Source organism: Curcuma longa, chromosome 3, assembly GCF_044706935.1.
Source record: "Curcuma longa cultivar G26 ecotype Majalengka, Jawa Barat chromosome 3, ITB_CL_G26_1.1, whole genome shotgun sequence".
NCBI lineage: Eukaryota > Viridiplantae > Streptophyta > Magnoliopsida > Zingiberales > Zingiberaceae > Curcuma > Curcuma longa.
In genome coordinates, this window is record NC_133863.1 from 15,536,355 (window position 1) to 15,676,921 (window position 140,567).

A 140,567-nucleotide genomic window follows, 5' to 3' on the forward strand; every position below is an offset into this window, starting at 1 on the left:
TGGAACATAGAAGTAGTTCGGTGGGCTGTAAAAGTTGGGCTTTTAATCTGATTAAATTCTCATTAATTGGGTCATCCCAATTAATTAAAAACCCAGCTCAATTTTATGATATTGTCCACTTTAGGCCTAAGCCCTCATGACTTTGTTCTTGGGCTCTTCCCAAAAGGTCTCATGTCAATGGAAATACTTTCCATCCTTTGAACCCCATGATATTTTTCATTTACTTTAGATGTGGGACTATGTTTGCACCCTTGCAACCCAACAACGATGACGTAAAATTCTCACACGCGTGCTATGCTAGTCGAGTGCCGTGTCGGTCCCAGGGTAGAACGGTAAATTCAAATGTATCGAGCAGTAAAATTTAAGTGTATCGAGCGGTTCGACTCGGTATTTTAATCCCTGCTATTGGATGGAAAATAGAGTATCTGCTCAGAAATAAATATGCACCGTCTGGTACAGGTAAAATAGTAGTAGAACTGGCACATTACCAAAACAAGATTACACAACTGTGTTCAATTAAAGAAATGCTCCAGCCACCAAATACTTACTAATGTTGGAGTAGAAAAACTGCTACTGGTTAATGCAATCCAAGAAAATCAGATCTTTTGGTACTATTAAGAATTGGATTAAAAAATCAATAATAGAAAATCAATTGAGGTAGCTAATTGTGTAGTTCCAAGATTTAGTATACGAGTTCAAATTTATTCCAACCTACTAGGAAATGGAAATAATGTGGTTAATGGAGAACAGGTTAAAACCTGAAACAATTCCCCAGCAGATGATGAAGCGTCCAATTTTACAGCCCAAGATTTCCTATAACGCTCTGTCCAAAAATTCTGAAGTGCTTCAGCTGGAATAGCAGCCTGTGATTAACAAAGTAGCATACATAATTAAACTAACAAAAAAATTAATAGTGCCAACCAGGAAATATCACAAAAGAGTTAGGTTTTACAGCAGCTCCCACCTCAAACATGGATAGCTGTGCCTTTAGCAATCTGATCCTTATTGGAAGAGTAGAGTTAGAGAGTTCGGATTTCCAGTCAGGGTCTGACTTCCTTTTCTGTTCACACAAGGCCAAATGCTCTGAAAAAAGTGCATCAGAAGTTTGAAAGGTCTTAAATGGCTTGTGACATGAAGGACAATGCCTTTCTTCGAGTAAGAAAGATTGGAAGCAAGAATCACAAGTGTGAAGGAGCTCAGAACATCTTTTCTTCCCGTATTTCATTGTGCATAATTCATGCGCATTGTAGCATTCTTTCCACATCCATTTCAAGAAACCTTGGTGTCTAATAAGAGCAGATTTTTTCTCGGCATCATCGCCCTTGAATCCAATTTTGAAAGACATTGAATTCTCTAATGCATCAGAAGCAAGCTCAGTAAGAGAACTATTAGGACTGCCGTTTTCCACTCTCCAGTCTGGGCTCGACATTATTTTAGAATCTCTTGGTTTAGCATGATCTCCAACTGAATTTAATGAATTGATAGTTTTCTGTCTCCACCTAATCGCCTCTTTGAAATTTCTCTCTATTCTGAGCAGCATTGAGTGTCTAGAGCAGCTAAAAGTGCATCAAATGCCTACATTCATAGAAGATAAATTAAACATAATAATAATAAAACCTGGGACTTGCAAAGATCAATTAATTCAGCACTTGAATTTTTAAAAAAGAGTATATATAATATCCTTAATTCATCAGATTGCAGGATCTAGCTGGTCCTTATGCACATGCTGTCTTCGATTGAGAAGAATTGATCACCTTCTACATCCTTTTTTCTTGCAATGGGAAATTTAAGAACTCTTCATAAATAGGTGGAAGTTGGTACAAGAAGCGTCTATTGTGTGATTGAGGATATCAATATGGTTAAAGCACATGAAACTACATGACTCATGATGAAGAATGTTTAGCTTACATGGATGTACTCCTTACTCTTCATCAATGAGACGCATATCGTAGGAACAATACAATTTTATTACACACGTGAATCCTAATAAATAGTGAAGCAATCATTGGGTCTGCAGTTTTGATGGATTTAACAGAAATTATAGCTAACACAACAATAGTCTTGATAGGAGAATGTGGAGTTGTGGGCACTATAAAGGTAATTGCACTTGTAAATGAGACAAAAACAAAGTAAAAAATATCACATAAGTTCATCACTTTGAAGGGTTTTTATTTTAGTGCTGGTTAGATGTTTGAAGTTTAAACAAGAAGCTAAATATAAAGTTACCTCCTCTGAATTAATAAGGCTCCAATGACCATCTTTAAATTCAAAAAAGATTCTTCCAGAACCAGGATCCTTTGGTGAAGAAGATGTTGAAAATAGCCTGTAGCAATTTCGCCTATGGTCTTGACCTAAGGGTAACGACCAGTATGCATAAAGTTGCTCTGCCTCATGACCAATAAATGATTTTAACAGTGAAGGAGACTTCTCAGCAGCATATCGACTTTGCTGAATAGATGAAGCATCAGGAGTTTGCTCTTGCATAGAACTATAGCCCAGATTAACCAGATTCAGGTTGACAAACTGCTCCTTGTTGATTGCTGCTAGATTGTCGTCATTAACCTTGCCAACATTGCCAAGTGGAGTTTGGTTTCCCCCTACTGCAGCAGTAGTTTGGGCAGTCTCATACTTGTACCCACTCAAAGTACCTTGTGCTTGGCCAGAGTATTCTTGTCTCGAACATCTTTTATCCAGCTGCATTTCTGCCCACATTTGTTTTTTAAGTGCAGTTGCAGCTTCTGTTCCTGTAAAACCACACAATCAGAAACCAGAAATTATAAAGAATATAGCATAAATATATGGTATCAGTACCTCCAGAACTGCTTGTATAGAGTTTCCATCAATAGATAGACCTATCAAAGCGACAAGTGCATTCAGGCGCTCTTGAACACTCAGCTCACAGTAATCACCTTCTGATAGACCCTGAACGCATGGTTCACCAAAGTTGCTTTCATGAATCTCTGTATCCTCCATGTCAGGGCTAGCTGATTCATTGTACTTAAACTGGTTTCAGTATGTTCGGCCTCTGAAGAATGGATTGGAGGAACCTTCTCAACATTTCCAAAAGTAGTTAGTAGAGTGTCTTCAATATCTCCTCCTTTCCCGTTACCTAGTGAAGTGTACATTCTAGGGTCTTTTAGCTTGCTACCAAACAGGTCATTCTTATCCAATGTTGGATCAATGCCAGCATCATCAGCCTCAGGATCATCAGCATCTTCTGGATTTCATCTCTTTCTGCATCATCTACATACTCTATATCCTTTTCTGCTTCTTCGGAATCTGAAAATGCACTTTGAAAACCTTGTACTTTCTTCAGAGCCGCAGAGAGTACTGCATCAGCATCTGCAGGATCTTTTCTATTTGGAGATCACACACAATATGTTGAAGGAGTAATTTTCTCAAAAAGTTGTGTATCACGGGATAAAGCTGTAGCAACTGATCCCTTAGGTGTCTTGCTTGTTGTTAGATCTCTCAACCCAGATTTCTAATAATGAGACAATTGGGTTAAATAAATCAAGAACAAGGAAACAACCTTACAGAAAGCATATACCTGAATCTTGCTGGCAACTTCATGTATTGTCAAGCCTCTGCCACCTTCAAGAGAAAGAACATGAAAAGCAGCAAATTTAACTGTTCCAGGAGTCAAACAATGCCAAGATCTTCAACAATGTGTGTGCCCCTGTTCATGCATTAAAGCGACAGCATTTTTAACAGCCGAACCATTTCGCAAAGTAGAAATGATATCTTTGCCACCGTTACTCTGAATATAAATTAGTTGAGATTTTAGTAATAACAATGCAAACAAATAAGAAATACTACTTTAACGACGGAAGGATTGGCCTGACAATGGAAATTTAAAAATCTCCCAGCTTACAGTTGCACACTCATCAAGTCTCCAATTCAAAAAGCAATTCTGGTGTATTTCATTGAGCACAATCTCATCAATGGTGTGCATAATTGATATATGTTTTCAAAAATATTATTAGCTATGCTGCTCAGACTCTGGCACAAATATTGGACACAGATATAGATTTAAGTGTCAGACACATTATTTACAAATAAGGATACAGAGACTCATCTGAAAAGATCCACTTGGAGACTTGTTGAAAATTATAAATAATATTAGTTATTAATATCATTAACTTAATGTATGCTAATACATAAAAATAATAGAAATAAAATTACAAATTCATAATATCATATTGTTAATTTAATTTGCAGTAATACTTATCTAGTAATAAAGTTATTGATTAATTGTGTGATATTACATGATCTAATGAAATTTACTTATACTTGACCGTTGTGATGGATTAAAAATTACCAAATAAGTGTCACTTGATTACCAAATTAAACCTCAGACCACCTTTCTACCTAATATAACTAATAGTTAATTAAACCAATAATAGTATACCTTATATACTGGCAGTATTAATTGCCAACCCTTTCTCTCTTCCCATGTCACCTATTCATACCTTCTTCACTCGATCCCACCCAAATGCACTGTCAAATTAGCAATTCCGCCATTACTCAAGAATAGGAAAATGACTCCTCAAATGCCCTTGACACATCTTTCTTCTCATTTACTTTTTCACCTTGTCCCTACCCGACTCATTCCTTTCGTTGTACAATCTTTGTCCCCATGATTTTAACAGGTATTCATCCATTTCTGACCTCATTTAAGGTTGTATTCCTTCAATTTTCACTCAATCTATGTTTCTCAAGCCTTCTTACATTATGCGTAGGGATGCCAATGAATATGCGGTCCTATAATATTCATGATTGATACTTGTTTATGTTCATTCAATTTTAAAATATATAAAAGAAACACATTTGAACACTAATGAGCTCACTTTTATAATGCTTATGAATAAAATTTGTGACCGTTTGCAAACTAAGTTGTTTACAAGTATGTTTAACACTCAATAATCATCTTATTTGTTTAGTTTTTATTTAAATATATAACGAATATAATAAGCATGTATATGAACTTTAGAGTTTCAAATTATATATAATATGTTAAAATGAGTAACAATATATGCTTATTCATTTTAATCGATGATTTAACAAGATTATAAGGACAACCATGTTGCAAATTCATTTTATTAAACAAGATCGAACAAGCTTTGAAAAAAAACTTGAACATTGTCAGTTACAACCCTAGTTATATGTTTTGATAGTAGTCATATGACTGAGAAATCAGGAAAAAAATTGGATGGCACCCTGACCAAACTAGATTGGGATCATGGGCGGAGCTTACATGGGCCCAGTGTGGGCAGCCGCCCACACTGGGCCCAAACAAAGCTCCGACCATGTGCCCAAGAGACCTGTTTTCTCACCGATTCTATGCCCACCACGTAGAAAATTACCATTCATCTAGGCATCATCTTGACCACCCGTGTAGCTAACATTTCCATGTGTTTGATTTTTGATATTTAATGAGTCAACGCCATAAGCCATGGTAAAAAATATCACCAATTCAATTGATAATAAATGATTAAATTGGTGGATTTTGAGAAACGCAATCAATTGAGTACAATAATGAACTTGAATTGTTAGATCATTGATAATCAAATTTAATCAATGAAAATTCATGTGGTCGAAAGCCACTTGGAGATCAAATTCAAACAATAAAAACATTAAGATCAACATAAATGATAAAAAATAATATATGGAAGAGAAGCTTTTTGCTACTTTGTGAAAATTTTGTAGCGAAATTTGAGATCTAATGTCATCGATCAAACATCTTATGCTCACCATAAGATGAACGACGCGAACTGGGTTTCAGACCTTTCGACACCTAGTATAATTGGTGGCGACGCTACCGATGAGGTGGACGCCTCAACCCAGAGGGATTCAAGTCGGATCTCGCAGTTGAATCTTGGAATACGTGAGGATGCCGCCCTCGAGCGAGAACATTGGTACCTCCATCCCTTCCTATGTTGGTCCACTTGCAAAGTTGTAAATTTAAACACAACATTAATATTTTATCGAAAATATTTCAATATGAAGACTATTGTACATAGGTTTACCGAAAATATTTCAATATTTAAACACAAAGATATATATATCTCTAACAGTTGATAATTAAACTATTGTACATAGGTTTCAATATGAAAACTCGAAAATAACAATTGTAAAATAATTCATCGGACTGTCTTTTCAATTATATTACACTATCGCCTACGTACACTTAACTAAGATCCTAGCTCCACCCCTGATTGGGATTGACTGACTTTGCCAACTATGGACAGGAGTATCTACCAAATCCAAGAAAAATTATCAGAGCTTTTCCCATCAAAATCAATGCCCGCTATCTATACCTTTGACATTACATCAAAATTTTTTATTAGGAAATAATTTATTATCTTGTTATATATAAAAGGTGCATTATTCACAACCATTTGTTAAAATAACATGACAAAAGTTTGCTTATTCATTGTGCACAATGCAACAAAGAGTTGACTTTTGCAGCAAAAATAATAATGTCAGCGAACTAAACGAGACAAAAAAACAACAGCAATCAAAACAGCACATTTAACTTATACAGAGAAAAGAAAATTTGAATAATTGCAAATTTTGTCAAAGTTTATGCAGCAAAAATACCACATTTTTATCGCAGAAATATGCGATTGCAACATCTTTTTTCTTCAGTTGTGGCCCAAGTCCAGCTGACAAAGCAATTTGTCGCAATATCTCAGGCCATGTCAAGCAATTCAAATGGTGCTGCCAACTCTGAATGTTGAAGCCCCAAGCATAAGCCTGCAAATGAAAGGAGAAACTGGAAATGAGTTAAAGGAGATTGAAAATGGAAATAAGTAACTGAGAAAGTATAAAGTTAAAGATAGCAGAGCAGACCCCCTCAACAATATGGAGATGACCACTGCTTGGATTAGCAGAATTACTCTGATTAGCACGGACTGTTATAGCAGAATTCCTGACAAGATCCACTATGTCCTTGATTATGGATTTAAGCAGGGAAACAGAGATTTCTCCCAAGAGTCTTGAATCCTGTAGGAATTGAGTTGAGAAGTTGAAGGCTGCTTTTACTGATTTTATAGCAATATTTAGCATGATATTAACAACCTAGTCGTCTACAGTTTATGTCGGCAATTACCATAACTGCTCACCACCACCACGCTCGCCACGGAGTGCACGTTGGAGGATGCGGCCTCTCCCTATTAATAGGGAGAGGAAAGCCTTGATCGAGGAGAGGAGAGCCAGCGTTGTGGATGCGTCCAAGATTAGAGGTGTTGTGCCGGAGAGAAGAGGAAGAGAAGGAACACCGATCAGAGGATTTGGTTGGTGGAATCCGAGGAGCTTTCCGTCCTACGTGATCGTTCCTTCGACGCGAGCAACAGAAGCAAGATTTTCTCGAAACAGGTAACTTTAAATTTCTTACAATGGTATCAGAGCAAAAGCTTTAGAATTTTACCTGTTGGGAAAATCGCTGCGCGATTTCTGCCCGTCTCTGTTTTGGCCGGCAATGCACTCGAAATAGCGAGCACCAGCGTGGTTTCCAGTCATGCCTGACGTCGTGGCGCCGACGAAGTGTACGGCTAGCGAAGTGCCCAGCGAGATGTCCCGTGGCGCCGGCAAGGCCGACGCTGGCGGCGTGGTAAGGATGGCGCTGGCAGAAGAGGAAAGCCGGCGAGTCCGGTGGATCTTCTATAGTCGCCTGTTCGCACGCGTGGTCGCTGTTGCCGCCGCATCCCGCGCTCATTCGCTGTTGGAGGTGAAATGTTGAAAGCAGCGGGGTGCGTTTAGGGCAAAGAAAAGAAAAAAAACGAAGATGAAATGTTCGCCGCCATCTCATTGGAGTCAAATGGTTCAATTGGGACATAAAGCATGAGCTTAGAAAGTTTAATTAGGTTTCAAATTAAAACATTGGATGTTGGGTCGAGGTCCAATGAAAGCTAATTAAGATCAAATGGGCTTTCAGTTTTTTGATGGCTAGGCAGAACCAATTAATTGGGTCAGATCTATTGGGTCAGCCCAATTAAAATTTAGGCACAATAAAAAAAAGGTTGGGTTTGTGGCTGCTGGGATTCGAACCCCCAAGTATGCACAGCCAAAACCTGTAAAGCTAACCACCAAATCCCAACCATCATATGTAAATGGATTTGTTTCATTTACATATTGAGCAAATTAATTAGATTATTCAATTATGCTCAATTAAGTCCATTGGGCTTCCAAATTTGTTTGTAATTGGGCAGTGATCAATTATTGGACAAGGATTAAATTCATTGGACTGTTCATGAATTAATTGGATTTCATTGGAAGACCAATTAATCTAATTGGGTTAGATTTCTAATTGGGCCAATTTTGGGCTTTCAATTAGAAAGGTCCAATGTTGGAAGTCATGTGCCCAATTGACCCAAACAAATGAAATGTTAAGTGCTCTGGCACGGTGACAACACTTGAGTAGAGACAACCAAGTATAAATTGGACTTGGTTAGAGTTGACATTGGTCAACCATACTCATAATTGTAAGAAGTTGTTTGAACAACTTATACTCGAGAAACAACTCAATAATAGGCTTAGTCAACATGGTTGGAGATGATGAGAAAATTAAATATCATGCATAGTGCTCAGGTGCCTAGGGTGCTTGGAGCTAATAATGCGGTGTTTTAGTTTTTATGGAACACTACCATGTTAAGTCTTCAAGGTGACAATTGACTGGTCAAATGATCAGTTGACAAAAGCTCCTGTGAATCAAGAATATTTATTTTTCTTGATTTATTGTGTTAGTTCTATGCCTGTATAAATTAAATTAAGCTGGTATATGTGCTGGTTTGTCAGTTTTGCACTAACTTCATTAATTTCAATTTTTTCAGATGACACGAATGATTACTACTATGACTCGTCGCGATGTGATGCGTAATAAGCTGAGGGAAGCTATCCAGTGGATAGAATATGACCCAGCTTATGGAGTTAGAAGACACATGAGGAGATTGGACAGACTATTTTGGCGTCTGGAGATGCAAGATTTTCCGATTCTGGACAACTACAGGATTTGGGCTTTGATTCGTTCATTGCCTGAAAACCTACGTGACGTAGCACTTCAGATATGGGGGCGCTATGAGGGGACGCATTTCATATATCCAGTTATGCACAGAGTTGCTTCACTACGCAGATTATGAAGAGGATCCAGAGGAAGATCCAAAAGAAGACTCTGTAGAGGACACTTCTGTGGGATGTTTGGGTTCGTTACAGGATTCTGTGTCCTGACATCATCTAGATAACATCCCAACTGAAGATGTTTTAGTTCAGCCTAAAAAGATAGGTCATGTTTGGATTATTACTGCGCTAGTGTTTGTCCTAGTGGGAGTGATAGTTGTCTATCTAGTTTATTAGAGTTGTTTTCTAGTTAATTATGAGTAGAAATGTTATAGGTAATATTTAAAGTAGAGTTCTTGTTATTTGTTAACAATGTACAGTATGTTTAATTTAATGATATGTTAATTTTATGTTGTTTGCTCTACATGATGTATGATATTTATTTATTTAAGTATACTTTAATGATTACATGATGCATGATAATGAACTACTCAAAGAGTATACATCAATAAATAAATATCATGCATCATGTAAAGCAAACAACATAAATGAACATATCATTAAAATAAACATGTTATACATTGTTAACAAATAACAAGAACTCTACTTTAAATGTTATCTATAACATTTCTACTCATAACTAACTATAAAACAACTTTAATAAACTAGATAAGCAACTATCACTCCCACTAAGACAAACACTAACGCAGTAATAATCCAAACATGACCTATCTTTTTAGGCTGAACTGAAACATCTTCAGCTGGATGTTATCTAGATGATGTCAGGATACAGAATCCTATAACGAACCCAAACATCCCACAGAAGTGTCCTCTACAAAGTCTTCTTTTGGATCTTTCTCTGGATCCTCTTCACAATCTGCGTAGTGAAGCAACTCTGTGCACAACTAGGTATATGAAATGCGCCCCTCATAGCGCCCTCATATCTGAAGTGTTACATCACGCAGATTTTCAGGCAATGAACGAATCAAAGCCCAAATACTGTAGTTGTCCAGAATCGGAAAATCCTACATCTTCAGATGCCAAAATAGTCTGTCCAATCTCCCCATGTGTCCACTAACTCCATAAGCTGGGTCATATTCTATCTACTGGATAGCTTCCCTCAGCTTATTACGCATCACATCGTGACAAGTTATAGTAGTAATCATTCGTGCCATCTAAAAAAATTAAAATTAATGAAGTCAGTACAAAACTGATAAACCAGCACATATGCCAGCTTAATTCAATTTATACAGGCATAGAACTAACACAATAAATCAAGAAAAATAAATCTTCTTGATTTCAGGGACTTTTGTCAACTGATCCTTTGACCAGTCAATTGGCACCTTGAAGACTCAACATGGTAGTGTTTCCATAAAAACTAAAACACCGCATTATTAGCTCCAAGCACCCTAGGCACCTGAGCACTATGCATGATATTTAATTTTCTCATCATCTCCAACCATGTTGACTAAGCCTATTATTGAGTTGTTTCTCGAGTATAAGTTGTTCAAACAACTTCTCACAATTATGAGTATGGTTGACCAATGTCAACTCTAACCAAGTCTAATTTATACTTGGTTGTCTCTACTCAAGTGTTGTCACCGTGTCAGAGCACTTGACATTTCACTTGTTTGGGCCAATTGGGCACATGACTTCCAAAATTAGGCCTTTCTAATTGAAAGCCCAAAATTAGCCCAATTAAAAAGCTGACCCAATTAGATTAATTGGTCTTCCAATGAAATCCAATTAATTCATGAATATTCCAATGAATTTGATCCCTGTCCAATAATTGATCACTGCCCAATTACAAAAAAATTGGAAGCCCAATGGACTTAATTGAGCATAATTGAACAACCCAATTAATTTGATCAATATGTAAATGAAACAGACCCATTTACATATGATGGTTGGAATTTGGTGGTTAGCTTTACAGGTTTTGGCTGTGCATACTTGGGTTCGAATCCCAACAACCACAAACCCAGCTCTTTTTTTTTATTACTGTGCCCAAATTTTAATTGGGTTGACCCAATAGATCTAACCCAATTAATTGGTCCTGCCCAGCCATCAAAAAACTAAAAGCCCATTTAATCTTAATTGGCTTTCATTGAACCTTTGCCCAACATCCAATGCTTTAATTTAAAACCCAATTAAACTTTCTAAGCTCATGCTTTATGTCCCAATTGAACCATCTGACGCTATATGAGAATGGCATTCGAGACACATGTAAACGCCATATGAGATGGAGGCTCCACTTCCGCTGTGTTTAACATTTCATTTTCATTTTTTTTCTTTGCCCTAAACGCACCCCGTCGCCTTCAACATTTCACCTCCAACTGCGAATAAGTGCGGGATGCGGCGGCAACAGCGACCACGTGGGCGAACAGGCGACCACAGAAGATCCACCGGACTCGTCGACTTCCCTCTTCTGCCAGCGCCAGCCTTGCCACGTCACCAGTGTCAGCCTTGCCGGCGCCAATCTCGCTGGAGCCACGGGACATCTCGTTGGGCACTTTGTTGGTCGTACACTTCACCGGCGTCACGACATCAGGCATGACTGGAAGTCACACTGGTGCTCGCTGTCGTACATGTGTGTTGCCGGCCAAAACAAAGACGGGCAGAAATCGCGCAATGATTTTCCCAACAGGTAAAATTCTAAAGCTTTTGCTCTGATACCAATGTAAGCAATTTAAAGTTACCTGTTTCGAGAAAATCCGACTTTTGTTGCTCGCGTCGAAGGAACGATCACGTAGGACGGAAAGCTCCTCGGATTCCACCAACCAAATCCTCCGATCGGTGTTCCTTCTCTTCCTCTTCTCTCCGACGTAGCACCTCTGGACTTGGACGCATCCACAGCGCTGCCTCCTCTCTTCGATCAAGGCTTTCCTCTCCCTATTAATAGGGAGAGGCCGCATCCTCCACGGAGTGCACAACGTGCACTACGTGGCGAGCGAGCGAAGTGGTGGTGGGTAGTTACGGTAACTGCCTACAGGCCCAATTAGAAATCTAACTCAATTAGATTAATTAGTCTTGCAATGAAATTCAATTAATTCATAAACAGTCCAATGAATTTGATCCCTGTCCAATAATTGATCACTGCTCAATTACAAAAAAAATTTGGAAGCTCAATGGGCTTAATTAAGCATAATTGAATAGCCTAATTAATTTGCTCAATATGTAAATGAAACAGATCCATTTACATATGATGGTTGGGATTTGGTGGTTAACTTTACAGGTTTTGGCTATGCATACCTGGGGGTTCGAATCCCAGCAGCCACAAACCCAGCCCTTTTTTTTTATTGTGCCAAAATTTTAATTGAGCTGACCCAATTAATTGGTCCTGCCCAGCCATCAACAAACTGAAAGCCCATTCGATCTTAATTAACTTTCATTGGACCTCGGCCCAACATCCAATGCTTTAATTTGAAACCCAATTAAACTTTCTAAGCCCATGCTTTATGTCCCAATTGAACCATCTGACGCCATATGAGAAGGAGGCCCACTTCCGCTGTGTTCAACATTTCATCTTCATTTTTTTTTTCTTTGCCCTAAACGCACCCCGCCGCCTTCAACATTTCACCTCCAATGGCGAATGAGTCCGGGATGCGGCGGCAACAGTGACCACTCGTGCGAACAGGCGACCACAGAAGATCCACCGAACTCACCGACTTCCCTTTTCTGCCAGCGCCAGCCTTGCCACGCCGCTAGCGTCGGCCTTGTCGGCGCCAGCCTCGTCGGAGCCACGGGACATCTCGCTGGGCACTTCGCTGGCCGTACACTTCGTCGGCGTCACGGCGTCAGGCGTGACTGGAAACCACGTTGGTGCTCGCTGTTTCGAGTGCTTTGCCGGCCAAAACAGAGACGGGCAGAAATCGCACAGCGATTTTCCTAACAGGTAAAATTCTAAAGCTTTTGCTCTGATACCATTGTAAGCAATTTAAAGTTACCTGATTCGAGAAAATCCGATTTCTGTTGCTCGCGTCGAAGGAACGATCACGTAGGACGGAAAGCTCCTCGGATTCCACTAACCAAATCCTCTGATCAGTGTTCCTTCTCTTCCTCTTCTCTCCGGCACAACACCTTTGTCAATCTTGTCGGCGTCGGCCTTGCTGCTTGCACCGGCCTTGCCGGCGCGAGCCTCGTCGGCGCCAAGGCCTGCGCCAGCCATGCCGAAGACGAAGTCGGCACTCAACCGTGAGCGTTTCTTGTCGCTGACACCAGCCACCGACTGCTTTCCAGCCTGCCTTGCCGGCGTTAGCTTGCCTCACTAAGTTATATATCCCTACAAGAGTTATGCTTGTAAATCCTTTTACTAAGTCAATGGCTAGAGAGTCATTCAATGAGCATGTAAAGTCTATGGGACTTCGTAGAATGTAACAATATTTTAATTGACAATCAGATATTGTAATTTGATTGCGTGAAATGTCATAATCTATTAAGTGTATGTGAAAGGTTACATTCTTATGATAAGATCTCAGTAAACATGTTGGCAGATAGTGATTGGTCTTCTCACATGGACAATCGTCTCTATTTGTTATGTATAAATAAAGGTAAGACCAGTGCTAATAGTTTAGCTTTTGCAACTGTTGCCTTATGTGGTTGTAAAATTGTTACATTACTATAAGCAGAGGTCGCCTTGATGAGTGAATCAAGATGAGATCATTTAAAACTTGATGATCGAAGTAAATGATCCCACCATTTACTAAACCTGTTAGTTGCCAGATAAGAATTCATGTGTTGGATTCAGGATTAAACATTGGGAATGTCTTGATCAAAATCTATACGATGTTGATTTAAGATAAACATGCGTTTTTTTCGTAAAAAAAATAACATCGTAGCATGTGATTCATACCACATGTGCTAAGATGACAAAAAGGATAGTAGGAGAATGGATCTCTGCTTCTCTACTATGTGAGCCCTATGAGATTATATGTTGATCTCAGCATTTGTCTTATGTGACTATTTAGCTGTTTACTTGAAATTTTAATCAGGTTCTGCTACTTTAGCATGTAAACCTATGACTATGGATGATTCGGTCTATGGAACATGATTAGAAAAGCGACTGATTAAAATGAATGGACTCAAGCTAAAAAGGAAGGTTAAATATATTTATATCACTTTGAGAATATTCACTGGTCGATCTATTTCTGTTATGTATAGAAATGATTGTGAATATTATAGATATGCAATATGCTCTTAACATGATAGTCAAACTGAGAGATTAGAGATGTTCATATTGATGTAAATAAACATTAATCTGGGCAAATAGCAAGATATAATGAGTCCAGGAAAATAGTTATGTACCACCAGATGAGTGATTTATGTATCACTGAAGAACGGCTGTGTGCCACCTGGATGATAGCTATGAGCCATCAAACACATGACTATGTGTCATTTAGAAAATGGTTATGCACTATTTGGGGAGCGACTAAGTTAGATGTAACAATTTTTCTTAGCATCAATCGCTCCATGAGCAGCTATGTAAGGTGTAATAACTTTCTTGACAATGAATGCTCAATGTGCTTGCTGTCGCACGAACCATTTTCTTATGTATGAATTGGTTGTTCTTACAGTCTATGTGACTGTGCATTCCGGTTATATTTAGTCTACGTGGCTAGATACCTCTTAATAGTCTTTATGACCATTTGGCTTTATGGCTTCACTTGGACGAGCGGGAGATGTAGGCAGTTACCGTAACTGCCCACCACCACCACGCTCGCCACGGAGTGCACTCAATGGAGGATGCAGCCTCTCCCTATTAATAGGGAGAGGAAAGCCTTGATCGAGGAGAGGAGAGGCAGCGTTGTGGATGCGTCCAAGATCAGAGGTGTTGTGCCGGAGAGAAGAGGAAAAGAAAGAACACCGATTAGAGGATTTGGTTGGTGGAATCCAAGGAGCTTTCCGTCCTACGTGATCGTTCCTTCGACGCGAGCAATAGAAGCCGGATTTTCTCGAAACAGGTAGCTTTAAATTGCTTACAGTTTAAGCATATAAATATGATATAACAAGATAATGAGTAGTAACCACTAACAACCTCTCAACCAATCACATGGTTGACGCTAATGATTTTAACAAACTATCAGTCAACTACAAGGTGGATGGAAACTAATGAACTTAGCTACTGCATATGCTACTTTATATTTTTACTACTTCTATAAATAGATATGTGTGTTAAATATGGTTTTGTATCACATTACCATATAAATCAACAAGGGAACAAAGAAGTGATTTAGCTAGTTCCGCAAATTCAATTTCTTGTCAAATATCATAGATTTCAAGGTGCAGATATCACAAGTGTAATTAATATAGGTTCCTAAAACATCCTATTACAATGTCAAGATTCTACAAGATTCACCAAAAAGCTGACATAATGAGACCTAGGGTAGTAGATGAGTTAAGGAACAAAATAAATCTAGCAAAAAAGGTAATTTGGTTAAGAAAAGGATCCACTACAAAAAGAAAGTGGTTTTAACAAAAAAAAATGGCCTAAAAATATCCAAATTTCCTAGTCAACAATGAAGATATTTTCATATGTACACATCAATACTGGTATATTTACTACATCAACATTATAAACGGACTTAACATTGGATATTATGTCATTCTAGCTTTGCAGATGATCTGATGATTCATAAGCATAGGGTATAGTTTAGAGAGCAGCCAAAATTAGAGAGCACACATAATCATGGAGAGCTTGCACAAACTCTTCAAGTGTGAATGGCCAGAGTCCAAGTACATCAGCAAAAGTAATTAAGAACTTCCATGCCTGCAATTTCAACCAGCAGTGTAACACAATGCCAAGAAAACTTGATCAACTGGCTGAAGTGGGATTACAAAGCTCAAGAAAAAAACACAACACCCCATTGCCAAAAAAGAAACTATAGAGAATAAATTAAATACTGAGAATGCATATTTCATAATTTCTTTCGGAGGGTAAAATTCTAATATGTGAGATTAACAGAGCTAAGAAAACAGAAAAACATGGCATGCAGGAGATACCAAAAACTTGCAAGGTAAATAGAGTAATAATCATCATTTAGCCAAGAAAACAAAAACTCTGGGAAAATAATCATAGTGACACAAGGAAATGCACCATAAGAAGGTTTGCTATGTTTTCATCAGAATCCACCCAAGGTTGAATATCAAAAGGCCTTCTCAGTCTCACAGAGCTTGGTGGAAATACCTGCAACATACCTGCAGTATAGGCTGTGAGTGTTTTGTGATGGCGGGAACTAAACTAGTACCTAAATAGCAAAAACAAAAACAATAATCATACCAATTTGTAATAGTAATATAAAAAGAACAATTAGCATAAAAGAAACACTCACCTAGAAAGTGTAATAAAAACAATATTTCAGAACTAATACTAAATAAACTCAATATGAGAATCACAAGTACACAGAAATCATATCAAGCAAATTAATATAAATAAGCTTTAAAACTAGAAGAACCATACTTATGAAAGAATCCAATTGTTGCAATGTATCACTGTCAAGACTAAAGATCAAGGAAAGTCCTTTATTCATTGCAGCCAACTTCATTAACTCTAGTTGCTCATCCTCAATAAGTTCCATATATTGCCTCGGAAATTCTGCAGGCAGTAGCTCTCTCTTTTGCAGCTTTCTGTCTTTCTGCTTCCTTATCACGCTTCAATTCTTCCTTCTGTCTCAACTTTTCAGCCTGAAATCACCCAGAAAGATGCTAGGAAACTAACAGATATTATAGGACTCAGACAAAAATTATGTAACTTACTCTATGGGATTCCTTTAGCATAAACTTCTCTCTGTGTTTATTTTCACGTCTTTGTTCTCGTTGGAACTTCTCTTCTTCTCGCTGCTTTTGGCGCACCATCCACTGCTCTTCTTTTCTTCTTTCACGACCATGTCTCTCAATTTCCCTCCTCATTTGCTCTTCCCTCAAAGGAACAATAATTTTGTTTCATCACCAAATAGTGAAGAAAGGAAAAAAAAACATTAGCAATGAATTGGCACCTTTCTTCTCATGAAGTATTGTTTCTCAAGCTCTTTCCTAATCTGTTTCTCACACGCTTCACCCTTCTTAGCAACCCTTGCTTCATCACATTGCACAAATTGAAGCATTATATAACAACTATTCTTTTAAGAAAATTATCCTGTATGAAGAGATTGTACGTACCTTGCGTTTACTTGCCAATGTAGAAAAAATTTCATCTCGTACAGTCTTGTCATATGATATATATTGGTTTTGTAGACCTATGCCATGGTGCATATCAAACTGAATGCTTTCAGCCATGGTTAGTTCTGGGAGCGGATGTGGTAGCAACACCTCCGGGTCATAGTAACGCTTTCCTATGGCAGATGAATCTCCCTCAATTCTGGAACCCACATGGGCTGCCCTGGACCTTGGTCTCTTGCGCTTCCCTCTGCTATCATGCCCTACAGAGAAGGAGCTGAGCCTATCGTTGTTCTTTCGCGGGAGCACTGGCAACGGCTCATCCTCTCTCCGCTGTCTCTTTGTCCAGTCCTTGAGCCTCCGATGACAGAACCACATCTGGAGCTGCCGATCCGAGAGACCAATCTTCACAGACAGCTCAGCCCGCAGTGTATCCGACGGGTAAGCCTCCACTGGTGGTAAAAATAAATAAATAATTCAATCGATTGCAAAGAAACTGAAGACCTAACACAAAAATGGAGCAATCCACAAACCAGCGTAGGTGTTCTCGAGGATCTCCAGCTGGTACGGGGTCTTCATCTTCCGCTTGGGGGGCTTTTCTCCTCCCTCCGGCACCGGAAGCGGTGGCTTGGTCCTTCTCCTATGCTCCCTCTCCCGACTCCATCGCCGTTGGAGCAAGCAAACCCTAACCCGTGCAAAAACCACACCTCCAGCAAAAATCGAAGCGGCGGTCGGCCAGATCCGAAATCGCTCACACGAACAAAAACAAAAGGGAATCGAAAAACGACGACTGAAGAAGGGAAGGCAGAAATGGATGAGAAACGGAAACAAAAACAACAAAAAGATAAATAAATCCAACAACAACCGGCGAGGAAGAAAACGGATTTGGAGTAGGAATAAAAGCAAACAGTGGTTTGTTTGATCCATTGAATGACTGTGAACAGGAACGAGATCGAGATCCATCGCGCTGCGTGATCTTGTTTCTGGAACGATAACACGTCGCCGAAAAATTTCTCCTCCGCCGTTTCATTTTTATTTTCATGGGATTTGTCGCTTCTCCGTCTCTCTGGTTTTTTGAATTTGAAAGGTAAAGGGCAAAAACGGCATGCATGATGCGTCAGCAAATTTCAGTATTATCTATTTTACCTATTTAAAATTTTAAAAATACATAAATATTTTTTTCATTATACTTTTTTCGATATTAAAATTTTATTTTATTAATTTAAAATTTTATTATTCTTAATTTATGTTATTAATTAGATATGAATTGAGATAGAGGACATGAATATATTTTTAAAAAAATCAAGAATATATCGAAAAATTTAAAGTGATTCAAAACTTTTTAATTCATCAATTAATTTTGGACAAAATCAATTAATATATTTAAAAATTTTAAATTATTTTAAATTTAAATTAATATTTTTTAATATATCTATGCCATCAATTTTCAATTTTACAGTGTAATTTGAGAACAATGTTTTTTTTAAACTCAAAAAAGATTTCAATAAAATTTATCATATAATAATCTAGAAGAATGATATTTACTAATAACATTATTGGATTCTTAAGATTCCTTAATTTAAAATATATCAAACTTTTAAATGTTCAATAGTGTTGATCTATCTATTAATTTTATTCAAAATTTATTGATAGATCTAGATAATTTTAAATTATTTTAAATTAAAATTAATGTCCTCTGAAACTTCTTTAATCTATCTATATCTTTATATCTAAATTCGACAATATAAATTAAAAATAATGAATTTTAAATAAATCAAGTACAATTTAAATGAGTAAAGATAGAAGGGGTATAATGGAAAAGTTTTACATCTTTTTAAAATTTTAAAACTTAAGTATGCAAAATAGATAATATTGAAATTTGTTCACGCTGTTCAGTAAAATCAAAAATAAAATAAAATAAAGCTTCGTTGACGGTTCATGCATATTCTCTGCGTCTAGTTTTTTCCAACCAGGTCCCTCATATATTGAATTTCCAAAATTTAGCCGTCAAGATATTTTTCATAAAACCCTCCTCTCTCTCCCCCGAAAGATTGCATTATAATCTAATCAATCAAATAAAATTATTAAAATATCTCAGTTATAATATAAAAGTAAAAAATCAACCTCAATGATACAACTTTTGTGGAACTAGATTAATCACTCTTACAATTAATCGATACACACTTTTCAATTTATCCTAGTGTCCAATGAAAAACTTTTATGAAATCAAATTAATCATTTATAAGATTAATTTGTGTAAGTTGAATATAGGATGCCAAACAATTAACCATCTTCAACAATAATGCTTAGCCATCCATCCTTTTGGTCATCCTTCTTCCCAAGCTTGTTGAATGAATTTGACAAAGGTCTAAGTAACTCCTAGTTAAATAAATTATATTTTGTCTTAATATTTTTTAACCAAATTGACAATGATAGTTTTGGACACTCTAATTACATATTTGTTGATTATCTTTGAATTTTTACATATTTTACATTGTCATTAGAACTAAGTATTTGATTTAGTGGCTAAGCCTTATCTTAGTAAAAGAGAGGTAGGTTTAAAATTCTCTTATTATACTTTATAATTAACTTTAAAAAATTGACTCTGCATAGAGTCATTTAATTTCCGCGTATGAATAAATCAAAAAACCCAAAAAAAAAAGGAAAGTAGCTTATTTTTTCACATTTCCTAAACTACAAATTTTGTACAAAAATTATAAATACAGGTAAATTACATTTTGTACAAAAATTATAAATAATAATAGAATAATAGACGCACATGGACACCCTTGATTTATAATTTCGATTCTAAATTTAAATATATTTTTTTAAAAAAATTAAAAAGGCAAAAAGAAAAATCATCACAGCCAGAGAGCTCCGGCTTCTTTCAAGATCGGGACGAGCTCGCCGGTGATGTGGACGGTGACGAGGCGATCGAGTCCTCCGAGCAGCCTTCCGCCGACGAACACAAGCGGCTGCACCGCGGAGCGCCCGCCTCCCCCGGCCGCCGCCGCCGCCTCCATCATCGCCGCCGCGTCCTCTGCCCCCTCGCCGATCTCGCACATCGCGGGGTTGACTCCCAGCCCCAGCAGCAGGCGCCGCGCCACGTCGCACATGCAGCACCCCCTCGCCCCCACCACTACCACCGGGCTCTCCGCCACCGCCGCCCTGACGGCCGATCCGCCGCCAGAGGAAGAGGAAGAAGAAGAGGAGGAGGACGGAGACGACGACAAGAGGTCGTCCGCCGCCCGCGGCGGCGCCGGTCGGCTAGAGATCGCTCCTCGCATCCTCCGAAATCAGGTCACGCGATTGGGATTTGGGGAACCAGGAGAGGGAGAGGGGGCCGTTAAATAGCGGGGGGTTTGGTGGAAAACGGAGGGCGGGGCGACGTCAGCCGTGGGTGGGGCCCGCCGGCGTCAGTGGCGGGCGGTTAGTGAGCGCTCCAGTTGGCGTTTCGCTTGCGGAGTCGTAACCGCTCGCACGTCGCCTCGGGTTGACGTCACGTCGCCTCCGTTACGTCTTGCGGACTCGTAACCGGCAGCCCGCCCACGTGGCACCGAGTGCAGATGACAAGCACACAGTCGACCGGGTCCGATTGTCAGACGTTGACTGGCTAACAAATAAGTAAATCGGTAATTTTTTAAATTTTAAAAATGGTTTAATAGCTTCTAGAAGACAAAACGAAGTGAACCTGGAAGAAGCCGGCACGTTAGGAGAAGGTTAAAAACGTGGCGGGGGCCATGTTAATCAAACCAGCCCCACCAGACGTACCACGGCTAGATCTCACGGTTCTTGGATGAGCATCGGACGGCTGTGGAGCGGCCGCGTCGCTTGGCGTGGCGTCTGCCCACGGAGCACGCCACGACCACCGCGGGTGACGTCTCGGCTCATCCACCGTATCCGGTGGTGGATTGGGTGACGTCTCGGTCGCCCTACGTCGACGTCGATGCCGCGCTGCTATCTTTGCCTACGTCACTCTGGCATCATCAAATCTAGATACAAATATATTTGTGCGTCTGTTTACGCGAGCATCCGAAATAAAAATAATATCATTTTTTATGTTTTTTTATTTTTTATTTACTTATGATTAAATTATTTAAGATTTTTTTAAAAAAATTTAGGGATTGAATTATAGTATTAAGCATAAAAAAAATTTTAAAATAAAAATTTTTTTAAAGGTGCCTAGAATAAAATAGGAATAATATCATTTTATTAATATTTTTTATTTATATTTTATTTACAATTAAGTCATTTAAGATTTTTTTTGGGTTTAGAGGTTGAGTTATAATATTAAACATTAAAAAAATTTTAAATAAAAAAATTAGTTGCTCACAGAGTGTGCCAACTTCTTATCTTGCATACCTTGTGAGCAACTAAATTTTTTATTTTGAATTTTTTTTATACTTAATATTATAACTCAACCTCTAAACTTAAAACAAAATTTAAATAGATTAACCATAAATAAATAAATAAATAATAATAAAATATTATTGCTCATATTTCGAGCACTCGGAAGTGATCTGGGTGCTCAAATCCTTCTATCACGCACCATGCACGCATGAACACCGTGCGCGAGATGCGTACTCAGTTGTGGATGCTAAGCGCATGGGAAGACACATAGTATACCAGGCAAGGAGAAATCCTAGCCGGAGGCTAGGCAGGAAAAGTCCTAGCTGGAGGTTAGACATGAAAAGACCTAGTTGGATGTTAGATAGGGAGAAGTCCTAGTTGGAGACTAGGCAGCCCTAGTTGGAGGCTAGGAGAAGTCTTAGTGAATAAAGTTGGGCCAGAAGTCCTAACTGGAGGTTAGGTAAGGGAAAATCCAAACAGGTCAAGGTTGATCGAATGTTTAATAGGTGAGAAATCTATATATGGAAGTGACTAGTCCTAACTGGAGGTTAAGCAAGAAAAAATTCAAACAGGTCAAGGGTGATCGGATGTTTGACAGATGGGAAGCCTACCTATGGAAGTGACTAGTCCTAACTGAAAGTTAAGCACGGGTAAGCCTAGTAGGTCAGACGGACTATAGATATGCTTAGGTTGCTTATTTGTTTGTATGTTAATCTTGTAGGAACCAAGAGATGAAAGTAAGACTAAAGAAGCATAAGATGAGCAAACCGAAGCAGCCGAATCAAGCCGAGGGCCAACTCAGGTCAAACCCGAGTTAATTGGATCCCGACGCCCGGATGTTACTCTAAGCGCCCAGACGGTCCAAGTGCCCCTATGTGTTCCAGGCGCCCAGATCAGGTGGAATTAGCCCTGATAAAGACCAATGGAACCGGATCAGTTTTAGGCACCTAGAAAGGGATCTAGGTGCCCTAAAAGGTCTTTATATGGCCTATACGACCAGCACCAAGGCACAACCCTAATTTCCATCAACTATTCATCCTGTGGTGTTGTTGGCGTGAACGACATCCTACTCGTGCGATCGGGGAAGCTCCAGGATGGGTGCAACGTGCTTAAGGGCTTCGAGATTGGCTACACGAGAGTTTGATTTTATTTTCAGTCTTACTATTGTACTTTACTTTGTATTATTATTTGGACTATAAGATGAGTTTCTCCACCTTCAAAAAATTTTCAAAAAGAAGACCACTAGTGGACGGACACCTCCAGTACATAAGCCTTGGATATACTAACCCTGGAGGTTAAGAACTAAGTAAATCTGTGAGTCCCCTGTGCTTGTGATTCTAATATTCGTTATGAGTTTTTTATAGAACGAACGAACGAACGACAAGAGCGCTATTGACCCCCCCTCTAGCGCGCACACCGGTCCTACAGTGAAAACTCATCTTATCGAGGGGTTCATTCTTTAGATGATGCTTTTACTGCTGTTAGGGCAAGGGTAGGTCCTAATTTCTTTATTAGTACTTCACTGAAAACTAATGGCAAAGTTTAGTCAGAAAAAATTTATTTACAAGCAACTAGTTCTCAAGCAACGGGCTCCCGACCAGAAGAAATGAAGCTAAGACAATTGAGCCTTTCTAAAAAATCACCAAACTATCAAACTCTAGCAGATCTCAAACATAAGATTGCATTTACTCTAGAAAGACTCAATCTAAAAAGATTATTCTTAGAGATCCAACAGTTTGCCAAAAGATGTTTTCAACTACATTCAAAGCCTGAAAACCACTCAACATTTCAAACATTACATTCGAAGCATGAAAGACCACTTAACATTTCAAACATTATTCAATGACTTATGCAAGCTACTAAAGATGATACATGAAAACCCAACTGATGAGATTTTCGTAATCTACAAAACATAATTCAGCTTCAAATTAAAATATCAAAAGCTTTCTAAACATTGTGCAGGATCTACAAACTTTAGGTGTCTGTGCTTGTTATCCTACTCCATCCGAAGGACAAATATACATTATGAGAAATTTGTTCCACACAATTTCAAAGGAAGATTAATCACTCCCTTCACTTTTATGGACCATAGATTACTACATAAATTTTGGGTACATGTTATAGACTCCACTTAGGTCTTTCCACACAAAATAGGAACTATTTTGAAACATGCTTTAGATGGAGAAACTTTTGTCATTTGGACTTTTGAAAGTTATCCTCTTGAATGGATAGATATGAAGATTGAACCAACCAAACACTTAATTCGAATGGATATCCATGAAATCAATGGACTCTAATTGGAACTTAAAGATTATCCTTCTGATCCAGATCTGGATTGGACAGCAAGAACAGACTTAGCTGAACAATTGAAACAATGGAGAACTTCTATGCAAGGAAGTCAATGGTTCTGAGAAAGAGATCAGGATCCCTCGTAATATAATCTAACAAGAGAAACATACACTGAAAAAATTTACTAACTTTGAGACATGAGAACCATATTCTTCCCTTTTCAGTATACTACCAGCATGAAGCTTTATATCAGAAATACAAAAGAAACATGGCCAATGGGCATCTAAAAGATTAGTTAGCTCTTTACAAGTAACTAATACATACTTAGCCAAAACTACCAAAGTACCCTCTCCCAGGTAGTGTGGTCAAATGGGCCAACTCACTAAAAATCTATCATATGGTAGGGTAGGGTCAGGACAGGTCAACCCATCATCTTGGCGGGCTAGGAAATCTCAAACCTAACCCAACTCAAGGTGGGTTGCAAGTTAGGCGGGCCAACCCACGAGCTTTCCAAAAAATAAAAAATATATATAAGGTTGAAATTTTTATGTTTGGGTTGTGAATTTAGTGAGTTAAGTCCACGAGTCCACCAAAAAATAAAAAATATATATAAGTTTGATTGTGGATTAGGTGGATTAAGCTCATGAACCCATTAAATTTCTCACTTTTATTTTAAATTTTAGAAGAAAAATAAAATTTTTCAATTCGTGGGTCAACCCAAGCCCACAGCGAGCCAACCCGCATGGGTCGCGGGCTCAGATGGGGCAACCTACTTTAAAATAGGTTGATAAAACCCAACTTACTTAAATTGTTTGACGGGGTGGGCCAACCCAACGAGCCTAACCTAAATTGACGGCTCTACTCCCAGGCTGCCAGCTCATCTGGAGCCCCCTCGCTTGACTCTATAGGAAACATAATTTGGACAACATGATGGAAGTATAAAACGTAAGCACTTACATCAAGAAGCACTACTTCTCCTTAGTGGATACTCCACTCACATACTTTATCTCAATGGATAATCGTTTCTTCAGTGGACATTCAGACTCCACTTCCAAGACTGATAATCAAAATGAAGAAGTTTCACATCCAGAGCTAACAGTTTCCTTATAAATACCCCCCAGTAGAGAAGTGTAAGGATCGTCTAGATCCAGAACAAGTGTGAAGTGTGTAGCTCAAGTGTCTATAAATTTGTATTTCCTATAATTTCCTTTCTGCCATTTGTAAGGCATCAATTTGTAATTTCTAAGTTTTTAGTTTGTAATTTCCTTATAGTTCTTAGTTTATAATTTCCTTACACGTTCTTAGTTTGTAAGTTCCTAGTTGTATATAATATAAGTGTGCTTCACTTAAATCTATGACAGCGTAAACATCTTTCTAAGTCAAGAGACAATGATGACCAAAAATTTTCCTATAACAAATTTATTGGAATTGGATTAAGCCTTTATGTAATGACTTCTTAATATTCATTGCAATTTTAGATAATTACTGTAACCCTGAGTTAGGTGAAAGATTATTTAGGAAACTGCTAGGAGAATTAGGAAAAGACAATCCAACTCACTTAAATTGTTTAATGGGGCGGGCCAACCTAATGGGCCCAACCTAAATTGACGGCTCTACTCTCAGGGATACTAGCTCATCCAGAGCCCCCTCACTTGACTCTATAGGGGAACATAATTTGGACAACATGATTGAAATATAAAATGTAAGCACTTATGTCAAGAGTACTACTTCTCCTTAGTGGATACTCCACTCACTTACTCTATCTCAATAGATACTTCGCTCACCTTCTTTTCCCATTGTTTCTTCAGTGGGCACTCAGACTCCACTTCCAAAATTGATAATCAGAATGAAGAAGTTTCACATCCAGAGCTAACAATTTCCTTACCCCCAGTAGAGAAGTGTAAGGATCATCCAGATCCAAAACAAGTGTGAAGTGTGTAGCTCAGGTCTCTATAAGTTTGTATTTCCTATAATTTCCTTTCTGCCATTTGCAAGGCATCAATTTAGAGAAGTGTAAGGATCATCCAAATCCAGAACAAGTGTGAAGTGTATAGCTCAAGTCTCTATAAGTTTGTATTTCCTATAATTTCCTTTCTGCCATTTGCAAGGCATCAATTTATAATTTCCAAATTTTAGTTTGTAATTTCCTTTATAGTTCTTAGTTTATAATTTCTTTACACGTTCTTAATTTGTAAGTTCCTAATTGTATATAATATAAGTGTGCTTCACTTAAATCTATAACAGCGTAAACATCTTTTTAAGTTAAGAGACAATGATGACCAAAAACTTTCCAGTAACAAATTTGTTGGAATTGGATTAAGTCTTTATGTAATGACTTCTTAATACTCACTACAGTTTCAAATAAGCACTATAACCCTGAGTTAGATGAAAGATTTTTAGGAAACTACCAAGAGACTTAGGAAAAGAAATATACAAAACTTGAACAGACATGAATATCTCTTCCCAATTTGATAATACAAGAGCAAGAATTCAACATATTATAGCCAAACTTAAAGAGAAATGCATTTATATACAAATACAGAAATAACTTAAAAACCAACAATATGATTTTTATAATCAAATTTATACTCACTGGCAGCAAACAATACGGAATTAACCAACGACAAAGAAGAAAAAAAAGACTGCTGATACATCCAAAACCAAAATTTAGGACACACTATTTTTGTACATTTAGTTAGCAGAACCCTTTGCGAATGCAATTTTTTATGAAAAGGGGAGGAAAAAAAAAAGGAAAAAATGAGCTCCAGCATTGGTCTGAGGGAGATGTGACTGGGGTTGTTCAGACAACTTCTAAAACCACCTTCCCTGGTACACTTCTCTTCTGCTTCACCTCATGGGCCTTTTGCACTTCTGCAATGGGAAATACCTTATCTACTGGAATTTTCAGCATCCCGGCCGTTGACAGTCGGCGAATCTCATGTAAACCTTCGGCGTCCGGCCTCATGTACGTCCACCAGTAATCTGATTAACATGATTAGATTGTGTTATTCAGTTACCTAAATAAAACAGTCCTAAATTTCAAACACATGCATGAAAGGAACAGCAGTAATAATTGATAAAAGAGAGAACTTTATCTTGAGATTCCATTAAGTGGGGAACAGTGTGATAAAAGTAACTAAAATCATCTAAAAGTTGCCAGCTGATAGAAGTATAATGTTTGGAGCTATCTTCTAATGGATTCAATTCAATGTATAATGTTTGGAGCTCTTTTCTGATGCAAGAGGAGTTGGTTGCGCCCAGTCTGCAGTATAATTACTTTGTTTATTTGTGTAAAAAAAAGTGTTATCAAGACCATTGAAGAATTAATGATCATATAGCAACCCCTTTAATAATATCTCAAACAAGAAATACAATGATAAATACACTTAACATGAATATAGCATCAAAATTAACCTATATAAAAATGTGATCCTTTTCCTTTCAGGCATTGGTTTAGTAATAAAATGTGTCTAGATGAGAAAAAGAAGAATGCCTTTGTACCTATTCCATGAGAAAATCTGTATTGGAGTTGCTTCTTTAGCAAAATAGCTGTTGCAGCAGGCAAACCAATCGGTAATCCATACCGATCTGCCAAGGAAGCTGCTTCACCCTATAATAGTACAAAGAGATGAGTTTCAATACAAATGACCGCATAAAGGCAAGAGCAACAGGAAAAAGGGTTGTCTAAAGGAGTTAAAAATGATAACGATTCAAATAAAATATTTCTCCGATGTCAACCTGCAGTGTCATATAATGTCCACCTTTCCTCAAAAGATTGATGCCAGTCTTCTCAGTTTCAGGTGCGCCTATGGTATCGAGAACAACATCAAATTGTCCTTTAATTGCATTCTCTATGTCCTGCAAATGCATCGCGGCATGATATCTCATGAGTATTGGATAGGAACATAGTGATGGTAAATGCATATGAATATAAAGAGTACCCTTACCTCAGCAGTATAATCAATGGCCTGTTCAGCACCAACTGATAACACTCGATCAATACTATGGCTTCCACATGAAGTAGATACACTGCAGCCGGCAGCTACTGCAATCTGAATTGCAGCTAGACCAACTGCTCCTCCCCCGCCAATCACTAACACTCTTTGTCTAATGAGAGGATAAAATGAAAAAAAAGAAGAAGATAATAAACAAACTGTGGATTCCTATTAAAAAGGCATATCATTTGAAGAGCATTTAGCAATTTAAAAGTTTGTTGATCTTGAAAGCACATTGTGCAGAAAACACATGCCATGCCACAAGTTCAGTTAGAAGAGAACAAGGGTAGAAAGAATTTCTGAAGCAATCATAATTGGATTCAAATGAAATGGACCATTTATACTGTCACGTTTCTTTGCCAAACTATTATCCTCACATTTCTGATACATTGCCAGATCTTTCCATGCATTAAAAGAAATAAATTTATACGAACACAAATTGTTAGAAAGGACAAACAACATAAAAGTATTAAAACTAATACTGCAAAACAGGTCAGGTAAAGAAAATTGCCATTCTATTAATGTAAATAGTAATCCTTTTAACATGCCAAAAGGGCATTATAAAATTGACATTTGCTTCTGAAAAGCTCAGAAGAATGAAACTGGACATACCCATCAGTTATTCGAGCTGTACTTTTCAAGGCACGCCATGCTGTCAAGGCAGCAAATGGAATAGCACTAGCTTCCTGTACAATCACAAAGGCCTCAAAGAATGAATCAACGACTCTATTAAATTCCAAGTTATTCACATCTGACTTGGAATAAAAATCTTGAATTAGTTTTGACAAAGATCACATTACTGATAAGCATGCTAAGAAATCCATAAAGAAAATTCACCTACTCAAACTGGCAAAAAACACAAGTGCCCATGCTACTTCGCTGGGGAGCTTTATATATAAACTTAACAAAGAGAAGATACACTGGTCTCAGACTATATAAAACCTAACATGGAACCTTAATATGCTAATGAATAAAAACAAAGTAGATTGTATATACTGCAACACAAGATTAAAGCTTAGCAAATGTCAGGAAAAAGAACATTCTTTGAGTATAAAATCATTAATTATTCCAACCAGTGAGCATAGAGAAACAATAAACAAACAAAAGTTAATTCAAATGAGAGAGTTTTCCTACAAGATCAAGATCATAAACCAAGGATGACTCATCATAAAAAGAGATAGAGAAACTAGATTGCTCTGGTGCTAGAAAAGTAAAGATGATAGCCAAAAAAACATGTATATTGGTTAATTGTTGTTGACACGATCTTTTTCTAGTAATGATAAGATGAAAATACGATAGAAGTTCTTTACAATTACTGACTCTATAAATGTTGATGAAAGTTTCAGAATAGTTCATCAAAAGATTCAAGATCTTATTCAACCAGAAACAGGCAGGTGATCAAGATCATAGAAAATAAATCATGGAGTATGAACTATCCAAACCATGTTTACATACCACATGAGTTATCGAAGCTGGTTTGACTGTCAGCTCGTCTTCTGAGAGAATGGCGTAATCCGCATAAGTACCTCTCACAGCCGTTGGGCGCAGTGCCCCAAACACTTCTTGACCAACAGCTAGTGAAGAAACATAAGCTCCTACCGCTGCAACTTCACCGCTAATATCCCGACCAAGGATTATCGGCAACAGTGGTTCAAAAATACAACGACCATAACCACATCGCATCTGGCAATTATACGAATTATGAAATCCCACGCAAACTATTCAGTTGAAATCGAACCACTCCTGAGCTCACATTCGGGGAAACAATTCGGTTTCGCTCTGACGAAAATGTATTCCCTGATCGGGAAGGTGAGAGATTCAAGGACTCACCCGCAAATCCAAGGGGTTGATGGAGACGGCGCGGGCGCGGACGAGGACCTCCCGCGGCTTCAGATCGGGGACGGCGACGTCCGAGCGCACCTCGAGAACCTCGGGCCCCCCGAACCGAGGTAACAGGACGGCCCGGCACGAGGTCGCGGCGGCCGAAGTGGAGGCGAGGCGGAGGCCCAGCGGTAGCCTCCCGGCGGCGACGATCCGGCGGCCTCCTAGCCGCCACATGGTGGGTATTCCCATTAGGCCGACAGCGGATCGCGGCGGCGGCGGGGGCGACAGAGGCCGGCGAAGGTTGGGACTTGGGAGGGAAGAGTGCAGCGTATTTGTGGAGTGAGCGGGGCGGCGTGGAGGAATCGGACGGCGATGTGTGAGCTTCTCGTCCACGCACGCTTCCGGTTCGGTCCGTTGGGTTGGAAATGGACCAGATCGGATCGGCATTTTAAAAAAAGCTCGAACCGATGCGAATTTTTCTTTCATTTTGCCCCCTTAAGTTTGCCTCATTATCCAAAATACTAGAAAATACACTAATAATAGACAATATAAATGGACATATTTATTTTTAAAATTTTTAGGAGTTTTTATCACTTTTAGTCAACCATGAAAATTAAAATGTACCTTAATTATTAAGATTATAAAATAGCACTTTTTTAAAGTTAAAACGCACATTATATATATTTTTATTAGAAATACCTTATTACAATATGGACGATTTTAATTAAATTTTAATAATTTTACTAAATTAATATAAAAATACTTCGTGTTTAGATTTTGATATAACAATGCTACAACAGTGTTGAAGTAAAAAAATTAAAATTAAAAATACAATATGATATTGATAAAATACTTAAAGAAATTATATTTTAATTTTAATAATATGTATAAATTATACTTTATATTTATCTAATAGTAGTTAACAAGAGTATTTCAAACTACATGGACCTTTGCGGCAACTAGTTGGGAATTTTCATTTTGCCCCTCAGAGAACAAAATGAAAATAGTGAATCATTCAAATTCCCTATCGATGGGGAAGACGACGTGTTTTTAATAAAACCATCCATTTAGATTAGATTTATTGGATTAATTTGTCTCATCAAATAATTTTAACAAATTGAATTGAAAATCTATCTACCAATTTAAGATTAGATCTAGACAGACTGATCCGTTTGGACTTGTGACCTTTGGACTTGTGACCTAAACAGGTCGGCTCTATGATGAATTTGAATTGACACACATGTTAAAAAATTTAAAACTAACTTATGAGTTTTGATTGATCTACCGTTTGAAAAAAATCTTTTAAAATTTAAAATTAAAATAGAAAAATTAATGAATTTGTGGGCTTATCCACTTAATTTGTAATTCAAATTTAAAATTTTAATATTATATATATTTTTTATTTTTTAATATGTTCGTGTGTCAACTCATCTAACCCGCAACTAATCTGTGACTCGTCTAACTCATGATCTATTTTAGATTAAGTTGAATTAGAGATTTTTCAATCCATAAATATGATCAATCGATTTGACCTATCTCATCATATGATAAATTTTTGATGGATTAATTCGTGCCATGCATGTTACGAGGAAAGCGACTTCTAGGGTTTCGATAAGGGAAGAAGTAATCGTGAGATCACTTTAGAATACGATTCTTTGATTAATTTACTCAAATAAATCATTTAAATAATATTTTTTAATAAAATTTATCTTTATTTATTTTTAAATAAATTTATATTTAATTTTCAAGTTATTAGATTTTTTTTCTAATGCTTGAAAAAGATACTTTACGTGCCTATTTAAGGAGAGATGTTATGTAACCTCTTGATTATTGGAGGCCGATTCCTCGCAGTGATCATCCTCAGCGGGTTCCTATCATCAGCCGAACTATTTCCTCCTTGATATCTTCGATCCCGATCTTGACAGTCGATCATGGGGAGGGGCAGGTTCAAGGCCAAGCCCACCGGCCGCAGAAACTTTTCCACCCCTGAAGAGATAGGTGATGCTCTCTAGTCCCGCCTACGTTTTTTTGCTCGTTTATGTTCGGATATTGACAATATTTACTTGGTTTCTGTGCAAATTCCTCGATGCACTGTTTCCCGCCTGCATATGAACAATTGCTCGATCCGATAGTGGCGCGGCCTAGTGAGGCCATGTAGTCTGTAAATCACATATGTTGCTTTGATGTTACCCTAATTAGTTTAGGTCAACGTAGTATCCGGGAAGTTAGATTGGCAATTTAGCACCTGACTGAATTGTTTTTTTTTATCGTGGTTGAGTGATGGATGAGAATGTTTGGTTAAACTTTAGTTTTCACTCCACTTGTTCTGTTTCTCGCAGAATTGTTCTGAAGTAACTAATGAATATTCATGTTAGATATATATGTCCGCAGAATCTGGAAACTGTTATGGAAACTAATCAAGAGTACATGTGTTCTGATAGTAAATTGATTTGATAACTTCTTCATATCCAATCTAGTTGCCAACCGGATAGCTGTCCTTTGCTCTAACAATTTTTTTGGTAGTGCCAACGACATCTTTGTTTCACTTTATGTATATTCTAAATTAATTCTGTTTGAGTACCACAGACTAGAAGTGAAGGATTGTGAAGAAATGGATAGGACATGGTTTTCTGCAGATAATTTGTTTTTCTTTTTTCACATTAAAGTTTTCCTGAAATACTGCTAGGGATATACATAGATCTGTAGGATCTTCAGTCTGGGTATTTTTGGCTGTCACAACACATGATATGTTTTCTGGAGTGCCTTCTTCCTGAGCAAATGTGGTTTTAGGACATCTCATACATCACTTTCTTTCCGATTCAAATTATTATACAATGGGCTAAATCACCAGATATTATATGCTGTTCAAGTGGTTCTGCAACTTCACTTAGCTTTTCTATTTATCTTTTGCTTTCTTGATATTCTTCACCAATACTTGTATGAAATGCCTTAAACTGGAGTTTGAAGAGATTTGTAGTATGAAATTAAGATGCTTTCTTTTTATATGTTGCTCTTAAATAATTATTTTTAGTCGGGATGTCTTTAGGTTGTCAATGGGGTTCTTTTCCTGTGTGCCTGAGATCAGCAATATTTAGTTGTTATAAGGATCAAATAGCTGGGAAAAGGGTACCTTACATATAGTAGAAGACTTTGATTGGATATTTTTGTTTTTAATATATGCCCCAAGCTCCTCCGTCTGACATGTTTTAACCATTCAATGAAATTGCAGCTTCTGGTTCTTCAGCTCGCCCTCGCACCTTTAAACAGGTTGGCTGTTATTTAAGCTTGTTAAATGAGGATAATGCCTTCTATTTTCTATGGAAAGATTGGATGTAGAAATTATTTAATTGGTCTCCTTTTGCATTGCTCATATAATAATACTCATCTTTTGTCCCTACACAATTATTTGAATGTTATTTGCTGATTGTTTTTTCTTTTTACATCAATTTTACTAGAATGTAGTTTATTTCAATAACTCTGAATAGACACTCTTTACTTCTTGGTTGCTCAACAGATTTTATGAGTATGTATAAAATTATTCAACACGTAATGAGTAATAAAAATATGCATCAATCAATTCAGCTTTTCCAGTCACACAGGGCTTTTCTATTCAGTTCTTGTGTTTGTAAGCCCCTTGATTCTAGTTGGAGAAGGGTTAGAAGAGAACAGTAACAAAAAAGAGGATGCTTTGGAATTATGTGGCTGATATAATGAAACATGTTTATCTTTCACTGCAGGTCAAGCAGTTGATAGTTTATTATATTATTAATATTTCTTCTCCCTTATTTTATTTTCTTATTTCTTCTCTAACTTGCTTAATTGATTGAGGAACTGCAGATTGATGTCTTTTATCCTTTTGATTCACTTTTTGTTGGTTTTTCATATCTGTTAATGGAGAACTAGTCAACATTAGTTTGTTTCTCACCGATTCCTTCCCCGAGAGCTACACTGGCTATATCATGAACCCGAAGAAGTCATAAAATTTCCTGCTATGAATCCAGATTAAAAATTCTGGACTGTATTTATGTTTAATTTGGTGTAAAATCAGCTTCTTAACTGTGGGAGTGGTGCTAGAATTATCGAGGGAAAGAATTGGGTGTACCAAGGATGGTGAGAATGTGTTTAAACAAAAGGCTCTAAAGAAAGTAATTTTATAGCTGCAGCTGTCTCATATAAAGATAAGAAGCACCTAATAAAAATCTCTCTTTGGATGAATTGAACACCTTAAAAAAAAACCAAAAAAATGAAAATCAGTTTGGAAAAAAAGGAAAAATACAATGATTCTAGATTCATATTTGATATAACTGCACTCTAATTTATTTCAAGTTGGACTTAATGATCTTTGTTAACTATCCTTTACATGCTATACATGGTGGAAATGCAAATTTTTGTTGAAATTTGTTTTTTAGTTGATTATTTTACTAATTGATTTCTAATGCATTAGGCTATGATGAAGGTATCTTGTCAGTAAGTAAAAGAATGTCTGGTGCACTTAAATTTCTGCCATACAATTCTGATCGATTCAGTTAGGTTTGAATTGTCAGAAAATTGTGAATGGTGGGGTATATAGTCAACTTTTATTGTTTTTTAACATTTTATCAACCACCGAATTTTCTAGACATTTCTCCCAAATCTTGTTTCATCAATTTATGTACATAGTTGATGCCCAATTTTCTATTTTCTGGGACTTTTAGGTTCTTACTGTTATCCTATTTGTAGGATTTTTCCCCCTTTGATGTAAGGACTAGAAATATCATTGTAACTTTCCTAGGTCCAAGAGGAAGTTGAAGATAATGAAGAGGATGAATCTGAGGAGGAAAGTGATGACTCTGTAGATGGGACTGAGGTTACAAATCCTGTTTCTTTGCATATATATCATTTGTCGTTCCTTAGGTACCCATTATGTGCTTTGTCATATTTTTGCATCTCTTATCACTACCGTTATATCTTTTGCAGAAAAAGAAGGGCATTCTTGACATTAGTGAGATTCAAAATCCAAACCTGATAAAACCTAAGAATGTGAAAGCTAGAGCAGCTGATGTAAGTGAGAACTTTGAACTGAGAAAGTTCTCTCTCTCTCTCTCTCTTTTTGTAAATTGTATAATTTTTACTGCTGAGTGAAACATGCAAACTTTTCATGTTCGCCCTTCTATATATTCAAAAATTCCTTTTCACCTATTAGTTATATTTCTCTGTGCAATTTTTTGTTTTTTTATGACCATTTAGTACTGGTAGCCTTATACATATAGCTTCTCCAAAGTATAGGATTTTTATATCTATATTGGTTAGTTTATGATTAACAGTATTCTCATGTTTTCATGGCACTTGCCAATCAGTTCTGTAATATTTATTTATCTCTCTTGAAAATTCAATGCAGGTGGAGAACACCCCTGAACTCTCTCGACGTGAAAGGTATGCTAAATATAGCTTTTTGATTCTTGTCATGGCCTCTGCTAAATTTTCTTCACACTAGTTCAATTAAGCTTATGTTTTGTATTTCTTATTGCTTCAACCATCTCATTTGTTATCAATATGGCTTTTAATACTAACAGAATACAAATTGTAACATATCAATTTGTAGCATCTTATCTGAACTAATTAAATAAATGAGGGGAAAGGTCTTCAATAGCTTGTAATTGCTGGAAAATTAAGAGTAGTGCTATGCCGTTAATCAGAGTACCCACCTGCACTGTCTTATTAGCCTGAATCAAAGGTGCAGTAGGCAGATTTATGATGGATGTTGTTGATGCAGTGAGGTAAATGAAAAAAGAAAATGGTTATGAATTTTGTACATCAATTTCTGATTAGCATCTGTCGCCACGTCCTATGTACTTTTCCAAGTTTTGTCTTGCACATTAATGATGGTTTTTTGTTTTGGCTGACCTGGGTTTTGACTAGCATAAAATAGCGCTAGGTATGGACATTTCAGCATGATGTGTTTCATTTGGGCCATTATCCACTTTGCTTCATTTACTTATCACATCAGCTGCATCGTCTTCCGTCCATTTTAATTTTACGCTACCGTGAACTTGTAGTTTGTATCTATATTGCAAATCTTCCGTCCATTTGTAACCTCCTGCGTCTTGTCTTGTCATGTTGGTTCAGTTTGCTGTAGTTTTCCAGTCTCTATAAGACATATCAGCTCCATGCCATGCTGTATAATATAATAAGATGTAAGTTGAACCTTTTAGGTTCACATTGATGCTTGAAGAATAACATCAAATTCCAAGTAGTCTTTTTCACATAATGTTAATCTTCAGAGGCAGGAGACAAATTATTGTTATTTTTTTCCATAGGGAAGAGATAGAGAAACAAAAAGCTCATGAGCGATACATGAGGTTGCAGGAACAAGGGAAAACTGAACAAGCTAGGAAAGATTTGGGTAAAATCGAAATATCCATCTGCTTTTTCCTTTCTCCAGCTCTTGTTTGTTTAAGTGATTCTTTTATAAGCTTTATGTTTTAGCAGTCCACTTTTGAAAGCCTCCTAGGCTCCTTCATGTTTCCAAAACAACCATTTAATAAGATGTGACAGACTAGTATAGTACGTACAATATTTTTCAGTTTCTATTGAACCATACAATCTGTTATTGGTACTCATGATTTGCCTTTTGTTTATTGAACTACACAATCCGTGTGTAGTTCTAATACATAAAAGCTCAAAAGTTTTGCTGTTCCCTCAGTATTGTAATATTTGACTTTTAAATGGAACACTTACTGTTTCACAGCTCATTCTTGAAACTTTGTTTGACTCGAAGCTCACAAAGGAAAATCTATCTTTTGTATGCTTTTTTTTGGCTCAGACTCTTTTCATTTTATTTTTGGTATCATCAGTGTACTTGAACTTGGGCATGAGACTGCATATTCAAGGGCAACATAAGATTTTATTCCTAGTGAAAATATCGTGCCATCTGATGGCAATGGTACTGGTTTGGTACTACAAGGATCAGTGCAAAAAATATATTTAACTTTGCGCCGATTGAGTCTTTTCTAAAAGTATCATTCTCTATGCTGAACGTCAAACTAAAATCCGTTGTACTGCATAGAAGCAGTTCTTCCCTTGATTTTAATTTCTAAAGCTGTCTCAATCAAATTTTTTTTGTTTCACAGAGCGTCTTGCATTGGTACGACAACAAAGAGCTGAAGCTGCAAAGAAAAGAGAGGAGGAAAAAACTGGTATGTAATTTCACATGCAATTATACTTTAACTAAATGTTCTGTCGATATGATTGCTTAAGATATACATCCTACATCCCAAATTATATTGTACCTGGATTTTCCACAATCTTCAAATCATCAGTTGGTTTTGTCAGAGCCATCTATCCCATTCAACCCAGATATTACTTTTATGCTATCTTTCACAAGAGAGAATGGAGTGGGAATGATAGTAGAACGATTGATGTATTCCTTTGTTTGGTCCAGGTAGTTGATTCACTCAAGCAATTTGACCTGCTCGATCGTTTGGCTTATCTAACCATCCAATCTGACTAATTCTTTTCAATCCATCTAGCTGGTTCGGACCATCATGTTCGTCAAGTTGTATTTCCATCCAACTCCATGAAGGATTGTGTAGGCTCAGTTGTTAAATGGACCATTCCTTGGCTCGTTCATTTCACCTCAAATTGCTCATTCAAATGCTAGAATAAAATGATAAATGACAACAGCCCTTTTCAATGTTCCAAGCTTTTCCATACTGATTTCTTTCCAATGCACTTAATCGGATCTACCTCTTTTACTTGCAGCTAAAGAACAGAAGAGGACCGAAGCTCGCAAGTGATAATAATACTCAGACTGCACTTTCCGGCTGCTCTGCTGGTATTTTCCAGGAAACTACAACCCCCAAATCGCACATTGTTGCATTAGCAGTCATTCGATCTGCTGTTTAATCATATTGAAATTTCAACTCAGTAATTGCCAAACATTTGGTTCTAGTAAACAAGAGCACTAAACGTCATATTAAACAGTGTCTGTTCAACGTGTTTATGGTAAAACAATGAAGAGTAATTTGGTGCCCAAAATAAGAGGTGTGATTGGAATATCTCAAAACATAAGGGTACCATTTAGATTTGGATCGCTCTCATTCTACAGTTTGACTCCAATGGCCGAAATCCTCTCTGGCAAATGCACCACCATGGCCGCGGCCGCGATTGGCCCCTGCAATGATCCCTATTCACCACCGCACCAAAGGTTTCCATCTTGACTTCTTGTTCTTCTCTACAGGTACAACACGATGTAGTGCTAGTAACTTTGTTCTTCCTAGTCGATCCTATGTATTTACTCGAAGTTCAGTTTCAGATTTAAAATATCATGATCTGCTTTTAGTAATTTAGAAATGGTTTGATCCCTTCTCAAGATGTGCTTTTCATACGACTGTTGGATTCTTTGTTGATTGTTCTCAGCTTCGAGCATATTCATTGCTTTAACTATCCGAGTTTAAGGGTGTGTTCATGATGCTTTCTGATGAGCAATGGTATAAACCAAGCTCGTTAAATAAGTTTTTCTTATACTTGAAGGCAGCACATCGTCTACGTTCCTATACATTTCAATCTTAGTCTCAGTTAATCCCTAATGTATGAAAATTACATTTGAAAGAGATAGAATGCTCGAAAGAAGGTGATGACGGAGGACCTCATGCTTCTCTTCTAGATAGCTTCTTTTTTGTGTGCAATGGTGCAGTGGTTGTGCTCAAGTTTTAATTTGCCATTGTTTGCTGCAGTAGTTGGGAGGGATTGCCAAATTAACTAGAGTTGCCGAAGGAATAGAAAGGAAGGGAAATAGAGGATGAAACGGATCATGCATCAATCCATCGGTTGATAAACGGAAACTGACAAAAGTTGGTCAAAAGTGAGGTATGTCGTCAAACCAAAACAGTGACAGTTGTGGATGGAGTATATATAGAGGGAGATAGATGCTGTGTCTCACACCAACGTAATAGGTTGCATAGTTATAGATGTATATATATGGACCAATTGCAAGTGGCATGCAACTGGGGCCCTCACTTTACCATTACAACTAGGAAGAGCTTTCTCATAAATAGTTGTCCATAAGATCTACTATAACCTAAAACCGTTGGAGTGATGAATATGATAAATTTATCATTTATAGATATTAACCGTTTCCACATAAAGAATTACCTTCAATTTTAATTTCTTGATTTATTTCTCTATAGATAATTGTGAAGCCAATTATATAGGACACCTAAGATTAGTATATGACCTTTTGCCACATTATAAGATCTATTATATGTTTATTTTATTTTTTAAAAAATAATTTTAGAGATAAATGATCTTGATCCGTTTAAAATACAACTTATATGTAGTCAAAAATTAATCTTTAAAATATTTGTTTACTTTTATTTTGGGACAAAATAGTTCAAGAACAAATGATGTTGATCAAATTCTATTTCACTTTTTTAGAGTATATATATATATATTTTTTAATTTTAAGGATCATTTTGTTGGAGTTTAAATTTGCAACATCACTCAAGTGAAGTGTTAATGATTGGAAAACATCAAATTAAACTTGACTCAAGGGAATTTTTGATAATTTTTTGAGAATATTTTGTAAAAAAACCATATAAACTAATTTTAGAAGGGGAGGAGGATGAGTGTGCTTAATGATAACAAAACATGATTTCCCACGCGTAATTATTATTTGTTTCGATTCGATTTTGCACACTTCAACCAGTTAAATGACTTAATTTGCACATAGAGTTGTGCTTAATGTTCCCAAAATCATAATTGTCATGGCATAAAACTATGGTTTTATACTCAAAGCCTCACCTTCGGATATAAGATATGGATTTTAAGCATTCTTCTAGTAGTCATTAATTTGATTGAATCCATTGGATTAATTTGCCCCACTAAACAATTTAGACAGATTGAATTAAAATTTTATCAATCTATTTTAAAATGGATTCAAATGCATCGACTTATCTGGACCTACAATCCGCATAAATTGATCCGTGATAAACTTGAGTTGGCTCATGGATTAAAAAAAATTATTTATTTTTTTAAATTTAAAATTAAAGTAGAAAATTTAGTAAGATTGATTCGTTTAAATCATAATTTAAATTTAAAAATTTTAATTTAATCAATTTAAACTGTAATTCAAATTTAAAATTTTAAATATTTTTTTATATTTTTATTTTTTAATAAGCTCGTGGGTTGACATGTTTGCATAACCCGCAATCCTCCTTAAATTGGATTAGAGATTTTTTAGCCCGATTAGCCGGCCTGTTCCACTCTGCTATATGATGAGTTTTTGATGTTAACCATCCTATCATAGATTAATCCATTTGACAGTTCTAAATTTCTTCTACACAATCACACAAGAATCTTTCGTGCAAACATAGTGTTGCTTGGACACGATTACTACCACAAGGTTGTGATACACCCACCTATCAAGCTCTATGAGACTAATGAAGTTCCACCTTGTATCGAAAACAAAAACAAAAAACAAAGGTTTTGTTTCGAATGATGGGGGCTTGGCTTTGGTTGGAAATGATCGGCGAGAACTTATAGGGTTTGGTTGGGTATCAAGTACAGGTCAAAGCAAGCTTGCAAATGAAAGGAAACAAGACTTGATAATGCAGACATTGCTTCCAAGCATAACAAGCTCAACTTGATTCCTTTCTTCCACTTTTTGTTGACCTAATCCATCGACCTCTCTTCCATTTTTCTTTTAGAGCAGAGAGACTTAGCAACACTTGCAAAAACTTACTACTGGCTTCAATCATCCTTGGAGCTGTTTTGCCTTGTGCGAGCCAACTTTGTGCTCAAGAAAGCATTCCCAACTCTGAACAAATTGCACCTACAAAATCAATTTCCACTTCAAGTGCATTGCATTGCGGCATCAGACGAGCTCGAAATCAGCTGAACTACCGTAATCTCAGGTGAACTACATAAACCTCTAAATGACCTCAATCAAACAACAACTTGTACCCAAATCAAGATCCAAACTCAATTAATGTATTTGACAGACTGATCATAATCTAATTAATTTAGTTGGCCAACTACTATTAGTTTCTAACAAAAAGAACCATAACATGTATAATAATGTCCAGTTTCTCCTAAAATTTTATGAAACTTCTCCACTGAATTTAAGTCTAATAAAATTCATTTCCTATGGATTTTTTTTTTGTAGATTCATCAGATAAATAGATGATGATGCCAACAAGGAGGATATGATAGTTAATTACAAGAGGAGGAAGAAGGAGGAGGAAACACTTAAAGATGGGAGATGTCATTGGAGTGACCCATGCTGCTGCTTTGACCGTCATCAAAGTTCTTGGAGTAGCTATCGGCATCATAGCCGAAGCTGGGTGGCTTGGGGTTGCAGCAGCACCGGATGCCCTTGCTCTCCCTTAGCAGCTTCTTGAGGAGGCCACGCCACCTGCGGCTCCAATCGATGACAGCCTCGCCGTTCTCATCACGGGGGAGAAGGTGGTGGTAGAAGCGCGAACGGCCACGCGGAAACCATGACGGCGAGGCCATGCACCGAGCAATGGAGGAGGAGTGTGGTGGCGACTCCGTGTCCATGGCTGGAGATAGGTGGAGGTGGTTTGGGTGTGAGTGAAGGTTCACAAAAAAATGCAGAGTAGGTGCCTATGCTACTACGGTTATATATAATGGCCAATTCAAAAGAACATTTTTCATATTCAATCTCATCCATTATCTCTCATGTAGACAGAAAGAATCTACTAAAACTATTTAGTTTTACCAAATAAGATAAGAATTATGAATAATCCTAATGAAAACCATATTGAATTGTTATTGGGAGCTGAGAGCACAGCAATCAAAAAGAACTGTGCTCCAAATCACCAACACAAAGTTTTCATGTTGTTGATTCCTAGGCATAGTGCTTCTTCCCCCTATCCAAGGATTGACTCACAATACATAACCATAGGTGTAACCTTTCGCTAAATACTAAAATCACCAATTGAAGCATCCGAGGCTGCATCAATCGAGGATAGACGACAGAAGGAATTGTTCTATCTACAAACTTCACCTTCACTGAGTGTGATATTTTGTTTTCTTCCCTGTTGGGCTTGAGGAGGACAATGACAACTCCAATTGAGAGCATTGTTCATCGAACTGACTGATTCAGTGGTTCAATGCCAATTTGGCTTATGCGTCTTTTAGGGTTTTTTTTTTTCAAAGGTTAAATAACTAGATGCAATGTCTAGTACTGATGAATTCACCACTGTATAAAGCTGGTCACATATGGCCAAGCAAATAGGCATGGGGAGGAAGTTGACAAGGAAGGAGACAATGAATGATGTGGAATATGAATCGAGGACCACCGGCTTGCCAGCTTATTTGGTTCAATGGATCTACCTGTGTGTTAGAAATGCTACACTAGGAGGCAAAAAACTTAGATAAAGAAACCCTTTGCCTAAAATCCAAGTGAAAGACTCCTATCTAGTCGTTCGTTCACTTACAAAGGGTCAAGGTTAACGGGACTCAAGATTTGACAATTGAATCAAAAGATTTTGCATGCTCAATACACAAAAACAACCACCAAATCTTTATCCCATTGAGTGGAGTCAGTTATATATAGATCCTCTTATGTTGTTTCTCATTTATATTTAAATGAATTTTATGTTGTTTTATCGTTGCTAACTAAGTCTTCTTTAGTTTCTTAGAGAGTTACAAGTGGAGTAAAGACTCATAAATGTTTGTAAAATTGAATGACAGATTAAAAACACACACGAAAAGAAATCCAATCTGATTGAACTAGATTCTTTAAACTACGATGATTCAAGTGAACAAACATACGGTTGTCTAATTCAATCGATTGAATCAACCGATCCAGTGACTTCACTGAAAAGGAAAGGCACCTTAAGCTTAAGCATTTACCTCCATGATCATGGACATCGATGGAACGGTGTTCCACAAGTCATCTTCCACACACCTGATCAAAGAAAAGAATTTTACCTAATCCTCCATAACTTCTCCCAGTAGCTTAATCTCAAGGATTCGTCTTTATCGGACTGATGAGCATTTCAGGGACGTCGAATCAACAGCAGTCTGCTAAATTAGGGTTTATGAGAGAGAGAGAGCAGAGCAGGATAAGAGCACAAATTTCGGGGCGACCAACCTGACAAAACACGCTCGTAGTCGAAGCCCGGGCGGCGACTCCTAAAATGCCGCCGCCGTCCGCCATTTCCGTCGGCGACGGCTGGTAGCTCTCCGCCTTCCCGCCGTCGAAAGGAATCCATCGATCGATCGATTTCCTAGCGGAAACGCCTTGTATGGATTAGGGCGGCGGCCCATATAAGGCCCATATAGAAGCCTACAAGGCCCATTAAATTAATTGGGTCATCGGGTAATCACATCATTTTAATAATTTCGTCAAATAATATATCATGAATTTTAAATATTATAAATAATTGAATACTAAAGATTATCGAGTCTTTATTGTTTATCTTTTCTTTTATTATTATTATTATTATTTTGGTTAATAAGAATGTTGAAAATACTATTAAATTTTAGAATAAATTAGAAGATGCATCAAAATTGAAATGAAACTTAAATTTCATGCACTGAATTATTCTTATTTTAACTAGAGAAAACACTTTTTTTTTAGAGGTTGTTTCATTGGGTGGAAACAATGGGTTGAAAGGAAAGTTGAGATACAATCAAAGTTTTACATTGAAAATATATAGAAAAAATCATAAGATAGAGATATCTATATTGGTATGAGGCCTTTTGGGTAAAGTCCAAAAATAAAACCATGAAGGTATGAGACTCAAAATGGACAATATCATACCGTTTTAGAAATATATGTGGATAAATTTAAAGAATGTATAGAGGAAATTTTCATCAAAAGTGTATGCATTCATATATCATTTCAGCACTCAAGAGAATTCATTTCCTAGCTCTAAGTGAAGCATCATCCACATGATAGCATAGGAATGCACTTTGTTATTGATTTTATTTGCAACTATATGAAAATGAGATAGTATACTTCAAGATCATTTCCATATACATATATATCGAAAACAAGTTAACAAAGCAAAGGTGAAAGTTCAAATATTTGTTAGTGGAAAATATATCTATATATCTCCAAAGTACAATTATATAAGTATGCATATATGTTAATATTGTTGATTGAACAAAGATGGCACAATGTCTTCCAAGAGACCATAGTCGTGGACTTGGCGATTCGTCTGAGGTGGAAGTAGGTCATCGACATGTAAACATGTATTCGGTTTCAATGGAGATGCTACTTCTTTGTGGTGGAGAAACATTGTTGGCATATTTGTTAGCGAAGACGGCGGCATCCAAAGGTTGATGCAATTTCCACCATGAAAGTTTGAAGTGCTATAATGGTTGTGTTTCCCTTCGTAGGTGGTGACCACGGTCATTGGGTCTTCGTGTGATCTCTCCACTCTCTTCTTCACGTTGCATTTTGGAGTAGTGCATCGAAAATAGCTTCTGAATTATAGGAGAGATCTATCAAAATTAATAGATTTTATAGCATGTAATTGATTTAAATCGATTGAGTTGTTGAGAGATGAATGACCTTGGAAATGGGCTGTTTTTGACCGCCTTCTGGCCATACTTCCTCCATCGATAGCCGTCTTCAAGATGATCGACTTCGCTTTTGGTCATGAACGCAAATCTCGGCTCTCTTTGCCTTTTCTCTCTTTGTTTCTTTGACTTGTTACTAGTCCTATACAATCAATTGAGAATTATATAATAAAGATTTTTTTCCATCCAATTATAATAAACAAGGAGAGAAATTAAAACCCTAAAACTAAAACCAAAACTAAAAAAGGTATATTTTAGTCTCACTCCATAAAAAAAGAAAATAAAAACTATATATAATATTTGTTTTTTTTGTATTATATATATGTATATGTGAAAAATAAAACCTTACAAAATGGATTTATTTTGTTGGGCAACAAGGAGAGAGAAAGGGAAATCAAATTAAACCCTTCAATTCAATATTAAAGTTTCCAATAATTTTAGCTTAATTCTCTCATAATTATGATTAGAACGAGTTAAAAGAAGGATATAATAATAACATGTAAAACAATATAAGAAAATTAAGTGTTCAAGGAGATAAAAGATAGATAATTAGGTCCTAATTATTGAACTGGAGGGCTAGTGATAAAAACCTACACTTTCTTGTTCTTGTGCTTAAGGCCAACTTCTTCTTCTTCATCATCATCATCATCATCTCCTTTTGCCACCTTCCTCTCCTCCTCGTGGCCTATCGGCTCTGTGGTAGAGGAAGACATCGAGGAATTGGGCATCATTTGATGTTGCGTTGCTATGCCATCTTCAATCTCGATCTTTCTATTCGTATCAAAAGCCTCTCCATTGAAGCCAAAGGGGAAGTGATCATGATCCTTCTTTATGATCTCTTCTGCCATGGCGAAGAATTAATTGAAGGCAGTGAGAATTGAAGACTTTGGATGAGGGTTTGGAAGAGAGAAAAGAGGTAAAAGGTCTAAGAGTGTGGCTTTAGTTGTGCATGCTCCTTCTTTAAGATCATCTCATGGTACAATTTAATGGATAGAGTAATTAAAGGAGGACTTTTGAACACTCACACCACACACTTTCTTGTCTTCTCATGTACATATATATATATATATATATTTTAAGGGAATATTGTTTAGCTCTTAAGTTAAGAGAGAGTCAAGTTTACAAGAGTAGAATTGAAAATTTTAAGTTTTATTTATTTGTTTTAGAGGAAAATTTTCACTTGTAAAATACTTTGGCTTTGATCTCTTGGCATTAACTTCATAGAATAATATCATGAGACTATTTCTCATTTAGGACAAAAGCTATAAGGTCAATTAGTTAAATCCCTCCTAATAACTTGTATAATTATATTATTGATCCAAATAAATTGACACTTTTTAACAATGGAGAGGGTAAACGAAATATTTTCAGAAGTAGGCAGGGAGGGGAATGTAATTTATTAAATGATACAGAGAATTTAAAATGTTTCTGGGGCAAAGTGAAAATTTCCTTCGATTTTATTTTAATTATTTTGTTCGTGAGCGGGAACCAGCAACGGCGCTCAGTGTCCTCTGTCGGGAACCGACACTTCGGCACGTGCGAGAATAGGCGGGTCTTGGGCGGTGCCCGACAGGCGCTACTCGCCGTCCGATCTCGATCGGACGACGCAGGCGCTAGATTTCTCCTATTCCTTTCGAGATCGTACGACGGGGACGTTAGATTTTCTTCGGCTCCATGATGCCCGGGTGGTCCCCGGGGGCAGATTGTGACATGTCGCCAACAAAATCTATGAATAGATTGAGATGCTGCCGCTTGCTGCTTTGAATCCTATTTAATTTGGTTTTTGTTAGTTTTATTTTTCATATATATATATATATATATATATATATATGTTGAATTTACTGTAAATAAACATTAATTAAAATAGAGAAATGTAGGGAGGAAAAAAAAATTCTCCCATGAAAAGTTTTGAATGAAATAAACAATACAAAAGTTCAACATAAATAAGCATTATAATTTTACGTAGGGCATTTTAACAATCAAACTAAAATATTAGAGTATTTTAATAATTAAAAAATATCAAAAGTTTGAATAAAATATATATTTTAGAGGTTCACTTTTGAATACAACTTCATGATTAATCTGACAAAACATAAATATTAAATTATATATATAAATTATGTATTAATTCAATAGAGGTAAATTATTAATTGTGCCGGCACACAAAAGCTTAAATTTATAGGATCAAAAGAAATATATAAAAATTAAAAATAATCTTTGATGAAAAGACAAACTTCGAGCTGGTGATCAGTTATTTTCAAGTGGAAAGTGATATGAAAGCAATAAGGTCTAAGGCCTAACTACATATATGTATCATCACGCTACAAAGTCAAATCTTGGAGTGATGACTAATGAAAGGAAACCAAAAATTAAATGTTGCTTTCTTTTCTTTTTTTTCTTTCTTTTTTTTTGTTTCATTTGACTTAAAATAATAAGAACAAACAAAGAAACGAGGCTGCTCATGCTCTTGAATCCATGCTTAATGGAGAGGATAAACAATTAAAAGACAAGGATGTTGAATGCGAATCAAAAGAACTGATACTGTCTCCTCATCCTCCACTATTCCTTGTGACATTGTTATTTTATGAGAGCATCCGCAACGCTCGTGGCGTTATAACGCCTTTAACAGGGGTCTACTAGGGTCCACTGCCACGTGGTCGACAGTGGTGGTCGACCAGTGGTCGATCACCATATGGTGGTCGACCACACCCTTGGTGGTCGACCACGTGGTCGATCACCATATGGTGGTCGACCACCACTCACACTATCTCCTCTCTGCCAACGCGTTAACATTAAAAAAATAAAAATAAAAAGCACGGGCCCACCTATTAACGCGTTCAGAACTCTGAACGCGTTCAATACCTCACTCCTCTCTCACTCCTTCCTCACTCTTCCACATCCTTCCTTCACTCCTCCACGTCTGCTATTAACGGCCGATTAACAGCGCGTTGCGGATGCTATGAACGAACTATCAAAATTGAATTTAAACCAATCTGTATCTTAAACCTACTTGAATTCACCAATTTTTTTTTACCCCGAGCTAATGGTGCTAAGAAAACGGGCTATTGGGATGGATCACTGCAAACGCTTCTTGATTTATCCTGGTAGCCGATAGAAAACTTCCGTAGGATTGGATCGATCACCCCAAGATTAGTTGACGTACGCTGAATATTTGGTACCAATTAAAAGAAATGATAAACAATTTTTTCCCCAGACAATCGTACAGCAGCAAGGTGTTTAGTGATTTACCCAAATGCCTACAGTTCGAATCTCAACTACAATGCACTGTAGGATATTTTCCACCAATGGGATGAAAAATCTAGGATGTTGATTGTTGAGAGCAGAGCTGTGCGTGCCTCCAGATTTACCTTAGTGATTGGTGAAAAACTTCCGTAGAACTGAATTGGTCACCTCCAGAATTAATCGGATCATAAGAACTGAATACCTGAATTATAAAAAAATGATAATTTTTTTTCACGATTCGGTGGTAAGAGATAGGATTGCTTCTCATGCAGCGATGGTTCGAATCTCACGCTAAGTATTTCCGAACGCTTGTGGAATCAAACCACTAGTGACGCTGGACTATCCTGTCAAGATCTGCTTGTACTTCTCGGATCTACCTGATGGCCGATCTATGGGATCGGGCTGTCCGTCTCCATAATTAATCGGATAGTAAGAATTGGATATCAGTATCTAATAAAAAATAAAAAAAAAGAAATTGTTTTCTTCTGCATGAACTCAGCCGGTTGGTTTTTAGTTCTTTTTGTGCTCCAACAACTACGATGGGTTGTGTATAAGACAAATATGAAAAGAAATTGCGAAAGATCAGTGTGAGAATATATTAGAAAACTGGCACATGGATAGTGAACATTAGCACTCTAGGCTATCGTTCCTACATCACAGTATGCTTAAGAAACAAAGTTGGATAAATCTAACTTTCATTGAAAGCAAAATCCAACGAAAAGGAACTCTTACTCATGGGATCTAGATCTAATAAATGACTCTGAATGGTTTATAAAAGAACTGAAACTAACTACTGATGAGCCTGCAGACTTACGAGGATTTATGCCATTAATGATCATAGTTGTTACCGTCCTTCAATTTCCTCAGAAGCACCATTTCCCCCATCTACAGGTTGAATAAGAATGAGGTTAGCAAAACTTGAAAACAACTACGAAATGTCCAAAGCAAACATCAATGTGCACCTTCATTGTCAGCAGATGCATACACTGAGCGGCGTGAACGAACTTGCTGCTGAGGTGTGGGCTAATGAAAATGAACAGATGCAGAGTCAATTAGTACCCCCAACGATACAAACAATTAAGTGTGAAAACATGATTAATGTTATAGATAGAAACATTAGTTTTCATGATGAAATCGTCACAAGAGTCAATTAGTACCTGCAGCTTTGGGCGAAGTGCTTCTAGAGGTCCCTTGGGTTTCTGAGCATGCCCTCCTTGCTGTAGTAATAAACCATGCAAAAAAAGATATAGAAGGCTATATATCAATTCTTAGTTTTAAGATAGTGACATGAATATTTGATGCTATGTTGATACCTTCCCTAAAGCCCAATCTGCAGAATCAAAGTATGCACGTTCATGATCCTGCATAAGAATTTGATAGTGTTGGTTGTGGAATGAATCTTCAAGGAAAACAATCTGTCTATAGAATTGAAGCAAAACTTCCACTTCAAGATAGAATAACTTGCCTTGGATATCAGTGGTGGTTTTTTGGGTACCATTCTTCCATATTTCTTCTTGATTGCTTCTTCCTACAATATAGAAGCCATACATACCACCAAAAGATGATACATCTTTGTCAATATATTCTTAAAAAGTTATGCATGCCTATCTCAATTAACTATATCAATTATTCAACAGAAAAAAGTTGTAATCTCACCTCCTGTTGGGCTGATGGCATGCCATTTTCCTCATTTTGATTCTCGTGTTCATTGGCATCCATGTTCGACATGGTGGGCTTGAATGAACTTGAAGAAACTGCGACAGAGAGACAGGTATAATAAATTAGTTGAAAGACTGCCGGATTATTCCAAACAAATACATCATGTTCAGAAATTGGTTAGAGCAAGATTGTGGTTAGAGCCATATGCCAAGAGAATAAATTTGGCAGCAAATAAGGTCTCAAAAAAGTAACTAAAAGCACATGCAAACCCTGGAAAAAATAGGAGCCACGAGAAGATGCTAAGAAAGTTCCTGGAATCGGCTTGTAACTTTTCTCATTTTTTTTTCTTACAAAAGGCATCTCAAGCCATCTCCCCAGCTCCATGCTTCCAAATGCTCGAAGTTGTGGTCAGACACTGGTATAATTTCAACAGAGAAGTATATAATTTAGAGATGATCTACATATCTAACAGTTTGAAGATGAGTTTGTAATTGAAATGTTTGACCTTTTCAGGTTTACAAAAAATTCAAAACTGCCTGTTTTATACAAATGTTTAACACAGTTTAACCCAAGTGTATACTTGTATATGAACTTTGTTAAATATACTTATTCATATGCTTAGTTTTTGCTTTATTCTGATTCAAGCAGACTGCAACTTTAGAAATTAAAGAAATTGATAATTTGTTATGCTTGCAATATAAATTAGTAACATTTGCTTTTCACAATCACAAAAGACAAATCCTTTTTTTTTTTAAAAAAAAAAAGAGAGAAACTAAAATGTATTTGGTCCTAGGTAGCAGTAGCACCTATGCTATTTTATTTAGTGAGTTGATAAAGCATTGAAAAAACACATTCAAGGGATTAGGATGTGAGAAGAAGAGAATGAAATTCCATAGTTTAGTCCCATGTTTCTAAGTGAGGCTTCCAGATGCTAGAAGCCATCTTTGGGGTGTGTTTGAATGTCTATGGGAGACCAGATTTTTTGTAGAGAAAAAAACTTCTTCTGGGGAAGAGCTTTTGTCTAGTCTAGGGAATTGTTAAATATGAAGTTTTCATTGTTTTCCCACTGGATGGCTGACAGATTAGTCTAGATAAGATTGGGAGGGCTAATGTACACATCGTGGGCAACGGATTTGTCATTGTTTATCATACATTTTTTGCTTTAATATTATATGATCTTGGATTCTATCCATGGAGTAGACTTACATAGAACCAAGTTAAGTAACTCTTGTTATGTTTGTGTGATTGTGTTATTATATCAAGTGAGACGAAAATTTCAATACATCATCTCATGGTGGAGATGATTTCACTTTCAAAAGCATAATATTTAGATCTACAAGTATGGAACAGCGGATCTCACCAGCCGCATCTAGTGAAGAAACTTCTGATCCCAACACTTGAAACAAAAAATTAGGTATAGATTCAGATTATATCAGATTGGTGCCTGGATCTGGCTTCAGACATTCAGCTTTCATTCATCAAACCCTAAAAAAGTGTGAACGATTTCTAAGACTCAAACCCTACCAGTTCCCTCATCAAATAACCACAGCTGAAATGGATACACAGAGTACAACTCCACTGGTAGCATTGGTCAACACTTGATCTACCATAAATGAGGATAGGTTTTACCATCATTTATACCAGGCAAAATTACTGTTTTCTAAGCACAGATCCACCAAAACTGATGATCAATCTGTTATTTTTTCCAACTAGGAAACTTCAAATTAACAGCACATGCTACAGATTAGATCAACATGGGGTCCACCAATGAAAGAAGCAACATTCATAATGGGAGTGATTTAAACAGCAAATTCAAATTCAAGTTCTCGATCGAATTAAACACCCGACAATCCATTAAGATCGACTTCGTCTGGAAAATCTCGTGGAATAAACATTATGATCTAATCATCTAATCAAACAGAGGAAAACTAGAAATTCCTCTTGCGCAATGAAAAAGTAAGAGAAAGGCCACGCACGAGCTCGTACTAGACGATCTAAAGGCCGAATCGAACAAGAAGTAAGAATGAAGAATGCGGAGAAGAGGAGCCATCGTACCTCTGCTGGCGATCTAGATCGGCGACGGAGGAGGAGGCTGCTTCCTCCACCTCTTGATCGCAATTAAATTAATTAAAAATAAAAAAACAATGACGAGATAAGACAACGAGTCAGACCAGGGACGACGACTCTGAGATCATCTGTCTCATTGAAGGTAGGAAACAGTGGTTGCCTCATGGTGCTTACGTAATCAAACCTCACAATGACGTACGACCTGGAAGCGGATTCATCAGTTTCCCCGCTTCCTGTTCTATCCAGGACAAGGTAAACTTAGTCCGAAATGCTAAACTAAATTGAATCAAGTGTTTTTAACATAATTATAAGTTGGCTAAGAGTTATGACATTGCTAATATCGGTCATATATTGATAAAAAAATAAAACTATATAATTAAATTAGAACTTCTTTATCTCATTTAAAATAATATAATTTTTAATATTATATTATAGAGACACTAAGTTAAAAGAATATATACCGGTTAAATCCGAAACCTTGCATATTTAAAAATCAAGATATTAGTGAAAGAGAACTGATATGCTGCGCGATTTATCCCGCACGACCCGTGCGTGACACCTCTGACCCACCGTCACTGCCGCCGCCTCGAGCATGATCGACACGCCGCTCGTCGACGCTCCGTCCGGTGGCGGATTCCGATCGGATAGGAGCTAGAATCCAACGATTTTGGCCGTGATTTGATCGACAGTGTCGGGCGTCGGATTTCGATCAAATCGCGATTGGATTCTGGCCAAATTACGATCGGAGATCGACCGAGGAAGGACTGACGTTCGCCGCGATTTGATCGGAATCCGACGCTTGACATTGCCAGCCAAATCACCGCATGCCAGTCCTTCCTCGATCGATCTCCGATCACGATTTAGTCAGAATCCGACCGCAATTTGACCGAAATCCAACCGCGATTTGATCGGAATTCAGCATGCGCCACTGCCGACCGCGTTTCTGACCAAATTCGCCAAATTCCGACCAAATCACAACCGGCATACACCGCTGGACGAAACACAGGCGAGCGACACATCGATCACGCCCGAGCAGCGGACGGCGGTGGCCGGACGGGACAGCGACACCTCCGATCCGCGACAGCCACGGCGATGGATCGGAGGTGTCGCGCACAGATCGTGCGGAATATATCAAATTTCATTAGTTAAATATATGCATTTTGCTTAGCACAGAGTGAGAAGTATAAGTGATTGCATGCATTCCACATAAACAGATGGATTCATCACCCAAATACTTAACATGGATTCGCCTTTGGAATCTCATTTATTATCCCTACAAATCACATTGAATAGTTTTATTTGCACATTTCAACAAATTAAATAACAAACTCCTTTGTTATGACATGATATGCATATGAAGATGTTGATGGAAACTTTGCAAGATGAGGATGGCGAAGTTAATCTTATGGAAGATCAGTCGAGAAGAGCTAACTGCAGACTCGAAGATTATTACATTTGACGGCTTCTCGTCGGAGCAGGATCAGAGGAGGAACAAGCAGGGGATGATGGTGAGGAAGATGATGGCTAAAGTTGCTATTATGGAGCCTTGGTCGAATGCATTTCTCAAACTTCCTACCCTGGAGAAGTGTTGAAAGGCCAGATAGCTGGCTATTGCCAAAGACACGATGGCACCAGATTGAGTACTTCTGCAAGGAGATAAGTATGATGATTAGTGATTCATAAATCTGACTAGATCAACTTGTTCAACTAGCCGGAGGGAGAATTGGCGTCTCAAACCCATCCAAATTTATGCCCGAACATCGACAAGTCAAAAACCAACTTAATCGAATTGATTGGATTGAGTGAGGCACAGAATGGTTGAGCAGTTAGTTCAGAATCTGAACTTCTGAGCGCTTCGTGCCACAATTAGTTCCTTTTAGGTGAAAGGGAACGACATGGAGATCGAAATAATGAAAGACTACTTTTGTTTCTTCCTGGAGGGTGAATGTTCATCACTTTACCTTAAGTTCAGGGTCTGATAAGGAGCCACAATGACAAGCATCATTGCTAAGAAAGGCAACTCAAGTTGACCTGCACAGAAACAAACTGTTAAGTTGAAACTAAATTCGAAGAAACAAAGAAACAATTAAGTTGAACTCGGGCATCACAGACTAATAATTGATTAATTAATGTAGAAGAATAAGTATCAGGCTATAGGAAACACTTAACCTGGAAGGTAGTAGAAAATACGGACTAGAAGTGCCAAAAATGCAGTCCAAGTGCCATAGTCACCCCTGCCACATTTAGTACATGAAAAAGGGAAGAGTTTATGATAAACAAATTATGCCGATTACAAATCTGAAGTAGCTGAACGAGCCTATAGAGTCCAGCTTACTTGATCCATGAAATGACACTAGAAGGAGCTTGCAAAGCAAAAAGGGGGAGAAGGAATGATTTGTGGATAGCTGTGCCTTGGCCAAACAATAATACCCTGGGAGAACAAAGTGCTTGTTAGAAAACTGTTGCGAAGAAGACTACAAGGTGGTATATATCAATAATGTAATATCTCACCTTTAGATGTCATAGCCAGTGTGTATGCTCACCGATTGCACTACCACAGTTGTTTATACAAGTCGTGAAGGATACCTTATTGTATCTAGGAAGGTTGTGTCTTTCATAATGAAGTTGATTGTTGACAACTAAGATTAACATAAATGTTTAGAACTCATTTGGCATTTTTCTCTGATTTGTGAAAAAAAAAGTCTTTAGAGGATCCATTAGATGATTTGTTACTATTCTTCCCTTCCTCTCCTGGTCATCCAACAAAAGCAATAATGGCTCTACTCTCTAGGAATTTGGGGAACCTTGCTTGTAAGAAGAAGATACAAGAAGTGTAAACAAGTCCAAAATGGCGTACTGTATCGGTCCCAATATGATATCAAAGCAACCTCAACCCCAACAAAATTAACTATTTATAAAGGAAAGAAGCATCTCATTGTTAGTCATCAATCATGCCATGGGGAGTGGCAAATCTTGTTGCTTCTCAAATGATATTGTCTAGTTTAATATCATCTTGAGGTACTGTTTACCTTGAGACTTAAGTCCCATCCCTTTCTGAAGAATATATTTTTGTCATTCCTTATCAATTTTTTTAACATGTTCTCGTAAATTTATTTTATTTAAAATACGATTAAAGGATATCCAACAGTTTAAAATGTAAAGTCATGACAATAAAACATTCATTCAAAATTTCAAGCCAATTAAATTTGATATAAATGAGAACACTAAATGCGGAAAGAACTATTTCTCAATTGATTTAAATTGATACAATTACTTGAAGCTAAGTTATTCTAAGATAGTTAACTGATCATATTACATGCATCCAAAAACTCAATCTAGCAATCGATGTTCATGAATCTTTTCAAAACAAGATCCGACCTAAGCTGAGATGGCATGATTAGGGAAAAGCTTGATTAGAACTCAATTTATCTTAGCTGGACTCAAGTACAAATAAAAAAGTACTTTCTCAACATGATTGCTACCAAATATGAACCCAAGTTTACTTTTTTTTTTTTATTTCTATTCTTATACTTTTCTGTATCCCAAGATTAATTGGTAGATTAGATCCCGCAAGAATTCAGTGAGACTTAGTTTACGATCATGAAACAATCAGGTATTGTCCACTATAAATCTATAACAGTAACATGCACAATCCAAAGCTTCCAGAAAATGTTCCAAGATCAAAGCACACTAACGAGCAACAAATCTAGAACTTGAGCTAGCTTGCTTACGCGATGGAGGCAGCAGAAATCCACTGAAGAGTATGCGGGCTGAGTGGCGCAGCATAGCATACCACTCCGGTACGCCTTTTGCTCGCCTGCTTAATCCTTATCGACGGCATGCCCGCGACGGGAAATGCAGGGCAGATCAACCTACAAAATACAGAAATCAAAGCCCAAAATCGAGATCCGCCAAGGTCGGAGAAAAATGGGAAACCCTACCTGAAGGGAACGGCGGGGGCGATTGGTCCTGCGCGGGAGACGGGGCGAGGGTGGACGGGCGGCATCGGAGCCTCGGGCGGGCGATCAGGAGAGGCGAGGGGCGTGGGGGAGAGGGAGAGGAGGAGGCCGGTGGCCATCGTCGGAGCCGGCGGTCACAGATCGAAGTGAGGACCGGAGATCGAGGGGATAAGAAGCAGAGAATGGGAGGGAACTGACGGTTGACGGAGGAGCTCCAGCCACCTGGCTATCGCACGGGTAAACAACGCGGGTTAAAACCTGGAATCCGACCCGGCCTTGGCCCACAGATTAGATCGGACCCGGCCCAATCTGATGCCGTGCCAAGCAAAATGAACCCGGCTCAAACTTTATTCATGAATATAATTCATCGACCGTTAATCTTTTCTCAAAGGAGAAAAACAAAACAAAAATTAAGAACATCTGCTGGAAAAAGTTGTCTGGAAATAGGAGATTATGATCAAACCTCAAAAGTTTCAGAAAGGATCAATGTTCCAAACAACAGAAGATCCCACTCTACGAAACACACATGTATGAAACTGTTTGATGACCCTCCCCACCAACGCCATTGCTGCAAGACTAGGAAACAGCTGCTGCTTCATGGCTTCATGGCTTTTAGTGAGGTGTGAATTTGCTGCCTCACATGAAACTGGAGTAGCAGCGATAACAGCTTCATTCTTTTGAGTGTTCTTGCGGCACCATCTCTGAATCCAAGTGCAGAAATTCTCCATGGATACGCCGGAAGAGAACCTTGAACTTGTCATTTGTTTCTTCAAGTTCACTGTCTGTTCCTCCTTAGGACTGATGGGTTTCTTGTAGCATGTTTGTAGACTTGGTGGACAATCTCCAGTTTTGAACTTCTTGCTGCCAATGGCTGGAGAAGCTACGGGTTTGGATCGGAGGCGCTTTAGCCATCTGCTGCAATCATCTGATTCTAACACGTTCCCAACCGCCGAACTTGGATTTGGGTTGGATGCAGTGAAATTGAATGTGATTCTTGGACCCAATTTTAGATACTCCAGGATCACAGCTTCCAGCATGTATTTCCTTGTAGACTGGATGTGATAACTTTGTATCAGTTTCCATATATATGCTTGTTGATGGTTCATTTGGTGAAGTCGATCGTGATTGATCTTTCATCAATTCAAAAACTCGAAGATCCTGCAAAATCTAGAATTAGTATGATGATTTGGATATGAAATCAACCTTGCATACTGCTGCTTCAGCATATATGCATTCTATCTAAAAACAATAAACTCATGCATGTGTACCTTTTGTAGCCCATCAGAACTGCTGCCTGCAAAGTAAAAGGATAACAAAGTTCAGAAAAATGTGTGGAAACATCTTGATTTTATAACTGTTATTAGAAACAGAATGATTGGATTGTGCTCCTATTATTGTTGTCGATACAAACGGTTAGGAACATATCCTCATGTGAGAACTGTGTCAATAATTAGCAGCAGGTTATTTCTTATCTCACTGACATGAGTAATGATCTTGCAATATTCTAAATATTTATTTTGCTTACCATCTGGTCTTTTAGGTACAGTTAGCATCTCATAAAGATCAATTCTTTTGCCTTTGGTGGAGTTTGTAGAATCCATATTTATTTGTTTCCCATGAGACAATCCCACACTCATATTCTTAGCCATTAAAAATGCTTTAGATGCATCAGATAACTTTGGTTGCCCTTCCCTTGTGTTTTTCATAGTGCTGGAGGATGAATGAATTTTCAACATTTGGACATCACATGATGAACGCCCAAGATCATCAAATCTCTTTAAACTAACAGAATCTTTCCAAGTCAGCAAGAGACTACTACTAGAAAAATTTGCACGATTTGCTTCACTTCCTTCAAGTCGAGATGAGCCTGGACAAGATCCTCCTCCTAGATTAAGTGTACTGAAAGGTCTTGTGCTTGATCTTTGTTTTTCACGTTGGCCAATTTGCCATTGAGCGGTTGATCCTTCAATATCGTCCACACAACTAGAAGAACCTTTAACAGCGATGTGAGGCTGCATATCTTGATTCAGACACTTCATGTTTGTCTGTGCTTCAAATTGGTGTTCTTCTGATGCAAATTGAACAACATGAGATATTTGACTAGTTCTATAGCTAGACTCAGCTGATTGTTGAACTTCAACAGGTAGGGCTACTTTACTAAAACCAAATCTGTATAATTTTTTGTATTCGGAGACACTTCCCTGATTCATAACACTTTTTAGCGTTTCGAGTTTTCTGGATTCCAGAGTATCGACTTGCAAGAACTTGACTTTTTCATGAACTTCTGCTTTGCTTGAATTAGAAACAGCGAAACACTGATGGTTACGAGGAACTGATTTAGTTGTTTCTCTTGCCCAGCGTTTGATCCACTGTGAATGATATTGAACATTGGGTGCTCTAACAGTTTCATCACCCAAATTATTCTCGTTATGTTGATAGGTATACTCAGCCATCATATGTATTCAAATATTGATTGCCGCACGATTTCCACCGACACCTGAGGTAATTCATTAGTTGAGGAATCATGACTACTTTCAAAAGTCAGAACAATAAATTCATGCTCCAAAAATAGGCTGAAGTGAAACAAGCAAGAACTCTCATGTTTAACATTCTGTAAAAGTATTTGCTCAGCACTTTGTATGACGAAAAATCCAACAAAAACTGAAAGAAGTAAAAAAAAAACATTAACCTCAAGTATGCCAATGATGATGAGGTTATAGTTAATCTGAGTCTGATAGAGAGATTATACACAGGAGAAGGCATAGTTATTCGGAATTGTTTCTAGGTGATACAAGTAGCAAAACTAAGACATTCCAAGATATTGTGAGATATATATTTGTTAGTTATGACTTGTTACACATTCAAATAAACTTGTCAAACACTCTTTTGTTTGACTCAGGAACCACCAATTTAACAACTTGGAGTCCTTCAAAGCATCAAAATAAAACATCGATATCTCCTATGCTCATCCTCCTCAAGAACTAATGGCAGAAACTACAGCCAACTACTTAGTAAACAGATTACTATCTCTAATATGTTCAAGCTTTAGGAAAGAATAATATCTAAGTAGAAACCTAGTAGAGTAGGCATTATCTGCAAAATGAAGCAAGTGTATTGCAAATATTGGCAAACAGATCTACAACCATCATTTTTCAGAAATTTACTCGTACCTCAGTGGCCAGAAACTTTGATTTTTTCAGGAGAAAGAAATTTGAACTGAGAAATTTCTTCCTTCAGGCCTAGGAGAGAGAAGGAAAATGGAATAAAAGTTAGCGAACTTCAAGTAGCAAAGTAGATGGTATTATTAGGACGCGAAATCAAAAAAAGCCTGGACTTTCCCGACGCAAACAATCAAGTAAGCGAGATCTAGGAAACCTAACGTGATTGCCATCTACGATCTCTCTCCGAAACCTAGAAGCGATAATAATCAAAGGAAGAACTGCTCATCTCGCCCTATCGTCCAAGAATCCAAAGCGTGCCAAAAAAAAAACTTGAAAATCAAGGAAAATAGAAACAGGATCGACTAGGAATCTCGACGGAGACGCCGGAAAACATCGCCCAGCTCCGAAGAAGGGAGTCAAACCTCTTTCCTCATGAGATCCAGCTCCATGGCGAAGGAGAGGGTTGAGAATTTGCTCAAGTCGGTAGAACTTAGAAGAAGTGGAGGAGAAGCGAGCGATTTGCACATGAAAAAGGTTCCAAATTGGCTGACGTGTCAGACGCTGATTGCCTTCTCGACGATTGAGGAAGTGGGGACCACAAAAATATCTTCTTCAGTGCAGCTTAACTACGTTGTGACCGAGGATGAACATACGCCAATGCGGCGTATCAATTTTGCATTTAGAAAAAAAATTAAAAATTAAATATAAATCATATTTATTAATACATTTTAAGAAAAATGATAAACACTTCTCCGAAAGAGTAATATTAATATTTTAAATTATGAGGGGTTAATTAAAAATTTTAAATGCCAAATTTTTTGAGAAAAATATATAAATTTTATGGATAAATAAAATTAACATCTACATTTGAGCCAACAAGATATTTTGGTAATCGAATTATGATAGGAATTCAAAAATAATATTTTAGAAAGATATTTATTAGGATTTGGAGGATAATATAAGAAAATAAATGAATTTTAGATAAATAAATAAATAGTTTGTATATTTATGTGGAAGAGCTTATCATAGAGGTAGCCATTGATGTTGTGGCATGTTAATCCTGTTCTATCATTTAGATAAAAAGAAATATCAAATAAAATTTTATATATATATATATATATATATATATATATATATATATATAAATTAATTATTTTCCTCTGAGTTTATTTGAGTAATTTAGCTGCAAACAATAAGCATCAATTACAAAAAAAGTTTTATTGTTAGAGAGAAAGAAAAGGAGTGTCGTGGATGAACTTGACACCATTATATGGTTCATCTAAACAAACTTGGTGATCATGAAGTGTCGTTGAAGAAGTATAAGATCGTGAATTAAATATTTATAAATATTCAATTTAATATAAATTTATTTAAGTTCGTTATCAATTAAATGAAAATTTTAAATAATTTATTAAATTAAAATGAATAAATTTGAATAAAAAAGGATTATATCTGTCAGCGGCAATGGAAATGTTAGAATAGATAGCAAGTACCCATCGTTAAAAAGACAAGAATAGTCTTGTCTTTGCCTCTATGACATAGTTGAATTGATTACGATGGAACAGACTTACAGAAAAGAATAAGGGTTTGAATCTTGAAGAAGTTGAGTAATACTCTTCTCTAAACTCGTGATCAATTTTAATTTTCTGATTTATCTTGAAATCACTAAAGTAATGATTTTTTTTTTTACTGAAAAAAATGACCTGGTCTTTCCCTCCCTAGCTCCCCTTTAGGGCATCCACAATACCATCAAATATTTCATTCAAATATTTGTGGTCCCCACGTCCACATCATCAATCAAATATCTCCTTCCTCAAATATCCCAACTTTCACAATCAAATATATCACAAACCAACTACTTATAGGTCCCACCTATTATCACTATCTCTTTCTTTAATAATAAATACTATCCCAACCACCCTAACTTAATACCCTTCTTTTATTTAATTTAAATCATTAAAATCATTTATTTTATTAATTTTTATTTAAAAAAATGAAATTGCCCAGTGATTTCTATTCACCCCATAAATATCCCCTCCAATAAGGGATACTTGATACATAGAGATATTTCTTTAAATATCCCTCAAATATCCTCTATTGCTTATCTTCATTTACTCTCTTCCCTTCAAAGGTGACAAAATCAAGATCGTCACGACAACCAATATTCCGGCACTGTGAACTTCTACCAAAGCGATCGAGGGCATTGACTTCTGGGCTGGAATTGGAGCAGGGGAGATCTCCGGCACTGTGAACTTCTTCTTCGCTCCGCCGCTGGTGGAGACCTGCCTCCTTGTTCGCGTGCCACGGCTGGTTGTGTTCGGCGTCGGCGGAGGGAGATACGGTGGAGGGAGCTGCGGCACCAGCGGAGCCCACCTCTCAAACTTCGCCGCCGCCGCTCCCAGATCGCCGGCGACCTGATCCGGGCTCGGGAACGGAAGCAACTCGTTCTACCGAGGAGTAAAAATCGGATCTTTATTTCCGTCTCCGTTTGAGAAAAATGCGACCTTTTCCGTTTTGCGCAATCCTGCATCGCAGTGGATTCATGGTCGACGAGAAGGTCCTCGACGCGCTACCCCGAGCACATCTCGATTCGATACTCCGAGATGCTGCTCGCAGCTCGCGGCGGCGGCGGCGGCGGTGTTGCGGCTTGTGGAAGTGATGGGGAAGGAAGGGTCTGCAACCAATGCCCTATTTTGTTCCGGTGGCGGCGGAGTAGGAGAGGGAGAGGCATACTCCGGTGAGGATGAACCTATTGTGCTTCATGGTGAGATCGTTGGCTCCATGGACGGAGGCGTCACAGTCCTTGCAAGGAATCGCCCGGTCCTCTTTCGCTTACCCTGCAAATCCACAAAAAAAAACACACACACACACAAAAGAATATCAAAATCCAAAATTTTCATCGGAACCGCGTCTTGGAGTCGAATCGGGCCTGGCATGACGGGGTGGCATTTGGCGGAGGAGGCTGCGAAGTGAGAGGCGACGCTGCTTGCCTGCGACCTCATCGGCGCAGCAGAACACGGATGACTCCTTGCAATTTTTAATGACGCTGCTTGTTGCCGGCGACCTCGTCGGCGCAGCAGAACACGGATGAGTGATGACTCCTTGCAATTTTTAATGAAGCAAAAAAAAACAAAAAACAAAGAAAAGGTTTTAAAATAAAAAATTCGCCCACCGTGGGGCTCGAACCCACGACCACAAGGTTAAGAGCCTTGCGCTCTACCAACTGAGCTAGACGGGCTTGTTGTTTCAACAGAATTTAATCTTCTCTTATTTCAATTTATTTCCCCCACCACTGTTACCTTCCGCCTCCCATATCCGTCGTCGTGAAAAGGCACTCTCTCAGCCTCCCTGCCATTTCCGAGCCTCGTTGCTTCGGAAAGGGAAGGACTTCTCATGGTCTGCTCTGATCCAATTGATCCAGTTTCAAAAAAAAAACACTCAGAAATGCAAAGCTTCTGCTTGTTAATACTTGTAACGAGGCAAATTCAATCCAAACGTACTTATCAGCATCACCTTCCATGTTAAACCAAAACAAAAACTCCTAGTAATTTGCAGAAGCATCTAAGTCAATCTCAGTGTCAGTATCCTTTTTCGGACCAGGCGATGAGCATTCACCCACGTCATTTGCCTTCTGGCTGCTGATCTCGAGCCTGGATCGTTTAATATGATGAACTGGTTGAACTCCGCGATGGCCTCGGCTGCCCTCTGTTGTATCTCAGAGGGTTAGTTTTGGCGACATCGACAACTATCATCCAGCCATTGATTATCTGTAGTAAAGTCAGTGTGTTATCTTCCTTACAGAACATGTTTCCGATCGATGGGCAAACATGGAGATGAGCTATTATGGTTACCTTGCCGTTCATCTCTTTCAGAGCGGCACTTGCAGCTTCTTCTGTTGTGTACTCTATGAAGGCATAGCCTTTTGACCTTTTAGATATCTTGTCCATTATGATTTTAACTGCCGCGGCAGAGGGTGTGAGGCGATGACATGATCAAAGAGCAGACGTTAAATGGAAAGACAAGAAAGGTGAGCATACCTTCAACCAACTCACCAAAACCTTCAAACGCTGCACGCAGTGTTTTCTCCGAGGTGTAGAAGGATAGTCCTGCAAATAACAATTTGGATTCTAGGAATAAAGTCTCGAGTCTCATCTATTCGCCATTGGCTTTTTGTATCCTCTAAGTGTGTTGCTAATCTTAGGATAAGCAGCTTGACATTTCTAGTTCACATGTACATCAGACTGGGATAGATGTTTGGCACGGCATGGTAAAATGTACAATTGTTCGAATCTCATTATTAAGCAGCACGAAGAAACACACGCACAGCAAATCACGAACAAGGGTATATGAAGTTCAAAAAAGACATCGTAAAAAGTATTTGACAAGAACATTCACACACCCGAGGAGCTTACCAGTTACAAGAACATTTTCACGCAAATACTAAATCATTTTTTTTCAGAATCCAGCGTTGCGACAAAAGGTATATGCAATAAGTTAATGAGCTTAATTTGAATAATTTAGAAGCTTACCGGTTACAAAAAGTCTTTTGGTTCTGATATTTGGCACTTGTTTTGCTTTTGCTTCTGCTTCTGATAAGTTGGGATCATTACCTACAATGTACTATTCAATTACTAAAACAATAACCACAATAGTAATTGGCAAAATTTCAAAGTAAATCGGCGACAGAAATAAAAAAAACTGCACATGATATCTGCCTCAGCAAAGCTTAGGACACCCAACTCTCAACGAAGGGAACACCATGGATTATTGTTCTTGTCGAGACTTTAATTCAGTTGGCAAGTTGAGCAACAAGAATTATGTCAATTTTTCTTAGAGTATGAAATGAGGTAGCTGAGTGAAAATAGACTTAGAATTGAACTTCTATGAACCAAAAAATCCTGTAACTTCTATGAACAAAAAAAGAAAAAGAAAGAAAGAATATAGCCATAGTTACCGCTAGTTAATTCACTACTTGGAAGATGTGAAAATAAGGGCAAATTGATACCATATTGCAGATAAACTTATACTTCAGAATTTAAATTATGCTTATAATATGATATCAAAACATGATATTTAACCCAATGTTATAAAGAAATGATAAGTTTGTGGGCATTGGAATATAATTTATCTAAACAGATATATACCTTTGTAGTTTTTGGTCTCTGACTCATGATTGGGATCGGGCCGAACAGACAACACCCCCGGAACATCTGTCATGCAATTGCAAACATTGTAACCCTTTTGAAGGCAGGTACATAGCTGAGAATAAATATTTCACTTCCGTGCAACATTGAAACTCACCAGCTAGTTCCCGTGCACATTCATAGTCAATTTGGCAACAAAATCCAAAATCTTTCTCCCATGATATATGGTAAATGCATACTTGAGCATCCTTTTCACTGAAATTATTATTAGTGAACTACAATAATGAGACATAGGATGAAAAGAGTATAATAATAAAATACTTACTTCCCCAGAACCTTTGTTAGAGCTTGGGCATAATAATCTACCATTTGTGCCTTGGAAACAACTTCTACCCCAGGTTTATCCATTCGGACCAGCCAATACTCATTATTTTTTGAAAACGAAGAAAAAGTTGAACTACAGCCATCAGATTTCAAATGGTTCACTGGGAAAGGATCCGAATAGCTGTAATCTTTCTTTCCATATCCCTCATCCATGTCAGGCCTAACAGACAAAACTCCCGGAACACCTAAGCAGCCACAAGAGCATTTTAGCAGAACAATAGCAATGGCCCAACAACAATGAGGAAAAAATTTGAATACAAACTAAACAGATAATAACAGATTGAATTCCACCAGAATTGTGCTTAAATCATCCAGAATTTTTATCAGCATTTAAAGCAGACAACATTACACTGACAAGCAGAATATCCAGAATCTATACTGAAAAGGCCTAAAATGTGATTTTGTCATAGATAGGACCCCCCCCCCCCCCCCCCCCCCCCCTTAAATAAAAAATGTTCTCGAGTTTATCTGGCGTCAAATGTTAGCAGACAATTCACGAGAGTACTCTATAATGTCATCTTCTTGCAGGAAACTAGTTTCTTTCTTTCTTTTGATGAAATTTGTGTTTGCTGTGCCACAACAATCAAGTACGATTCATTATTAACTTGCTAAGTGCAACTACTGGGCTAAAATGCATAAGCCTAAGTTAATACTAGCCTACTCATCTAACCTTATCAAGCTTCTTCACTAGCCCAAAACGCACCATAGCGACTAAATTAACGTGTAAGAATCTCTCTTGTAAGACCAAAAATCCAATTCATATCCCAAAATACCTAATCAACAACATGTGAGACCCAATGATGGCTACATCATACACAGGTAGCACAATCGTATCCAGTATCACAACCTACTTAAATGAGAAAACCGAAATAGTTGGCGCACTAAATGCTTAAAGGTAAGTTAATAATAGGTCATCTAAGCTTACAGAGCTTCTTTATCAGAACACAACTCATGTCATATGGAAATTTGGTTGTTGCGTCAAGATTCTACCGAGCTTTCTGTTCCCTCCTACTACTTTCACTTCAAGCAAACACAAAAAAAGGGAAGACAAAAACAGTAAACTTACGGGCTAGTTCATGAGATGATTCTTCGTCAATGTCACAGCAAAAAACAAATTGGTTTTGCCAAGAAGCATCATATATGCACATTTGAGCCTCCTTCTCGCTGCCAAGAAGACCACATTCAAGCACACAGGAAAACAAGCAGGTCGAAATCAAAAACGCAAAAGAGAAGCAGAAGCCACGCCTACTTTCCCAAAACCCTAGAAAGGGTTTCGACGTAATAATCGATCACTTCCGCTTTGGAGGAACGGCCGCCTGGGGGCTTCTCCATCACCACAATCCATCCCGCAGGAGGAGAAATAGTAGCGAGAGAGGACGAAGGTGCCGCATTCTCCGCCGGATGAGACGGATGCCAAGCACGGGTGGAGAAAGAAGCGCGAGAGTTGATGCCGTGGCGGGCAAATATGGGATTTTTGGTGGATATGGAGAAGGAAAGAGCGAGCTTGGTGGAGACCAGCTGAGCCCCCGGAGGAAAGAGAGAAAGATAACGGGCGGCGACGGCCACAGCCGCAGGCCCGGTGGCCGGAAGAGAGAGGAGGTCCATTTGGGGAAGCCGCCGCCGCCACGCGCAGCGAAGGAACACGATCACCGAGAACTTATCTGGTCGCGGGGGCGGCAGGCAGCTCGTTGATTTTTAGAGAAATATTTCATTCTACCCCTCGGATTTTACAGCTGTTTCAAACTACGTCCCATAGTTGTATTATTTTATTGAATATATTTTTTAGTATAATTTTAAATGAGTTAAGATTTATTTGGGCAAAAATTAAAAGTTCAACTCTTATTTTCACCGTAGTAAAAAGAATATTTCATTTAAAAATATATTAAAAGAATATTATATTACATTTTTATTTTAAAAATATCTTTATTCTATTATTATTATAGAAGTTATACAATTAAGAGCTTATAGCAGTACAAACATGTTAATTTAATCAAAATTATTAAACATAGATATTAAAATATTTTTATCAATTTAATTAAAATTAAAATTATTATAATAATTTTGTCTATCACTTTAGCGAGGGAAACACCACCTCTAGGAGTTGTGGGAGCATGGGAAGCCGAGGGGAGCGTCGGACGTCGGAGTCAGAAAGATTGGGAGTCAGAAAATGCGATCGAGAAGAAGAAAAGTTTAGCACAGACATCTTAAAATTGCGATATTAGTGACGAAAATTTTTTATTTTTTTCCATCGCTAATTTCACTCTTTATTTTTTTGCAGGATAGAGTCAATGGATAAGTTTGTCTCTACCATAGAAGTGCTTTATTTATTAAGAGGATCATAAATGTTTTTCTCTAATCATTGACAAAACAAATAGCTTATTTATATAGGCTAATTATGTAACTTAAACAAACCATTAACTCCTAATTACATGCATCCCATTAACTTTATATCTACATTAAATATGGATTGTTTTTTTTTCAACTCCACTAATTTCATCATTGAATCATATATTTATCAAGTAACATATAGTAATCCTTTGATCCTTCTTAATTCCCACCCTGTCCATTTTATATATATTAAATGATAGGGTTGATCAGCAGTGACATGACGTGATTCATGGTTTCTCCATTGGCTTGACCGTATCCATCTCCATTCTGGTAGAAGAATAGCAAGGATCGAGCGATGTCCAGTGCCACTGTCTTCAACATCTCCTCGAAGGAAGACGCAGCAGCACGATCTCCATTCATACACCTCCAGTTGCCTCGTATTAGCTCCTTCACCTGCTCACGAGCCACCCCCTCCGAAACGCCTCTCTCTTGCATGCAACACTGTATGGATTTTGGCACATCTCCTCGCTCAATTTCAGCCTATATATATATATATATATATATAATTAAACATCAATTAAAAAGCAAGATCAGAACTGTATGATTTAATTTTAACAAACTCTTTAATTCTTCTATATATATATATATACCGTTGAAGTAGCTAAGTCGTTATAAAGTCGACCGAGAATGGAAGAGGGCTTTGCAATGGCAGGGTACTCTGAGAAACGTTCCAAGGCTTGCTTGGTTAAGTTGTTGGCCATGCAGTAAGCATTTGTGAAGATAGCAGGGCCTGTTATGGAAATCCATGTGTTGTCCAAGTATTCATTAAGCGTGGGTGTGTAGCCTCGGTGATACCATTTTGCCTCCACCAGATGTGCTTTGCACAGATCTGACCACTGAAACAAAAGAATATAATCATGAATGCATGATCACAAACTGAAGAACAAGGAGTATGTATATTAATTACTACTTACTGATCTCTTGAGGTAAGGTATTATGTCCAGTCCCTTCTCCTTCATCACCTTATAGCCATCGTCGTTTATCGTGTTGAAAAGCGCGAGGAATAAGATCTTCATGTAGTCTGGCAGTTGGTCGATCGCGTTAATATCCCATCTGATCGATGAACAGGATGCAGGAGTAATTTAGTATATATATATCTTGTAGAATTTCTAGCTCTGTATATATATATATATATTCTGAGGTTAAATTTCTCTTCACCTATCGACGACATGAGTGAAGAGCTCAAGCTCATCCAGGGTACCATAGACGTCGTAGACATCATCGATCATTGTGGCAAAGCAGTTTCCTTTTGTTTGTGCCTCTCTAAAGCTCCAGAGCTCTGGTTCAAATGCCAAGCCCACGGTCCACAAGTAGTTCTCAGTCAATCTGTCTCTGGCGAATGGTAATTTCTCAGCAACTCCGAGTTTTGTCCACCATCTATATATCATTCAGTTTTGTACAATACAATTGTACTTAGCTTGATTAAATAATATATAGAACTATGTATATATATATATATATGTTTTATAAACTTAATTAATTAGCTTATTATTGATCACCTGGAGAGAGCACTGAGTTCTTTCTTGTAGATGCTCTGGACTGCGTTGAAGTCCAGCTTAGCAAATTCAAGAAGAAGAGGGTTGTTGATGACCATGACCTCTCTTTGGCATGCTTCAATGAACCACCTGGCGTGCAGTCTCTCCATCCTCCAATTCAATGGAAGTTCGAGAGCATGTGCCGTTTGCTCTTTAAGCTTCAGATCAGAGCCTTCTTCTAAGAGATTCTTGAGGTGTTCAGTCGTGAACTCCATGGCTTCATGCAAAACCATCTCTCCTTCTTTTTCATAATAAGAAGCCTCATACAGACTCAGCATTCCTTTTGTGTGGTTCTTAAGACCATCCCTAAAGTGGCCTTTCTCATCTCTGAATCCCTCGAAAATGTCTTCGTACGTTCAGAAAGAGATCAATTAGCTAGTTCTGAACAATTATATATATTACTGGTATATATATAACACATGTATATAAAGATGTGAAATTTGATCGATCACCTTCAGAAATGGAGAAGCCATTTTCCCTGAGAAGCCTGAAGAGCAATGCGGAGGCGTGGAGGTTATCTTTAAATGTCAAGCTTATCTCTTCTAAAGACGAGTGAAGATTTCTCAAGGAGTCCTTAATGTCGTCTTTGAAATGATAAGCTACTCCGAGCTGCTGCAGGTGGTCAATCAACCGGAGCTGCTCTTCCACTTCCTTCTTCTCGCATATCACTTCTGCAACTCTCTCTTTCAGCAACACCAGTCTCTTTGCCTGATCCTTCTCCTCCACCTTCAACTAATTAATAAAAATTTGATTTTAAGCTTAAAACGTACGGACGAAACGAAAGATAAACAGATAGAGCTCGATCGAGGGAGTTCTCCTAACCGGAGACTCAGCAGTGAGCGACTGTATGTAGTCATTGCTCCACATGTTGGGCTGGTAATGGCCCGATCTTCTCGCCGCCTCCGGCGATGGCCGATCGGCAGTGCACTGGACGAGTCGGAGGCATGGCTGCTTGGCGGCTGTGGATCGCCGGACATCACGGAAAGGGAAGTATGATGGTGGAACAAGGATAAGAGACATGTTAACTGGATGAGTGCCAAAATTTTGCTTGGATTTCCAGATGATCCGACGATCGATGCATTGAACTGGATGGCCTGGGGGCATTATTTATACAACGCCAGGTGAAAATTTTAAAACAGTTTGTTTTTCCTTCTCCATCCTCCCCTTCTCCCGTCCCTAACAAAAACAGTTTGTTTTTCTGTAGAAGGTTTATTTTATTATTATTTTTCCAGAGTGCATGAAAAAAATGCATGACATCCGTTTTTCTTCTGCAAAAAAAAAAAAAAAAAAAAAAAACGGATGTCATGCATTTTTTTCATGCATGACATCCGTGATCCATGTGAAAGTGTATTTATTTATTTTAAATCTTAAAATTAAAATAAAAAATTTAATAAATTAATGGATTTGATCCGTTTAAATTAAAATTCAAATTTAACAATTTCAACTTGAAAAATAAGTCGGCAACTCATATAGGCAATGACTTGCCTAAGGGAATCTACCAGAGCCGTAGCAAAAGCGAGTCTTCATAGGACGATTGTCACTACTTATGGATCCGAACCTAAGTGATCTATCCATGACCAAGATGAAACTTGGGCGAAACTAAGTGGGATCAATTTAAACTATAATCTAAAATTAAAATTTTTAATATTTTTTATTTTTTGATAGGCTCGTGGATTGGTTCGTTTAATCCACAATCCGTTTTAAATTAAATTAGATTGAAGATTTTTAAACATGCCAAATTGATAAGTCAATGTATCCTATTTCATACAATTTTTAATGAATTGATCCACATGCCTGTTTGACAGCTCTAAGAGCATCTGCAACGCTCTTTGTTAATAACACTTAAAAAAATAAAATCAAATATGTGGGACCCACTTCTGCCACATTAACAAACCTTTGAACGCGTTCAAACCTTTACTCCTCCACCACTCCTCCACGTCATGTGGAGAGAGATTAAAGAAGGCTTATTAACGCTCTTTTAATGAGCGTTGTAGATGCCCTAAGGGCAACGACAGTCCTCCAACGGAGACGAATAAGTACAGGCAAGGATCATGACACAATTGTCCCTCTCGATATTTTTTTTTCATTTCCTAATATGATTTTTTTTGACTCTGTACCAATTCAATAATTAATTTATTTAAAAAATAGACGAGTAAATTAGACATCCAAGACACATAGTTGTTGTTTTTAATTATCATTTTTGAATGTTTTATCGTCCTTACAAAAAAGACAATTGGATGGAAGAAACACTATTATAAAAAATTAAAATTTAGTCAAATAAAGAAATAAGATATTTACAAGGATCATGACACAATTGTCCCTCTCGATATATTTTTTTTCATTTCCTAATATGATTTATTTTTACTCTATCCCAATTCAATAATTAATTTATTTAAAAAATAGACGAGTAAATTTGACATCCAAGACACATTATTGTTGTTTTTAATTATTATTTTTGAATGTTTTGTCGTCCTTACAAAAAAGAAAATTGGATGGAAGAAATCATGTTGCATTTTTAGATTGTATTTTCATGTAATATGATTTTTTTTTTGACTCTGTCCCAATTCAATAATTAATTTATTTAAAAAATAGACGAGTAAATTAGACATCCAAGACACATTGTTGTTGTTTTTAATTATTATTTTTGAATGTTTTGTCGTCCTTACAAAAAAGACAATTGGATGGAAGAAATCATGTTGCATTTTTAGATTGTATTTTCATGTAATATGATTTTTTTTTTTGACTCTGTCCCAATTCAATAATTAATTTATTTAAAAAATAGACGAGTAAATTAGACATCCAAGACACATTGTTGTTGTTTTTAATTATTATTTTTGAATGTTTTGTCGTCCTTACAAAAAAAGACAATTGGATGGAAGAAATCATATTGCATTTTTAGATTGTATTTTCATGTAATATGATTTTTTTTACTCTGTCCCAATTCAATAATTAATTTATTTAAAAAATAGACGAGTAAATTAGACATCCAAGACACATTGTTGTTGTTTTTAATTATTATTTTTGAATGTTTTGTCGTCCTTACAAAAAAGACAATGGATGGAAGAAATCATGTTGCATTTTTAGATTGTATTTTCATGTAATATGATTTTTTTTGACTCTGTCCCAATTCAATAATTAATTTATTTAAAAAATAGACGAGTAAATTAGACATCCAAGACACATTGTTGTTGTTTTTAATTATTATTTTTGAATATTTTGTCGTCCTTACAAAAAAGACAATTGGATGGAAGAAATCATATTGCATTTTTAGATTGTATTTTCATGTAATATGATTTTTTTTTGACTATGTCCCAATTCAATAATTAATTTATTTAAAAAATAGACGAGTAAATTAGACATTCAAGACACATTGTTGTTATTTTTAATTATTATTTTTGAATGTTTTGTCGTCCTTACAAAAAAGACAATTGGATGGAAGAAATCATGTTGCATTTTTAGATTGTATTTTCATGTAATATGATTTTTTTTTGACTCTGTACCAATTCAATAATTAATTTATTTAAAAAATAGACGAGTAAATTAGACATCCAAGACACATTGTTGTTGTTTTTAATTATTATTTTTGAATGTTTTGTCGTCCTTACAAAAAAGACAATTGGATGGAAGAAATCATATTGCATTTTTAGATTGTATTTTCATGTAATATGATTTTTTTTTGACTCTGTACCAATTCAATAATTAATTTATTTAAAAAATAGACGAGTAAAGTAGACATCCAAGATATATTATTGTTGTTTTTAATTATTATTTTTGAATATTTTGTCGTCTTTCCAAAAAAGACAATTGGATGGAAGAAATCATGTTGCATTTTTAGATTGTATTTTCATGTAATATGATTTTTTTGACTCTATCCCAATTCAATAATTAATTTATTTAAAAAATAGACGAGTAAATTAGACATCCAAGATATATTATTGTTGTTTTTAATTATTATTTTTGAATGTTTTGTCGTCTTTCCAAAAAAGACAATTGGATGGAAGAAATCATATTGCATTTTTAGATTGTATTTTCATGTAATATGATTTTTTTTTTGACTCTGTACCAATTCAATAATTAATTTATTTAAAAAATAGACGAGTAAAGTAGACATCCAAGATATATTATTGTTGTTTTTAATTATTATTTTTGAATATTTTGTCGTCTTTCCAAAAAAGACAATTGGATGGAAGAAATCATGTTGCATTTTTAGATTGTATTTTCATGTAATATGATTTTTTTGACTCTATCCCAATTCAATAATTAATTTATTTAAAAAATAGACGAGTAAATTAGACATCCAAGATATATTATTGTTGTTTTTAATTATTATTTTTGAATGTTTTGTCATCTTTCCAAAAAAGACAATTGGATGGAAGAAATCATATTGCATTTTTAGATTGTATTTTCATGTAATATGATTTTTTTTTTGACTCTGTACCAATTCAATAATTAATTTATTTAAAAAATAGACGAGTAAAGTAGACATCCAAGATATATTATTGATGTTTTTAATTATTATTTTTGAATATTTTGTTGTCTTTCCAAAAAAGACAATTGGATGGAAGAAATCATGTTGCATTTTTAGATTGTATTTTCATGTAATATGATTTTTTTGACTCTATCCCAATTCAATAATTAATTTATTTAAAAAATAGACGAGTAAATTAGACATCCAAGACACATTGTTGTTGTTTTTAATTATTATTTTTGAATATTTTGTCGTCTTTCCAAAAAAGACAATTGGATGGAAGAAATCATGTTGCATTTTTAGATTGTATTTTCATGTAATATAATTTTTTTGACTCTATCCCAATTCAATAATTAATTTATTTAAAAAATAGACGAGTAAATTAGACATCCAAGATATATTATTGTTGTTTTTAATTATTATTTTTGAATGTTTTGTCGTCTTTCCAAAAAAGACAATTGGATGGAAGAAATCATGTTGCATTTTTAGATTGTATTTTCATGTAATATGATTTTTTTTTGACTCTATCCCAATTTAATAATTAATTTATTTAAAAAATAGACGAGTAAATTAGACATCCAAGATATATTATTGTTGTTTTTAATTATTATTTTTGAATGTTTTGTCGTCTTTCCAAAAAAGACAATTGGATGGAAGAAATCATGTTGCATTTTTAGATTGTATTTTCATGTAATATGATTTTTTTTTTTTACTCTATCCCAATTCAATAATTAATTTATTTAAAAAATAGACGAGTAAATTAGACATCCAAGACATATTATTGTTGTTTTTAATTATTATTTTTGAATGTTTTGTGGTCCTTACAAAAAAAGACAATTGGATGGAAGAAATCATGTTGCATTTTTAGATTGTATTTTCATGTAATGTATTATTGCTAATTTTTAATAATGGGAAAGGATTATTATATGGGAAAGGATTAATTAATGATTGGAGTATTGTATACGTAACACGGAAGTTGTGTTTCAATTAAGAATATAATCTGTTTCTGCTTCATCTTAATTAACTATATTTAGTGGTTGATATGGATGCGAGTGTTTACTTTGCAGATTGAATACTGAATATATCATGAGAAAAATCGATTATTTATTTTTTTTTCTTATCTTTAAACTGATTTTGGTTAATTATTTTTCAAATTCACGTCGTTATCAACTTGATGATCGCCAATTAATAAAATAAAAGATATTTATTTCCACTTGCATAATGGTGCCAAAACACTTTTATCGAACACATGCGAGTAGTTGGAGGGAGGTTATTAATATTTTTTAATTCATAGAATTTTTTATAATATAAAGTTAATGTTTATATATTTTATAATGTATTTTTACATCAAATGCTCATAAAATTGCAACCTACGTATCTAATAAATTTCACGAGAAAGTATGCATTTCAAGTTATATTTAGAGGCATGTCGACGAGGACATGCAGGACTTTTATTAGCAAGAGTTTTTGATAAGTCATTTTTATTATCAAAAATTATATTTGTTTATACTAATTGAATAATTTTTTTTTTACAGAAAAAATATAGCTAAGAGTCAGGGCACAAAGAAATATTTAAAGAAACATGGAATAATGCATATGTCAAACTCTACAAAGATATGTTGTATAAATGCAGAAAAAAGGCGTAAGATCATCTTTCATCCCAGTTGAGATTTGGATGTATAGCAAGTCATCTGGGTTGCAAAAAGATGGGAGTCAAATTCAACGACAGCTCGAGCCAACAAAAATACTGAGCTGACTGGCTCTAGTACCGGATTCACAAAGCATACGGCTGGATCATGTTCCATTATCGAGCATGCTTTAGATTTGGTGAGTTTATAATTAATATATTTATATTAGAATTAATTATTTAATTAGCAATGATTTGATTTTGATTTAATTATATTTTTTAATCTTCAAGAGCATGAGTTATAGCGGCATCCTACTTGTTGGGAGATTCTTACTAAGATATATAAGTCTAAGGATGACACATTTATCGATCATCGATCGCATGCATTAGACATAAGATTTTAAATTTTAAATTTATTTAACTATTATAAATGATTAATTTTGCTAATTTTATATTTTATATAAATTTATTTTAAACAGGCTGAAATGACTGCTAGAGTTACATAGGCATCTCAGCCTGATAGAGAGGGAGGTGAGATGCAGACTTTCTCAACCAACTAAGTAAATGAGATATATTATGACGTGGTCGGTGGAAGGAAGAAGAGCTCTACCCTCTATGGTTTAGGGTCCCAGGCAAAAGTCGTCTATGATTATATGATGACCCCTAGAGCCAGGGGTCATCCCAGCGGATCATCTACTAAGATTGAAGCCCTAGAGTAAGAAAATCAAGAATTTAATAATCGACTCTCGATATTAGAGCAAGCATTTCATGAATCTCGGCGAGAACAGCTGCGATACGATGAGATTGCACAGCAGATGCGCAATTTTATGACTAACATGAGTCAAACGCCGCAACCCCCGCATGACTTTGACTCACAGAAGACTCAGAACCCTGATGATCCTTATCAGTAGCTACTTCAACATACATTTTCAAAATAGATACATATTATTGATTTATTACTATCCTATTTTATTATTTTTTTACAGGATTGGATATTTTAGCTTGGTTAGTTTAGATATTTTTCATAGATTTTATTACATTGAGAGGTAATCCTTGTCACAACAGATTCCCATCACAAATTTGTGACGGGAATCTGGACCGTTCGATTTTAAAATAGAAGATTAAATCCAGGTCATCGCAATCATCCATTCGATCTACGACCTGGATTTAATCTTAACTTTAAAATCGAACGGTCCAGATTCCCGTCACAAAATTTGTGACAGGAATCTATTGTGACAAAATTTGCTACTTGTCACAATAGATTCCTGTCACAAATTTTGTGACGGGAATCTGGACCGTTCGATTTTAAAGTTAAGATTAAATCCAGACCGTAGATTGAATGGATGATTGCGATGACCTGAATTTAATCTTCTATTTTAAAATCGAACGGTCCAGATTCCCATCACAAATTTGTGACGAGAATCTGTTGTGACAAGGATTACCTCTCTTATTACATTTAAACATTTGATACACTATATTGTATTTAGATATTTGGTATTTGTATTTGTATTATGATTTAATTAATTTCATTCAGATGTTGTGCGTGCATGAATTTATTTAAGAGATTGAGAATTAATTGATAGTTGGATTCGAAATTGTGGTGTTGTTTATTTTTGTTAAATTATCGCTTGTAATAATTTTATATTGTTGATGAAAATATAAACAGAGAATTTGGATAAACAAAAATAAAATAAAATTTTTTAGAATATTAGCGATGGAATTTTTTAATTTCTGTCGCTAATTAATGACAGAAATATAACATCTCGTCGCTAATTAGCGATGGAATAAATATTTCCATAGCTAATTAGTGACAGAAATATAATATTCCGTCACTAATTAGCGATGGAAATTAAAACATTCCATTGTTAATTAATGACGGAATTAAAATTTTGATTGCTAGAACTCTGATAGAACAGTGTTTCCATTTGCCCTTTTAGCTACTGAAATAAAATTTCATCGCTAATTAGCGACGGAATTAAATTCCGTCTCTAATATTAGCGACGAAAATATAACATTCCATCTCTAACTTTAACGATGGAGTTTTATTCCCATCGTTAAATTTAGCGACGGAATTAAAATTTCTTCGCTAAGATGATGTTAGCGACAAAAAAATTCTATTATTATTCCGTCGTTAATACCTTTTAGAGCATCTGCAATGCTGTCCCGTTAATAACACTCTAATATTAATAAAAAAATACATATGGGGTGGGCTAGGCAGGGGCGCCCACTCCACTGTCACATGAACGCGTTCATATGGAGGGGTGTTATAACACCCTTCCACATTGTGGATTAATAGCTAAAGGGTGTTATTAACACCCCATTTTAACCGCGTTATGGAATATTCCATATAATTTCAATTATTTGTGTAGTGGAACATGATATGCCGCGCGACATTTGTTTTAACGCCGCGCGACAGCCTCCGCGACAGCCGACCTCCCTTCATTCATCGTCGCCGTTCGTCGCCGTCCGATCACCGTTGGCCGCAATTTCGGACTCGTTGGAATCACAACTCGACGGCGCACACATTGGCATCGGATTTCGGCCGGATTGTGGCCGGAATCCGGCCGGAATCCGGCCAGAAACGCGACAGAGGATTTATTCGGCGCTTTCAGCGGAAATCGGCCGGAATCCGGCCGAATCACGGCCGGAGACCGGCCACGGTCGACGCGCCGGCGCCGAGCGCGTCGACCGCGGCCGGTCTCCGGCCGTGATTCGGCCGGATTCCGGCCGATTTCCGCCGGAATCGGCCAACAGCGCCTGTTGGGCGATTCCGGCCGAAATCGGCCGGATTCCGGCCGATTTCGGCCGGAATCGCCCAACAGAGGCTCTGTCACGTTTTTGGCCGGATTTCGGCCGGATTCCGGCCACAATCCGGCGGGAATCCGGATCCGGCCGGAGCGCCGGCGAGTTGGCCTTCCAACGCATCCGGTCCGGCGGTCGTTGGTGGTCGGACGACGGTGAACAGTGGCGGAGAAGCAGCGAACGTCGGAGGAGTCGCGGACGGGTGCGCAGGATTTGTCGCGCGGCATATCAAAACCGTATATATATATATATATATATATATATATATATATATATATATAGGACTTATTTATGTTTTGGACCTATTTATTGTAATGGATCTGACTTAGGGATATTCTTATATTAAATATTTACAAATATTTAAGGATATTTACAAATTCCTGATTAAGTATCACATCTGAACTGATTCGGTAGGTTGACTGAAATGTGACGGAGAGTAAACTTTTCTAGAGATCAAAATTTTTGTCTCAAATTTAAAACGAGACGTGATTTAGAATATATATTAGTTATTAGATGAAACTTATGATGGATGATTAAAAAAATATTATTTAATATCTTTTCAGAAACTCTGATTATTTTTTTTATTTTTAATAATTTTTAATTTTAAGATTTAAAGGTATCTCTATCTTTTTAAATTAAAGTTTTAAATGTCTCCTTAGTTGTTTGGAGATAGTTTTTGTTGATTAATAATATTTTCGTGTCTCCTATTTTAGAATGATGAGTTTGCTTTTCTATTTCATATTTTTCTATCGAATTAATAGATTTTAAAAGATTACTTTATGGTATTCATGTGTGAATCAACGGATTTAATAGCTTCTGCTTCGTCATATACCTTATATGTGTTGATGCAATCATGTCCATGAGTTATAATATTGATGATTGACATCAGTAAAGCTTAGAGCACAATATAAAAATCTCACTTGTGCATTAAGTGTGCAGGAAAACCCTTACATGTAAAAGGACCGGATGTGAGGTAAAAGGAAGTCCTAAAAAAATCGAGAAGCGAACTCTTGGAGAGAGAAAGTCCTTACAAGTTAAAAGGTTGAATGTAAGGCAAATGAAATCCAAGAAAGCCGACGATCAGACTCTTGGCAAAAAGAGAAAAAAATGAGCACATCACGGATTAGATGTGCGGAAGGTAACTTAGATGAATGCAGTAAAAACCTCCATCAGTCGACTGATTGTAATATTTAGTCGACTGATATTGGTGTCAGTCGATTGAAGGAAATATCAGTCGATTGATACTAAATTTTTTAGTCAGATTCAAAATTTCAGTCGATTGATGTTCATGTCAGTCGAATGGATTTTAGAATCAACTCAACTGATTCTTCACATCAGTTGACTGATTCTATTTTGGAAACAAATATAATAGAATTGACTCGACTAATTCTGTTTCAGAAGCAAACAGAAGAGAATTGATTCGATTGGTGACTCAATTTATCCATAACAGTCGACTAATGAGTAAAATCAGTAGATTGGAATTTGAAATTTGACAAAATTAGATACGATTTCAGAAGGTTTAGATATCGTTATTTGTCGCTGACTAAATCAGTCGATTGGTATGAGCAGGGCCGTCTCAAGATTCCATGAGGCCCTAGGCTAAATTTTTATTAGATCTTTAATATATTTTTTTTAAATATAAAATTTTTTCTCACCCTTTTTCATTCAGATTTGGGACCGACAATGATGGATTTAAATTTTTTTTAAAATAGAATATTAATTTAAAAATAAATTTTTATATAAAATTTAGTTTTCTAATTATTAATTTAAAAATAGATTTTTATATAAAATTTAGTTTTCTAATGGTTTGAGATGTAAAATTATTAATTAAATTTTTATATTTAAGTTTTGTTAATAAATTTTTTTCAATTGATAAAATTATTAAATTATTTAATCTTTTTTGAGCACACAGTATTGATCTGTTAGCTTTTGAGAAAATGAAAATATAAAATAAGATGAAAGAATAGGAAATTACTTGTATTGACATATAAATAGAATTTTATATTTTTATAATAATATAATGATTATAATTAATATAAAATTAATTAATTTTATCATTATTTTTAGAATAATACATTAAATATCAATTCAGCCATGCATTAATTCTCATACATGCAACAACTTCTTATGCATGTAGGCGTGCAGGTGTGAGTAGTGCATCCAATGCATGAAGCGGCATCAAATTCTCATGCGTAGCTATGCAGGCATGATGTGGCCCTGCGAAAATTGAAACACCGCGGTCTCGCAAAACGAATGCGTTGTTCGATTGATATAAATTTTTTTATTAAAATAAATTTTTTTAATAATAATGGGCCCCAATAAAATTGGGGCCCTAGGCATAGGCCTTAATGGCCTATGCCTTAAGCCGACTCTGGATATGAGAAAATCAGTTAACTGATATCTTAAAAGAAGCTGAACATATATATTTAAATGATGAGGATTAGTCGTTGATGGACACTGTTCATGTCATTTTGCTCTAAGTCTTCTTCCTACCGTGCTAAAGAATTCATCTGGTGTTCAACTACATAACTTGGAGCAATTTATAAAAGAAGAAGAAGCAAATCCATTAAGATCATTGTAAAACTTCTCTTCTTCTTCTTTGTAATTTTTTATTGTTCTTAAATAATTGTAATTCTGCTGTAAGAGGGTTTCTCCACCTTCGGGGTTTGTCCGAGAATGAGAAGATATAGTGGAAGTGGTGAGCTGAGTGTGAATCCTTAGATTAGTCGCTTCAAGGAGACGAATACCAAGTAAATCATTCAAGTTAGGCAGTTAGTATTGTATTCGTAGAGTGGCTGGGTCACGTAGAAGTTTTCATCGATATAGATCTAATCTGAGTAAGTTGAACTATTTAACCTCCCATTCTAGCTCACAAGGTTGTAACAATATGTACCTGATTGGGTTCATGCATATTGACTAGAGACATGACCAAAAAGTAAAATTTTTGGAAAATATTGCGGCTTAGTAACATCCCCGTGCCGGAACATCCCGAAAAGATATTGCGGCTTGAGAACATTCCCTTGTAGGAACATTCTCAAAAATACGTTACGATTTGGGAACATCTCATGCGAGAACGTCTCCAAAAAATCGTTGCAGCTTAGAAATATTCACAAAAAGACATTGTTGTTTTGTAATATCTCTAGAATGATGTTATGGCTTGGGAACAAAATCTTATTTCTAACTCGTCGAAAAGTAATCTCTAATATCTAGCTCAATTATTGAAACTGCATACAAAGCTATAACAATATTGGAGCTAAAAACCTAATCTAAAATTTAATTTTCCATGCATGTTATTACAAAAAAAAATAATAAATCTCAGTCAGTCTCATGGACTCAATCCACCGGGCCGACCACCCCGAGAGATGTGGCTACTGGGATTATCATTTTTTTTGATAGCTCAACTATCAATTTCCTATATTTTTATAAAAGTTTTCCAAGCCCGACCACCAGGTTATTCCAGATGTCCAAGCATCCTGAAGATTGTGTTCCCCATTTAGAGGAGCAAAACATATGAAGATTGATAACATTTTTTTTGATCAACTATCAATTTCCTATATTTTTATAAAAGATCAATTTACCAAGCCATTAATTATCTAGATAATAATTAAACAAATTGATAATTAAATTCGACCTCTAAGAACTCTCGTTAGGTTTTTACTCAAGCTAATAACGACAGCAAATTAAAAGAACCAATACAAGATAATAATCTCAATTGTCAAGATTTATCATATTCGGTATTATAATAATATATAATTGATTTCAATCAATCAGGATTTATTTATATAATTATACTCAACATATTTAATTTTTACTGATTTAATCATTGTATTTCATATCTAAAACTTGTTCGTATTACGTACAGGCGAACAATTTGCGTAAAAAAGCCCTGCTAGACAACAATAAATCATCCACAACAATTATTTAATTGTTTCTTATTATCTGTTTTTTTTTCTTTCAAACGAGACGGCTGCCCTCTCTCTAATTATTTGTTGACAATTGATCCTGTTTAACTTGTGCTTTTATTTTAATTTCAATAGTTATATTTTTATTTATTATATATCTATATTCGTTTTAATGTTTTAGTAAGCTTATTATGCAAATATAGATAGATTATGAAAATAATATTTCATTTATGGAAATAATCTCTATAAATTTTTTATTATTAGAACGTAAATAATTACCTTGTTGGATTATGAAAATAATCTCTATATAATCTTTTATTATTAGAATGTAAATAATTATCTTAATTTATAACCTAATAACACTTATGTACTCTCTATATATTCGTACAAGCTACCACCTCCAATGAGGAAGCTACAAGAAAAAGTGAAAGTACCTTCCTGAACCTGTGAGGAGACACAATCCAGAAAAAAAAAACTATAAACTTTCCTAGCCATTAGAGCGAATTATTGATTCATAGCCAGAGATGACTTACACACAAGCACTCATATCTGATTGATCTTTCTTTTTCATTCTAAAATTCTAACCAAGTGGAACAACAACTACTATAAGCACAAGAATCAGTCTTGTGGACTTACAAAATGGATTGAGAACTCACTGGTACACGCTGAACCTCCTAGATAAGGTACTCCTGAAAAGCTCTCATTATACATAATATACTTTGGAATAATAATATTTTGTATTCGCTTACTATATAGTAGAGGGAGAATAAAATAAAAATCTTCAGTTGCTAAAATTTCAAGTAGACTAGTGATAAAATGCATCTTTCTAGAAGAAAGTTATTTGGCTAGGGGATCGAGTCTAATGGCGTAGGAGGATCTATATAGTCACCCCCACTTAGTGGGATAAAGACTTGGTTGTTGTTGTTGTTGTATGCTAGAAATAGAGGGTAGATTCATGCATTTAATCTGCTTTATTGGAGAATTGATCATAAATGAAATATATGGCAAAAGTTGGCTTGCCTAGTGGATAATTGTCTGAAAAGAAGCATTAGAAGTGATGGTTGAGTTACTGCAAGCACCTTCTACCATTTTCCAAATTTTCTACTTCTAACAAGCATTTTTGTGATATGAGAGGATACATGGACGACCTAACAAAAGAATATTTCTGTGATATAATTCTATGCAAGTTGGTACTAGCACTTTAAGACCACCAGCTCTTCAAGACCACAATATTTAATCAGAATAAGTGATTCCAAGGTAGGTAAATTACAGATAAGTCTTGCCAATTTTATGGCAGCTTCTGAACATTAAGATAAGAGTTATTGATCGAATGCTAGATAAAACCACACATTGAATGATATTCGTGTAGCAAAGATTCAGAAGAGAACCAAACACAATGTGCTGAGAATTGAACCAGTGGGGTCGATGATTGAGCTTTGAGAGTTCAGAAGGCAAAGCACATGCCTTAATAGTAGGGATTGTCAGCTATTTATAAGGCCTTGGAGTGTGGCTGGGGTGTCTGATCTATTTGATGTTTGCTATTAAGTATGTACTCTGTGGTATGATAGGAGTGCTTGATCATCTCCAAAATTTGATGCGTTGTCTGATTAGTTACAAGTAATGGTATCATTACGGGTGTCTTATCACCATGTGGTAATACCAAGTTGGTCAGATGTCAATGCCTGAATACTTTGTCGAAAGATATTTCTCCCTTGATATTAGCCTCATGTCAATTTTAGGCCTACAGGTAGAGTGTCAGCATGAAGTTGAGTACAGGCATGCTCGATCCAGCTTCGAGATGGTTAGGTTTTCTCAGTAGGATCTACAAATATATCAGCAAAACCTTTCTACCTGATTCGAGTTTGCTCATCACTCCACTGAGTCAGAGGTGTGACCTTATCACCATTAAAGCTGCCTTCTCTAACTAAATTTGTAAACAGTTTGTTGTTTCTTCCAGAAGCTAAATGAACAAACAAATTTGCTCATAGTTTGATTTGTAGGCCAACAGAAGCAAATTGGTCCCTATAAATCACACATGATTCATTTATGTTCTTATATTTTCACCGTAGAGTCTATTAACACTAATTTAAGAAAAAGAAAGGCAGAGAGAATAATATAATAATACAGTAATCAAAGCTTTACTGATGGAATTAACATGTTTTTGGAACGATGATGATGGTGAAGAATAATGATATGAGCAAGTGGCATACAATGGCAGAAGTCAGCTTGGAGATGAAATAATTTGGATTATATAGTAGCAAACCACAAAGGCAAGGTCAAGTACCAAAACTTGCCTTAGGATTCAATTTGTGATCAAGGATGAAGTTACATTCTCTGGGACAGTACACATTTCTTCTAACCCCAAATTCTGCCAAGTTATTCATCAAGTATTCCTTGAAGTAGGTCAATAAGACAGAAGTTTAAGGAATTTATCCTGAAAGAAAAGGCAAAGTAAATTAGAGAACATTTCAACATAAACCAATTCCTATATTTATACAATCAACTGTAAATCAAGAAAAGCAATGTGCAAGGACCAACAGTTTACCACTGTAAGATTGATACGATGAGCTAGTGGACTCCATACATTGCCCACACAGGAAACCAAGAAACTTGGAAGAACCTTCAAGGATATTCGAATGCCTATTGCAATATGGTCGATTGCACATGTTGCATTTTGGCAGACGAAGCCAACATGTCTGGCAGAGAAGGTGAGAGCAGATAGTTTCTTCACTGAGTTCTGAAAAATCAAAACAACCTCCACAGTCTTCGCACCTTGCAATGCAAAAGAAACATCCTCTGCATTCTCTCCATTGTGACTTCCCAGACCTGTAATCATTTCATTGAGGTCATAAAAAGAGATGAACTCTGGTGACAGTAACAGAAAAACAATCACCGTCCCATATAGGAATTACCTTCAATAGAACAGGAATGAAAATGTAATCTAATTCAGGTATACTAATGGACCAAAATTTCATTTAGATATACAAAAAGTGGGACAGTTGACATTATAAAAAGATGTCCCATAGGAATAGAAGAAAATTTCACTTTGAACCCCAGAGATCGTTAAAATTTTCATTTCACCCCTTACAATTTAATGAATTATAGCTTATAACTTCTAACCTTTGCAAAATCATACCCTTTCCCACCTCATCTTAACACTGTTAGGTCAATATAATAGCCAACGACAAATTGTTATTGAAGGGTTGCTACTGCAACGAGGTAAACATCATATGGTCTTGACGTACTCTTGACATAACTTATCAAGGTGAGGGGAGAAAAAATGGTATGGTTTTGCAAAGTTTGAGGGTACATTGTAATTTATCAACTTATGGTGTGTTGAAATGCAAAAGTAGGAAAATTTTGGGGAGTAAAGTGGAATTTACTCAATTTTAATGAATTTTCACATTGTGATGCTAAAAATGTACTGTATTTAAACATCTACCAACCTGCAGTTCTCCCTTGTACAATCAAAAATTATTCTAACATTACTGCACTTTGGGCAAATATCAACATCTATTGGGCGGTCACTGTTAAAGATGCTAGAATGCCGGTTGTAATAGTTGATGGGATATGAAACTTGCAGAACATCATTTTCAAACAATAACTTCAGAGCGTCGAGATGATAGATTGTTAGGCTAGGGATTCCATGAATCTGGAGAGACTTCAACCGGCCTTTTAGCTCATAATGCCACTTTAGTATTCTTACTACACCATCAGCAGTTAGTTGCGTGCATCCAGGTACATGAAGCTGCAAACATTTAGCAAGTTAGTATGATGCATATGTTGAACACCAATATCAGTTGATATCAGATATCTGAAGTTTGACACAATTTAGAAGAGTGAACAGCACCTTTCTCTGAAACTGAAGTTGAAAGTGCCATAAAATTTGGGTAAAAATAGAACACTAGGTCCTAACAGATTGGCCATGGAGTTTATCTTAAATATGTGGAATAATATTGTCAAATACTGAGTGGACATATTATTCTGGTTAATACAGTTTAAACTTCATTTCTTGCATACCAATCATCAATCCTCAAGGTCTCATCATGGGTCACTAAAGTAATACACAATAGTTTTTTTTTTAAAAAAAAGTCAGAATAGACCAAAGAAACAGATTTTTAAATCTTATTCCTTGGAATAAAGAGACTTATTACAAGGTAACTGGAGGATTAGGTGTGACAGACATGAGAAACCATGGCTTTACCTCAGAACTTCGTGGAATGTGATTCCAAACAAGAAGTTATGAGGATACATTGCAAATGACAGCAATTTCCAAACCAGCAAATATTTCCAAAGAAGAATACAAACTTTCAGTCCAAATACTTGGAAAGATATCACACAACTGAAACAATTTGCTTTATCAGCCATGATTATGTGGTAGGTGCATTAATTTCTGATATGAACACAGTGCATGAACCGAAAAATGAAAAAAATTTCATCATCTGCTAAACTAAACTGTCTGAACCAAACACCTGTATCCCTGCCATTGGTATGTTTTCCAAAACTGATATATTATTCAACAAGATTGGTTAGATCTTTTAGTTAAGTTGATGATCCAGAATTCAGCCTGTTGGCTAAAATTGAAACACAATTCTGCCTATACACATTTGCAAAGTATCAATTTCTATGCTGTGAAATTGAAGTACCTAACACTTCAGAATCTTTTAATCTTAAAACAATAATACTTGTCATATAAACAATTATTCAAAACCATGTATCTACATTGTTTTGGTTCTCTAACCTTTACATTCTAGCTAGTATTTATTTATCTGATTTCCTAGCCTTGATTAAATCATTTTCAGCCATGATTGTATTTAGAAATCTCCTGAATGTTTTTCCTTCTCATTTCATTGGGTTTTCACCAAAAAACTATATTACATAATTAAGAAGAAAATTTCTTTGATTGGATTTTTCTTTAATAAGAAAATGTCGAGTTCCTCTCATTGACAAATAATGAAATCTAATCACCCAAAGTCAAAAGTTGTTCCAGTTCTTATAACACAAAAATATATATATACCAATTCATGAAAACAAAATGGCCAAAGAAAATTATAGAAGTATTCAATTAGGTGAGTCTTAATTTGGTATATTGAACTATACAAGTAAAAGATTTAACTTTGATTGCCTTTGATAAATATAGAAAGCGATATTTTGAATTAAGGAAGAACTATATAAATCCATATTGCCAGAAAAATAAATCCTTGCATATGCTACAGAAATTAAGTTGATCTCATCACAACAACAACGAGAAAAAAACTTCAATTTTTCGAATCAAAACGAAAGTAATAGCTCTTAAATCGAGAGAGCAATAGATCAAGTAAACACCTTGGTGATGCCTCGATTTCGATTCACAACCTGCATGAGCCCATCGTCGGTGACCTTCCAGCAATCCAAGAGAGCTAAAGACTCCAACTTCCCATCGGCCCTCGACGTGATGCGGACGAGGGCTTGGTCAGTAAGCCGCAAGCTCAAAGGGCGCTCGATCGCGACGCGCCGCCAAAGAAAGTTGTCCCGCGAGACCGCGTCCCTGAAGAGGCGCGAGACGCCCTGAAAGGCCAACAACTCCGGTAGGCGGAGATAGCCAAGGACCAGGAGCAGCGCGCCGGATACATCGACAGCCGGGGCGGCGGCCACGGGGTTAGGGTTCGGACATCCATCGCATGCTTCAGATGGCATCCGTCGCCGGCGGTGAGCTCGATTGAGAGAGAGAGAGAGAGAGAGGAGGTCGAGGCTTGTTATCTACTCCAGGCCTTCTGGTCAAAATCTCGAGATATCGGATAATTTTTAAAATACTCCTTAATATTTACTAAATTTTAAAAATACTTTTAAGATTTTTTTATAACAAGGATTTTTATTAAAAAAATATATATTTTTTACTAAATTGCAAAAATACTTATAAGATTTTTATAATAAAATAAAAACTTTTAAAATATATTTTGATATTAATAAAATTATTTTAAAACAATATTTAAAATTAGTAGTACTTCATTTATTGATTTTTATTATTCTTGTATCACGTGAACTCTCAAATAATTGATAATTGAAGAAAAAAACACCCTTTTTGGCATATTAAATAAATTTATACAAATTTTAAAACTAATTTTTAAAATATTTATCTCATTTAAAATTCAAATTTTAATTCTCCTATATATTTTACTATTGCATCATAATATAATAATAATAATAATAATATATAATCATGATATCTAATGGCGTAGCTCAATGCCCCCACTAATTTTTAGGTTAATATATTGAGTTCAAATTTAAAAAATTAAAATAATTCAGTCTTAATTTAGTCTAGGGTAGTTAAAAATCCTGCCTACACTATTACTGATATCCTAAGCGACGAACAATGTGTGACTGTGCGCGATTGTGCATGAATTTTTTTATTATTATTTTTTTGACTTGTGGTTAAAGTATTTAAAGTTTTATTTTTAGAATTTAGGAATTGAGTTTATAAAAAAAAAAATTCAAAATACAAAAAATAAAACTTCATGAGCATCTAAAATTTATTTTCGTTTTGAAATTTTTTTACTTAATATTATAATCTAGCTCCTAAACTCTAAAGATAAAATTCTAAATTATTTAACCACAAAATAAAATTAAAAAATTAAAAAATCCTATCGACGAATAGTCACATACTATGCGTCACACAAGAGATCGGATTTATATATATATTATTTTGATAACTTAATTATCTAGCTCCAACTATCGAAGGAAATACAGATAAATCTTGATGGAGATTGAAACTTCATGAAAAGATTGAACTTCTTAAATGTAACATATCTGGAGTGAGATTGAATTCGCCTATGAGACATAATTGAGTTGGTTACTGCGGAGCAGACTTGCTGAAGTGAGTAAGGATCGAATCTTGATGAAATCAATATTCGTAAGACCGACCATATAGAGCAGCTGGAATGACGGATTCTACTTTGCTGAAGAATGAGACTGAACTCTCGTTACTTAAAGAGTCCATCCTACCTCCTACCATAGCACTGTGACCCTTGTATTGGTTATTATTAAAAGATGTTCTATATTGAAAAAAACAAAAGGGTTGATCCATGTCCATTATAACAATTCACTTCAACAACAATTAAAAAATAATAATTTCCTTAATATTCCCACCAAAGTAAACATTATTTTTCCTGCATTTTCTGTGTGAATTACAAATGATATAAAATAAAAATAAATAAACGAATCTTCTGTGTTTACAAGAAAGGATTACTTTTCTGTCAGTTCTGTCAATGTGAGTTCCTTGTGCTTGATACTGATAGAAGCTCTTCCAATTTATCCACAGCTTCTCTCATCCATGAATGCTTACACACTTGCCTTGCTTCTGCCAGACTCACCTGGTTCATCATCAAATCAATGAAGAAACAAAAAAAGAAATTCAGAACTTTGCAACTTTGATTTACTGTTCTTGATCTGTTTGATGCATATATGTATGTTTTGAGTTGCAGGATTTCCACTTCCGACTGACTCACTCACCCATTTGCGCTCTCGGCTATTCATTTCCGGCCATTGCTGTAGCACCTCTGTGACTTCCATGGCAAAGATGTAGTGAACCTTGTCGCGGTCCTCACTCAACCAATTGCCGAGATTACCCTGTTAAGTTACAGTGATTGTGAGGGTAAACTGAAGTCCAAAGGTTGTACAATCTATTTGGTTCGGCAATATGAATCTTATCAATCTATTGAGCTCGTTGCGAGTCTATATCACTAGTAAAGTCAATGGCTTACCGCAAAGTTTCCTTTGACACCAGCTTCCTCAAATGCTTCCCTGGAAGCTGCTGCTGCCATAGTTTCATCAAGTTCCCAACCACCCTGTTTAAATGCAAAAGTTAATGAATTGCTGTTCTTTTTGGACAAAATTTCATTTCAGTTTGTCCCGGAGTTTGTTAACCTTTTTTGTTTCACCATAAATTTTGATAGATTATATTCTTAACACTATTAGATGAAGGTGGTAAATTAGATCAAAACAGTTTGATACATGGAAAATGTGTATACCTTTGGGAACATGAGTTCAGGCCCTTTCTGAGAGCTTATGACAAGAACCTCGATGGCTCGATCGGTGTCTCCTGAACAAGGATTCTTGAACTTGAACTTGTAAGGAATACATCTGCTCAACAAAAGTGTAAGGCAACAACATTAGATAAGAACAGTCTTCAATGAGACAGATTGAAAGTCGAAGAGTGTGAGAAAGTTCAAATTTTCATTGCACCAAGATGATAAAAATGCATGTTGCCCTAAATTGAGAAGTGCATAAACTCAATTTGAAAGGATGAACCCTAGAAGCCAAAATTGCTCTTTTTTTATTCTTTTTTTTTTCAAATTGATGGTATGACAACAACATTATATCACAACAATCTTCTTTGAGACAGAACCAAAGTCAAAGAAGCATTTCAACTGTTGTTTCAAAATCGAATGCAAGAAACTTCAATTTTTCATTCCATAAATTTGATAAAAGTGCATGAACCAAGAAACCAAATTGCAAAAGTGCAGATTTTTCCTTGCACAAAACTAGTAACGTTGCATGAACCCTAGAAACTAGATTGCATTTTTTAGCTTTAATCCCCCATACTCATGCCATCAAGGTAAAATCCAACTAAAATTGAAAGAAGATACGTAAACTCGGTTAGAATGCAGGAACCCTAGAAACCAAAATTGCATTTTTTTTTTTTTTCTTTTATCGTTTGAAGATCAAATTCATGATATCACAACATCAGATCAGAAGAACCTTCGTTGAGAAAGAATCTAAGTCAAAGAACCATAAACCCCAGATCAAATTCATGCTGTCCGTCCCATCCAAGCAAAACCTAACTAAAATTGCAGCTTCAGGATGCCGCAGGCAGACATGAGAGGGAAAGTTTAAAATTAAAAAAAAAAGTGAGATGAAACGCACCCGGCGACGAGACGGCAGCCGGCCCTGTACCGCTGCAGCCTCCTCCCACGGCGAGACACCAAAGAAACCATCTTTTCGGCCCACGCTCGCCTCCGGATCGAACCCCTCACTCAAAGAACCGCAACGAGGAGACGGAGCGGGGGCCGGGGAGGACGAAGGAGAGTAGAGGCGGAGAGCAAGCCTCCGTTCCCACCATCCGATCGCGGACGCCGACGAAGACGAAGATCGGGGAAGGGAGAAGAGGAACGAGGCGGTGATTCCCCGGACTGGAATGGAGCAGCATCCGATCGATAAATATCGGAGAAGATTCAGAAGCGTTGACCACTCTTTCAGAAGTGTGTTAAAACAAAATTATTAAATATTGTTGCAAAAGCACGTCGAACACGCCGCAACATTTTTTAAATTTTTTAAATAATAATAATAATATATATGACAATTTTTTTTTAGATTATCTAGAATTTTAATTGGATTTTTTACCAATGTAAATCCATCTGTATCAATTTGTATCTTAACAGGCATCCACAATACAATCAAATATTTCATCCAAATATTTGTGGTCACACGTTCCACATCATCAATCAAATATGTCCTTCCTCAAATATCTGGAGAGTGGAGAACTTTCACAATCAAATATACTACAAACCAAATATTTATGGATTTTGACATATTATCACTATCTCCTTCCTCAATAATGAATACTATCCCAACCACCCTAACCTAATACTTTTTTTATTTAATTTAAACCATTTATTTTATTAATTTTTATCAAAAAAAAGAAAGAAGAAGGGCAAAACTGAGTTCTTTGTGCAGTTTCCGCTTTAATTGCCATGTGGTTCTGTAGCTATCGGAATCAAACCCCTCTAACAGTTTGTGTATCGATCTTCCCTCGCAAAGTGGCAACTTTTGCATGGATTATATGGGGATATTTCTGGTCAAATATCGAGTGCATTATTATATATTCTATTGGAGATGCCCTAAGCCACGATATCAGTTTATAAATAAAAAACACAAAATGATGAAGCAGTGAAGATAGCATCCAAGTTGTCAGTAGGTTATCGATGGTTCTGTTCTTGATATGAGATTGATCTTGTGGATTGTGGTGCTTTGTATGAGCCGTAGATGAGTATGTAAATATTGTGATGTGTGAACATGTGGGACTATAGTGTCTAGGTTTTGGTGGTGTCATAGGTTTGATGTTATTTTTTATGTGATAGGTTATATATATGTATATATATATAAGACTAGTGATGTCTGAGATTATGATGTTGATACTAATTTTTGATGGTACATTTGAGAGGTCTAATCTTTTTTATTTTATTTATATATAAATTATTTAAAAAAAATAAAGGAGGAAAAGATACCTTTTTTTAAATAAAAATAAAAATAAAACGCCGTCCCGAATATATTTTTCATTCTAAACCTATTTTATTTCAGTGTTTTTTAAATATATTATTATTATATTTTATATAATTATAATAATTACGGTGACAGCATAAAATGAGAATGAGAATATGTTGACCAGTAGGAATAAGAATGAATTCAAAGTTGTTAAGAATTGACTTAGTCAAATGACAGCATAAAATGGATTAGTTATAATCAAAGCCTTGAGTCAACTTTGACTATAAATTGAGTCAAACGAAAAAGTTGACCGTTGATTTTTCAGACTAGTGGTAGATTCAATCCAGATATGTGTCGAGACCGAATCAAAAGATTTTTTTTAATCATTTTTTAAATATTTTTATTTTACCAAGATTTGAAGAAAATGGCATTAAATGAATTTTAGCGTGTGAAATTAAAGATGGAGAATTATATTTATACACCTAAAAAATTGATTTCTAATTATCTTAAAATTAATTCTAAAAATTATAAGTGGTCTCATTTTTATTAATCGAGGGAAATACAAACTACGAAAAGATTTTTATAAAACTATGGGCTAAACAATTGTCGACCGATTATTTTTTTTATATAACTCAAATCGGATGGAAAACTTCTCCTTCTCCCTTCTACAAGTCAAATAAGCCTGGCGCGAGATTGCCACATTCCCATTCATTGGATTTTTTTTTTATTATTTTTAATAAATTATTAATTTTAGTAATTTACAAGATTTTTATAATTATGGTATTTTTTTAATAATTTCTATTTTTTAAATTTTAGAATTTTTATTATTCAGAATCTATTAAAGATTTTTTAATTTATTTGATTATTTTAAAATTTTTATTTAAAAAAAATAATTATATCAATTAATTCGATTCGATTTTAATTTTAAAATTTTTTATTTAATTAAATCAAATAAAAAAATAATCAATAAATTTATAAGTAAATAAAGTTATAAATCTGTAAATAATGGATGAATCTTTTATAATATTTGAAAATTTTGATTATTTAATTAATTCAATTTTTGATTAAATTAATTGATATTTTATTCGTTTAATTTTTTTGATTTTTATTTAAAAATTTGATTAATTTAAAAAAATTTGATTGATTTAATTTTAATTAATTCAATTAATTTTAATTGAATATTTAACCTTGTATATGTGCAGTATTTTTGTGGAGAAGACTTATCAACCCGTCCTACAAATTGAGAAAATCTATGTGCTTATCGTCAATTTAGAGGTGTAAAATGGTTATAGAATACGCCTTTGTTAAAGTTTTTGGATGATCTCATGTTGCTTTTGAAGCGAGATGAAATTGATACGCCGAAATTGATTTTCAACTTGTTGAAGTTTGGAAATAAAATTACCTCTAGATCGTTGAGGATTTTCAAAGTCCAACTGTTGTTAATAATTTTTATTAATTTAGTGTCAGATAATTTTACTCTTGGCCTTTTTCAACTTGAGACGATTGATACACAAGAATTCGAAAGATTATTATTATTATTTTTGATAATTTTTATTTGTAATTATTTTTTAATTTGTGATATTTAAATGTATTTTTTAGTAATTTATATTTTTGTATTTTTAAATTTTAAATCCGTTTAAAATTTAAAATCTCTCAAAAAATTTTAGGATTTTTTTACTTTTATAATTTTGAATCTATGTAAATAATTATTTAAGATGATATTAAAATTCATATGATTTAATTTAATAATATTCTTTCGAAATAATAAATTTTAAAAAATTATTTTAACATTTACAATCGAATCAACTGAATCAATACAATTGTAAAACATTATTATTAAAATTCATGAATTTTTTATATTTTAATAAATTTTAAAATATTTAATAATTAAGATACTTTTAATAATTTTATTTTTTTCTATTTTTAAAATTTTAAATCCATTTAAAATAATTTTTTCTTTCTTGTATATCCTTCATATTTTCGACTCACCTGACCAACGCGCTCACACGATGCATCCATTTTCTTTCCTTCAGATTTTTTTCCCTTTATCCTTTCCCTCACCTTTCTTTTAGGATTTTTTTTTCCGCCTTCAATTCTTTTCCCTCCCCATTCCATTTCCATATCTCAGAGTAAACAAGGACGTTAATGAAATTAACATCATTTTGGTACCAAAAAGAATCAAAGTTTAAAAATACTGATAGAAATACTCCATTAAGTATGACAATTTTTTGTAGAAATACCTGATAACTTGAAACAGACTACCTTCCTGAAAATCATATACATGACAAACCAAGTTCGAATAGCATCCCCATGATCTCTACTGCGAAAAACAGGTTGGTTCTTATACTCTCTACTCAGTCACATAATTTGATCAACTCTGGGATGAAAAACACAAGCTAACAGTCATGAACATCAAATATCACAATTGATCTGAGCAAATGCACAAGGTTCTGCTTGCTGATCCAGACTAAACATTATCAGTATTGCACCACGATAGAATTCACTTTCATACTTAGAACACGCCCTTGTAGTTACTAGGCTAGGCGGCGAATGAGCGTTTGCACTTAAGAGGTATCCATTCCCTGGGCATGGTACTTGTCCAACTCCTTGTCCAACTCTTCTGCAGACTTCTTGACTTTCTGCCTCATCCCACGTCCGCCGCCGCGACCACGAGCAACTCCAGCACCGCCGCGAGCAGCTCCAGCACCACGGCCGCCGCCTCGGGCACTTCCACGACCTCGGCCACGGCCTCGCTGAGGGCCACTACCTTGATTCATCCTGCTTGTTAGGCAAAACATATAAGCAATGTGAGCAGTAAAAAAAAAAGGTTGGCAAAATGTTTGGGTGACTCTTTATTCTTTAGTTATTGAAGATATGCCATGAGACGAATTTGAATTTCTAAGATAGTAGTAACATTATCGATTGATCTTGTCGAAAAGAAAGCAAACCGAGAACAAATGCATTGCATCTTTAAAAAGATTTCTGTATGCAAATAGAAACAAACTAAACATCCAAGGTTAACCTTTTCTACATGTTGCAAAAAAAAACAAAAAAATGGCCATAGTTTATAACTATTAACAAGATTTTAAAAAAAATAAGTATTCACATATATATTACAGTAAAAAATGTAGATAATTCCAACAAAAATTGACGATATTAGAAGATAAGTGCAAACAGCATTCAAAATAGACCTCGAACTGCCTATATAAATGAGCATGCGTGGGCTTACCTTGAAATACGGTTTGATGAACTTGTACCACCTTGACCAATTTGTGGGCTGAAAAGAAGTAACATGGTGAATACAAATTACAAGTGAAAATTATTAAGAATTATTGAAAGATTTACTCAGACACCACAGAGCAATAAACAATTAAGAATTCAGATGCAAGTTGCAGAGAATTTTTAGGACTTTAGGCAAAAAGAAATACAATTTCAAGTATATTTTTTTCAGAAAAGGAAAGTATAACAAAAATTTTCAAACTTTAAGCATACAAGTATCCACTTCCAAAGAAAGATATGTATCTAATGGGACTGGAGAAACAGATATCTTCTGCACAAAAGGATTCTCTCCTTGGACAACACTGAATAAGAAGATATAATAAAAATAGCAGATGTGCCGCAAATCCAACAAGGAAACAACTAGAGATATTGGCAGTAACCAGTAGAATCAATCCATGAAACATAAGGATAGCAAAAAATAAACCACGTACGTCATAACAACTGTCCTTCTCCCTCTACCATACGGACCGCCAGCAACATTCACACGAGGAGTTGTGGGCAATCCTAGATTAGTGCCTATAATTTCAATTTTCATAGGCTTTCCATCCAGAAGCACATTGTTATAACGTTTTAAAGCAGCGATGGCATCACTTCTCCTTGCGTACACAACCTCAGCTGAACCCTGCAAATAAGTTTGATCATCTCAATACATGACAATACAAAAGGAAAATGAGAAGATTCAGGTAAGTAATGATTCTAGCATTGTGCTGCTTCAGAAATCATATATTTTAGTTTCCAAAATCATTGTTTAAGACAATTCTAAAGCCAAAGTAATTTTTTTCTGGTTCTTAAATCAACAAATAATTCAGAAGGTAAGGAAGTTCCACTTAGTCCGCATGGAAACCCAATACCACTTAGCAGCTCCTCTACCAAAGAGAATTTAACAAAAGCATATCTGATCACATAATTTGCTCAAAAATGTGATGTTAAACTAAACAAAGACCCACAAAGAACCTATCCAATATATTAGACTGACATCTGTAGAGTCTAGATCCATAGATGCATCATAGTGGTCATTGTAGTTTGCATGTGCATACATGATTCCTCCATACTCCAATGACGTAGTTGAAGAAAAAGATGAATGCTAATGACAACTAGGTCTCCAAGTTTTGGACTAGGCCAGCATGACCATGTAGAAGAGAATAAGGTAATTCAAGTAGATGACCCTACAGGTTTACAACAATACTAACAAACTGTGAATCTTAAGGAGAAGGCACCACTAAAAGTTTAAAACACTAATGAGCTGTGAATCACAACTATCTGTGGTAGATGCCATTACAAATTTAGGACTAGAGCAACAACAGAACTATGGTTTTAAATACTATTACCATTCTGCTTTTGTCTTTTTGTTGACCATTTGCAAGTTTAAACTGTAGCATAATACTACTTCAACTGTATATTGAAACATCAGTTATCTGTATCAGTTTGAAAACATAACTAAGAAATATAGACCTTATAAAACTTCAAGGAAACAAGATTGTGTCATGTGAGAACTAAAAGTTGAACAACTTATCTAGAAGTGTCCTTTGATAGTAGAGGTGAGGTGACAAAAGATGAAATGACTTCACCTGCAAATTATGACTTTGGATTTGCATTTGAGTTGAATGGAGTTAGTTTTGAGTTTTGTAAGTTGATCCATTAATCATAGCCCATTAAGTTCACTTAATATATATAACATGACCCATTTAAACTAGGGGCATTTCATGTTGACCTAGTTAAAATGTGGAATTCAAATTCCAGTTAAAATGTTGCAGTCAAAGTGTGCAACTTGTCTATGACCCCCAAAATGCCACTACTAATTGATAATCAGCATAGATTTCAGTCCTTGAAACGTAGAAATGGCACAATAAACAATTAGGGATAGTGCCATGAAGGAAACTATGAAGGCCAACCACATGAGGATTACAGGACAGGCATCACCTCAGTGACTGAATTATTCCAGATCCATTTCTAGTTTAAGAAAGTGAAAAGATTGTTTCCTGCTTGCATTGCATCATACTTTCACATTCAGTTCTTACTATAGCTCGATATCCAAAATTCATCCCAGTTAAAGAAACATGGAATCTACAGAATATCCATGTTTTTTTAACCAAAAGGCTTTTAGCTAGAAATTTAGTTGTGCAAGCTGCAAACTAACATTTTTAATATGAAAAAGACTATCATCAAAGCAGGAAAAAAAACTAATAACAGTTGAGAGCATTCCCAAAGAAATGTTTAAACAAAGACCAAATGAAAATAAATTTTTAATTGAAACAGTTTAATTAAGATTTTACATGGTTTTTAAACGGATATTCTTTTACAAGTGGAACAAAGAACAATTCTTGATCCAACGAGATTTATCATTTAAGAATTACACAGCTTTTAAATGGATGAGTACTCTTTTACAATCAAAACCAGAAACTTTAGCATAAGATAAAAGCTATTCTGACCAAGCAATAACTTAGTCGCTTCCACATGAAGAAAGAGTTCAACAATTCACCACAATATTTGTCTTAAAATAATTTCTATTGTATTTTAAAATTAAACTCATGATGCAGCGCAAGAAGGATTAACCCTGTGTTCAATATGAAACCCCAACACTTACAACAAATATTTTTTTCTGGACTTTTCTTTACTTTTCTAAATCAAAAGTAATGGAAACGATGATTTCTCATGCTAACACATTAAGAAGACTCATACACTTATTATGATATTACAATGTTCTATTTTTCCAAAAGAAAATCACATATAATGAGGAAATGTACCCTAGTGCAACAGTCCATTTTAAACTAGGAGGAAAAGAAATTTTTATTATATAAAGAATAGGAAAGTTTGCAAAACCCACACTTGGTCGACCATTTCTATCATAATGAACTGCAAAACGCTTGAGGTCACCAACTTCTGAGAATAGCTCCTGCATGCCAATTGAACATGAAAATGAAAGAGATAAGATTAACTTAAAGAATAATGTTGCAAGTAATTTAGGTTAATTTTATGGAATCAGCTTACCCTTATATCCTGATTAGAAACTCCATAATCTAGGTTTGAAATGTAAAGTTTTGTGCCTGTTTCAACTCCTGGAATGCCAGCAGCTACCATGCTATCACCAAAGAGATCATGTCTCTGTGTCATGTCTTTTGTTCTGCTGAAAGACTGATCAATGCAACCAACCATCCAGATAAGGAAATAGACATGTTAGTACACAATTCATATATTTGCCGATTAAGTGTTATGCCAAGTGAGTTCATAGAACGAAGAAGCGTTTATGTAACCCCGAAGTATAAAGTATCCATCCAGCGGATTCCCTTGTGAAAGAAATACTCTATTGAAAATACGATGCATGCTAAATCAACAGCAGATAAGGCATGGATATGAAAATTGAGATAGAGAAGTCCACCGGAATAGTAAACAATGCACACTGATAAGAAATGGAAGTAGAGAAGTCCACCAATATCACATGCAGGTCATAAGCTACCGTTGAAAGCTCCAAAGTACAGCCCTTTAAGCACTTCAACCAAAAAAGGCCCCAGGAACTAGCATATGAATTTAGGGCTTCATCATCGATGATTTGAAGTTCCAAATTTAGCAACAGATCGCTTGAAATTGTCCCCCTTAAATTTCTTCATTAATGAATTAAGCGCTGAGAAGCAATATAAATGTGGTATATGAGCCCTCTCCCCATAAAAAAATCTGATATCCTCCTTTTGATATCTGGGTTTCTAATGATTCAGGTTCTTGAACACATGCAAAAAAATCAATAGTTTTGGGCTTGCCTTGGCAATCTTGTACGGTGACGGGCGAGTATTAACCCTAAGAGGGCCTCGATTAAGCATTCCCATTCCTCTTCCACGGATAGTACCACCAGGCCCACCACGTCCACGACCACGGCCTTGACCTAGGCCTCGCCATCTCCCACTTTGACTAGTGTTTCTGCTTCTGATCAGATTATCAAGCACCATATCCAAATATGTGGTTTTACAAGAATTAACTTGGAGAATTCGAAGATAACAAGCAGGACCTACAAGATTAAATAAAAAAACAATGAGAACACTTTCATCTGCAATGTTATAAGAACTGTTGCCTTGTATGATAATAGAAAAAGAAATATGTACATAGATCACAAAAAAACATCTTATATAAATAGATAATTCTTATTTATACTGATTTACCTATTTGGCTATGTAAATAACAATTCAGCAGATATATTATTAGAACATAATTCTTGCAAACATGCCAAGCAGTGTTTATCTTCTCATAATAATAAAAAAACACAATTGATAAAAATTCAATCTTTTATGTTTATATAAAGTGCCTTTACAATTGACAATTAATCAATACAATAAAGACATTTTCCATACTCATGATTTGTTATAATTATTCCGAATTCAATTTATTGACAATCACGAGCAACTTGTAGAATTATGGGATACTAAATTATGCAATGGAAAATATATTAGAGAATAACAAAAGTAAGAACCCCAAATTGATATTCTAAAGCCTAAAAAGTTCAAAGAGCCATGAAATGCTCATTGTGAAACTAATATACGCGCAAGTAATAGTTTTTTTTATCAACCGGTCAGACTTGACACGATGTCACAAATATAAACGTATCTCCAAATATTCAACCTCACAACGTTAGCAAAGCGCAGATAAACGCACAGTTCCAACACCTTCTAAAAATTCCTTAAAAGCCAGATGGCTATAGTTGAAGAAAAATAAACAACTAAATACCTCAAAAACACCACAGGTTCCTGGACAGCGATCTCAAAGAGAGAGAAAAGGTGAAGGATCTGGGAGAGGGTGGCTCTAACGAGGCTCCTAGGGCTAGATCTCGGAAAGCCCTGCTTCCAGGGTGACGATAGATTCAGGGGGACGGAAACAGTGGGGAAATCGAAAGGATTAGAAGGAATCAAGATGAATTGGAGCTGTTGCTGGGGGGATTTCAGGGCTGAGAGGGCGACGAGAGAGGGGGAAGCAAAAGGGGGAACTTTTGACGCCCTTCTGCGGCGCGATTCAAGCGCTAGGGTTTCGTCTAATAACGACGCGCTTGGGGACACAATTTGACGGGCCAGAGGGCCATGTACACATTCCAAGACAGGATGTAAAGTTGAACAAAAAATTTAATTAAATCAAATAAATTGAATTTAAAATTTTAATTATTTTTTTTAAATTAATTAATTTGATTAATTTAGTTGAATTTTAATTTTAAATTTGATTAAACTGGATAAATTGAATAAACTGAATTAATTAAAATTTAAAAAATAATTTATAAATTCTTAAATAAATAAATTTATAAATTTCTAATTAATTAATAAATTTTTTATAATATTTAAAAATTTTAATTATTTCAATTAATTTATGTAAAAATTAAATTAATCGATATTTTATCAGTTCGATTTGTTCAATTTTTATTTAAAAATTTAATCGATTTAGTTAGTTTTAAAAAAATTAATTCGATTCAATTTTGATTAATTTAATTTGATTCAATTTTAACTGAATACTCAGTCCTAACAGCTAAATAACTATCGGCGCCTCCTATTTCCATTAAGAAAACTCAAAAGATCTCATTTTATTATCTTTTTCATCAAAGTATTATAATATATATATATATATATAAACAATGTTTTATTATAGATTAAAATATATTACATCAAAATATTATTTTATTAATTTAATTAAATAATTCTAAAATTTATTAATATTTTTAATAATTTACGATATTTTTCAAATAAAAAATATACTTAGCTGTTATTTTGATATTTTAAAAAAAAAATATATCCTTTTGACATAATGAACCTCCTTTTAATTTTTATCTAAAATTTTTCTTAGCTTGTTTTATCAATATTTTATCCCTTAGTAGGAAACATTGTGAAAATTATTTCCAGTCCATTTGATCATATTTTTAACATAGACATATTACAATAGTAACTAGTTGACTTTAATACTCTCGCTCATAATTTTACTACATGGATTATCAATCTTACTCTCACATCGCCCCAAGGTTCCCATGCAATGGTAAATCATTTTAATAGTTAATCAAACATCTATGAATTAATTTGTCCAATTGAAATATATACAATTCAAATTTTTGATTTATTCTAATAATTGATAAAAAAAATTATAAAATTAAAGATCATGAATTAATCAATTTAAAAAACTAAATACTAGATTACTAAAAAAAAATGTTACTCCCACTTTTGTATGTATCTATTATTTTTATCAATCTCCTATTATTTTTGTCAATCTCTTTTTCATCTTTCGTATCGATCTATTTTATATATTTTAATAATATTATATATATTTTTAAAAATCTCTATTGATCATATTTGTATTTAGCCCAAATCAAATTATATCATCCAAATATACAAATATTGGTAGCAAACTATTTTGAAATATTTATACTATTTTTGTCAAATTCCTACTATTTTTGTCAATCGATCTATTTTATATATTTCAATAATATTATATTTTAAAAAAAATATATCTATTAATCATATTTGTAATTGGCCCAAATCAAATTATATCATCTAAATATACAAATATTGGTTGCAAACTATTTTAAAATATTTCAATTTTAATCTATCTTGGTCCAACAATCATTTTACGTCCTTAGAGAAAATTTTTTAAAAATATATCTTTAGGCTCTAATGCAGTCGTACAGAACTCAACGAAGTACTAAGACGCACCTATTTCATGGGCACCCGTGGACGCCGCAGATCCACCATCCATCACGCCGATCATGCGAAATCTGACCGTCCACTGCACAGTATTTTTTCTCTGACCTCCGCCGCTTCCGGCTGCCATCGCGCCACCGTCCGACCACCGCCGGAGATATATGAATCGCGTATTCCGACCAAATTGCGCCTCGTTTCCGATCAAATCATAAATTATATTCGATCATTTCGAATTTATCCAATGGATAAGGCAAGAAAAAGACCCCAAGACCAAAATTCTTTAAAAAAATTGGCAAATTCTTATTATAATCAATTATCATACCTCAGATGCATCATGCACAGATAAATTCTACTTCATATCAAAAAGAAAGGACAACAAAGGGCAGGGGAAAAAAATGAATAATGAAGAACACATGCTTACATTGAACAGACGAATACAACTTCCATCTTTATTTTGAGTAATAGATTGAGTCATCCATCCATCTCTCAACCCATCTGCTGAAAAAGATGGCCATAATATCCAAACAAATCTGTTCAAAAAGAAACTCTCATACCAAAGCTTTTTAACTTTTTAATTTTCTCCAGGGGCATGAATTATTGGATGAGAGTGAGAAATGCATCGAACAGAGTTTTTTGCCTCTGAAATCATGAAAGAAATAGTTCAAATTCAAGAACAAAGCCATACTACGGTAAATATAAACATCTATCTTCTTTGTATCCCCTTGCAACTTAAGGCAATAGGTTTGGTAGCTTCAGTTTGTCCATCAACTTAATGAAATTGCCAACCATTGATCTGCCTTCAGGTGTCATAATGCTTTCAGGGTGGAATTGAACTCCCTACAATTCAAAAGAGTAGGACCGATTAAAAAGAACAGAAGTTTAACAAAAGTATAAAACAACCCAGAGAGGCAAGTATTATTAAAATGGATGCATTTTGTATTGCAAACAATTATTTTAAGGAAAGCATGGGAAGGAATAATAATCCAAAAGAGAACATGTATATATTACACAGATCTTAAGAAGAGAGACATGGTTAAATCAGTATTTTTCAAATATTTTTTTCCTTCCTACTCCTCTCTTCTGTCCAGAAAAGGAGCTTCAAATTGCTCCCTTCCTTTCTTTTCTTCTTCTACAAATAGACAAGGGAATCTGACTACTTTTTCTCTCCTTTTTGGCTACTTTAACAGGTCATAGATTGGTATTCTTATCAATCTAGTTCTTCGACCAAATGGGAAGCATTAAATTCGAAGAATTGCCATATGTTGGTGTGCTATTTGTACCCAATTGATTACTTCTGATTCTGGTAATCAACTTTTCTCCAATTTGATGAAACACAGTGAGTAAATTTCCAGATTAAATTGTTGAGTTAGTCAATTCCTATGCAATTTTCTTTCAAGAGTTCTTCAGGGTAGAAGTCATAGGCAGCCAAAAAATCCAGTAAAAGACTATGGTAATGGATATTCTGAACTAAGGATTACGTTAAAACATACTCTGATGATAAGCAACTGAGTTTGGGTAACTGACAACAGCATAATTAAGATGAGAATAATTTCTCAAGAAATCATTAGAAGAAAAAAAAAATTCTTAGTTTTACCTGGATATGTTTGTGCTTCTTGTGACGAGCAGCCATTATTAATCCATCCTCTGTCCAGGCAGTGATCTCAAGTGAATCACTAGGAAAACTTTCTTTCTCGATCACAAGGCTGTGGTATCGGCAGGCGGTGAAGGGGCTGCACACAAGCATAGAAACAGTATAAAAGAAACAGAAAAATTCAACTTGCATATTCAACATGATCATGCAAGAGGAATAATGAGTAGCAAAATTATGCATAAATCACATGAAATTACAAAAGGAATATGTTCTGCAACATAAACATAACTACAAGAACCATCAGAAATGTGAGATCAATGAAGCAAACAAAATATGTTCTGCAACATAAACATAACTACAAGAACCATCAGAAATGTGAGATCAATGAAGCAAACAAAGTAACTTGGCCTTGATTTTCACCTTTGAAAAGATAATCACCCCTATCCTATTCCTGGAATAAACAAATTTATTAACACGTCTGCAAATGAAATGACAGTGAAATTCAAGGCTTGTATCTTCTAATGCTTCATCTATATGTTTTGTTATCTATATGACATTGTAGGATTGCTTGAACGAGGTATATCATTTCATTCCATTTTAATATTTCTGATTTGTTAATTCTTATAATTTAGCTTTTATAGACTAAAATATATTAGCTTAATTTCTAAACAAATTAAATTTGGGCAATAAGGATTACCTGATTAATTCATGGGTTGGTAGAAGGAAGCAGAAGTCAGTTCCAAGTAATTATCCCTACTTGCAGAATGGTATACATATACCCAAATAGCAAAAAATGAGCATCATCGATTCCTCATTTCATTTTCTAGATGCAGCCTCCAAGGAAAAAAATGTGTGCATGCAGAGTATGTAGATCATCTTTTCAGCATTAATCTTTCATGTACCACAAAAGATATGGCTTAATGTTAGATTGAGATCGAATCACTTGGTGCATGATTGCACCAACACTTAATATATTATAAATCCACTTTCTATAAAAAGGGCAATTTGGCGCACGAAGCTCCTATTAATACGAGAATCTCGAGGAGGGAGTTTATTGTATGTAGCCTTACCTTGCTTTGCAAGAGGCCATTTTCGAGACTCGAACTGTGACTTCTAAGTCACATGACAACAATTTTACCATTGCGCCAAAGCTCCACTTCTATACCTAATCAAAAATTAAAAATCCACGATACATCCATAAATCATAAAAGAACAATCAAAGACTCACTTAGGCAAACCATAAAATAAAGTATCTTCTAGTGATTCATCATAGTAGACAGGAGAGCTCTTCCCATGCATGACTCCTGAAGGAGCACGAACTATTTTTCCTGCAAGTTAACAAGGAAATTATCGCATAATATTGGTTTCTACATTACATACATTTTTGTGGCTTTCAGACACTAGATTTATTCAAACCTCCAAATGCCTCTCCAATGCATTGCAAACCCATACAAACTCCAAATAATGGTATTGAAGGACCCAGCTCAAGTACAGTTTGCAAGGAAATCCCTGAATCTTGAGGTATACCTGTACAAAAATAATAGTTGAATACCTCCTATTCATGTAAATGGAAACATAGAGTTCTGGAACGTCACTTACCTGGGCCAGGAGATATCAGTATTCCTCTTGGATTTATCCTAAAAAATAGGGCACACAATAGTATCACTGAAGTAAAGGAATTAAATCCTAAATTTATTTTTAATATTGAAAAAAAAATTGTAGAGAGGTAAACACGGATAAATGCCTTTTTATCTCATCCACAGTTATCTCATCATTCCGATATATTTCAAAATGCACGCCAAGCTCCCCCAGGTACTTAAGCAGAGAAAAAGTACAAAAGAGACGTTAAAATCATATATAATGCTGCAAACTATGAAAGAACAGTAAGCTAAGTTAAAATCACATACAATACTGCAAACTATGAATAGTTAACTAACTTCATGTCTCTTGTTATCAAACAATCAAGAAACCAACAAGGAGTATTTATGAGAATATTATACCAAATCGTTTACAAATAATTTGGATAATGGCATTACTTGTATGGAATTGTTTAGGGGACAACCATGATGTGACACAGTTTAAGTAAAAAGGCAACATATAGTTTCATAGGCAGATTCTTTCTTCTCCTTTTTACTTGTTTTGCTCCTTACCATAAGATGAATTATATTTACGCTGTGTTTTCTACAAGAAGAAAGATAAGGGAAAATGTGTATAGGGAAAGAATATGGGAACAAAGGAGAGAAACTTGATTTTCTAAAAACATAAAATACAATAATAATAATAATAATAATAATAATAATAATAATATCAGAGGGCTTCCACCCAAATTGATGTTTTCCACTTGATTTGGAAGAAGCCAAATTAAGGAAGATAAATGGCAAGAGCTCTAGCCTCTTCCTTCTCTCTCCATTTTAGACCAAATGACCTCGTTCGTGACAGAATAGCCATGTTGGAAAGGAGAACTTATGAAATTAATATTCGGATGTGCACGTTGCCCTCCTTTTATAGCTCGAGTCAACTCGGGCCATGTTATCCATGACTTTCTCCGCGGCTGAATGGCCTTCAAGTCGGGCTATTATCGACTCAGCTGAGACATCTCTTGATAGACTTGGCTTCCGCGACTCTTATCGACTTCCATCTCAAGTCGACTCCATCCACTCAAGTCGACTCGACTCCCTCAAGTCGACTTGAGTCATGACTCAGATGAGTTGACCCTGGGCTTGGGACTGTCTTTGTTTGTTTTACCTCTATTTCTTATCTTGCTTCCAATTCATGATTCCTGCAAGACAAACATACAAACAAACAAAGAACCTAAACCTTACCTTGTGGGTCTAACTTCGCCTTGTAGGTCTAACTTCAAAGTCCTGGGTTAGTCTGACGCCTACTGTTTCACTCTGGGAACACACCCTTATCCACTCCTTTCAAGAAATTTGTGCCAACCAAGTCCTCCTGACTTGTTGGACTTTTGCACGGCTCTGTCCTCAGCCCCCAGGATTTGCACTGCGACTGGTACTGGTCACATGTCGATCTTCCAGATCAGCCCAGATAAATGCTCCAGACCAGCCCAAACTTCTGCTGCGATTCGGTCCTCCAGACCAACCCAGACTTCACCTGGTGCTTCGACTCTACCAAGACTTCGACCTGATCCTCCAAACCAGGACTTCCCTTTGCTTAGCCTACAACTAGGACTTTCCCTTGCCTAGCTTCACTCACTAGGACTTCCCTTGCTCAATCGTCCAGGTTAGGACTTCCACTGCCTAGTCTAACCGACTAAGTCTTCTCGCTAGTCATCTGGTCTGACTAAAATTTATTCATAAATATCAAATGGATCAACCCCTTGGTAATAGGAAATATGTATTGCTCAAACATGAAACTCCAGACAAGAGCTAGTGCTTCTTGCACCAACAATAATATCATAGGGCTTCCACCCAAATTGATGTTTTCCACTTGATTTGGGAAGAAGCCAAATTAAGGAAGATTGTTGTTGTTGTTGTCCATTTTGAAAGAAGAGACAGTGCAACTGGGAATATACTTCCCCCAATATGTTTCCTTCCTTAGGTGTTTTAACCCAAGGAAATATGCTAAGGGTTGAAAGAAAGGATGTTTTTCTAGACCAGAAGAAAAACTCTAGATCATCTAAGTTGTCACCAATCTATCACTGCCTAAATTTCCTAATTATTGACATACACGACATGAGTAAATGCTCATAGCAAACAACATTACATACAGTAGCCAACTTCGAATAGTTGGTACTTACGTTTTTATTGTTATTGCAGTTGCTAAGTGCCAATTATTTGGAACCGACAAGAATATAGAAACAACAACAACCACCATCAAACTTTATCCCACTAGGTGGGTCGGCTATATGGATCCTTCTACGTCATTGGGCTCTATCCCCTACTATATCATCATTCATATTTAAATAAATTTTACCTTATTTTATTGTTGCTAATCAAGTCTTTTTTATCTTTCTCTTCCTTGTTTGATGTACATATTTGTCATAGTTTCACATCGCCTAACTAGAGCATTTAGTAATCGCCTATGTACATGTTCGTACCATTTTAAATGTGTCTCCCTGAGTTTTTCCTCAATAGGTGTAACCCTTACTTTCTCTCTAATATTTTTATTTTTTATCTTGTCGATCTTGTATGTCCACACATCCACCTTAACATCTTCATCTTTGCAACTTTTATCTCCTGCCCATGTGCTCGAGTTATAGCACAACATGTAGCTCTATATAGCATAACGGGTCTAACCGTCATTTTGTAAAACATTCCTTTAAGTTTTAGAAGTACTTTACGATCACCAAGAACACCTGACGTTCTTCTCCATTTCAACCATCTCGCTTGTATTCTATGTAAGATATCTTTCTCAATCCCTTCATTCTTTTGTAGAAATGATCTTAAATACTTAAAACTATAGATAACTCATCATCTCTTATTTTAACAACTGTCTCATTACGTCTAATATTACTAAACTTAAATTCTATATATTCTGTCTTTACTATACTAAGACTAAAATCTTTCACTTCTAGTGTTTTCCGCTAAGATTCGAGTTTAGCATTTACTCCTTTACATGTCTTATCCACCAAAATAATATCATCTGCAAATAACATGTATTGTTATATCATATCTTAGATGTGTCCAGTGAGTTCGTTCATGATTAGTGTAAAAAAATAGGAAATTAAAAATAATCCTTGATGTAACTCTATCTTTATGGGGGGCGCTTCAGTTAATCAGCCTGAAGTCTTCATCTTGTTCTTACATTCTCATACATATACTTAATTATTCGATATATGTAATGATAGCACCTCTCTTTTCTAAAATTCTTCGTATAATTTCCCTTGATAAGTCTTGCTTTTGTTTGATAGTTTTCAATTAATACAAGAAGATATATAATTCTATTATCAACCTTACAAGCATAGATTCAAATTGATTTTGAATCATATATGTGTTCATTAGTCTTTTTTTAAAATGTTCATAAATGACTATTAGTTAAATACCCCTATATTCAGGGTTGATAAAACTTTTATCAATATGCTAAATAAACATAAAAAGATTCAAAATAAATAAATATATTTGTATATCAAACTCAATAATCAATCAAATAAGCTTAAAATGTAAAATCAAACAAGCTTGAATTGAGAACTCGATAACATCTAAACGAACCAAGCTCAAGCTCGTAAAAAAGAAATCAAGCCGAGCTTAAACAATCATTTCAAAAGCTTGGTTCATTTTAGGCTCCGCTCGGCTTGATTATCTTATCAAACAAACTTGAACACCACAAAGTTTGGCTCAGCTTGGCTTGCTTACAACCCTACCTATAGTTTGCATAATTTTATATAAAGGCGTTAGAGTACTTATCCTCTACTGGTCAGATATTTTTTAATTTTTAATATCAGGTTGAATAACTTTATAAGTCATTCAATACCTTATTTCCCTACGTACTTCCATATCTTTATTAGAACATCATCTAGTCAAACTGTTTTTCTATTTTGCATCCCATTTAAAGCTGGTTGTACTTTTGAAATTTGAATTCTATGATAAAATTTAAATTTTTATACTCATTTGACCTACTTAAATTACCTAAATTAAGTTGATCACCTAAACCTTCATTAAAAAGTTGATGAAAATACATCTTCCATCACTCTTTTACTTCTTTATCATGTACTAATACCCTATTGTATTTCTCTTTATTTGAATAAGATCTCTTGTCTTTCTCTCTCTCGCTTTAGCTATTTTGTAAATATCTTTTTCACCTCTTTTGTATTCAAATTTTGATATAAATGTTCAAAAGTTTCATTCTTAGCTTCATTCAACTTTCTAGGCCTCTTTCTTGGCTACTGTATATTTTTTTATGTTTTCCTCGTACTTGTATATAATATTTTATAGGCTCTTAGATTTTCTTTCACTTTCTCTTGTACTTTCTCATTCCGCTACCAATATTCTTTACTTAGATGTGCACGTCATTTTAACTCACCGAGTACATTCTTGGCTACTATTTTCAACTTTGATATCATTTTATCCCATATCGTATTTGAGCCGTCATATATTTCTTAATACTTGTACTCATATTCTCTCCTTAAATATATTTTGTTTTCCATCCTTTAACTTCCACCACTTAATTCTATGAATCATGCATATTTTCCTTCTATTGATACTATGCTTGAAGTGTATATTCAAAACTACAAACCTATGTTAGGTTATTAAGTTTTCTTCAAAGATAACCTTGTAATCTTTATAAATCTTTCTATCCTTCTTCCTAATCATAAAAAAAGTAAATTTGTGATTTATTATTCCCACTTTTGAATGTGACCAAGTGTTATTCTCTTTTCTTAAAAAATATATTAGCTAATATAAAATTATATGTTATTACAAAATCCAATATAGTTTTCTTTTCTTCATTTCTTATTTCAAACTCATAACCCACATGTACCCTATCATATTCCTCATTTTTCACTCCTACGTGCGCATTTAGATCTCCTCCTATTAAAATCATTTCGGTCGACGAAATATTTTGTAATACCTCATCTAGGTCGTCCCAAAATATAGATTTCGTGTGTTCGTCTAATCTTACTTGAGGTACATATATGTTAATTACATTAATAGTTTCTTTCACCACCAATATCTTAAGAGCTACAATCCTATTTCCCTTTCTAACTACTCATACCACTTCATCCTTTAACGAATTATCAACAACAATATCTATTTCATTTTTTATTTTACTCCTTCCTGTATACTATAACTTAAAATTTGAATTTTCTATCATCTTTGCCTTCTCTCCTAATCAGCATATCTATTACTTCCATTATTTTATCAGTGAGTGTCTACTAGATTTCATATTCCAAATCTTAGACAATTAAATTTTCTATAATATTTGTTCTTACCCAACCTATGGTGTAAGAACTCTTGCATATTTAACATTATACTCGAGTTCTCATGGAGATGTAGTGGTCTTTGCCAAGACATTACAGTCGGAACCTACAACGTGTTCCTTACGAGGAACATCTTAGCATTAGCACAATAGTTCGATGGATTCATTTATTGAATATTTGCCTGTAAATCCACATTGATAGGAACCTAATGTGCAATCCTTACCCTTTTTCAACCGGGCTTCGGACCGGCTTTGGCGGATTTGACAAGAATATAAAAAGTAACATTATATTTCCAAGGTAACATGTACAGGTTAATTTGCATCCAAGTATCAGGCAACAGAATCCTAAATAAAAGAAATTACATATGCCCCTTAATAATAATTTTTCGGACCGGGCAGGGATAATTTCATATGCCCAACTACTAAGTAGCAAAGATATAAAATAAAAATAAAAATAAAATTTAGAATTTCATAGCACGCTGTTCTAACAACTAAGAACCAAATTAAAAAATTATAAAATCCAAAAACAGAATCTAGTATCTACGGCATACCGATAATCATAACTTTTGAAAGCAATGGTAAAAAGGTATGAGAACCAGAACTTATTCAACGGTGACTTTCCATCAAAATTAAACTACCTGGCAGAGATTATAGGTAAAGCTGTCATAGTTATCGATGACGACGATAGGACTTTCGTCCGTCGAACTCACTGCACCAGCAGCGCCATTCCTGACAACCGGCTTGGCGAATCCTCTAGGGATCGTAGGCCGGAAGCTCTTCCCGAGGGCAAAACCCCCACGCTCGAGTCCTGAAGGGAGAAGGCGAGGTCAAGCAACCGCGCGGCGCGAACGGAAAACCAAGATCAACACCACTGAGGCACTGACTCACCCGACGACCGAGAAGAAGGGATGGAGACGGCGGCGGCGACGGTAGGAATCCGGCGAGGGTCGCCGCCGCGTGGGGTTCGGGGAGCGGAGCAGGGTTTGGAGGAGAGGAGAGAGGACGCCATGCGAAGGAAAAGGGCGAGTGTTGAGAAGGCCGCGAGGGTCTTAAAAACGATCGGCGTCAGGAAGTTACTCCAGATGGGTCCCACTCAGGGGGGAGGGGCCCACTGGATATGATTCTTGGAATGATTTTTGGATAATTTTGATTATTCTATTTTTAAAATTTATTTTTTTTCTAATTTAAATTAATAATGTGATATTAAATTGGAAGTTGAATGGATTATATGGCGCAAGCAATCAAACCTCTTCATATAAATGTTTACATTTTTCTTAAATAAATTTTTTAGATGATAAATTAATTTAATTTTTTAGGTTTTATAATTAATGAAGGGGACCAAAGAGCTTGTGACATACCAAATTTCTCCTTTAAACTTTCATTAAGAACAAGACACTAATCAATTAACAATTAATTAACTATGAGATATGTCTTATAGTTAATTGTGGATTAAGGCCTTTAATCCCCATTTTGTTAGGTAAGGCTTATAACTTTCTCCGTGTGTGTGTTTTTGCATACTCTAGTCATGGAGGATTACTTTGATAAATACTTTTGATTCATGGAGTTAATTTGTAAAGAAATTGTATGCGTCCGGCCTGCTCAACTTTTAGATAATATTTATGACGAAGAATGTGTGGTTAGAGTTGATGATATCATGAAACTGATTAGTAATATAATTATTAGAGATAAATTTTAGAAGTGATATGTGTTGATAATTAAATTGTTTAATACTTTACGTCATGTAAGAATAAGATGTTCATGGTGTTTTGTATAGAGGTCACTTTCATAGCCTTCAACACATATCATGAACTATAACATGTTAGAATGATATTCTATATATGTAATGTCTTAATTCACAATAAAATTATAGTAATTGTGATGTGATTATTAATACTCATTTAATTAATTTATATCACGAAAGAGAGGTCCAAATGGGTTGATCGTGTTTAGTTATACGACACGATTTGTCACATGTCGTCGTGTTGGCAAATTGACTCGTGCCCAAACCAATCCAAGCATGGATCCATCGACCTTAAATCTTCTAAAAAAACAACAAATTTAAAATATTTTAAAATATATATATATATATATAATCCACATAATTAAACTAATGCCCTTGTCATCTTCCCACCTAACCCATGTATTAGTGATCCACGTCACTAAACATAATTAACATCCATATCTATTAATTCAATTATCGAAAGTAAAACTTTACTTAGCAACATCCAAACATCATCAATAGGAACTCTTTTAACTTTTATTAAACAATCACAAAGTCAATTAAAAATTTTCAGAGTATATAAAAATAAAAATGTATTTTATATATATATAAGGATTGTAATAATACTAAATGAAAATAAACTCATTTTTTGTTTAAAAAAGGAAAATGATGACGTGGCCTTATCTCTATATAAAGCTCTGGTTGCTCATTCCCAAAAGAGCGAAGAAACAACTTCGATCACAATTGTAGGCACGACTTGTGCTACGATGCTGATAGCTTATCTCGACCACCAGCTGCAAGGGCAGCAGCAGCGGCTCGTGTCCGCCGGCGGAAGCAGCTCCGACGAGGCGATCCTTTGCGCGCTCGGCGTCGAGGAAGCTGTAGACGTCGCCCTCTCCGCCCGCGACTTTGGCGGGGTGGTTTCGCTGTGGCCGGCGAGGTTCCTCCGGCCGTCGACCGCCGACGACGTCGCGCGCGCTCTTCGCCTCGCGGCGAGCTCATCCGGGCTCACCGTCGCCGCCCGTGGAAACGGACACTGCGTCGGCGGACAAGCCATGGCGAGAGGGGGGATCGTCCTCGACATGCGCGCGCTCGGACCGCCGATGTCCTTGGCCCCCGGAGGCGCCGCCGTTGATGTCCCCGGCGGCGCGCTGTGGTCGGAGGTGCTGGAGTGGACAGTGTGCAACCACATGATGGCGCCTCCGTCATGGACGGACTACCTCGGCCTCACCGTCGGCGGGACGCTGTCCAACGGCGGCGTCGGCGGGCAGTGCTTCCGCTACGGGCCGCAGGTCAGCAACGTGGTGGAGATGGATGTGGTGACCCCCGACGGCGATCGCCGCCTATGCTCCGCCTCCATCAACTCCGACCTCTTCTTCGCCGTCCTCGGCGGCCTAGGCCAGTTCGGCGTCATCACCCGCGCTCGTCTCGCTCTCCTCCCCGCCCCCAAAATGGTGAACGCCCCTTTACTCTCTGCCTTTTTCCGGTGATCCAACAATTTTGAAGATTTTAGGGTGGAAACTGAAATAATTTCTCCCCATCTCATTATTATGCAGGGTAATTTTCAGTACGCTCCCAAGCATTACTAGATTTTCGACTAAAGCCTCCCAACCTCCTACTCTTTAAGTGATTTAATACTATTTTAAAAGGATAAAATAAATATTTAATCTTTATTTCACTATTTTAATAGTAAAATAGGAATATTAAAAATATTTCAACTTTATCAAAAGTTAAAAACTATATTGGAAAAGTTATAAATTGTAAAGGCAATTCAAAGGAATATCTATGAAAGTACAGAGGGTAGAATCATAATATATCTAAATTATAAGTATTTGCATAAAAAATGACAAAGTACGTCATCAATGAAAGTTTTCACAATAAATCTGCAAGGTCTAGAGTGAAATATCTAAAATAGGAGAACTGATTTGGATAACCTTTGGTATGGAGTATGGACGGTGAAACTTCTTTTTTAATCCAATATATTTCTGAAATTTGTTATTGGCGGACGCAGGTGAGGTGGAGGAGGGTGGTGTACGCAGACTTGGAGACTTTCGCCGGCGACGCCGAGTCACTGGTGACCCAGCCCGACGCGTCGGCCTTCGACTACGTGGAGGGCTTTGCGTTCCTGAACGACGCGTCGGACCCGGTGAGCGGGTGGAACTCGGTGCCCATTCTGCCCGGATCGGCCTTCGACCCCGCCGACTTCCTGGCCGCCGCCTCCGGCCCGGTTCTCTACTGCCTCGAACTCGGCCTCTACTACGACGACCGCGTCGCCGACCGTGTCGACGAGGTGCGCAATATCTAATTAAATCCCTAAAATTTCTCCGTTTTACAGTGACAATTTTCTAAGTAACTATCAGTCAATTTTCAAAACGCCCCTCTAAAGTTTTTAAAATTATCCCTAAGGTTCCCTTCACCTTTTTAATATTTTATTTGGAGAAAAAAATTGTAAAAGTGCTTCATATTTTTATTATCAATAAAAAAATGTTAAAAAAATTATTAAGAGGGTGTTTCGTTTTATTTTTTTTATCTTTAAAATTCTTTTATTATAATATTTTTGTCAAATTTACTATAACATTTATATTTTTAATTAAGATTATTATAATATTTAATAGTCTTGATAAAAAAATTGATTAAAATTATTATAATATATATCATTTTTTATTAAAATTGTGAAGTTTTAGTTAAAAATATTATAAATAATTTTAGTCAAACTACTTAATATTATCAATTAAGTTAAAGTAATTTTATTTTATATTATATTAATTTAGCTAAAAAATATTAAAATAATAATATTTCGAAGAAAAAAATAAAATAGGTGCTCTTTTAATTTAGAATACTTTATGATGATGAAAAAAATATGCGGTATTCTTTTTATTTTTGCAAATAAAAATTTAAAAGGTTTTTACTATAATAATATTTCAATTAAAAAAAATAAAATAGGTGCCTTTTGATATTTTCTTAATATGCGGTATTCTTGTTATTTTTGCTAGTAAAAATTTAAAAGGATTTTTAAAATAATTAAATAATAGATAATATTTAAAATATCCTTCTACATTTAATTTTTTTAATATATATTTTGTTAATATTAAAATTGTTATTGAAATTTTTGGGGCTTCGGCAGCGAGAGGAGGAGCTGCTGCGGCGGTTGCGGCACGCGAGGGCGGCGGAGTTCGCGGCGGACGTGGGCTACGTGGCGTTCCTGTCGCGAGTGGCGCGGGTGGAGGCGGAGGCGCGCGCCGGCGGGACGTGGGCGACGCCTCACCCCTGGCTTAACCTGTTCATTTCCGCCGGCGACATCGTCGATTTCGGCCGGAATGTGTTCAAGCGCATCCTCCTCGGCGGCATCGGCGGGCCGATGCTCGTCTACCCCTTGCGACGGAGCAGGTGAGTCCTCTCTGTTCTGGTATTGTTTGAGCGGCAAAGGTGCGACCTTTAGTGGTTTAAAATGGCGGCGGCGGCGGGACTGGTCAGGTGGGACGAGCGGATGTCGGTGGCGCTGCCGGACAGCGAGGTGTTCTACCTGGTGGCGCTGCTGCGGTTCATCGCGCCGGGAGCAGGGGAGGCGGCAGCGGCGGCAGCAGCGGCGGAGCAGAACTGGGAGATCCTGCGCCACTGCCGGACTAAGGGACACGACTTCAAGGTGTACATCCCTCGATACGATAGCGAGGGCGACTGGGCGGCGCACTTCGGCCGAGATTGGGGCCGCTTCGTGGAGCGGAAGCGGCGGTACGACCCGATGGCCATCCTCGCCCCGGGGCAGAACATCTTCTCCCGGGTCCGCCCGCTCGCCCTCGCCGCCGCCCGACCACCTGAAATAATTTCCGCACGGCCGGCGATCGTCGACGATAGTAACGATCGATCGATTGAAGCGGCCCAAAACTCGCCGGCCGGCGACAAAAATGTAACCAAACTTGTATTTTGATCCCAATTATTTCAAAAAATTCCGTTTTGCCCCTCCTCGCCCTGAAGCCTGATAAATGAAAATTTTGAGCCTCATTATTTCAAAAAAAATGGTACTTTTCACGGTGCCCCCTATTATTTCATCATCGTCATTTTACTCCTCGTAGTTTGTAGACGGCCCCTATCATTTCTTATATTTTGATCATTCTTTTTAAACTTTACTCTAAATGAGTGCCTTCCTCAATCATAGGGGCCTTTCGACAATGATTTATGAGGGATAGATTGATAGATCGCGATAGGTAGACGTGGCAGCGGGCGGTTGGTGGATGCCACTTTCTTAAATTTTGATCAAGTTACTAATTTTGTACCGATTTGTAATGAACGTTGCATCGATATAGTAGAAGTGTATTCGATGCAGCAGACTTGTAGAAGAGTGCCAATTCGATGATCCAAAAGATATAGAATTAGGATTGGAGGTTTTAGTTGCTTTTGGGTCATAACTGAGTTTGTTATGATGGAACAGAGTTACATAAATAGATAAAAGTTCGAATCTCGACGAAACTAAAATAATGCCTTCTTTCATCATGGTTAACTGTAATTTCTTGATTTACCTCCTTGCATATGATCATGGGACCGACCGCGTAAGACCGCTAGAGTGACAGGATTCAAGGTTTTAAGATTCGAGTCATATAGAATTGAACTTGAATTTTTTTTATCAGGTCGGATTTGACTTAATCCGGTTTAACTTTAATCTAGGATGAAAAAATTATTTTAAGATTAAATTAAATTTTATTTTAAAAATTAAGATATTTTAGGTATATCATGAGTAAAAAGTTAATACGATATGATGAAATATTGAGATAGAAATGAATAACAATTTTTTAATTGGTCGGTCAAGTTATTGGGTTCAGATTTATAATTTTCAAATTAAGTTGGAATTTAAGTCAGATTCAAAATGAACTTTTTTAATAATATCCTTATTTTGGTCCAACCCCAGTATATCCGATCCATCCGAATTAACCTCCTTGATTCGAATAGTATGTGCGGTTGACGAGATTGAATTAAGTTGGATCATCAAATAAAATAATTTTATGTTTTATCTTATACTTTTTTATGAATGTGTATATTTGTGCTAACGATTAATCTTTTTGAATCATAAAAGAAAAACAAGAGTTGTCTGCCGTGCTAATTTGTCCAAACTAAATTGATTTATATCGACGATATTTCGGTCACCCTCAGAGATAGTCAATTCCACTGTTCATTTTTTTTAGTATACCTTTTTTTTTCTTGGAAAGCTCAGTCTTTTCTTTGTTATGACTAGTAGTGCCGGGCGGGTTGATGGAACCTCCTGTTGGCACCACAGCAAAATATATAATTCATCATTCCAGCGATCTCATATGATCGATCTCACGATCATCTATAATGAGGTAAATCAAAAAGTTACAGTTGACCATTACAGGAGAGTACATTGCCTCAGCTTTGTCGAGATTCAATCCTTACTCATTGCAGCAAAACTGCCCCATAGTAACCAACTCAACTATATAAAATATATGGTGGGACTTTGAAAGTATAAACTCGAAGAGGTATGCATTTTAGGGTTTAGAATTGTCTCCTTGCGTAAAGCCATATATAACAATGAGAAAAACTTCTTTAGCAATTCGAGCTTTCATTATGAGTTTTTGGGGAATTGCCGAACAATACTGATGGTGTCCTTTTTCGTCCATTCGAGTTCCTCCTCTCCCTTCGCCTTAAGGGTGAAAACTCATCCGGCGTGCTCCTAGTGGTCTACAAGTCAAAGTGCATCAGTGGGGGATAGGTGTTGCTAGCTCGACCCTTCGACGATAAAGTCAGTGACGGGCTGAAGGATAGAGCTCACGAAAGCGCGAAAGAGAGAGAAAAAAAGATGTTCAATGGAGAAGAGTTGTTTCTGTGTGTAATAAAGAAAATCATCTCCTTTACACTTACATTCGTTGATCCTTTTATATCTGATGGAAGAGAATCTTTATGTAGTACCTGACATTGTCGGATTGTTGGGAAGCCGAAAAGGGCAGCCGTTAGATAATATACCAACATTGTCGGGCCGTTGACAAGTGTTGCCTTATGCCAGGTTATTAGAGGTCATCGAGTCATTAAGAGTTGTTGGAAATCCCTATATGAAACACTGAGTGCTCAGGAAAACAAACCTCGAATGACTATTCCAAGTACTATAACTGTCTGAATTTGAGTGGGATGGTGTAGGACGAAGGCCGAGTACTCGAGAGAGTATATCTCGAGTCTAAACGAGATGTTGCTCAGGATATGAGACTGACGAGTCAAGAGTGCTCAGGAAAAGGAAATGGTCGGTGGAGAAATAAGGACCAATGTTTGGGAGTAACTTTGAGACCATCAAATACAAAAATTAGAAATTTATAGAATAAATGTTGTAAAAGATTGTAAAAGTGAGTAATTGTTCTTAGGACGTAGCACATACAGTAGACGTATGGTATTATTGACGTAATGGCCAGGGGTTAATTCCAGAAGGTGATAATCTGGGATCGATTTCGTCATGTGTCTAACACCTGTGTACCTAAATGAACATTCCTTCTATATCTGTGAAACTAATTCTAGGAAGCCATTGAGGTAGCACATCTACCCCCTCTCGTGCTAGTTTTGTTCGGTATTTTAAGATAAAGTTTTCGCGAAACTTTCTGAAAAATGCCTTTCTATTCTATTATTGACATCTTACTACGATAATGGTTCCAAATGGAATTAGTTTATCCCACAACATTTCACATCACACGTTACGACAAAAGACAACTAAACTCGAGATTGAACAAGCAAACACAAAGCGAGAGGAAAAGATGGGCAAAAGCAAGAAAAAGAAAAGGCAATGTCAAAAAGCATGCATCATCAACTTCATTCTCCACTTTTTTTTTTTTTAGGGTTCTAAACATATTTTAATCTTCCTTCCTTTTCGATATGGCACAATCGAGTTCCCTTAAAGCATTATACTTATATTTGGGGTATCGATCGGAATGATTGTGAAGTTTGATTCTACGACTCCCCGGGGTAATGGTACCGCAGTAGAACATTCAGGTTGTCACCCAGGCACCTGCAATTCGATCTCCAACTGCGACGTATTTATAGAAATTTTCTTCCAAATGGGGAGTGCAATCAAAGGATGCTAGACGTCTGGGCTGACCGCTGCGTGCACTTCCCGATTTACCCTGATGGCCGGTGGGAAACTTCCGTGGGGCCGGGCCGATCACTCAAGGGATAGTCAATGAGGCTAACTGAGATTTATCATTTTTTTGAATTAGAATTATATCAAGGAACTCCTTATAGAATTCTAAAATTAATTCTCAAGATTATAGAGGTTCCTTACGAAATTATGATTGCACATTGAAGAACAATGGTGCTTTGGGTGATCCTTTCCTAAGAATTAGATAGTTTTCCCGACTAAGTCTTTTATTTGATGGGTAGCATTGATAAAATTACTGTGAAAGCTATAAACTTAGAAGAGGAGGGCATATTAAAGAAATGACTGTGTATTGACTCAATTGAATTATTTGAGATTTAGAAGTGAAAGAAATTATTTTATTTACTAATAGTGGTTAAATTGGTGTATTATCAAATTACACCCTCATTGTCACGGTAGTAGATATAGATCTTTTGAGAATACGCCTTAACAAAGACAAATGGTTAATAAGGACACTGATTTTATTATGTTTATGAGGAAGAGAAAAGAGAATAAAAGGAGAATTTCATTCTCCATTTTAGTTACGATTTTTTTTCCTCCCCAATTTAATATGTAAATTTACAATTATAGTAGCATTTTTTTTATTTTACTCATAATTTAATTTTAATTTTTAATTTTTATAATTTAAAAATATGCCTGTGTGATTTTTTCGGAGGTGGAATGGAAAGGTAAATAAAGTACAAGGGGAAAAATGAAATTTTGAAAAACAAAAATGGTATAAATATAAAAATTAGGAAGTGCATGCGAATCTTTGAGACTTAGGGAGCTTCTTTTTAGCACATCAACTTTAGACCAAGGGGAAAAAAAGTGATGTTGATCGAATCGAATTGAGAGATCGTTCGATGCTTTATTGTTGATCTTCTTCTCAATTCATGGGCTACTCGATAGGATCGATTAAACTATAGTACAACTCGAAAAACTATGTTCGAAGTTCGATTGTTTTTCGAAACAAAACCACGGGTTCGACTAGCTAATTATGTTAATGTTCGAACATCTTATACTTTCTAGCTTCTTTAAACATGTTATATGTCCTCTTAATTAAGCTCAATCGGTTGGAATATTGTTTTTTTCTCACAAAAAACTAATCGGTTGATGGATTGTGAATCCATCCTTTTGGTTGATTTCATGTTTGGTAAATGAAAAAACTTATCGACTCTCCATTATGTTAACTTTAAATAATTATAAGAAACAAATTTGTTATAAGTTTCACAACATAGAAAGCAAGTAAGATCGCACCATAAACATCGATAAAAAACACTTGCTAAATTTTGTCTACCTAGATTTCTATCGGACTAGGGTTATAAATGAGCTAACACGAGTTGAACCCAAATGGTATGTAAATTAATTTGTTTGGTTATCTTATCTTTGCAAGCTCAACTAACAACATGGTTGCTTCCTCATGTGAAAAACCTCTATAAATGATTTAGTTTTCGGTCTTTAAACCGATGTCCTAACCTTGCTCTCATGTGGTAAATTGGTAGCCCCCTAACTTGATGGCACGACTGGACATAAGGATGAGTGTGTTGCTCCTTTGATCTAGCCTATTGGACATGTGTGCAATGCATGCCAAACAACGACAAGATTTGTGGTAGCGTGCAGGGGGCTGCCCAAGCCCAAGTCAAGCAAGAGGTATATACTTGGATTATGGCAAGCAGATGCGACGATTGAACGTGTTGAGTCTTAGCATTTAGCCAAGCAAGCTTATAAGAAATTGTGAGTGAGAACATGCGATGGGGCGCATGCCATGCAGCATAACTAATAGAGCGGCAAGTGGGTTGTTTTGCCTATGTTCGTGGTTCCGGGCTTGGGCCATGCATGATGTGCATTGTGCAGCATGACATTTGGCATGGTGCCAAAATAATAAAGTAATGTGGACAAACAATTTTGTACATGTAAGAAAGAGTAGATTGGTAAAACTATCATATAATCGCCGAGCCAACCGCTGCCTATGCATTATAAATAGGCAAGGTTGGACAATGGCAAGAGGATGAACAAATATGTAAGGTTTTACTTGTATTTCTTTCTAATTATTATGAATAATAAAGGTTGAAAAGTTTTCTGTACATTGAGTATTATTTGCTTGTGACTTTGTTAGTCATATGTGCCTTAGTGTTGCTTTTGGGAGCTGAATCAAGTGCGGGATTTGATGGCTGCGTAGGAAAATTTCGAAAGGAGAAATTGACCTTGTGACACAAATGTCAAAAGTGTGAAGAAGAAGAGTAGTTGAAGGTTGACCGTTAGGGAAGAAAGGAAGTTGCATTGCCTTTTGCCAAAATTAGTTGAACCCTCTCCCCTTCTTCATGGCTTTATAAACCCCATCCACTCGCCATCCATCAAAACACACCCAACACGAGATAACTTCTTCCTTTCCTCCTCTCTTGTTTCGTTCGATATCGTTCAGTGTTCCAGTCTTTCACCTCCTTCATGGGACCTGGAGGACCTGGAGGGCCTGGAGGGCCTCCTGGGCCAGGGTGGGCTCCTCTCCCTGGGGGCCCTTTTCCAGGCTGGGCCCCAGCACCACCAGGGGGCCCATTTTGGGGGCCAGGTTTTGGTGGCTTCCTACCCTCATGGTCCTAGTAAACACCTCCTTCACTACACAACACTGTAAACACCGACCATGTCCACTACACACTCGAGGACCGAATCGGTTCGGTCGGATCGATAAAGAAAAACCGGTTAAAAAAAAAGGCTTATGTAATTTATTTCTGATTTATTTTCTGTTTGATTGCAGTTTTTACTTCCTGTGCTGCTGCTGTTTACTTCAGGAATGCTGTGGGCCCTTCTTCGGGGCGGGTCCAAGGCCTTATGGTCCTCCTCCTCCTTTTTGAAATATTATGAAGTTACAAGGGTGATTGGTAAAAGACGCATGTGAAGGCTGAAAAACTATGGAGAACCACATTATTCATAAAGATGCTTTTGTAATTATAAGGTGTGATTTATTGTTTGCGAAATTTAGAGGACTGAAAAGGAAAAAGAAACTTTTGTAATGTCTTAGTGACCATGTAGTCATGTACTAGAGCAATATAATTAAATACAAGGGGTTTAATAACTTTTTCTAATCCATTTTAAAAAATATGAGATTTAATAGAAATTTTTTACTTCATCTGTAAAAAGTGAAATTCATCACACCAACGGTTTTACATGATCAGTATCATAACCATTTATAAGGAGGAAAATCAAAAAATTATAATTGACTACGATGAAAGTGGATATAATCTCTCTTCTACAACTTTACTCCGTCATAACTAACTTAAGTTATGACCTTGAGCTTCGTGGACAACGGTCAAGAATTTAATTTTATTAAATATTATTTAAGTCATTAATATAATTTATAGCCGAGCTAAATAAATTTTTATTTATTAAAAATTTTATCGAACTTGAGTCGAGCTCGAGCTCGAGTAAATTGACTAGCTCAAGCTTTTTATTATAGTCACGAAGGAAATTGCCTAAACCCTCGCTGACCCTCGAGATCGGTCGAAGCAAGAGTAAAAGTGCCGCCCAAACTCCCTTCTTCGAGTTTCTGCCATGCGAGGCGCTCTCTGCTCGCTCTCCTCTGCGCTCTTGCGACGGCACATCGCTTCCGTCGGCGCCTCCGGACATCCACCTCTTTGCCCTCGTCTCCGGTCGCTTCCCCAGGTGCCATCTTTTATTTACCTCTTTCTCCCGTATTAGGTTATCTTTTGCACGGAAAACAGAATAAGGCGCTTATGTAGACGATTACGAAGAACTATTGTGAAAGACGAGATCACTCTTTTGGATCGTTTTCTTTGCACCTCAGTTGGTCGGCAAGTAGCCGGCTGAGAACTCCGTGTTGTTGATTGGAAATTGTCACTCACACACTTCCTAGGTTATAAAGTTTGAATTTTTTTCATTCCTTACAAGTTGCGTCCAACTATCTGCGATTTAAGTTTACTTTCTGCTCATGTATCATCACCGTGTATGTTCATCACTACTTATGCTCGAGAAATGGCATTGCCATATTCCTCTTCCTGCAACTCTTTTTGTCGTATTAAACTTTTACTAAATCTTATGTGCTTTGTTCCTTGATGTTTAGACGTTGTTTTGGAAATATCCCAAAAACCTCTTATCGTTTTTTGACGTCTTATTTGTTTTCAGCGTCAAGTTTAAACTTTTAAAAGTGCATTAGCTTCCAAACTTGTAATCAAGTTTTTGATTAATCAACGACATCTATGATTTCACTTGTCGCTATGATGTTACTACTGAATTCCAATATGCAGTTTGAGTATTGAATGTTTTATCCAATCTTAAATTTCCTATGTAGTAATTATGATCCATGAATTCTCATGTTTCATTTTTTTCTTTAACAAACTTTTTGTGGTTTGTTATAGGCTTATAACTATCAATATTTGGTTTCTATTCTCATATATTAGTGCAATGAACACAATCAATGTTTGCATTGGTGGAGACGGCTTCTTTGAGTTCCAACACCATTTTAGTAAACTAGCCCGGCTGAGTAGCTAAGCAAAGATCACCATTGCTTACTGCTCCAGTCTTTGTTATCATAGATTATGGATGTAACAAATTTGAACGCTTTTGCTATATTTTCTGGAATTAGGTGATAGTGGTATGATCACATAACTCATTGCAATGGTATTTATCTATTTTTTCCTGCTACTGGTTTTGTTTGCCACCACCAGAAAAATCAGCCATGTAAGTGGAAATATCAATGTAAAACTATGTAGCTAAATATTTTAGCTAAAACTGCTCCTATTTATTTTTCCCATGAAATTATTTTCATCTATTTACATTTTTTTGAATTGCCTCACTGCATGAGCTGTGGGATAGTGGTTCATTAATATGTGAGAAAATGAGTGATAAAATTTGTCCTCAAATTTATGATAAGCATATGAAGGTGTATATGGACAAGATATTGCATAACTCATATACACCCATGCATACGTGGTTTATATGCATGCATATACAACAAGAACAACAACCAAGCTTTGTCCCACTAGGTGGGGTCGGCTATATGGATCTTTCTACGCCATTGAGCTCTATTCCTTTCATCTATACTTAAATAAATTTTATCTTGTTTTATTGTTGCTGACTAAGTCTTTTTTTGTCTTCCCTGTTTGATATATGTATTTGTCATAGTTTTACATCACCTAATTGGAACATTTGTTTGTCGTTTAAATAGATACCCGTACCATCCTAATCGTGTCTTTTAGAGTTTTCTCTCGATAGATGCAACATCGACTCTCTCTCTAACGGTCTCATTTCTTATTCTATCTATCGAGCCGAACTCCTCGATATGTCCACATATTTACTTATTCTATCTATTCTCATATGTCCACATATTTACTTTAACATCCTCATCTCTGCAAGTCTCATCTTCTGCTCATGTGTTTAAGTCATATGCCAACATTTAGCGCCATATAACATAGCAGTCTAATCGCCGTTTGGTAGAATTTCCTTTTAAGTTTTAGAGGTACTTTATGATCACATAAAACACCTGACGCTTTCTTCCATTTCAACCATGTTGTTTGTATTTCATGTAAGATATTTCTCTTAATCCCTCCATCATCTTGTAAAAATGATCCTAAATACTTAAAGTTCTTAGTTCCAGACAACTCGTTGTTTCCTATCTTAACAATTGTCTTATTACGTCTAATATTGCTAAAGTTAAATTCTATATATTTTGTTTTTAAAACTTTTCATTTTTAGTGTTTCTTGCCAAGATTCTAGTTTAGCATTTACTCATATACCAAAGTATTGTGGCTTGAATGTGTTCAGTGAATTCGTCCATGATTAGTGTAAAAAGATAGAGATTTAGAGTTGATCCTTGATGTAACCTTATCTTTATTGGAAATGTTTCAGTTAATCCGCTTGAAGTCTTCACTTTGGTTGTTACATCCTCATATATATCTTTAATTAGTTTAATACACGCTATACTAACACCTCTTTTTTCTAAAATTATTTATATAATTTTTCTTGGGACTCCATCATAAATTTTTCTAAGTCAATGAATACTATGTGTAGATATTGTTTTTGTTCCTGATGCTTTTCAATTAATTATCTGAGAAAATGTATAATTTCTATTGTCGACCTTCTAGGCTTGAACCCAAATTAATTTTCGGTTACCGTGGTCTCTTTCCTTAATCTTTTTTCTATTACTCTTTCTCAAAGCTTTATGGAAAAATGATAATATATAATATGTGATATATATGCTTTAAAAATAATGATATATAACATCATATGTCAAAAAATATGGGGTTAAATCTAATATGTGATATATTGTTTTTATGATAACTAAGAGCATTCTCTCTCTCTCTCTCTCTCACACACACACACGCACATCTTATATACGCAAAAAATTGTTATTGCTTTGAATAATTGATTGCATTAATACTTTGATTTTCTTCTAGAGCACCAATTCATTTTAAACTTTGAAAAAACAACTTCTAAATTTGTAGCTAGAGATTAGAAGTCTATATATTGTTTCTTTGTCGAACACCTTCAGCTTTGTGTTTATTGAGGAAGCTTCTTTTACAATGTTTTCATATGATAATTTATTTTGATTATTTTTTATGATCTAGTAGAATGGAAGAAGCATAGGAAGGGTTTGGATAAGCCGTTATTATTTATCTTCTACAGGTATGTTATCATGGATTTATTTTGATTATTCATTTTGAAAATTTCTTGGTGATATTTGAAGCTTTGATTGAGCGATGATATTTCAAAATCTTAGATATTAGGAGAGATCTATTTATATTTATGGTCTATTGGTTTAACCCCTCCCGCTTGGTCTAATAAGATTAAATTTGAATTGCGACTTTATAGAAATGGAGTATAATCGATCCACTAAGTGATGCACAAATAGGACTTTCCATCCCTTGCATGTTCAATGTTTTTTTTAAAAGTATTTTGTTGCCACAAATTATCTTCTTTCGTTACATTCTGGCTATGTATGAATTGTTAATATGAGCAATATGACATGCATTTCATATTGGTTGGTTAAAACATTGCACTGCAAATAGTGTTTCATTTGAATTCATAACATATATTGGTACATATCCAAAATTATACTCATTCAAAGTTTCAGTATGCAGTTGAATCGCTACTTGAATATGAAAGGGATCACCCATTTGAGGATAGAAGTGTTCTGGACAAACAGTTCTCGCCACTTGAATATGAAAGGGATCATCCATTTGATGATAGAAGTGTTCTGGACAAACAGTCGTCGCTCGATCTTGCACTATGTCAGCTAGCAAGCGATTTTGATAAAGAATCAAATTTATCATTAGGCCGTTTCTACCACTCACGGCAGATTCCAGTAATCTCAACTGGTTCTCTAAAGCTTGATCTGGCCCTTGGCATTGGAGGTTTGCCCAAGGTGATCACTACTTCAGTGGACATTTAGACAATTTGGTAGCCATTTTTTCTTTTTATCTATTGATTTGAGTTGTATTTTATAGATACAGTCATTCATTTGAAGCTTATGGTATAGGTTCTTAGGCAAACTTCTAGCATTTGTGATATGTGTTGTTTCCCTTTTTGTGATTGAAATGGTACAATTTAGGTACATGGAAATTGATGAGATAATGAAGTTGATTAAACTATGATATTAGATGTTTGCACTTTAACTGGAACTTTAACATTTCCACTCACAATTTCCAAGTTTGGATCTGTTTTCTTGTAACAGTCAAACACTTATCCAAAGATATTTTTCTTTCAAGATATGTTTGATATGACACTAGAGTGATGATGTGAAACTTGTATGTTAAGAAAATAATTCAAGAGTGTTCATATATTGGACTTCAAAGATGACATATTATTTAATCTTCTGCAAGAGTACTTTTGGCTCTCTTTAGAAAATTGCTTATTTCTTGATATGCATGATGGATGCCCTACATGCCATCCGTATCTAATTTAGGTACTTAGAAGCTTTTTATTGACAATGCAATATTATTTCTCTTCAAATCTTTCCCTTGCTAGTAATATATTTTGTCATCACAAGCCAACTGAACCATATTTCTTGATGTGTCCACGAATTTGCAGGGAAGAATGGTTGAGATTTATGGGAAAGAATCCTCTGGAAAAACTACACTCGCTCTTCACATTATAAAGGAAGCTCAAAAGCTTGGAGGTTCTTTACTTTGTTTTATATTATAATCATAGAAACCTACATCTTCAACACTAAATAGACCTTTTTTTCTTTGTTTTCTGTTTATTCAACACAGTGCCAAATTTTGCCAGCACAAGCTATGTGAATGCACAATTGTATACCACAAAGTATTGTTGCAACATAACGATGATCTTGATCTATAGAAAGTAATTATTCATGCTATCCAACTAGAAGGACGAGGAGAGGTTGTCACCCACAAGTGACAAGATTCGATAGAGGGATAAGATTTCATGCATCCAATCCTAAATAATGAGGCTTCCATACGTTGTGCTGAATTCATAAATAGAGCCTAGTTTTCAAGTAATTTTAAGGAATCATTATTAGATTCCATTATCTCCCCTGAAAACTAGCTCAACATCATTATCTAGACAACCAGTACTTATGGGTTCTATTTATCAGTTGGATCTAGTTTGAAACCATAAATTTTCCTTGGTGTGGCTATAATACCATTAGTCAAAAAATGGAACACAATTTTAAAGAGGACCACTGATCAAAAGTAACCAGTGCTGAGCGTTAGCTATCTTTTAATCTTTTCACTTTGAACTGACCTTGCAATGTATCCCTTCTTGAGTTTTGCCTCTAGTACTCCTGGAAACTTCCAGCATGAAGTGCAGTTTTTATTAATATGCAAAAGCAATCAAATCTCTCCAATAAATGAGAAAATGGAACAAAATATGGTAGGGACATGTTTAATATATATATATAGGCAGGTAGGTAGAAGAATTGAATCTATTAAAGTGGAAATTATAAGTAGTAGTGGGAGACAAAAAAACATATAGTAATAAAAAATTATTTAGTTAATTTGAATATCATTAGTGACATAGCGTACAATCCAACCCCAAGTAGCTAGAAAGACATGGCTAGATCAGAAATGATGAGGATAATTAACAATTGCAAGCTGTTTAGAGAAGTGTTTGTTGAACAGAGATGTGAGAGGGACGTCCCACCTTGTCACTAGTTTTGCTTTATATAGCATTCTATCTTAAAGAAGACTAAGTTGTTTTCACATTTGGTTATTTTTACTTTGGTGGATGTGCCTTATGATATCATTTTTTAAATCAAATAACATTGGTCTCTTGCATTTGTGTTTTATTGTTTTACATTCATTCTATCTTTTGATATCATGTTCAGTTTTCTGTCTGTTGAACATTATTGTTCTTTTTTTTTTTTTTTTTTTGCAGGATGTTGTGCTTATCTTGATATAGAGAATGTGTTGGATCTCGCTTTAGCAGAAAGGATAGGTGTAAATATAGGCAATCTTCTGATTTCAAGAGCTGAATGTGCTGAAAATTCACTAAGCATAGTGAATACACTCGTAAATAGTGGATCTATAGATGTTATCGTGGTGGATAGCGTATGCACTTATAGCCCTAAAGACATTATTCATTGCTATATGTTTTGTAAATCTTCTACTTTTTTCCACATTAGTTGATAAAACTTTGAAGTAAGCATTTTTCAGGAGGAAGGCATAATTATAATTTGTTTATTTCTCATTTCTTCTTTATCCTCGTATCTCCCATCCATCATATTATGGTTCATTGTTATTTTATTTTAATAAATCACTCTTCTTGGTCTTTCATCAGCATGCATTGAACATTTTAGAATGAACTTGTTGATTGTATGAATTATTAGTACTTTCGCATCTCATCTCCATAATACTTTTTTCCCCTAAAAACAACTTTCAATGTTGAGAAAAAGATCTATGCAGCAGAAAGTAAATTGTGTCTTCTTTTTGACTCTGGTAGGACATCTTTGAATTGAGATAATTTTGCTTGAACTATAGAGGTGTTCGTTAGTGATTATTTGAAGTTCTACCTGGAATATTATATAGAGAAAGTACTTGTATCTAGGGATATGGTTAATCTGAAATCTCTGAATGAGAAACTCACTACTCTTATTGCCACTTGACCTGATCAGCATAATTGAAATAGCTTTTTTAGTTTATGTTTTTGTAACTCCTTATTGATTTTTTTTTAAGCATCATATACTTGTACTGAATAACCTCCAATGCATAGTAAACTCATATCTTGAGAAATTCAATTTGGATTTGAGATTGATAGTTCATGATCTGATAAGCACAGAATGAGCCTATTTTTACTTTATTTGGCTGAGATTCTTTCTTTTGAGCCTTCAAAAAGAAAAATGTTTATTTGGGACTATGCATTTCCTTTACCTTGCATAACTATATGTTTAACACAGGCATCTAATTTTTTAGAGGAAAAAAATATTGTAAAGTGGAACATTGTCAAATGGAGAATACAGATTTTAATTAACATTACCAATCTAGTTGCAAAATTTTATGGTGTGTATGTCATATTCTAATCTAATCAGCATGTTCTGAGGTGCTAATTGCTATATTATCGGCTAATACATCTTAGCGGTGACTTTTCTACTGACATTGTTATCAATGTGATAGGTGGCAGCCCTTATTCCCAAATGTGAAATTGATTCTACAATAGACATGTATTGTCATGATGTGCAATCTAGGTTGATGACTCGAGCACTCCGAAAGATTCATTATTCTTTATGTCGGTCGGAAACCCTCATCATTTTTGTTAATCAGGTACATATGAAATCTCACTAGTCCAGCAATTGTATTCCTAAAAGTTGTCTTGGAAAAAGATGAACATGAGCCATCAGTATATATACATTTTTTTCACCTTTTGCATTGATGTTTTTCTTTTCTTTTCTTTTCTTTTGCATGAGAGCATCTTATGTAGTCTACCAGGTTATCTAAGGTCAATAATATATTATATCGAGGATATTGCAACTTTTAACTACACTATGCTATGTTTTTATTGTTATAGATTTTATTCTTGGCATACAATCTCCCGAAGTGAAATGTTTATTCTAGTATATCACTTCTTTCTTTTTGTTTTTATTCTTCGAGTGATGTAAACTCCAATCCAATCAACTAAAGGGAGAATAAGTTTTTATAAGTCGGGAATTGATTCTTCGAGACGGAAGAAAAAGAATGGAAATACAAAGAGAAAATGATCAATGGATGTCTAATTGTTTGGTTTTGGAGTTTTTATACTGAGTTACTAGGAGAGAATAGGAATTTCATCTTTTATTTGAGAGGAATATCACCCATAATACTATGGGAATAAAAGGACCCAATTCGAATGCTGACATAATAAAAACATAATTATATACAATATAACATTTTAATTAGCCCATCCAATAAGGAAGCAAAAGTCCAAAAAAGATTTGGTTAATAACAATAAAATAAGATAAAATTTATTTAAATATAGATAATGATATATTATGAGATAACTCATGTTTGGCTGAATCTACCTTTTATAGTTTTATAAGCTTAGACTAGTGAGCTATACTTGACGTCGGTTTAAACATTTTAACACCGTTGCTGAGTCTAATAAGTTTTAAGGTTTAGGGTTTAGAGTTTCAGTTGATGTTGATTTAAATATTTTAGGATTTAGGGTTTAGGCTTGATGAAAGAATAGTTGTCTAATGTGCTTGGTAATGCTATACTCTGAAGAAAGTATTGATATGAATTTCCTTATCAATGTTGGAGAGCCTTCTTTTCGGTTAATAATTTGTTATGACAAGGTTTACTTGTTCTTTAGGCATGAAATTGGATCCACTCTGAGAAACTTGATATGCAACTTCTTTTCGGTGTTCTTTAAAGCAATATCTGATTGTGAATTTAATGTTTAGGTTAGAGCAAATCTGGGTCAGAGGCATGGATTTGTAGATCAAGATGATATATCATGCTGCGGAACTGCCTTGCGATTCTATGCAGCAGTGCGAATGAGAGCTAGAAGGAAATGCTTGCTTTACAAGGATGATACGGTATGTTTTTTTCCGAATTCGGTCAGTTTGTTCGATTTAATCGAATTTTTACTCATCCCTAATAGTCAGCATTGTGGTGTTGTCCAGGCCACTGGCATTGACATATCGATCGACATCATCAAAAACAAGCTTGCGCCGGCGATGAAGAGCGCCGACCTAAGCATAGAATTTGGAAGAGGTCTCCGCTGCGAGGAAGAACTTCTGGAAATCGCCTCCGAGCATAGATTCATCAAAAAGGAACAAGATGGGTATTGGATACAAGGAGAGTATTTCAAAGATCAACAAGCAGCCGCAAAGTACCTCGCCGCAAATAACAGCCTGGCGAGCGACCTTACCGATCTATTAAGAGATCAATTGTTCAATGAGACAACAGAAAGTGGATGCCAAACTGAGATTCTGCAACCCTAAAAAGTCACTCGCTGATCATGGACAAATGATCGAGCGAACAGTCTTCACCATTCATCAATGAAGTGAAAAAGTGATGTCGAATCTTTCTTTTCTTTTCAGGAATTGATCATCAATTTATATGATAACCAGTAATTAATTCTGCAGTTGAAAGGATTTTAATTTTATGGGATATGAATTTGATCTGTATGAAGATATTGTTGTATTTTGTTCTCTGCAATTTTAGAAAGCATTTCTTCAAATTTATAAGACATTCGGGTTGTGATCTAGGGACATGGCAGTTCGATCCCAACTATGGTGTATTTATAAGAATTTTTTTTTCAAATAGTGATCATAATCAAAGGATGTTGGACATCTAAATTGGCTGTTATATGCGCTTCTTGATTTATTCTGGTGGTCAGTGAGAAATTTCTGTGGGACCGAATTGGCTACCTGCAGGGATACCACCTCCGGGGATCGAGTCCATTAGCCTCTGAATCCCTAAAAGCTCCCTCTTTGGTAGACGCAGCAGCACCTGTGGGAAGAGGGGGTGGGCGACCGGAAGCAGACGGGGGCGAGGAAGGAGCGGTCTTTGAGGCGAAGACAGTGGGGGACGGAGCGAGGAGGAGGAGGAGGAGGAGGAAGTCGATCTCAAATCTGCGATGAGCGGCGAGGTAGGCGCTGGAGATTTGCAGCCGGTTGGGCGGCGCGGTCGGCGGCGATGCAGCGGAACGAGGAGGAGGAGTAGCCGTGGCAGCGGCCGCGAAGGAAGGCGGGCAGAGGCTCCGATGCCGGCGACGCAAAGCGTCTCGGAAAAAATTAACTTGATTTTTAATATTAAAAAATAATTTTATATGGTATAAAAATTTGAGATTTGGATTTTTTTTTGGGTATAATTTATGGATTATTTTGAATTTGTTTTAAATTGAGCACAAAGTTTAAACATTTCTTATATTAAAATTTAACTTTTTATATAATATAACAAAAATAAAAGAAATATAACAAATTACTGAACCACATAATTGAAGTTGGATGGGAACATTTCAGTGAAAAGTGGAACTCGTCATTCTATTGGTCTTATATGATCGGTCTCATGATTATCTATGAGGAGGTAAATCGAGAAGTTGTAGTTAATCATGACGGAGGAGGACATTATCTCGGTTTCGTCGAGATTCAATCCTTGTCCACTTCAATAAATCTATTTCATTGTAATCAACTCAACTATGCCTCAAAAGTTGTATTGGAATATTGTTCATCAGTGAAGTGGTGTGCTGAATCAATTCCTTTATTGTATCAATCAATATAATTGATTGATTCAATTAATTGATTGGTAAGTTTAAATAGGTTAAACGAGCTTAATGGAAGTGATGATTGCTAATCAATTCTTAGTAGTTAAAATATTTAGTGTGAATTGTATTCATAATAGTTTATTATTTAAACATTAATGAAATAATAAGATCCGTGTGTTAGATAATTATTATTATATAATAATAATTGATTTTAAAATTAAAATAAAATATATTATAATCAATGTGAATAACTCATCTTAAAGTAACTTTGTGAAGTTACTAATTAAATATAACTCATCTATATATTATAATAATAATTATTATTAATAGATGTGAATGATAATAATTATTATAATTGATATATGATGGATGTACAGAAATAATAAAATTATATATATATATTGGTCCTCTCTCTGTCTATAAATAGAAGATATAATAATGATCTCTTATGAAAAATATTGAGTGTCTTCGAACAAAAAGAGAAATTAATATATACCAAATAATTACATTTGTCATCAAGTTCAGATATGTAAAATATATAAATTTCAAGATCCATTTTATAAAATAAATATAATAATCATGAAAAATTAACATGTGATATCAGAGCTTTCGTTATGAAATCTATATGTCTTCGTATATAAATTTATTAATACTTAATTATGAATTAATAGGTGCATGAATGATATATAATATCTTTAATTGATAATATTATAATATACATGCATGTTTTTAAATTAAGATGACTTATGCTTATGTTAATATATATATAATTTTATATTAATTAAGATAGTTTATGATATCAAAATGACTAAACTGAAATAATTAATTGACATATATAATTAAGATAGTTTATGACCATTAAAGTGACCAAATTAGAATAATTAATTGACATGTATAAAATAATTATTTATTTATTATATTTACAAAAATACCTATTTAAAAAAGAATAAATAAATAAGATTCATTGATATTAAAAGTATAGATTTTCTTTAAAAAATTAATTTTTTATGCTTAGTGACATAAACGAAGAAAATTAAAATTCTTAAATCAAATATATTTTGTTTATCCAAAGATGACATATGTATTTGATTAAAATTTTTAATTTTTAAATAATGTTTGAAGATATTTAATGTTTGATAATATATTGTAATATTAACTCAAAGATATATTATAATATATTCTAATATTTTATTTGAATCTGTATATATTTACAGTAATTTTTCTTTATTCACAAGCTTCTTCTGTTACTACATTTAATTGTTTGAATTTCTCTGAATGAAGTGAGTAAGTCAATTTTCATTTAGTTGTATTAGATCTTGACTTTGCACTATTAAACAAAAAATCCATTGTTATTACTAATTCAAACAATGAAGAAGAGAAGTCCAGATATAAAATATGAGAACGATATAATAGATTAAGCCTTATGTTTATGCGAATGACTATCGCAAACAACATTAAGACTAGCATTCCACAAACAGAAAATGTAAAAGAATATTTAAAGTTTGTGGAAGAATATTTTTTGTTCTGCTGATAATTCACTCGTTGGTACATTAATGGCATAACTCATGACCATAAAATTTGATGGGTCATATAGTATGTAAGAATATACTATTGAGATGACTAATATTGTAGCAAGATTAAAGTTTTTAGAAATGTATGTGGTTGACTATTTCTTACTTTAGTTTATTTTGAATTCATTACCTCCTCGATGATGCTTTTCAAATTAACTATAACACTATTAAGGAAAAGTGGAATAATGTTAATGAATTGAAAAATAAACTTATTCAAGAGGAAAATAGGCTTAAGAATTTGGGAAGTTATTCCGTCAACCTCACTACTTAAGGAATTGTTAAAGCATTAAAAGCAAAAATCAAAAGTTTTAAGAAAAAGACAAAGCCTATTAAAGCTTCTCAGACTGATAAAAAGGAACACAATAATGATAAGTATTATTTCTGTAAGAAAGAATGACACTATCAAAAAGACTGCCTTAAACGCAAGATTTGATTTGAAAAGAAAGGTATATTAAAAACTTATATTTGTTTCGAATCAAATTTGATTGATGTTCCTCATAATATTTGGTGGCTTGATTCTGGTGCTACTACCCATGTATCCAATATGACACAGGGATTCCTTACAATCCAAACCATAAATCAAACTAAGAATTTCTTATATATGGGGAATCGTATGAAGGCTCCAACTGAAGGCATAAAGACTTATCATTTGATCTTAGATACTGAATATCATTTAGACCTATTACAGATTCTTCATGTATCTTTAATTTCTAAAAACCTTATTTCTGTTTCAAAACTTAATGTTTGTGGTTTTGATTTTAATTTTGAAAAATATAATTTTAATTTATATAAGAATTCAAGACTTATTGGTTTTGTACTTCTTATTGATAGTTTATATAAATTAAAACTTAATAATAAATTTGCTGAATCCTTACTTACTATGCATCAGAATATTGGAATTAAGCGTAATATACTAATGAAAGTTTTGCTTTCTTATGTCATAAGTGTTTGGGTCACATATCCAAAGAAAGAACATAAAGATTGATAAAGGATGAAATTCTACATAATATAGATTTTACCGATCTTGGTTTATATGTGGATTGTATTAAAGGAAAACAAACCAGACATCATAAGTAAGGAGCCACGAGAAGCATTCAGCTTCTTCAAATAATACACATTGATATATGTAGACTTTTTGATACTTCATCTTTTGGTGGAGAAACTATTCATACACACCTCAACAAAATGATGTAGCGAAAAGACGTACGTAACCACATATTAATGGATATGGTTAGGACTATGATGAGTAATTCATCATTACCCAAATCATTGTGGATGTATGCTTTAAAAACATCAATGTACTTGCTTAATAGGGTTCCTAGCAACGCAGTTCCAAAAACTCCTTTTGAGTTGTGGACAAACATGAATCCTAGTTTAAGACACCTGCATGTTTGGAGTTGTTTGGCAGAAGCAAGAATTTATAATCCGCATGAAAGAAAGTTAGATTCTCGAACAATTAGTCGTTACTTTATTGGTTACCTAGAAAAATCTAAAGAATATATAATTTATTATCTTAATCATAATCCAAGAATAATAGAAACTGATAATGCAAAATTCCTTGAAAATGGTGAAGTTAGTGAAAGTGACAAACAATGAATATAGATATAAAAGAAATTAAGGTATATATTCCTTTATCTGTTAATATTCCTTCATTTAATGTTGTTCCAAAAGTTATTCCAGTTGTTGAAAACGTTATATCAACATTGAACAATATAATGAAATATCCCTTGAAGAAACTAACTCATAAAAATTTGATGCATATGAGTTACAAGAAATAACATTGAGAAGATCTCAAAGAATAAGAAAAAACTACTATTTCAAATTATTATAAAACTTATTTACAAGAATTAGATTTTGAAATTTATGAAGATCCAATTTCATTTTCACAAGTCATATAGAGTTAGAAAAATGGATCAATGCGATGAAAGAAGAATTGCAATCCATGTATGAAAATGATGTTTGGGGTATCATTCAATTCCCAAAAGATTCTAAATGAGTTGGATGCAAATGAGTCTTTAAGATCAAGCATAACTTGAATGGTAATATTGAACGATATAAAGCTAGACTCGTTGTTAAAGGATACACTCAATAAGATATTGTTGATTATAAAGAGACATTTTCACCTGTTTCAAAGAAAGACTTATTACGTATTATTATGACACTAGTAGCTCATTATGATTTAGAGTTACACTAGATGAATGTGAAAATAATCTTTCTGAATGGAAATCTTGAAGAAAAAATATATATGGACCAACCTGAAGGTTTTTTTAATCTAAGGAAAAGGTCATCTAGTGTGTAAACTTAAGAAATCAATATATAGATTTAAACAAGCTTCCAGGCAATGGTATATTAAGTTTAATGATACCATCACATTTTTTTATTTTGAAGAAAATGTTATTGATTATTGCATATATCAAAAGGGAGCAAAATTATACTTTTAGTTTTATATGTTGATGATATCTTACTTGCTACTAATGATTTGGGCATGTTACATAAGATAAAAGAATTTCTCTCAAAGAATTTTAAAATGAAAGATATGGGTGAGGCATCCTATGTGATCGAAATTGGAATATTTCGTGATAGATCACAAGGACTGTTGGGATTGTCTTAAAAATTTTATATTGAAAGAATTCTAGAGAGATTTAATATGAAAAAATATTTTGCTTGAATTGCTCCAATTCAGAAAGTGGATAAATTTAGTCTTATGCAATGTCCAAAGAATAATATAGAATGAAAACAAATGGATTCAATTCCATATGCTTCTGTTGTAGGAAATCTAATGTATGTACAAATGTGTACAAGATTGAATATTAGTTTTGCTTTGGAATGCTCAGCAGATATAACAGTAATCCTGGAATTGATCATTGGAAAGCTACTAAGAAAGTTTTAAAATATCTTCAAGGCACCAAGAATTACATGCTCATGTACAAAAAAATTAATTACTTGGAAGCGATCAGTTACTCATATTAAGATTTTATAGGATACACTGACAGTAGAAAGTCCACTTTTGGTTATTTGTTTCTTCTTGGAGAAGGAATATTATGGAAAAGTACTAAATAATTTGTCATTGCCTTATCCACAATGGAAGTAGAGTTTGTGGTATGTTTTGAAGCCATAATCCATGAATTATGGTTGCAAAATTTTATTTTAGGACTTGGAGTTGTCGATACTATTGTCAAGCCATTAAAAATTTATTGTGATAATTCTATAACAATATTCTTCTCTGAAAATGATAAATACTCCAGAGGTGTTAAGTATATGAAATTAAAATATTTTATAGGTAAAGAAGAAGTTCAGAAACAAATAGTATATATTGATTATATTAGAACAGATCTCATGATTACAGATCCGTTAAAAGGAATATGTACATCGAATGAGTCTTGGTTATCCCTTTTGAATGATGTATTAAGTTAACACTTTGATATCACTTATGTGTTTCTGATATACAATTTCTAATTATGATGTGCACATTACTGTGTTATAACATGAATTACTTAGAAATATTATTATGGATCATTATGAAATTATATGTTTATTTATAGACTTACTATGATAGGATATATATTGATGTTTTTGGTATATAGAAGGAAGCATGTTATATAATGTACAACTACTATAATTCACATTTAGTATTAATTCTATTATATTAAGATAATTATGATGTCTTAAGAGGATGAATTTTTTATGCTTAAAGTTATAATGCATCGTACTTGTATTTTAAATTTTAATTTTATGCTAAGTAGGAGAATGTTACAATTATTATTATTGGTCTTAAAATTAAAATAAAATATGTTAAAACTAAAAATAACTTCTTGCAATTATTGCTAATTAAATATAACTCATCTATATATTATAATAATTATTATTAGTAATGAATGTGAATAATAATTATAACCGATGTATAATGGATGCATGAAAATAATGAAATTATATATGTATATTAGCTATCTCTTTGCTTATAAATAGAAGATATAATAATGATCCATTATGAAAAATATTGAGTGTCTTCAGAAAGAAAAGAAAGAAGAGAGAATCAATATATGTAAAATAATTACATTGCAATGACTTAGCTTCTTCATCAAGTTCAGATATGTAAAACATATATATTTCAAGATCCGTTTTATGAAATAAATATAATGATCATGAAAAATTAATATGGTGTAGTTGATCTAAATAGATAAAATAGAGATTTTTATGTGGACATGATATAAATTACTTTTTAAGAATTAAAAAAAATTGATAATATACATTAAGATATATAGAATTAGAATTGTCAATTTTATTGGACTAGTCAGATTGGTCCGTTCATCCCTTCTTAATAATTTAAGCGATTTGAGTTGAAATTTTATCAATCTATTTTAAATGCAAGCCTAAATGGAGTAGCCCATGTGGGTTACCGCTCTAAGCGGATCGTTCCATGGTGAGCTTGAGTTGGTCCGCGGATTAAGACGAAAAAAATTCCAAAATTGAATTATGGATTATGAATTTATGATGGTATATGTATTTGTTTTTCTGGTAAAAGTTTTGAATTTTTTTTATGTCGATTACTTTGACTAATATGTATCAATGCCAAATAAAAAATTAAAAATTTTATTAAAAATTTTTCTAGAAAGGTTTATTTATGAAAGGATCAAATTTAATGAATTATAGGGATTGTCAAATATTTTTTTAGGCCTGACCCACCTAATCTTCAATTCATCTTGAGTTGGATTGGGTTGAGGTCGATCCATTGCGTTGCATGATGAATTTTTAATGAATCTATTCATTCCACTACAGAATGGTCTGTCTATCAATTTAATATAGAATGAATGCAAGAACATATACAGCTTTGGAGAAAAATTATGAATTTACTATCAAAACTAAATTTGATAAATGCTCTTAGAGTTACAGTGCAGTGGATATGTTCTCCAACAAATAATGAGACATCTATATTCAAGTTTCAACTGTGGTGCATTATAGAGGAATTTTCTCTCAAGTGGGAATGAGTCTAAGAACGTTAGCTATCTAGATAAACTTTCATGAGTGTTTTTTAGTTTATCTTGATAGTCGATGAAAAATTTATGTGGGACTGAATCAATCATCCTCGGGATTAGTAGGTTTTAAAAGTTAGATATTTGATGCTAACTAAAAAAACTAAATTCAATAATGAAATACTACAGTATGAGTATAAATTATTAGTTTGAGAAAAATACTGTTTAGATTAATTAGTTTTCTGGTAAAATAAGTAAATTGTAAAATTTTTTTTTGAAGAAAATAAATAAAAGTTAACTTTTAAATTGAGGCATAGTAAAGAAATTAAAAAGGATAAATAAAGTATGCCATTTTTTTATTGAAAGGGATATTAAAAAATAATAAAAAATATTGCTAGACAGAGTTAACTAATTGTTGCCTATGTTTAAAAATGAGGACTTAAAAAGAGAAGTTGGCAAATTTTTCAGAATTAGATTTGTTGTTAACAGTTAAAATAATGCACATGAACAAACAAGTGAAGCATTAAAGGAAATACTTTTTTATAAAAAAATTGAATATGGATTTAAATTTAGTACATATATAAAAATAATAAAATATAGGAAATTAATATGTATGTGCAATAAATTAGAATTTTATTTTTTTATTTTGTAATAATTATTATTTATAATAAATAATAAATAATTATAAGTGATCAATATTTATGGGAAAGATTAAAAAGATACCATTAATTTAAAAAGACGTCTATTTTTTTAAAACAAATTAAAAGCACATCTAACTATATTTCTTATAGTAAAAATACTTTTATTTTTAGCACTATTATTTTTTAATTAAAAAATACTCTCTCTAAATTTGTTTAATATTATTTAAATTTAATTGAAATCATTTCGACATATCAAAACTATTATAGTAATATTTTAACAGTCATTAAATAGTTATTATAATTACAACGCTACTAAGAACTTGCTATAACATTGTGCAATATTAAATAGTTGCTACTTTAATTTTATGTTATTTTTGGCCATGTTCAAATGATTTTATTTGAATTTAAATAATTTTTACTAAAAAGTTTATTTTATAAAAGTGTTTTATCTATATTAATTTTCGATAAGTTGATTGATTTATTTTAATATATTTCAATAGTTATTTCATAATTATTATAATAATAATAAAAATAAAAATATTTTCTAAATATGAAATACGATGCGATGCTTTTTTGACTTTTCCTTTAGTTATTTAGATCTTATAAAACAATTAATTTTTAAATATATGATTTATATTTCGCACATTTGATAAATCAAACAAGCAAAGTCAAGCACCTTAGCATCATCAACTGTGACTTTGGATGATTTTTCTTTAGCATCATCCGTGATAAATCCCAGTTAACCCTATTGACTATCTCTGGGATGACCGATCCGACCCCACGGAAATTTCCCACCGGCCACCAAGGTAAATCGGGAAGTGCACGTAGCGACCAACCCAGACACTAGGGTAGCTGGAGATCGAATCACAGGTGCTTGAGTGACAACCTGGATGTCCTACTGCGGCACCATTACCTCGGGGACTTCTTTAGCATCATCCGTGGTTCTATCTATAAGGTAAATTAAAAAGTTATAGTTGATCATTACAAAGAGGATATTATCTTGACTTCATTAAGATTTGACCTTTGTCCACTCCAATAAATATGTTTCATAATAATCAATTCGTCAATTCAATCACGCTCCGAAGATAATAATTAATTAAACACCAAAATACATACTGCGTAGATTTCAAACTCTCGCTTTCGGGACATAACTGAGTTGATTATGATGCAGTAGACTTACAGAAGAAGACAAGGGTTCGAACCTTAGCGAAGTCAGGTAATATCCTCTTGTATCGTGACCAATTGTAGTGGGGCCGTTAAGGTGACGAATTTCATTTTTCGGATTCCATTTTTTGCAGAAGTAAATTTCAAACTCTCATGTTTCAAAAAAAAAAAAAATCGGAAACATTTCTATAGCGTTTTTTTTTTTTTGCCAAATTACATTCGCAAATTTGGGGGAAAAAAGCTTCACGCTTTTTATATAGATCGGTCTCTCTCTCTCTCCCACCGTTCAGTGTATCGCTTAGTCGTAGTTGAGCTCCGCTGAACCCTAGCCCTAGCTTTCGCCCTCGCTCCCGTGAATTCGCCAGCTCTCGGCGTTTACCCTTCGCCCTCGGTCCCGGTTCCGGAGTCTGTGGCGGCGTGCTATGGGGATGGAGAACCACCTGAAGAAGTCGCCGTTGAGGATTCGGCTCCGGGTGACGGCGAGGAAGAAAGGGTGGAAGTTGCTCCCAGGAGAGGGATCGGACCAGAAGCGCAAGAGGCAGGAGTGTCTCAACAC

The 140,567-nt window shown here is 35.4% G+C and overlaps 18 protein-coding genes, 1 non-coding gene and 2 pseudogenes across 22 annotated transcripts in view; 5 read left to right on the forward strand and 16 right to left on the reverse strand.

Moving 5' to 3' along the window:
• LOC141823766 (uncharacterized) overlaps positions 1-16,963 on the reverse strand; it is a 28,322-nt pseudogene extending 11,359 nt beyond the window's left edge.
• A 3,011-nt stretch (positions 16,964-19,974) lies between these two features.
• On the reverse strand, positions 19,975-20,510 carry LOC141825087 (glutaredoxin-C9-like). The gene has a single exon (XM_074712477.1). The coding sequence runs from the start codon at positions 20,490-20,492 to the stop codon at positions 20,067-20,069; it is 426 nt and encodes a 141-aa protein (XP_074568578.1). The 5' UTR covers positions 20,493-20,510; the 3' UTR covers positions 19,975-20,066.
• Positions 20,511-26,451: 5,941 nt separating this feature from the next.
• LOC141824983 (uncharacterized) lies at positions 26,452-29,965 on the reverse strand. Its single transcript, XM_074712337.1, has 7 exons — positions 29,670-29,965; positions 29,295-29,522; positions 28,452-28,525; positions 27,792-27,951; positions 27,583-27,702; positions 27,346-27,454; positions 26,452-26,826 (listed from the first exon to the last, which is right to left on the reverse strand). The coding sequence occupies exons 1-7, from the start codon at positions 29,910-29,912 to the stop codon at positions 26,645-26,647; spliced, it is 1,116 nt and encodes a 371-aa protein (XP_074568438.1). The 5' UTR covers positions 29,913-29,965; the 3' UTR covers positions 26,452-26,644.
• Positions 29,966-31,501: 1,536 nt separating this feature from the next.
• Positions 31,502-37,699, forward strand: LOC141823392 (uncharacterized). 2 transcript variants are annotated; one of them, XM_074710672.1, is made up of 9 exons: positions 31,502-31,539; positions 31,573-31,661; positions 32,893-32,930; positions 34,435-34,509; positions 34,620-34,703; positions 35,041-35,075; positions 35,960-36,045; positions 36,773-36,838; positions 37,404-37,699. In XM_074710672.1, exons 2-9 carry the CDS (start codon positions 31,595-31,597, stop codon positions 37,436-37,438), a joined length of 486 nt encoding a protein of 161 aa, XP_074566773.1. In that variant the 5' UTR covers positions 31,502-31,539; positions 31,573-31,594; the 3' UTR covers positions 37,439-37,699. The 2 variants fall into 2 exon arrangements, with proteins under 2 accessions (XP_074566773.1, XP_074566772.1); XM_074710671.1 differs by having other exon boundaries at positions 31,509-31,661.
• Positions 37,700-39,999: 2,300 nt separating this feature from the next.
• Positions 40,000-42,589, reverse strand: LOC141825554 (uncharacterized). Of its 2 annotated transcripts, none has more exons than XR_012601517.1 (2): positions 42,522-42,589; positions 40,000-40,473 (listed from the first exon to the last, which is right to left on the reverse strand). XR_012601517.1 is itself a non-coding variant. In XM_074712935.1 (2 exons), the coding sequence occupies exon 2, from the start codon at positions 41,199-41,201 to the stop codon at positions 40,890-40,892; it is 312 nt and encodes a 103-aa protein (XP_074569036.1). In that variant the 5' UTR covers positions 41,202-41,203; positions 42,522-42,589; the 3' UTR covers positions 40,737-40,889. The 2 variants fall into 2 exon arrangements, 1 of the variants encoding a protein (XP_074569036.1); XM_074712935.1 differs by lacking the exon at positions 40,000-40,473 and adding an exon at positions 40,737-41,203.
• A 1,173-nt stretch (positions 42,590-43,762) lies between these two features.
• LOC141823767 (WRKY transcription factor 71-like) lies at positions 43,763-45,115 on the reverse strand. The gene is made up of 3 exons (XM_074711008.1): positions 44,793-45,115; positions 44,191-44,340; positions 43,763-44,102 (listed from the first exon to the last, which is right to left on the reverse strand). The coding sequence occupies exons 1-3, from the start codon at positions 45,044-45,046 to the stop codon at positions 43,763-43,765; spliced, it is 744 nt and encodes a 247-aa protein (XP_074567109.1). The 5' UTR covers positions 45,047-45,115.
• Positions 45,116-48,048: 2,933 nt separating this feature from the next.
• LOC141823393 (uncharacterized) lies at positions 48,049-51,206 on the reverse strand. Its single transcript, XM_074710673.1, has 8 exons — positions 51,156-51,206; positions 49,370-49,515; positions 49,098-49,195; positions 48,907-48,969; positions 48,755-48,802; positions 48,599-48,658; positions 48,404-48,464; positions 48,049-48,326 (listed from the first exon to the last, which is right to left on the reverse strand). Exons 2-8 carry the CDS (start codon positions 49,482-49,484, stop codon positions 48,286-48,288), a joined length of 486 nt encoding a protein of 161 aa, XP_074566774.1. The 5' UTR covers positions 49,485-49,515; positions 51,156-51,206; the 3' UTR covers positions 48,049-48,285.
• A 1,241-nt stretch (positions 51,207-52,447) lies between these two features.
• LOC141824497 (cold-regulated 413 inner membrane protein 1, chloroplastic-like) lies at positions 52,448-55,338 on the reverse strand. The gene is made up of 6 exons (XM_074711799.1): positions 55,109-55,338; positions 54,899-55,039; positions 53,503-53,598; positions 53,337-53,401; positions 53,129-53,198; positions 52,448-52,813 (listed from the first exon to the last, which is right to left on the reverse strand). Exons 1-6 carry the CDS (start codon positions 55,243-55,245, stop codon positions 52,648-52,650), a joined length of 675 nt encoding a protein of 224 aa, XP_074567900.1. The 5' UTR covers positions 55,246-55,338; the 3' UTR covers positions 52,448-52,647.
• Positions 55,339-55,466: 128 nt separating this feature from the next.
• LOC141824816 (uncharacterized) lies at positions 55,467-58,767 on the reverse strand. Its single transcript, XM_074712150.1, has 6 exons — positions 58,710-58,767; positions 58,297-58,365; positions 56,652-57,623; positions 56,395-56,420; positions 56,137-56,284; positions 55,467-56,063 (listed from the first exon to the last, which is right to left on the reverse strand). Exons 3-6 carry the CDS (start codon positions 57,580-57,582, stop codon positions 55,600-55,602), a joined length of 1,569 nt encoding a protein of 522 aa, XP_074568251.1. The 5' UTR covers positions 57,583-57,623; positions 58,297-58,365; positions 58,710-58,767; the 3' UTR covers positions 55,467-55,599.
• A 1,631-nt stretch (positions 58,768-60,398) lies between these two features.
• Positions 60,399-61,289, reverse strand: LOC141823768 (B-box zinc finger protein 21-like; annotated as a pseudogene).
• A 163-nt stretch (positions 61,290-61,452) lies between these two features.
• Positions 61,453-61,525, reverse strand: TRNAK-CUU (transfer RNA lysine (anticodon CUU)). Its single transcript has one exon. It is a non-coding gene; the product is annotated as a tRNA-Lys (tRNA).
• Positions 61,526-61,728: 203 nt separating this feature from the next.
• On the reverse strand, positions 61,729-65,480 carry LOC141824631 (organelle RRM domain-containing protein 1, chloroplastic). Its single transcript, XM_074711951.1, has 9 exons — positions 65,065-65,480; positions 64,882-64,979; positions 63,757-64,000; positions 63,589-63,686; positions 63,432-63,497; positions 62,817-62,897; positions 62,325-62,393; positions 62,139-62,245; positions 61,729-62,054 (listed from the first exon to the last, which is right to left on the reverse strand). Exons 1-9 carry the CDS (start codon positions 65,418-65,420, stop codon positions 61,947-61,949), a joined length of 1,227 nt encoding a protein of 408 aa, XP_074568052.1. The 5' UTR covers positions 65,421-65,480; the 3' UTR covers positions 61,729-61,946.
• Positions 65,481-66,252: 772 nt separating this feature from the next.
• On the reverse strand, positions 66,253-68,758 carry LOC141824410 (monoterpene synthase 8, chloroplastic-like). The gene is made up of 7 exons (XM_074711694.1): positions 68,561-68,758; positions 68,191-68,470; positions 67,703-68,084; positions 67,362-67,580; positions 67,118-67,256; positions 66,794-67,039; positions 66,253-66,683 (listed from the first exon to the last, which is right to left on the reverse strand). Exons 1-7 carry the CDS (start codon positions 68,756-68,758, stop codon positions 66,393-66,395), a joined length of 1,755 nt encoding a protein of 584 aa, XP_074567795.1. The 3' UTR covers positions 66,253-66,392.
• Positions 68,759-82,648: 13,890 nt separating this feature from the next.
• Positions 82,649-86,257, reverse strand: LOC141824544 (F-box protein SKIP28-like). The gene is made up of 4 exons (XM_074711854.1): positions 85,863-86,257; positions 83,984-84,285; positions 83,083-83,363; positions 82,649-82,971 (listed from the first exon to the last, which is right to left on the reverse strand). The coding sequence occupies exons 1-4, from the start codon at positions 86,211-86,213 to the stop codon at positions 82,967-82,969; spliced, it is 939 nt and encodes a 312-aa protein (XP_074567955.1). The 5' UTR covers positions 86,214-86,257; the 3' UTR covers positions 82,649-82,966.
• A 1,384-nt stretch (positions 86,258-87,641) lies between these two features.
• On the reverse strand, positions 87,642-89,735 carry LOC141824949 (nudix hydrolase 17, mitochondrial-like). Its single transcript, XM_074712298.1, has 5 exons — positions 89,439-89,735; positions 88,544-88,655; positions 88,277-88,360; positions 88,026-88,142; positions 87,642-87,886 (listed from the first exon to the last, which is right to left on the reverse strand). Exons 1-5 carry the CDS (start codon positions 89,507-89,509, stop codon positions 87,779-87,781), a joined length of 492 nt encoding a protein of 163 aa, XP_074568399.1. The 5' UTR covers positions 89,510-89,735; the 3' UTR covers positions 87,642-87,778.
• A 3,438-nt stretch (positions 89,736-93,173) lies between these two features.
• Positions 93,174-99,088, reverse strand: LOC141823960 (THO complex subunit 4C-like). Its single transcript, XM_074711167.1, has 7 exons — positions 98,766-99,088; positions 97,808-98,052; positions 97,044-97,187; positions 96,880-96,948; positions 94,487-94,677; positions 94,006-94,053; positions 93,174-93,554 (listed from the first exon to the last, which is right to left on the reverse strand). Exons 2-7 carry the CDS (start codon positions 97,991-97,993, stop codon positions 93,341-93,343), a joined length of 852 nt encoding a protein of 283 aa, XP_074567268.1. The 5' UTR covers positions 97,994-98,052; positions 98,766-99,088; the 3' UTR covers positions 93,174-93,340.
• A 1,947-nt stretch (positions 99,089-101,035) lies between these two features.
• Positions 101,036-110,188, reverse strand: LOC141824578 (anthranilate synthase beta subunit 2, chloroplastic-like). Its single transcript, XM_074711885.1, has 8 exons — positions 110,061-110,188; positions 109,811-109,980; positions 104,044-104,114; positions 103,899-103,936; positions 103,716-103,826; positions 103,528-103,627; positions 102,303-102,438; positions 101,036-101,545 (listed from the first exon to the last, which is right to left on the reverse strand). Exons 1-8 carry the CDS (start codon positions 110,179-110,181, stop codon positions 101,438-101,440), a joined length of 855 nt encoding a protein of 284 aa, XP_074567986.1. The 5' UTR covers positions 110,182-110,188; the 3' UTR covers positions 101,036-101,437.
• Positions 110,189-111,653: 1,465 nt separating this feature from the next.
• Positions 111,654-114,854, forward strand: LOC141825095 (cytokinin dehydrogenase 11-like). The gene is made up of 4 exons (XM_074712488.1): positions 111,654-112,346; positions 112,904-113,182; positions 114,017-114,279; positions 114,367-114,854. The coding sequence occupies exons 1-4, from the start codon at positions 111,660-111,662 to the stop codon at positions 114,815-114,817; spliced, it is 1,680 nt and encodes a 559-aa protein (XP_074568589.1). The 5' UTR covers positions 111,654-111,659; the 3' UTR covers positions 114,818-114,854.
• A 5,535-nt stretch (positions 114,855-120,389) lies between these two features.
• Positions 120,390-121,096, forward strand: LOC141825681 (uncharacterized). Its single transcript, XM_074713067.1, has 2 exons — positions 120,390-120,604; positions 120,752-121,096. Exons 1-2 carry the CDS (start codon positions 120,458-120,460, stop codon positions 120,869-120,871), a joined length of 267 nt encoding a protein of 88 aa, XP_074569168.1. The 5' UTR covers positions 120,390-120,457; the 3' UTR covers positions 120,872-121,096.
• A 416-nt stretch (positions 121,097-121,512) lies between these two features.
• Positions 121,513-130,563, forward strand: LOC141825188 (DNA repair protein recA homolog 2, mitochondrial-like). Its single transcript, XM_074712575.1, has 8 exons — positions 121,513-121,669; positions 124,594-124,648; positions 125,104-125,387; positions 126,053-126,140; positions 127,361-127,533; positions 128,596-128,742; positions 129,858-129,992; positions 130,080-130,563. Exons 1-8 carry the CDS (start codon positions 121,559-121,561, stop codon positions 130,398-130,400), a joined length of 1,314 nt encoding a protein of 437 aa, XP_074568676.1. The 5' UTR covers positions 121,513-121,558; the 3' UTR covers positions 130,401-130,563.
• A 9,743-nt stretch (positions 130,564-140,306) lies between these two features.
• Positions 140,307-140,567, forward strand: part of LOC141825065 (uncharacterized) — a 9,098-nt gene continuing 8,837 nt past the window's right edge. For both annotated transcript variants that reach the window (XM_074712441.1, XM_074712442.1), the window contains exon 1: positions 140,307-140,567. This exon is cut by the window's right edge and continues 100 nt beyond it. In XM_074712441.1, coding sequence (XP_074568542.1) covers positions 140,434-140,567 — 134 coding nt within the window. In that variant the 5' untranslated portion in view covers positions 140,307-140,433.

Bases quoted from the DNA above. Each gene is read 5' to 3' on its own strand.
- LOC141825087 (XM_074712477.1), bottom strand. From the start codon at position 20,492: ATGCGAGGAGCGATCTCTAGCCGACCGGCGCCGCCGCGGGCGGCGGAC.
- LOC141824983 (XM_074712337.1), bottom strand. From the start codon at position 29,912: ATGGGAATACCCACCATGTGGCGGCTAGGAGGCCGCCGGATCGTCGCC. The intron at 28,526-29,294 runs GTATGTAAACAT...GTGATTGTACAG, and splicing joins CAGCTTCGATAACTCATGTG to GAAGCTAGTGCTATTCCATT. The intron at 26,827-27,345 runs GTACAAAGGCAT...CATGTTAATCAG, and splicing joins CAGATTTTCTCATGGAATAG to ATTACTGGTGGACGTACATG.
- LOC141823392 (XM_074710672.1), top strand. From the start codon at position 31,595: ATGGGGAGGGGCAGGTTCAAGGCCAAGCCCACCGGCCGCAGAAACTTT. The intron at 34,510-34,619 runs GTTACAAATCCT...TATCTTTTGCAG, and splicing joins ACTCTGTAGATGGGACTGAG to AAAAAGAAGGGCATTCTTGA. The intron at 36,839-37,403 runs GTATGTAATTTC...TTTTACTTGCAG, and splicing joins AAGAGAGGAGGAAAAAACTG to CTAAAGAACAGAAGAGGACC.
- LOC141825554 (XM_074712935.1), bottom strand. From the start codon at position 41,201: ATGGACACGGAGTCGCCACCACACTCCTCCTCCATTGCTCGGTGCATG.
- LOC141823767 (XM_074711008.1), bottom strand. From the start codon at position 45,046: ATGGCAGAAGAGATCATAAAGAAGGATCATGATCACTTCCCCTTTGGC. The intron at 44,341-44,792 runs GTAGGTTTTTAT...TTGATTGTATAG, and splicing joins AAGCACAAGAACAAGAAAGT to GACTAGTAACAAGTCAAAGA. The intron at 44,103-44,190 runs GTCATTCATCTC...CCTATAATTCAG, and splicing joins AAAAACAGCCCATTTCCAAG to AAGCTATTTTCGATGCACTA.
- LOC141823393 (XM_074710673.1), bottom strand. From the start codon at position 49,484: ATGGAGCTGGGGAGATGGCTTGAGATGCCTTTTGTAAGAAAAAAAAAT. The intron at 48,659-48,754 runs GTATCAACATAG...TTATTACTACAG, and splicing joins CAGATTGGGCTTTAGGGAAG to CAAGGAGGGCATGCTCAGAA. The intron at 48,327-48,403 runs GTGCACATTGAT...TTCAACCTGTAG, and splicing joins TGCATCTGCTGACAATGAAG to ATGGGGGAAATGGTGCTTCT.
- LOC141824497 (XM_074711799.1), bottom strand. From the start codon at position 55,245: ATGGCCACCGGCCTCCTCCTCTCCCTCTCCCCCACGCCCCTCGCCTCT. The intron at 55,040-55,108 runs GTAGGGTTTCCC...TGTATTTTGTAG, and splicing joins GCCCCCGCCGTTCCCTTCAG to GTTGATCTGCCCTGCATTTC. The intron at 53,599-54,898 runs GTAAGCAAGCTA...TTGTTCTCCCAG, and splicing joins ATTTCTGCTGCCTCCATCGC to GGTATTATTGTTTGGCCAAG.
- LOC141824816 (XM_074712150.1), bottom strand. From the start codon at position 57,582: ATGATGGCTGAGTATACCTATCAACATAACGAGAATAATTTGGGTGAT. The intron at 56,421-56,651 runs GTAAGCAAAATA...TTTACTTTGCAG, and splicing joins TGTACCTAAAAGACCAGATG to GCAGCAGTTCTGATGGGCTA. The intron at 56,285-56,394 runs GTACACATGCAT...TAGATTTTGCAG, and splicing joins GTTCTGATGGGCTACAAAAG to GATCTTCGAGTTTTTGAATT.
- LOC141824631 (XM_074711951.1), bottom strand. From the start codon at position 65,420: ATGGACCTCCTCTCTCTTCCGGCCACCGGGCCTGCGGCTGTGGCCGTC. The intron at 62,394-62,816 runs GTAAGCTTCTAA...TGTTATTTGCAG, and splicing joins CAAAAGACTTTTTGTAACCG to GACTATCCTTCTACACCTCG. The intron at 62,055-62,138 runs GTAACCATAATA...ACTTTACTACAG, and splicing joins TGAAAGAGATGAACGGCAAG to ATAATCAATGGCTGGATGAT.
- LOC141824410 (XM_074711694.1), bottom strand. From the start codon at position 68,758: ATGTCTCTTATCCTTGTTCCACCATCATACTTCCCTTTCCGTGATGTC. The intron at 68,471-68,560 runs GTTAGGAGAACT...TTTATTAATTAG, and splicing joins CGCTCACTGCTGAGTCTCCG to TTGAAGGTGGAGGAGAAGGA. The intron at 67,581-67,702 runs GTGATCAATAAT...AATGATATATAG, and splicing joins GAACTCAGTGCTCTCTCCAG to ATGGTGGACAAAACTCGGAG.
- LOC141824544 (XM_074711854.1), bottom strand. From the start codon at position 86,213: ATGCCATCTGAAGCATGCGATGGATGTCCGAACCCTAACCCCGTGGCC. The intron at 84,286-85,862 runs GTGTTTACTTGA...AAATGTTTGCAG, and splicing joins GAAATCGAGGCATCACCAAG to CTTCATGTACCTGGATGCAC. The intron at 83,364-83,983 runs GTTGGTAGATGT...AAATGATTACAG, and splicing joins TGTACAAGGGAGAACTGCAG to GTCTGGGAAGTCACAATGGA.
- LOC141824949 (XM_074712298.1), bottom strand. From the start codon at position 89,509: ATGGTTTCTTTGGTGTCTCGCCGTGGGAGGAGGCTGCAGCGGTACAGG. The intron at 88,361-88,543 runs GTATACACATTT...GCATTTAAACAG, and splicing joins CTGAACTCATGTTCCCAAAG to GGTGGTTGGGAACTTGATGA. The intron at 88,143-88,276 runs GTAAGCCATTGA...GTAACTTAACAG, and splicing joins GTGTCAAAGGAAACTTTGCG to GGTAATCTCGGCAATTGGTT.
- LOC141823960 (XM_074711167.1), bottom strand. From the start codon at position 97,993: ATGGTGCTTGATAATCTGATCAGAAGCAGAAACACTAGTCAAAGTGGG. The intron at 97,188-97,807 runs GCAAGCCCAAAA...TGCATTGATCAG, and splicing joins CACCGTACAAGATTGCCAAG to TCTTTCAGCAGAACAAAAGA. The intron at 96,949-97,043 runs GTAAGCTGATTC...ATTGGCATGCAG, and splicing joins TTTCTAATCAGGATATAAGG to GAGCTATTCTCAGAAGTTGG.
- LOC141824578 (XM_074711885.1), bottom strand. From the start codon at position 110,181: ATGGCGTCCTCTCTCCTCTCCTCCAAACCCTGCTCCGCTCCCCGAACC. The intron at 103,937-104,043 runs GCATTTATCCGT...CCTATTTTTTAG, and splicing joins ACTGTGGATGAGATAAAAAG to GATAAATCCAAGAGGAATAC. The intron at 103,827-103,898 runs GTAAGTGACGTT...ATTTTTGTACAG, and splicing joins ACTGATATCTCCTGGCCCAG to GTATACCTCAAGATTCAGGG.
- LOC141825095 (XM_074712488.1), top strand. From the start codon at position 111,660: ATGCTGATAGCTTATCTCGACCACCAGCTGCAAGGGCAGCAGCAGCGG. The intron at 112,347-112,903 runs GTGAACGCCCCT...TGGCGGACGCAG, and splicing joins TCCTCCCCGCCCCCAAAATG to GTGAGGTGGAGGAGGGTGGT. The intron at 113,183-114,016 runs GTGCGCAATATC...GGGCTTCGGCAG, and splicing joins TCGCCGACCGTGTCGACGAG to CGAGAGGAGGAGCTGCTGCG.
- LOC141825681 (XM_074713067.1), top strand. From the start codon at position 120,458: ATGGGACCTGGAGGACCTGGAGGGCCTGGAGGGCCTCCTGGGCCAGGG. The intron at 120,605-120,751 runs TCCTAGTAAACA...TGATTTATTTTC, and splicing joins GTGGCTTCCTACCCTCATGG to TGTTTGATTGCAGTTTTTAC.
- LOC141825188 (XM_074712575.1), top strand. From the start codon at position 121,559: ATGCGAGGCGCTCTCTGCTCGCTCTCCTCTGCGCTCTTGCGACGGCAC. The intron at 125,388-126,052 runs GTGATCACTACT...ACGAATTTGCAG, and splicing joins GCATTGGAGGTTTGCCCAAG to GGAAGAATGGTTGAGATTTA. The intron at 128,743-129,857 runs GTACATATGAAA...TTTAATGTTTAG, and splicing joins TCATCATTTTTGTTAATCAG to GTTAGAGCAAATCTGGGTCA.